The sequence below is a fragment of the Manacus candei genome, unplaced genomic scaffold, assembly GCF_025592945.1.
Source record: "Manacus candei isolate 608988 ecotype Guabito, Panama unplaced genomic scaffold, ASM2559294v1 h1tg000094l, whole genome shotgun sequence".
In the NCBI taxonomy this organism is placed as follows: domain Eukaryota; kingdom Metazoa; phylum Chordata; class Aves; order Passeriformes; family Pipridae; genus Manacus; species Manacus candei.
Genome location: NW_026138142.1, coordinates 4,667,715 through 4,811,893, shown reverse-complemented (window position 1 = coordinate 4,811,893; position 144,179 = coordinate 4,667,715). Strand labels below are relative to the sequence as shown.

Here is a 144,179-nt window from a genome sequence, read left to right as displayed (position 1 = left end):
TCGCTCTGACTTTGATCAGCAAAGAGGAGCCATCTCAGGAGGGTGTTTATTTTTTTGTATTTTGGGTCAGGGTTCCTTTGTCTATGTTGGGCATCTTCAAAAGCTGCCCTGGCCCCAAGTGCAGTGCAGATAGTGATGAGTTGCTCTTTGAAGCTGGGATCTGTGTGCCTGGTGTGTCAAGCCTTTGCAGCACTGAGGATCCTGGCTTTGGGATCAAGGGCTCCTCTGTCTCCCTTAAATATTATGCCAGGCACGAAGCTGTATCCCTCAGACAGTAAAGACTGCACCAGCCTTGCTGAACAGCTTGGCCAAGGAAAGTCCACAAAATGAAGAGGAAATTTGGGTTGATTACTATGTGTCCTGGTTTAGTCTGGGATTGAGTTAATTTTCATCCCAGTAGCTGGTACAGTGCTGTGGTTTGCATTTAGTGTGAGGCTAATGCTGATTCCACACTGATTTTGGTTGTTGCTGAGCTGTGTTCAGCCTAAACAAGGACTCTTCAGTGTCTCCTGCTCTACCAGTGAGGAGGAGCAAAAGGAGCTGGGAGGGAGCATAACTGGGACAGCTGAACCTACCAAAGGGATATTCCATATCCCAGAACATCTTATTTGTTATATAAACTGGGGGGACTTCGCAAGGAGGGGCTGGTCACAGCTCAGGGATGGGCTGGGCATTGGTCCAGAATCTCTTGTCTTTCTTGGGCTTTATTTGTCTCTCTATTTTTGTTGTCTCTATTTCCATTACAGTTGTTATCATGATGATGATGGTCATCACTATTATTAATTTTTCCTTCCCTTCCCTCCCCTTCCCTCCCCTTCCCAAACTTTCCTTTCCCTTTCCCTTTCCCTTTCCCTTTCCCTTTCCCTTTCCCTTTCCCTTTCCCTTTCCCTTTCCCTTTCCCTTTCCCTTTCCCTTTCCCTTTCCCTTTCCCTTTCCCTTTCCCTTTCCCTTTCCCTTTCCCTTCTCTATTGGAAATTATTAATAGTTACACCTTCTACCCTTTCAGAGAATCACTCCCTGGGGAAAACACCTCCCTTTGTCATTCCCTTCTCCTCCAGGCTAATTACAAGATCTCAGGAGAATTTTGAATATCCCTGGGATGTTCAAACCAGCACATTCCCATTGCTACAACTTCTTAATATGATCCAGGCCTTCAGGTGAAACAGCTGTCTAAGAATTCCACCCAGAGACCTGCTGGGTAGTTGTGAGTGGCAGGGTGGGTGAGTGCCTGGGACAGTGGGCAGCTCCAGTGTTTTGGAATTCCACCTCTGAACAAGAGAAGAACGTGGCCAAAACTGTTATCTTGGAAAAGTAAAAGGGGGAACCCCGTTAATGGCTTTTTGCAGGAAGTGCCTTGATGTCTCCCTGGGATGGAATAAATGGAATAAATTCAGTCAGGCTTCCTGACTGAATGATTTTAAGGTCCTGCAGAGCTGCTGGCAGGAACAGACGCCTTTTGCTTCTCCACATCTCCTTTCAAAAGATATCTGGTCCTCTGAGGGCCTTTCTACACTTGTTTTATCTCCACAGATGGATCTGGCTTAAGGAAAAGCATCTCATGGATACTCTCCATTTGTGGTGGTGCAGACCATCTCCTTCTCCTTGCAAAATCAATCCAACTCATCCTGTCACAGGACTGGGGTACAAATGTAGTCACCTGTAGTCAGTGGCACCATGTAGGATTTTTATCTGAGTTCTCATGGACCCTTTGTGTCTGGAAAGAAGGAAAAGTGTGAGCATTATGTGACTTGCCACGTTTTCAAGTGTGGCCAACAGAAATGCTCCTTGTCCCAGCCTGAAAATGCTGAAATTCTGAAAATCCAGGCCCAAACCCCTGCAGGCATAAACCAACACAACCCTACAGCCTTTGCCAGGGCAGTGCCAGCAGCAGGCACTGATTTCACTGATAAATGTATTTTTGCAGAGAAAATAAATCCATTTTTAGCAGTGAAGACCCAAGGTGACTTCCCTGTAGCTGCTGTGACACACAGCACTGTGACACTGGTGTGTGCAGAGCTGGTTTATCTCAGGATCTGGCCTTTCATTTTCGTGCTGCTGTTCCTTTCCCAGCTTTCCACAGTGTAATTAAGCAGTTGCAGGGCTCAACCACAGCTCCTGGCAGGTGAGGATTCACATCCCTCACACCCCTTAGTGCTCACACTGCAGCTCAGAACAGGGTCAACATGAACTGCTGACGCTTTTTAAGGTTTATTTTGGTTATTTTGGGGGCCTCTGTGTGAAGAAGAGGCAATACTGCAAATATCTTACCACAGAAATGTGAAGGTTTTAATGATGCACCATATTTTCAGCAAAGAAGAGGCTCCAATTTCAGTTCTGGAGAAGAGGAAGGGTTTGAAGAGTAGGTGCATGTGGCAGAGGAGAGAATCGTGGAATCATAGAATGGTTGTGTTGGAAGGGACCTTAAAGACCATCCACTTCCAATCCCCTGCAGGAACACCTTCCACTAGACCAGGTTGCTCCAAGCCCCATCCAACATGGTCTTCAACACTTCCAGGATGGGAAGCCCACAGCCCCTCTGGAAAAACCTGTTCCTGTGCCTCACCACCCTCAGAGTAAAGAATTTTTTCCTAATATCCAATCTAACCCTTCCCTCCTTCAGCTGGAGGCCATTCCCCCTTGTCCTATCCCTCTCCATGAAGTCCCTCTCCAGCACTGTTACCTGTAGAGATTAATAACATATTTGTGATCCTCCAGCCTTCAAAAAAAGGGCAAAATTAGTTTTCTACCAGGCAGATGTTGGAAGCTTTTGTAAAAATCCTCATAAATCTTTCACGCCAGCAAAGAGCTCTAGTCAGGCATCCTTAAAAGCAGCTGAGGAGCTGTGTTGGGTCCTCCTTTACTGGGAATTTCTCCATGCCTTCTCCAGGAGAGCTGCAGGCAAAGCACAGTGCATTGGATATTCTGAGCATCTGTGTGTGTGTGACCCAGTTACTGCACAGGATCTGCGGGATGGAGCAGCACAGACGTGCCCGATGCTGGGAGCTAATTAGTATTTCCTTTGTAACTTCCTAAGGAGGTGGGGAGAGGGGGATGTATTGAAGGCACTATTTCAGGAGCTTGCAGTAGGTTTAATTTCAAGTCTGGCTGGGGTCATTTCTGCCTCCAGTTTGATGCTGAACTTGAAAAAACTAAAACATATTTGTCTCTCTCCCTCCCCCTCTCTCTCTGTCTCTCAATCAATCAATCAATCCATCTATCAATCTATCTATCTATCTACACACATGTATATAAATATACACATAAATGTGCATGTAAAAAGACAGAAATACATCTGGAAAATCTGTGAAGCCTGGAGAATATAATTAACAAGCCAATCAATTTGTGGCATAATGGACTAAGCTGCTCTTCTGTCAGTGAATAGAGTTATTTAACCTTTTCTAGACCAGAAAAGGAACAGTGGTGGAAATACTCACTGTCAAGATGATTTGTATACCAGGGAGGAAATGACTTTTAACCCCAGGCTTGAGAAACTAGTTCTGGGAAGAGCCAATATCTGTGAATTCCCATAATTTCAGTGTCAGTGCCACACACAGTTGGTTTGGCAGCCTGGAGGATACTGAGAATCCTTCCCACCACGCTCCTGCTGACCAAATGAGTCTTAACTTTGATGAATCCCTCGGGCCAGGGGTGCACCATGGGGTGGAATTTGTAGATCTGCTGCGTGGGCAGCTCTGAAAAGAGAAGGGGTAGTAGATGATGTATAAACTTGGATCTGTCCTACAGGAGTGAATTGCATGTGATGTGTGGTGGAAAAGGACCTCGAGGTGCTGGCTGAGAGTGTGCCCAGGTGGCCAAAAAGGGCAGTGGCACCTGGCCTGGATCACCCATAGTTTGGCAGCAGGAGCAGGGCAGTGATTGTGCCCCTGTACTTGACATTGGCTTGGAGCAACCTGGGGCAGTGGAAGGTGTCCCTGCCCACGGCAGGGGATTGGAATGAGATGAGCTTTAAGACCCCTTCCAACCCAAACCATTCCACAATTCTATGGTTTATCCAGGATTTCTGTCCAGTTTGGGTGACCCACAATGGAGGAGCTGATGGTTCTGCACTTGCAGGGGTCATGTTAATCAATAAGTAGCCTCCTTGGAGAAGGGATCAAAAATAGACACAACACAGCTCAAGGAGCCCAGACCAGAAGTGTTGCCTCTCCCACCAGGCACTCGTCCAGAGCTTGATATCTAACAGTCATTAAATGGAAAAGCCCCTTCTCAGAAGGATAATTTGGCTGAGTTCTCACTCAAATAATTACACTAAGGCCCATTAGAGTCTTGCCATGGACTCCTGGCTGCTGCAACATTTGCTGCAGTTTTGAAACTCTCCCTGCTAACTAGAGACAATCTTGAGAGCACCTTATTGTTGTCAAGATTTTAGTGATAGCACCGTATTTTTCTCTGAAGTGTATTTGTGTTCCATCTCTGGTTTCTGATTCATCCTGTTTGTCCAGAAAAGCTGTTCCCCTGTAGCTCTGGGTGGAGGATGCTTAGCAAAAAGTGTCTTCTCTGACAATATTCCTATGCAGAAGCAATGTAATGGAAAACTGGGCAATGTTTTATAGCTAAAACTTCTTTTTTTTTTCCAGGGTAGATGCTCAGATTTGGAGGCACCAGAAGGTTTATTACTGGTATTGTCAGTTTATTTGTGTAGAAATGAGACAAACAGCAATCCTTAAAATCGTTTCTATTGCCCCTTTTTCTTGCTTTACAGAATTAAATCCTTCACCTTTTGGATTTGAATGGAATTTTGAATTTTAATGGTGCCATTTGAGCAAAAAGCCCTTTATTAAAGAATCCCTTAAGGAAAACATTTGAAGCTGGCACTGAAGGTATTATTTACCTCCCAACAATGCTTTTGCACCATTTATTACTTCTATTTTTTTTTTTGTAAGAATAAGATTTGTTTTATCCTGAAATTATTTCTTCTGTCTGAATTATGCACAAGCTCAGAAACAAATTCTCTGGGAGCTCTATTAATAAATGTTGTGAGAGGCCGTGGGCTGTAGCTGATGAAAAGCTACTTTATAAGCAGAATTTCATATTATTCTATATATTTATTAAATAAAGGGGACCTCCCCCCCTTCTTTGACTTGTGCTGCTGCATCTATGTGGGAAAGTGCCATATTTTTCTTTAGGTGCTGGAAACTTCTATTTGAAGGTGCAACTATAAACTTGCTTTTTCCTGCTGTTGAAATTAGGAGGGAAAATAACTCTGGGGGATTTTTGCCTGTCCAGGAAGGTCTGCCTGGTTCTCCAGAGATACAGGAAACCCTTTCTGAGGTTTTAAAATCCCTGCAGGCTCCAGGCTGGAGGGATTTTAGACCTTCAAATGCAATTTTGCTGATGTCAAAGGGCTGTATTTGTAATTGGTTCTGGAATGGGGTTTTAGCCATGATGCCAGCAGGGATATAACCCTAATTCAGGCAGCTGGGGGTGTTGATTTTCCAGATGGACACAAGGGATGTTCCTCAGTGAAACAGCAAATGGTCCCTGACCTGTGGTGACTCCTAAGGGTGCCTGGACAGTGACTGGGAAGGTGCTGGTGACAGGTTGTCCTGGGCCAAAACTGTGACAAGAGCCTTTCTAAGAGTTTAGCAGGTTGTGGGTGAGCCTGGGGTAGTGTTTGGTCGCTGGTAAAGGTGTTGTTGGAGAGTTTCTCCTGTTTTTCCTCAGGTCAGAATTCTCCAGTGCACCAACCTGCTCTGCAGGGTTTGTCTTTGCAGCTTGGAGGGAAGAAAGGAAAGAAGGATTTGCTTCCAGTGACAGCACAGAACAGGATCTGGAGAGATCTGGAGTTGATACCTACCTCTGGCAGGGTCAACAGTTAATGTAGTTGCCAAATTAAATCACTAATGATTTCTTCTGTAAATTAGATATAATAAAATGACAGTTGTGTTTTCTCACCTTCCTCGGGACCTTCAGAGCACGTATCTGGAGGCATCCAAAAAACATCCATGAGAGGATGGAAGTTATGATGAAGATTCAGTGAGAGACCTGTGTCCTTCTGGAGTGGTATTTGGAGCCTGGTGAGATACCCTGAAGCATCTCCAGTGGCAACAGACACTTCTGTGAGGTCACCTGAGCTGAATCTGTTCCTCAGAAGTCTCTTCCCCCAGCTAACTAGTGGCAGGACGAGAGGAAACGGCCTCAAGTTGCACCAGGGGAGGTTTGGATTGGATATTGGGGAATGTTTCTTCCCTGAAAGGGTTGTCAAGCATTGGAACAGGTTGCCCAGGGAAGTGGTGGAGTCACTGATCCCTAAAGGGATTTAAAAGATGTGTAGATGTGGAACTTGAGGACGTGGTGGTGCTGCTGGATTGATGGTTGGACTTGACAACCTTAGAGGTCTTTTCCAACCTTAAGGATTCCATGATTCAACAGTGGTGATCATTCCCATGATGCTGCTTCCTGCAGGTGAGATTCAGGTGTGAATGAAGACACCTCGAAGCTTTCCAAAGCTTGGAAAAAATGCTGGGCTGTCAAACCATCAGCAAATTAACTCAGAGAGTTATTTTTGATGTGGCTGATTCCCTGAATAGCAGGAGCAAGACATTGCTCCACACCTTTTTTTCCCCTGACAAACAGTCACTTGCAAAATTCAGCTTAATTCCACAGCAGCTGGATTGATTATTTCATCACAAAACAGTCATGACAATGCATAATCATGGACTCTGAAAAGACACAAAAGATGAGACCTCTGCCAGTGAATAATGGAGGGCAGAGATCCATACAAAATTATTCTGCCTTTCTTTAGATATGCACCTAAAAGAATCATCTTCATCCCAGCTCCTTTAGCATTCAGCTTTCAGGGGAGAATCAGGGTTTTGCTCAGGTTGCTTGAATGCAGAACTGCTTCTAACACTTGCATATTGATGCCTACAGCATCAAAAATGTAATGTATGCACCTCATTTACATGAATCATTTAAGAGCAGAGCTCCATGGGGAAACATGGAAAGATTAGCCTCTGTATTTGATCCAAATCCTAATGAGGCCAATGGAGAGACTCATCAGGCTCTCTCCCAGACCATTCCTGCCTTCAAACTGGGAATCCCAGTGGCTGCTCTGCTAGGACTGGGGTGCCAAAGGTGCACTTTTTATTCCTACTTTGACCTCTGGTAACATTTAAGTAGTTGTGCTGTTTATTTATGACTCCGATTTCTCTATCTGACAAAGGAGAGAACTGCGACTGAGTTCCTTGGAAAGTGATTTCCCAACAGATCAGATGGGTTAAATTATCCTTAAACTGGGGTCTGCAAAATTAATGCTCAGCTGCTGCTTAACCCCTGATGAATATAGAGAGGTGCTAAAAAACCCCAAAGCCATTCCAGGCAGAGGTGTTTTAGCTGCTCATTTCAAATCAACTTTGTTACCTGCAGGACACAGTGTTTTGGGGTAGAAACCTGCTCCAAATTTCATGAAGAAGGTCTTTGTAAAGGCATTTGTTCTTGTGTTGATGGCAACATGTTCAACCCCACAAGCCAACACAGTCCTCCTGGACTTGATCTTGGAGACGTTTTCCAGCATTAACAATTCTGTGATTCCAGGAAGGCTTTCAGCTCCCATTCTTTTCAATCTCCCGTTCTTGCACAGCCTGGTAAATTTGGAATTCTGGAGAATTGTCTGCTGGCCTGGGGTCCATGTGAAAATACACCCAGGGAGGAGGCTGGGCGGTGTCCCTGTGGGTAAAGCCCTCACGAGGTTAAAAGCTTGATCCCAGCCTAAAACCTGCAGGCAGCAATCTGAATGCCCTGGTGTGGCTGAGCTGTCAGGCTCACAGCTGGATGCTTGGCAGCTGGATGGAAGCTGATTAATTATTATAAATACTGGAGCAAAAAAATATCAAGGGAGGTTTTAGACTTTTTTTTTTTTTTTGAGTGAGTGAGCACTTTTCTAAGGTATTTCTTGCTCACTAATCACCCAAGGATAAAGTAATACCATTAATTCAATGAATGAAACCATAAATAGAGCAAGAAATGCCAGTGCTAAGTTTGATATCTGTATTATCTTCCAAAGCATGACTTGTGCTCATAGGTGAGAGTTCTCACTATCTGAGGGCAGCAGCAGAGATAAATATTTTGTTACCCAGTCAAGAGGTCAAGAAAGATTCGGATACAACACTACAGGGTTCAGGAAGAGAATTTGGAATTAGGGGTTGCATCCAAGCCAAGATGCCCCTGGAGGACATTGCAGCACGTGTAGGTTGACCAAAATAAGATGAATTACAATTTTGACCATACAGACCAGTTCACAGAATTACATCAAACTCTCTCTGTCTAAACTTTTCTTGACCTGTCCACAGCTTTGTTTTACTTGGTGTAGCTATGGCAGCAATTCCTCAAACTGACCAGGGGTCTATGGCTCATTTATTTTACTTTTGTAACCACATTTTTATACAGGCAGAAGGAGCAGCAGAAAAACAAACCCAAGGAACATTTTAAATAACACTCAATTAAAGCTCCTTCTCAGCAAACTGGTGCTTCCCTTCCCCAAACCTTGCTGCACAGATCTGATCCAGGTGCCTGGGAAACTGCTTATAAAAGCAATTTTGCTTTTCTGAACCATCTCCCACAGGGTTAAATCCTCAATCTGGGATGCAAATCAAGGAGTGCATTCCAGGACTGGATGGAGAAAGGAGAACAAGATGATGATTTGTGGGGAAATTCATCTATATCTGGTAAATGACCCTGTTGTTTAGCCCAATCTCATTTTCCAGCTCTTGCTGGAGTCAATTGAGGGAGACAGATGGCTCTGGAAAACTGTTCAGCCACCCCAGCTGAGACCTGGTGGGTTTATTATGAGTTTGCAGCTCTCTCCTCAGGTGCAGAGGTGATCTATGAAGTTGTTATTAGACCATGTCTTTTAGAGCTGTGCATTTACATGGAATGAATCCCAGGAGTCAGGAACTCAAGCTCTTGAGCTGTCTCACCTCCTCTCTTGCCCCTGGGTTTTCATGGCTTGGGAATTAACCACCTGAATGCAAGAGCAGGGAGGTCATTCCAGCAGCAAAGTGGGTTTGCTTTGCACTGGATCTGCTGGAAGAGGTTTGGGATGTGGCTGCTCCACTTGGAGGATGGATCCCAGCAGTGAATAGTCTACACTGGGGACCAGGTAGATTAGGATGAAGGTCTAGGCAGGCTGTCACCACACTCAGTACTTTTAGATATTGGTTCATTGCATAAATTTGCTAGCACAGCAAATGAAAAGAGAGCTTTAACTTGGTTATTGATGTCAAAGGGTTTTACTGAACAACTGAAGCACTTGGAAAGGTCTCAGCTCCACACAGAATCAGAGCAGGGCCTAAAAACTCACCTGCTCTCCTTTGGGGAAGAGCACATTTCATTTCCCATTGTCTGTAAAGGCCCTGTGGACAATCTCCCTCTCATCCCTGCCCTCAAAGGATGCAAGTGAACCTGGATTTCCAAACTCAGAGGATTTCCAAACTCAGCAAGAAAAGCACAATCACCTCAGCTTCAGGTCTGCTGCCAGTGAGTGCTGAAGCTGCAGCTGCTTCAAAATTGTATCACAGAAAAAAGGTCAGTGATGGGCTTTTTAATGTGCTCAGAGACAGTGGGGAAGAAATGAATGAACAAATCTATGTCTGTGGTGTTCTCTTCCCAAAGCAAGGCAGGCTGGTCAAAGCTGGGAGATCTCCTTCAGGAGAGGCTCTTTGTTACAAGGGAAAGCAGTGACAGGACAAGGGGGGATGGCTTTAAGCTGAAGGAGGGTAGATTTAGACCAGATATTGGGAAGAAATTCTTCCTGGTGAGACTGGGGCAAATTGCCAAGAGAAGCTGTGGCTGCCCCATCCCTGGAAGTGTCCAAGGCCAGGTTGGATGGGGCTTGGAGCAACCTGGGCTAGTGGAAGGTGTCCCTGCCCATGGCAGGGGGTTGGAACTAGATGATATTTAAGGTCCCTTCCAACCCAAACCACTCCATGATTCTATGATTCAGGTGGGATTTTGGGAAGCTGGAGTTACTGAACAATCCTTCCATGTGTGCCTTGGGACTGAAGAATGCTGTTCTGTCCTAAAATGAAATTATCTGGCACAGAAGATTGAGCTTGAACTCAGCTTAATCTCATTTAGCTGAGGACAGGCAGCACAGCCAAATTGCCTGTGGCTTTTCCCAAGAAGAGACTCCCCAGTCAGAATCAGACAAGGAGCTAAATCCCACATGGTGGAAACAAGCCAGGAGCCCCTAGATCTCCCACAGATTTAGTGTATCACCTCAGACAATTTTTACCCTTTAGTAAAAGTGCTTCTTTACCCAATACAATGACCCAAAATCTTTCAGAGGCAGCTCAGATGTGATGCCTCCGTGGCAGCAAGACAGAGGTAAGTGCTGGGTGGCAGTTATGGGCCATTTCTCAACTGCAAAAGTGGCATCTGGAGAATTTTCTTGCCAAGAAGAAGCAGCAAATACCTCCTCTGGCATGTGCTGCAGCTTTTCTCTGCACTTTTCTGCAGTGCCAAGGCTGTGTTTGAGCCCTTTGTGCTCAGGGGACCCACTGAGGTGATGTCCTGGTGGGTCACACAGCAGGACACGTGGCCCCTTTTGCACCCTAGAAATTAAAAGCACATCATGAGAGGTGTTTCCTCACCTCAGCCTGGCTCTGTCTAGGAGCTGTAAAGCATTAATATGCAGAAGAAGCTGCTCTCTCCTTGCTGAAGAGGTGCAGTGTATTGGCTGGGAGCCCAAAACGCGAGGCACTTGAAAAAGAGATCAAAGCACATCAACTCATTGTCCTTCTCTCATTCCCCATTTCCACAGCACCCCAGAATGAAGAAAACGCTTCCTTTTTTTCTTCCCAATGAACTGAACAGCAAGCAGCTGTTCCTAACTGCAGGAATGGTCTGCAAGGTCCCTTCCAACCCAAACCAATCTGTGATCCTATGAGTTGCTCTTTCACTCTGTGCTTGGCCACGATGGAGGCTCAGCAGGATGAGCAGCTTTGGACGTGGCTCAGGTGACCTGAGGGGACTCATCTTTTGCTCTTTCACTCATTTGTCAGATGGCCTTTTTCCATGTCTCAGGCACAGGCCTGTTTCCCTCTGTGTAAAAGAAAGGGCTGCAGCCCTGATGTCCCTCAAAGAGCTTGGAAGCATCCCCTCTGGCTTGGAAGCTCTGAGCTGCATCTCTGTGTGAAACCTGAGGAGCATCTGAGTGTTGGCAGAGCAGCAGCAAAGAGTGAATTGAGGACTTTCACTGAAGCCCTGCAGCTCCTCCAAAGCATCTTCTGCTATTCTGGAAAAGAGTCTCTTCTTGTTAAAGGACATTTTTTTTTGACTTTTGGCACTTTTACAACGGGGAAATGTCTTTAAACTGGAAGGGGTCAGGTTTAGGTGAGATATTAGGAAGAAATTTTTCCCTGTGAGGGGACAAGTTGCCCAGAGAAGCTGTGGCTGCCCCATCCCTGGAAGTGTCCAAGGCCACGTTGGATGGGGCTTGGAGCAACCTGGGCTAGTGGAAGGTGTCCCTGCCCATGGCAGGGGGTTGGAATGGGATGATCCTTAAGGTCCCTTCCAACCCAAACCATTCTGTGAGTCTATGAAAGACCACAGTGACATTGGTGCATTGACCTGTGACTCTGCTACTGTAAAGCCACGTTTCCAGAATGGATTTAACGACCTCCACAGTCCTGCTAACAACTGGAATTATGTCTACAAAGTACCAGGGAGCATTTCCAGACACTGGAATCGATCACCTATGTAGTGAAATTGTTATGATACCCCTCAGTGTGCCTTGTGCCTGGGCTAAAAAGCACTTTCCCAAAGAATTTTTGGGGATATCTCTGGGGGGAGGTCGTGTGGCTCATTCCTGAAGAACAGTTTTTGATGGAACCTCATATTTTGGAAACTAAGAGTCGAATAAAATAGCAATGGGTCATTCCAGTGGGAAAGGATCCCAAACTCATTTCACTTACTGCAATAGCTGCAGCCTTAGTGTTTATTCCAAGTGCTTTCTGGGTCCCTTTGCATTGTCAGACCACACTGGGCATAAGGGTTTGCAGGATATTTCTTGACAGTTGGATGGCAAGAACAGCATATCTGAGGAAGTCTAACCTCACATGGAATACTGCAATCCCTGCTCTCCATGGATTCTGATTTTTAAAATTTTTTTACCCAAACATTTCAGAAATGGGTAGTGAAATTCATGTAGCATTGATAAGGTGACTCGTGGATCTCCTTCTGGTACAGCTTTGAATTTATAGGACATATATTTATATTTTTATTTATACGAAATACATCTATATTGATGCATATTCTGTATTTATATTTAAATTGATGCTTCTTATTTATATTTAAATTTTTACTCTCTACTTTAAGCAAATAGTTCACAGACCCAGGGATCCCAGCTGTTTTCAGCCTTGCAGGCAGTGCAGTGACTCATCCCAGTCTCCTGTAATTCCTCCTTTCTTTTGGGCTCCCTTGGAGGCAGACAAAGCATGTAAATGAATTGGTCTGGTTTGTAGCTTGTTTACTCGGATTTCCCCTCAGAGGCAGCATGTGCAGTCAGATGTGAGTGTATTTTTTCCCCTTATCCTTCTTCTCACGTTGTCCAAGTCCCACTGGTGTTGCCTGACTTTTGCAGGTTGGGCTTTGTCGTTTTAAAAGTGCTTTTGAAACATAAGTCTCACCCTGGGAAAAAGAGATGGAAAAAGCAGAAATGCCATCCTGTGGCATCAATCACCCTCCAGGCTCTAATCCCTCTCCTGCAGCAGGGCTGGGATCCCTCAAAGAAACAGATTGCAAGATTGGGAAAGAAGAAGCTGCCCTTGTTATTGGCACTTGCTCAACCATTCCAGAAGCACGTTCCCTGTAAAAGCAGTCTCAGGGGGAAAAACAGGATTGAAAAGAATGTCTGGCCTAAATTGTTCAATATATGGGAAAAAAGAGGAAAAGAAGGTGAGCACAGTGTAAGTAGTGATACCTGGTTTAGATTTATTAAAACATCTGGGGCATATTTGTAGGCTTAAATTGAGGCAGATTTGTTTCTTAGCTCCACTCAGAGGAGAGAAAGGAACCCATGCCCAGCTAGTGGTTGGGAACAGGAATAATTTAGGATCTCTGCAGTGCTTCTGGGTACTGTCCCTTTCCTGCTCTCACCTTTTATGGCCAAAATAATTTTTGGCAAAAATGGGATAACACACCATGACAGTGATTGTAGCATCCTGGGTGCTCAGGGAAAGGGACTGGGAAGGTTTATTTTCCCCTGAGCTTTAAAAACCAGTCAGGCTTGAGTGTCTCCACTCCTGATAAAATACTGTGCTCTGTGAATGGATCTGCTGATGAGATTTTCAGGTGGATTAGGTGCTAATCAATAATGAAGCAGCATTAAACTGGCACCATTAACCCCAGCAATTTTATTTTTTTTTTATGAAACTACTCTTCTACTTGTGTATACCTTAAAGCTTGTGTTAGCACAACAAGAGCTTAATCCAGCAGTCAGGGAAATAAATGGAAAAACTTGTTTTGACTTCAGGGGGTGGTGAAGAAATAGAGACAACACTCAAACCAGTGTCACACAGAATGAGAAAGACCTTAATGAAGACTCTGTGTGTTCCTTCAGCGCTGGAAAATCCTTTCTTACTTCAACAGAGTACCTCAGAAATCCATGGATTTAACAAAAAAAGCACTAAATTAGTGTTAATCACAGCTGTAGACTCCTCTGTAGCAGTGACCTTCAGCCTGTCACGAGGAGATGATTTTTGAGACAAAACAAGCCTTTCCTCCTGGGGTGGTTGAGGATCCAGTCCAAAGCTATTGGAGAAATTTTTCTCCTTTTGGCTGTCACCAAAATGTTTGGTTTGCCCAGTAGCTGACCTTGGAGGGTTGGTTTGATTTGTGTTGGGGTTGGGATTGACATTTCACTGAGATTCACTTCACTTGATTTCAGGAGTGATTTCACAGATTTCATCAGTATTGCTGATGACATGAGAGACAATTACCTCATAAATACTGCATCCCAAAGTTACAGAAGCAGCAAAATTACAGAGGTGAGAGTGAGAATGACTCCTTCCCCGAGAAAGAACAGGTAAATTTGAATAATGAAGGTTTTAGAGCCCAGAAGGTGCTCAGAGAAGTGCAACACCTATTCTGAGGTGTTGAAGAACAGAGTGACTTGTTTCTAATCTGGTTTTCTGGAACCTGTAAGAAATTAGTGTGTCTGTTTGCTTTCTCTGAGAAAGTAAATCTGGAGGGCACATCTTTGGGAAAATCAGGAATCAGCATTTTGGTCCCTTCCAAGCCAAACTATTCCTTAATTCCATGATTCTCTGATTCTCTGTCAGAACTTATTTCAACAGAGATCCTCCTCTGCTTGTCAAGATCTTCTTTCTCCACCTTAATTCACCTTCCAGTCAGGGGAAAAAAATCACTATTGAATGCTTTTATTTCAACAAAACTCACTCATTTAGCCCATTTCAGTGAACTGGAAGAGGAGGGCTTTGCCTGTCCCTGTGTGCCCAGATCATCCCAGTGCCTGTGGATCAGAAGGCTTCATTATTAATGAATGTAAAATGAATTAATAAAGGAGCCTTCAAATGCAGCTTTGCAACTGTTCCAGGAGTAAGAGTGCTCTGTTTCTCAGTGTAAACCAGGTATTGCACAGAGTTCAGGGAAATTAAAAAAAAATACATGTCCAAAACCTACCCTAGAAAAATCTAGCTGACATAAAATCTACCTGATATGTTTGCCCTTGAGGTCATATTTAAGCAAATTGCCATGACTGAGGCAAATGGTCTCATTTATTCAGATTTTTGCACAAAAAACAACACTGGTCTGGCCACCAGCAGAAATGTTGTTTATATTTTTGTCTGAAACAAGACAAATAAAAATGGCTTTTTTTTGCTGCAAACATGAACCCACTCCTGGTTATTTGAGAGGTGAATGGAGATCTGTGAATGGCTTTTCTTCCTCTGTGTTTTTTTTACATGGTAAATAAATATCTAACATTCCCCAAAGATGCTGTGAGAAGGTGCCCTGGGGTAGAGGAGAGATAATTGCAGCAAGAGCCCAGGGCAAGGTCAGGGAAAACAGGGACAAAAAAAAAATGGTGGAATATGTTTGGCCTTTTATAACTTTGATTGTGGATTTGCTTTGCACTTGCAGTGTCTTGTAATTCTTTTTTTTTTTCTGTTAGATTTCAACCTCAGCACTTCCTGCAGCCATGAATCAGCCACTGCTTCCCACCACTGGGGCAAGACTTTAACAGCAACCCTCTGAATTTCTGCACCATCCAGAAGTTGCTCTAAATTCCACCAGTCACTGGGAAACTAAATCTCAGTTGTGTGACTTTCAGTTGGTTTTTTTTTTTTTGGGGGGGGGAGTGGGTGTTTGTGGAAATGCTTTTGGAAGGCAATATGGAAAATTTAATTTTTTTCCTGCAGAATCAGAAAGTTTATCTCTAAGGACACAAACTGTTCTAAGTCACTTCTCTCAGGGGCAGGGAATGAGTCCTTCACCCCTCCAGAGGTTCTTCCTCAGCAGAAGCACCTTTCCCCATCTTCCTTCCCTCTTTGACATCCCATAGCTTTGTGGACAGCGTGAATTACACCCTCTGATGTACTTTTGGAGCCCAGAGCTGGTTTGGAGAAGCATCATCTGCTGTGAGGAGAAGGAGCAGCAGGGAAAGGCAAAGCAGGATTATGGCCATTTTTGTTATCCAAAGGCATCTGTTCCTCGAGTGCTCCTTTTGCTGCCTCCCTCCCCCTTGCACCACCTCTTGCAGTCATGGGCAGTGACATGATGTGTTTACATCCCCCTTAAGAGAAAGAGTCCCATGAAAATAAAACATGGGAAAAATGCAATTCTAGCCCTGTCACTTAAGTGCCTGGATAAAAACAAGCAAAGAAATAAAATAAATATGTTCTTAAGTTACTTACCAGCTGCAGTTCAACTTGAAGTGGAGGGATGAGATGCTCTGCAAACCATGTTGAAAATGCAAAGTGGTAGTGGATAACCATTCCCTGCCCCATCAGGAGCAGGCAGCACTTGTTATTTAGTTGTCTTTTCCAGGTAGTCATTCAGAAGGTGCAGCAAAAATGGGTTTGAACCTTCGTGAAGAAGGTGAAGGCAGTGCCTTCATGTCCAGGAAGATGGGAACAGCAGAGTGGGTGGAGGAAAGAAGTGTGTCAACATCCTAAACCCCATGGATCTCGGCTGGATCTTCAGCTATGGAACCATTTCTCCCACAGAGGCAGCTTTATCCAGAGTTTTGATGTAAGATTTTTTTTTCTGGTTGGGAGCTTGGAAAGCACAGTGATGCCCTTGGACTGCAGTGACTTGTCCCTTGTCACTGCCAGTGAATTACAGTTCAGATCGATGTATTTTGTACCCAGTGAAAAAAAGACTCCTTGTTGTGCAGTGTTTACAGTCCCAATAAATCAACAGCAGGTGATTTGTCCTGGCCAAGCAGCAAACAAACTGCTACTGTCCTGACACCTCCAGCCCAGACATTCCCAGGAAATCCTTTGGGTTCAAACAATTTGGGATGAGGTTTTCATCTGCTTAAACGCAGGCTTGAAGAGTTACAGTAGATGCTGTGGGTTTTGAAAGAGAGTAGGTTCAGATTAGATATTAGGAAGGAATTCTCCCCTGTGAGGGTTTTGAGGCCCTGGCACAGGTTGCCCAGAGAAGCTGTGGTTGCCCCTGGATCCCCTGGAAGTGTCCAAGGCCAGGTTGGAGCAACCTGGGCTAGTGGAAGGTGTCCCTGCCCATGGCAGGGGGTTGGAATGAGATGATCTTTAAGGTCCCTTCCAAGCAAACCATTCTATGACTCTGTGATTTTATAATTCTACCACTCTGTGACTCCGACCGAGCCCCCACTGATTATAAACAGATTCACCACAAAAGCGCGATCCAGGAAATAAAAATAACATTATTTCAGCTCCAGTAGCTCAACAGTAAAGCTGAAATTTGGCCCTGAGGAGTTTGTCTTTGCCAGCTTCATGGACCCTGCGCTGTGCTGCCTCAGTTTTTGGTGGCCATAAAGTTAATAGGTGAAAAAATGCCCCACTGTAACTCCACATTTCAGAGCAGAGGGAAACACCCGTCTCTTGTCACACGTGCAGCAGGAAAAAATGGAACAAGCAGAGGTCTGATTTGTTATTGTTCCCATCTGGAGGGTAAACCTGACATTTCTATCTGCCAATAGCAATTTATTGTGAAGCAGAGCCACAGGGAAGGTTTCCTCCTGCTAAATCAACCAGCAAAAGAAATGACCCTTGTGTTACAACCAAATAAGAAGCTTAATCACAGCCTACACGTCTGGGTGCATAAATAATTCAAATATATGCAGCTGCAGTTTCAATATATTAAAGCCAAAGCTCCCAAACAGCCCCGTGAAACGCAAAAAATTAATATTCTATTAATAAAGAAACTGAATATATTTAAGTTCAGGTTTGTTCTCATTTTGTCTTAGGGGAAGAAAGAACTTTTTATGACCCATAAGGAAAATAACTGTATTAGTGATCATCTGGTGGTTGTTCTATCCCAACTAATATTTCCTTTACAGGGCCAAATTCACTCTCTGAAGCCACATTGCCTAAAATTTAAAAGATTACTGTCATTGAGCCAAGGTCATGACTTTTATGTGTCTTACTGGAGGTAGCAAATGTTTTCTCCATTTTTTGAAAAGCTCTGGATTTATATTTTGCTTACACATGGTACCCTTCACTAATTTCTGAGTAGTAAGGATAACTATGTTCTTAGCAACAGCAATGTCCTTTCTGGTCATAAGTGGGGTTTTATATTATGATACTCAAAGTTTCCATGCTCACTGGTCACCAAAGATTCTTATTACAAAGATTTGTGTTCAATACTAATGTAGAACAGATAAAAATGTTCTAAAGTTACTTACCAGCCCAGACAATTATATTTATAATATAAAATATTATACTATAATATATAATACTATATTATATATAATAATATATAATATTATATATATAATGTTATGTATATAATATATATATAATATATCACTTTTGTATATACTGTGAGTTTTGCAGGTGTGGATTTCAAGCAAAACTGTATTTTTTAACAGTTTCTTCCTCCAGCTTTGAACTGAAATGGCTTTTTGAGCATCTCCATCATTGCCCCCCATGACACACATTTTTCTTCCCAAGAACTTGTTACCAATTTTTTTATTCACTAATTTGACAGGAACTACAGTAGCTCTGCCTCAGAGGGTCAAGGACAGCTGTGGATGCTGGTGATCCATCCATTCACTGAAAATCCAAGTTCTCCTTGGCACCACCTCTGTAGTCAGCACCTTAAACCTTTGCAGAGGAGTTCACATCCATCAGGAATCTCTAAATCCCTTCTTCACAGTTTGGATTCAGTGCATTCTGGGAAACGAGGCCTTTGTGTGGTGTGGAAGGATCTTTGTCCCTTCCAAAGAGAAAAACTGGGAATTTCAATATCTCCTGTGTCTTTAGGTTTCCTAAACCAGACAGCTTGGAGTTATTTGAGTAGGTTTGAACTGAGCCCCAATTAATCTGCTGCACCAGGACAGATGAATTCCCCTTAAACTGAATTAACTGCATTGACAGGAACTCTCTAGAAAGGAGTTCAGATGAGTGGCTCTGACATTAACAGCTGCTTAATAGATACTTTAAACCAGGTGAGAGGAATTTCACCCAGAAAGTCAATACTACCATAGCAGTTGCTCTTTGCTTCGTGTTTACAGAGCTGACAATAATTTTTCACTCTCTGTCCCACTCAGTAGAGACAAAGCAGAGTCGGCCTCTGTGCAATGAAATGCAGTTTTCCAAGTTCTCTCCACAGAGATGCAGTGGCTTTATGGAGAGAGACATTGGGTGGAAGGTTTTTCCCCGTTCTGTGGTTAAATTCAACCTGTGGTGGAATGGGATTTATCTCCTGGGATGGGAGGAATTTGCACTGCCCTGTGAAGATTATATGAAGAAAGGAAACCTACTTAACTGCTCACACCTGAGGAGGTCAGAACAGCTTTAAATGGAGGGGTCAGAATTAACAGAAGGATGGGGACCTGCATTTTCCACCTCACCAAGTTGCACTGTGTTAGTTTTAATTTGTTTTCCTTTCGGTTCATGAAAAGTAGGAACCTGGGTAATGAGCTTCTGCAGCCAGACCACAATGGTGAGGACTCTCATTTATCTTTCTCACTGAAGTGCTTCGTCCCTGTGTGCCACACTGCACCTCCCCAGCACTTTGCTGTTCCAAGTCCTCCTTGTTTACCTTCTGACAAGAGATATGTTCTAGCTGAGCGTGTGTGACCCACTTGGAATCCAGCTCCAACGCTCCCTGGAAATTCCTCCCTTTGCTGCAGCAATTACTACTTTGCCTTAATAACACCTAAAATGCTTTCCCCCTGTGAACACACCACAGCACTTCAGATAATATTGAGTCTGAAGAATTTCACTCTTGTTCAAGGCTTGGGCAACTTCCAGAACTGGGATATTGCTATGGATGTGAGCAGCTCTCTAAAGAATGTTCCATTAATTTACATTCTGCAGTGCAATTAGGCTGGCATTTGAATAATGAGAGTTGCTGAATTTTGTATCTCTTTTGTTGATTTTAGGAAAGGTTCCCATTGACTCTCACCACTCCTTGGCTCCACAGATGCAACCTTTGTGCTTTAACCTGCCACAAGAATTATGTGTATTATAAACTATATACAAATTAAGCATTGTACATAGAAGAGGTGAGCTGATGTAGTAGGATATTAAATCTTAGAATCACTGAATGGTTTGGGTTGGAAAGGACCTTAAACACCACCCAGTTCCAACCCTCCTACCATGGGCATGGACACCTTCCAGTAGACCAGGTTGCTCAAAGCCAGGACTGTCTTGAAGATCTGAATTGTTGCTCTCAGTTTATCCAGTTCCTCTGACTTTAAGGTGAGTCAGTGGAAGGGAGGCAGTGCTGTCTTCTTTTTTTTTGCATATCCATTTGAGTTTGACTTTTTCTCTTTTCTTTTCCTTTTTTTCTTTTCTTTTTTTTTTAATAAATCAAGATGGCTGAAGTGAAATGTTCCACTTCACATCCCAGTTAAATTTCTTTTTGGGTGGTATTTTTATAATTCACTTTTCAGGGAAAAAAAAAATCCCCTCCAAAAAACATAGCATGCCTGTTTTAGCATAATTAATTTTATTTGGTTCTCCCTTTCCCTTCCCTTCCCTTCCCTTCCCTTCCCTTCCCTTCCCTTCCCTTCCCTTCCCTTCCCTTCCCTTCCCTTCCCTTCCCTTCCCTTCCCTTCCCTTCCCTTCCCTTCCCTTCCCTTCCCTTCCCTTCCCTTCCCTTCATCCAAACAAACACAATCAGCTGTTCACACAAGCCCTAATCACCAGTCCAGCTGGAGAATTCCAAAGCTTTCCTCTGAGATGGGGGAGCTGGTGAGAGCCCAGGATTGAGACACACTCTGTAATTTTGATTCCAAGCTTTATCCTTGCCCAGTTCTGGCCACAGTTACAGTAATTCTCTCCAAAACTGCTGGTTCCTGGTCAGTAACGAAAGCAGGGAAGGATAAAACCCTCCAGCTTTCTTCTCCAGGTCAGATAAATGTGATTACAAACAACCTTTTAATTTACAAACAGATCCTCGGCAATGTGACCATCACAAACTGAGGAAGGGCTGAGTTCAGACTCAGCCAGGAGGGACCTTCTCCCATCGTGGACAAACATGTTTGGCACCTTCTCAAAAGGCAGGGCCTTCCTGGAATAGCTCCCATGGAACCTTCTGTTTAGCCTCCTGTGACCTCAGCAGGACACAAGGAGAGAGGGCTGGAATTCAGTGCAGAATTAGACGACACAGGCACTGACTTGGTGGGAAATGAGAGACAGGATGGACTGAAACCCCACACCCAGTCCAAACCAAAAATCACATTGCACACATAAATTTATTACACGTGATAAATCCCCTCATCACTGCCAGCCCAAGTCATGTTTCTACCATACCCCCATAATTTTTAGCCGGGAGCAGATGGGACATAATGAAATATTATGGATTCTGACTGCTTTATGCCAAAGAGCTCGGAGTTCAGTGGCTGATAAGAAGCAGCCATTGATTAGGGATCCCAGGGTAGTAAATCTGCTGGGGGAGGCAGACTCTGGGCAGCAGTGGCCAAGTCAGTGTTGGGGTCCTGCTGCTGGTGTTTTCCTTCTTCCTTTGTAAAATAAGAATCACAAGTGGATTCAGGTAAAAAGTGACCATGGGGCGTAGCCACTTTTCAGGACCTGCAAGGGAAAGATTCACAGATATGTGGGTGTTTTGTGATGTGGTTCAACCCCAGTTTGATCCACATCAAATACTGGCATCACTGGGCTCAAAAAGTCACTTCCCAGCTCCCACCCACACCTTGATTTGGAGCTGATATTAACTGACAGGACCCCTTCTTGTCGACCAGGACATCTAATTATTAAGGCATTGAATTTTGGAGTTGAATTAATTGTCCCATCCTTGGAAGTGTTCAAGGCCAGGTTGGATGGAACCCTGAGCAACCTGGTCTAGTGGGAGGTGTCCCTGCCAGGGCAGGGGGGGTTGGAACAAGATGATATTTTAGGTTTCCTCCAACCCAAACCATTCTGTGATTTTATGTTTCCTCCTAATGTTTGGCCAACAAAGTGTGCTTTAGAGTGTCTTGGTCTTGATTCCCCAAACACACCAGCCCTCAGGTTTACAAGCCAGATGTTCTCCTTTCTTTCTTCTCTGTCCCAGTCAATGCACAACAATCATGTAGATTTGCTCTGAAAACCAAGAGGTGGAGTGATGTTGGCTGGTTTCAGTGTGCCAAGTTGCTTCCTGTACTCTCAAGGTGTGTGTGGTGAGGGTTCAAGGCTTTGATCTGAACTGGGAGGAGTGGAAATATTTCCAAGGAGAGAGGTTCAGTCAGTAGTGGGATGGGGCAGGGATGGACTCCAGGAGAGGGTTCATCACTGACCACCATAAACAGGGATCCAATGCCATGTACAAAAAACTCTTGCCTCTCTGGTCTTTGGCTGCAAGGACAGTTTAGTTCTGAGCATAAAACAGACATAAAACTGCCTGAAAGGAAGTTGTAGCAAGAGGAGGATCAGCCTCTTCTTCCAGGCAACTGGTGACAGGATGGGAGGGCACGGCCTCAAGCTGTGCCAGGGGAGGGTCAGGTTGGACATCAGGAAGAATTTCTTCACTGAAAGGGTGGTTCAACATTGGCAGAGGCTGCCCAGGGAGGTGGCATCCCTGGAGGTGTCCAAGGAAGGACTGGACGTGGCACTCAGTGCTTTAGGCTGGGGGACAAGGTGGGGATGGGGCACAGGTTGGACTCTGTGGTCTCAGAGGCCTTTTCCAACCTCAGTGACCCCTGGATCCTGTGATTCTGTGTTATACCAGTAGGAATGATTTCTCTGTGAACATGTGTCAGCACCAGAAGAGGTTTTAAGGCTTTCAAAGACTGTGGTATTACAGCAGTGACACAGCGTCAAGGCTCTTTGTGCCACCATCCCTTGGGATCCTTGGACAATCCACAGTCTTCCTGAACCTGTCTGGGGGCAGCCAGACTCCTTCTGAGTCACAGTTCAAACCTTATAACTCCAGTGGGAGGGACTTGAGTGCAACTGGTTGCATGTGGAGTGAAGATAATTTAACCACTAATATTGATTCACTCCGTGGGAAATTGCTTTAATGTCATGGAGACCACAGAAGTCCTTGCTCTGGCATTTTGCCATGGAAACCTTGGAGGATCAAAGGAAAAGGATGACATTGGCCATCCTTAAACATGGCTCTTTCTTGCAGGGAATGATATTTTTGCGGCCATGAAACTGAATTTACACAGAGGAGCCCCAAAGTCTAAGCTCAGAAATGTCCAGATGTACGTGATCACACGTTCTATCAAATCCAGAGTGATGGTGTGTGTCTAAGGAAAGCATCAAATCCAGAGTGATGGCATGTGTCTAAGGAAAGCATCAAATGCAGAGGAATGGTGTGTGTCTAAGGAAAGCATCAAATCCAGAGTGATGGCATGTGTCTAAGGAAAGCATCAAATCCAGAGGAATGGTGTGTGTCTAAGAAAAGCATCAAATGCAGAGGAATGGTGTGTGTCTAAGGAAAGCAGTGCTCTGCTCACTGTCAGCCAGGAGGGATGGCTCTTGCACAGAGGACACACAGCTGGGACCGAAGGTGGTTGGGTTGATTTTGACCTCAGGCTTCTCAGGTGACCTTCATCAAGCCGTGGAAAAGGCATCTTTTGGCAGAATGGGATTATCCTCACCTCCACAGGCACAGGATAAGTGGAATTGGCTGGTTTTCCCTTGCCCCAGCCCTTGTAACCTGTTTTTTCTGATTTCTGGTTTAACCCACAAGAGGGATCCAGTGGAAGTCAGTATGGAACAGCTTTGCTTCTCAGAATGGCCCAGAGCATTAGACCCTCTGCTTTTAAATGAAAATGTTTAATCCACATGGAAAGGAGGGACATTTATAGCCAAGACTTGTCATTTCAAGTTGTAGATTTGGCCTTTTATCAGTAGTGTGAGCACTGGGTGTAAATCAGCTTTAAAAAGGGGGAGAGCTGTGGAAGTGGCCCTATGGACATGGGAAAGCTCACTGACCTCTCACTGTGATCCTATTTTCACTGCCTGATATTCATGTGCATTAAATAATGTGACTTTTATATGAACAATTACTGTTCAATTGTAGTTGCCTGCTGGGCTTTTCTCCAAGACAGAGGAAGGCTCATGCTTTGTTCAGAGCAATAAGACCTCAAAAGACAGGGTCACTGTCCTGGGAACACAGCAAGGATGGAAGGGACACAGACAGGATCCAGGGAAGACGCAGCACCCTTGGGAAGGCTGGTGGAAGCTGCAAAGCTGAGGTCCCCATACAAGGCTCAGAAGGTCTCTGGTGGCCTGGCAGGGTGGGAAAGGTGCTGGGGATGAGCACAGTCTCCACAGGAAGCAGTGGACAAGCCACCAGAGCTTGGCATGCACCCTGTGTGGAGGAGGCAGAGACAGAGCCCAGCTTTGCAGAACTACCACCATGCAGGGACACTGGAAATGGAAAGGAAGGGTGTGAAAAATCATCAGCCCTACTGGGCAGTTCCAAGCCTGAAAGAAGCGTTACTTTAAATGGCTTGATAATGATTTGGAATCAACTAGCAGAGGTTTGGAGGCTTTGCAAAGTCCATGTTCAGAGAGCAGTCCATTTCTTTCCAAGGAGCAGGATGATTAACCCCCAGACCCAACTGCTGTGCTTCCCTTTGCACCTGCAAAAGAGCTGGAGAGGGACTTCTTGTAGGGGCATGGAGTGACAGGAAAAGGGGTTATGGCTTTAAACTGACAGAGGGCAGGTTTAGATCAAATATTTGGAAGGAATTCTTCTCTGTGAGGATGAGGAGGCGCTGGCACAGGTTGCCCAGAGAAGCTGTGGCTGCCCCATCCCTGGAAGTGTCCAAGGCCAGGTTGGAGCAACCTGGGCTAGTGGAAGATGTCCCTGCCCATGGCAGGGGGGTTGGAACAAGGTGACCTGGAAGGACCCCTCCAACCCTTCTGTGATTCCATGATTCTCTGAAGTCATCAATTCCTTGTATAATTAATTCTGCAGTCAGACATCCCCTGTTTGTAAATGCATGTACGGTGACAATATGCATGTCCAGTGCTGGGGTGGATGGGTTGAGTGTCTCTCGATGCTCTCACGATGCCCAGGTTATGAATTTATGCCACCAGCGCTGTGGAATCACATCTGGTTGTGACAAACCCAACTCAAACCATCACCTTGAGCTGGAAGTTGCATCATCAGATGCCCTTAGTCATTGTTTATGCCAAGTGTTGCAGAGAGCACTGGATGGCAGCTCTGTTTTCCACCTCTTGGGTTGAGCATTTTGGTCTCTCACAGTGGGGTGGGAATTCTGCAGGAGAAATGCACCCATCGTGTCTGCTCTTGAAAAGCTGCTCAGAAGTGGTCTGGATGACTGGGTGTGACAGGATCCCAGGGAATGGCCTGGAGCTGTGTCAGGGCAGGGTCAGGTTGGATCTCAGGAAAAGGTTCTTCCCCCAGAGGGTGGTTTGGCACTGCCCAGGCTCCCCAGGGCAGTGGGCACAGCCCCAAGGCTGCCAGAGCTCCAGGAGGGTTTGGATGATCTTCTGGGGCACAGGGTGTGACTCTTGGGGATGGGCCTGTGCAGGGCTGAGGCTTGGACTGGATGATCCTTCTGGGTCCCTTCCAGCTCAGCATAGTCTGTGATTCTGGGACTCTGTGTTCAGTTCTGAAGGGAATGAGAATAAGTTTGTTGTTTTTTTTTTTTTTTTTTAATATATTTTTGGGGTTTCCTCCTCTTGAGGGCTGGTTATGAACTGTTACAGTCTGTGACGTAAAACACAGACCGTGGCTTTGGTCTGTCCCTCCAGGATACTGGGGGAAATCTTGTGGGGATGAATTTGGGTGGCCCAGGGACCAGAGACAGTTGCAGGATATTCCAACACCCAACCCAACAATCAATACAGGTTATATTTTTGTGGGTGGGTCCAGGTACCTACAAATACAGGAATCATTTCGGACCTCTTGACCATGGCAAAAGAATGATGGTGTGTTTGTAACTGAAGGACCATCACCCTCCATGCACGAGTCTCACCTCCAGCAGACCATCCACCCACCCAGCTCATGCAGGGGTGTTGCCTTCAGTGTGGAGGTTTTGGGAATCACTCATGCTGGGGCTGGGATTGATTCTTCTGTTCCCAAAGGTCTCCTCAGCACCCTGATCTACTCGAAGATGTCCCTGCTCATTCCGTTAAAGTTCCTTTCCAACCCAAACATTTTTATGATTTTAAGAGGGATTTGGTCTGGTTAAACATACAAAGTATGAGGTCACTCTGCCTAACTCTGGGCAAACACCTCACCAGCTCACTATATCCTTTTCAGCCTTTCCTCCTCTGTCCTTATCTTCCTCAGGACTCAGAGAAATAAATTAAAATATCAGGTGGAACATCTTAGACACGATGCCTTCACGATGGTTTTATTGCTTGTTGTCAGCAGTGTCAACCACAGAGAAGAACCTCCTCTGAAGCAAGGAGACGAACCAAATACAAAGGAAAAAAAAAATATATAGCTAATTCATTGCATATTTACAGAGTCAGAACAAAATAAATAACGTCAGGCAGAAGGCCATGAAACAAGGCAGAGATGTCACCTGTGCTGAGCAAGCAGGCCAGGAGGAAACATCACAAGCACCAAGGTACAGGAAAGCCCACAGAGAGGGTGAGTCTCTGCTCACAGCCAGTTCCCATCACTCTCTGCTGTCAAAGCCTATTTACAGGAGGGCAGAGCAGAGGTGCCGACAGCTTGAGTGAGAAGAGTCAGTTGGCACCAACCAACAGCTTGAGGTGTTCGGGGCAGAGCCCGAAAAATGCGCTTTTGAACTCAAAAGTGCCTTTTTGAACTTAATTTATCGTCGCCATCTGAGTATCAAAAACGTGTTTCGTTTATTTATTTTTTTTTAAATGTGCTGTTCAGGTTCCCCCTATGTACAAATGCACAATGTCCACAAAACTGGGGTACAAAACACTAGTGCTCCGCCGATGCCAAATGTGCGTGTCCTGAAGGTCTGGGCCCTCAGACCCCAAAGGGGCATCATTTTCCCTACAGACCTGTTGCCTGGTCTCCAGTCCTAATGTTTGTCTTCTTCCCTGTGACTTCACAAGTACCCTGGAAATAACCAGGGCTTCAAACCCAGGGCTCTTCAGTAAAACAGAACAACACCACGCGAGCAAGCAAGGAGTCGGGACATTCAGCAGGAGGTGGAAGAGGTGGTCCATGGTCCCAGGAGACTCCTAATTCCTAAAAGCCATAGTTTACAGCTGTACAGCTCTCCAGGGGAAAGAACAAGGTCAGTCACTGTAATTACATCTCATCAGACTGGCGTGTAAATACTGGGTGTGGAGAAGGGATGAGAAGTTGACGGACCGAAATATAACGGTGGATTTTGGCACATCTGACCCCAAGTACCATCCTGGGAATTAATTATTTTCCTTACTACTTTTCACTTTAGTTCCTGGGTGATGCCAGCAGAGTCACTCTTGGTTGATGTGGGTACATGTGAGGCCAAGAGCTTGACCTCCTACTCTTTTGAGGGTCATCTACTATCAAGCACCTTCATGGCCCTGCCCACCAGTAGCTCTGTCTGGGAAAAGTGCAAAGCTGCACTGGGAGCCAGGGAGCTCGAGTGCACCCCTTGTCTCCAAGGGTCTGGAACATTCATCCCTGCAGAGATTCTGTGGGGGGAAGCACAAGGCTGGGAAGGAAGCTGGGCTGTGGCAGCACCCCAACCACGGCCCTTCTTTCAGCTGAACACCCCATCTGAGAGCAGAAGGTGGGGCTTGATGAGAAGTGTTTTACATGGGCTTTGATGTTACACCTTCCAGAGAAGGGGCATTGCTCCTGATCCACCTGTTTTCCCAGAGAAGGACCATTCCTCCTGATCCACCTGTGTTTCCACAGGCCCTTTATCCAACCAAGCTGCACTTGTGCAGGCAGAATGAAATGAGCTCCAGGAAGACACTTATTGGCATTTCCCAGTTGTTGAGATTCCCTTTTAGTCTGAAAATATTTCATATTTCCCGCAGAAACCCACTGGGTTTTCCCTTGTTTGAACACTGGGGTGAAGGTGGAAGGACTGGAGACAAAATAATCCCACCAAGCCCCTTTAATCCCTGCCATGGAACCAAATGATGTTCACTCCCTCCTGAGCTTTCTTTGGAACTTCATTTTGCTTTTTAAAAAACACTAGAAAACTTCCATTAATCAGCAGGTGTATCTCTCTCTGGAAATATTTCCATCAGACTGGGACAGAGATTTGGGGTTAATCCCTCTGCTCATGTAGTGCTGTGGCACAGATGTGACCCTGTCTCATTCCTTGTGAATGGGAAACAAGTGGGATATTGAGAAAGATGTAAAGCTGATGATTAGTTAATGTACAAAACATCTTTTCTCCAGCAACACCTTCCTTGAGAAAAATATAACTGCTTCCTAGGCAAAAAAAACCCAACTCAAACTAAACTAAACTAAAATATTCAAGTGTTTCATCTCCTGGCCTTTTTGATTTTAAAAAGTTTCAAGTTAATGCCCTGAAATTCTGCAGCAGCCTAGAATTTCTTTACTCCTCTTTTTTTTTTAATCCCAAACACAGTCATATTCTCATTTCTTGCTGCTTATGAGGTCACAGAGCAACATAGGTCCCAGCTGAATAGAAATATCTTTAGGTCCCAGTTGAACAGAAATATCTACAGTCTAATCTTGGTATTGAAGCTTGTACCTACCTCTACTCCTTGAGATCATAATTTAATGTTTGTATTGTAATTATTCCACACTAATTTTTAATCATTTAATCACTGAAATGCAGAGTGACTAATTAACAGGAGGGGCATGCTCTCTCACTGGTGTAAGAAGAGAGTAAAAAGTTCCAGACTGAAGATTAAGGAATTATTTTAAAGGCAAAACCAAGTGTAATTCAGGAGTTGCTGCAGTGAACTGATTGGTGAGTGGGATCAGAATTTGGCTAAATTTCTGTAAAGAGTTTTGGAGTCCAAATTCATGATCCTCAAACATCTCTGTCCCATATCCAGATGTGACTATTAATATTATTTTGCAGCAAATTAATGCAGCTGCTTTACTGGAGTCCCTCCTGTGTTACACTGGAGTTGGGGGGGTCAGACTGGGGCTTGCTTGTGTGCTCTGTGTGGGACCAGGACATGACACCTCAGGCTGTCATTTGTAGTGAAGTCCTTGAGCTCCCATTTTGTTGATGAGTTGGATGAAAAACAGAGTAAGGGAGGCCAAGGTATGGAGCCAAATTCCTGCACCAAGCCAGTTAAAAGAGGGCCTAATCCCAATGTCATCATTCACTGGATTGCTCACGTCCCCAGAGTGAAAAGCTGTGATTTCAGCACTGACTCCTGTGTTTGTCTGAAATCCAAGGCCCAGGCAGCTGTGCTGGCAGCTCTGCCCTGCCTGTGTCACTAATATTGCCATGCCTGTCACAGCAGGTATATTCAGCACGTTCATTTAATCTCTCAAACCCCCTTGACAGCACAATGGCAATGTGGCTGGATGTTCAGCGCTGAAATAATTGCCAGTAGGATGCCTGGGGCACTGTTCTGATGTTCTCCACATGTTTTGAAGGAGCCCCTCAGTTTAGGAAACAGCCTCTCTTCAGGCTCCTGTGCAGAATAGCCTGGTGATGAATCTCCCACATTCCCTATGGAATGGGTAAATAACCAGCTGGATTTTTGCCTGTCGTGTCTCCAAAAGGCAAACGTGTTCCCACTGCCTTTGGCACAGGGTTGATGCTGGCACAGGTCAGCACAGGTCTGGAACAGAAACAAAGCTGAAAACACAAAGCAGAAAGTCCTCCTGCAAGTGCAGTGCCAGGCACAGGGAGAGAAAAAAGGAAGGTGAACAGAGGGAAAATGCACAATGTGTCTCACTGCTGATGGCTCACAGACCTGCCATCCCAGCAAGGCTGCCTAGAACAGATGGGCAGGGATTCCCTCACATCCTACAAAGGAGCCTGCTGGCAATGGTGCATCACTTCTGCTTGACAGCTCTGTGCTCAGGCTCCTCTCTTGCTTGTCTGGGACCTGGGATTCCAGTTCACACCTCAGGCACCTCAGTGGATGCATTCACAAGATCAGGCAGTGCTCCTCTGCAGCCCATGGAATTTTCTGGGCATCTACAGTTCCCCTGACAGATTAAGAGGGTGAATGACTCTGCAGCCCAATGAATCAAATGTTTCCCTGGCTGACACTGCTTCAAAACTCTGAACCACTGAGACAAAGCATTTTATACCAAGTGGAACGACTTGGAAGCTGAGAGAGAGTTTTCCCTTGCTTCTTCTGGGCTTCCTTGCAGCTGGACATTCACTTGGCAAAATGCAGAGCTGGGTCAAATCCTTGCTTCGAAGCAGGCACAGGATAAGAACTGGTGGTGCTGGTGGGATTTCTCCAGTATTTCCTTTGTGAGTCTTACTCCAGGTCTGAAAGTGCTCACCAGACAAGCACCAAACACATGGAGAATCACAGAATATCCTGAGTTGGAAGGCACCCACAAGGATCATTGAGTCCAACTCCTGGCCCTGCACAGGACAACCCCAAAAATCACACCAAGAGCCTGAGAGCATTGTCCAAACACTCCTCGAGCTCTGGCAGCCTTGGTGCTGTGACCACTAAAATAAAAGAGTCCTGGCCTCTGAGAACATCATGAGGATTTAAATGGGATATTGTTTCCAAGGTGTCAGGGCACGAGGGCTTCAGTGCAAGAAATGTGGGGAAATTTTAAGCATCCTCTTGCTTTCTCTGCATTTTGGGAATCAGAGAGCTACTCAGAGAGCATCCTGATGACCTTATGGCACGTCAGTGCTGGATTCTCACTGCTGGCATGGCCTCAGAGTAACGTGGCTCCTCACACCTGGCTGGCCTGGGGTCACCAGCACTTGAACTCCAGGGATCTTCACAACATCTACTTATCCTCCCAGGTTTTGCAGGCTGGGTAGCCATGGCTACACTATGCTGAGGTCTGAGTTAGCTCACTGGAAACTCAGGACTTGCACATCTGCCCTTCACAGGGTTCTTTATTCCCCTCACTGTCTTCAGCTCTCCACGCTGTTCACAGGGCTACATATGGAGAGACACTTATGGAGCATGGTAAAAGGTATAGCTCTGGGAATGGTTTTGGCATGGAACACTGCCCTCTCAGAACTGAGGGAGGAACTGGATGTCCTTGGTCTGTGAGTCTTCCCCTGGGCTCAGCGTGGGTGGTTGGCAGTGAATCACAGAGGCTTCAGGCAGGCAAAGAAACCAGCAAAGCAACCCCAAACCCAGCAAGTTAAAGATGCTTCCCTCCAATGAACTACATTAAATCATGGAGCAGTAAAAGTCCAGGTGCTGTTAGTTAGCACCTGGTAGGCAAGTTGAGATCTCTGAACTCTGAAGGAGGTGCCCACCTTCCTTTCCAGGTTTGTGTGTTGGTGGCCCAGACTCTCCTTCTCGAGGATGTGTCAGAGTAGGATGAGAGCAGCCCAGTTACTCAGTGTACACATGAGCTGAGCAGGAATTTCCCACCCTTGGTGTAAAACTGGTGCAACCCCGTTTGTGTGGGACACAAACATCTGTATCCTTTTATTTTCTGTCTTCTGACTGAGTTTGGGAGTGTGGGGATTGTCTCAAATGCAGTGCTTGAGCAGGACTGGGTTTCACACCTCTCCTTTGCCCCTCCACCAAGAAAAGAAGAAAAAGAAAACATGACTATTCCCTTGGTTTTAATGGGATCCATGTGCATTCCTCAAATAGGGATTGCCCCTAGATGAAAACTAATAGGCCTTCAAAAAAGAGGCAAAATGCACACACACATCTCAAAGATCTAACAATGCCTTCATCAGAGGATGAAAGCTTCCCACAAAAGCTGAAGAAGAAATCAATTTAATGGCCCCTTCAGTCCTTCCTCACTCCTGCAGTGCCAGTTCTGTGCTGAGAGTACCTTGTCCTGATGAAAGCAATTTTCCTCACTGCTGTGACACTAATTTTTTTTCATCTGGAGAGTGGCTCCTCACTGCAGGTCTGCTTCAATTAGTGATTACAGGGTTCTACATCTCCCTTTCCTGGCAGTGTGTGCTAAGCAAGTGCAAATGAATTACACCCCAATTATTTTCCCCTGATCCCTCATGATCCCTGGTGCATTAAGGCACCAAGATCTACGGGAGAACTTGAAGGAAAAACACAGCCATGCTCTGCTTTTGGCCTCTGTACCTGGTTTTTATGCATGCAAACCGAGTTTCCTGGTCATTGAACACAACCAAAACAAACACCACGTCCTGAACACGGTGCAGAGAAGGGAATTCTCATGCTGTTCCTTCTCAGCCACCTGCTTTTCCAGAGAGCACCAGGATGCCTGGAAAGCTTTTGTTAATGAGGATAGTGGGTTATTAGCAGCACACACTGCAGCCCTGGGGCATCCTCTGAGGGGCTTTCCTGGTGCTGCAGCTTCATCTTCACCTGTGTAAAACACAGGGGTCATGCACTGGCCTCTCCCTTCTTGCTCATGTTCCTCCTGTCCCTTCTCCCCGTGTCCCCGACTCCGTCTTCGATGCCTTATCATCACCTTTTATCCACAGGAATTTTGGCACATTCATACGTTTGGCATTTTTTTTTCCTGCTTCTTGCATCCCTCTCTCCTTTACTGGCTCATTTCTTTTTTTAAAAAAGTGCAATTTATCTGTTTCAGAGACGCCGGTTCCGGTAAAGCCCCCAAGGACTCGGGCTCTCCCCTCCCTTCCTCCCCTGTACTTCATCATTTATGACACAGCATCCCCCAGGCTTTCCTCAAGCGACTGGGACCTTTACTCATAGTTATCAACCCCCGAGGGCTCAAAACTGAGGAGTGAAAGGTCTGAAAAGAGGGAGAGGAAAAGCATTTCTCTGCCTCTCGGCTTGTCCGGTCCTGTCCTGGATGCCGGTGGCTTTTCCAGTTGTGTGTCCTCTGTTGGCTCACGTGGAGCACGTCATTTCACAGGGATTTGGCAGCGCTGGTTCCTGGGGATCCCTCAGTCTCTCAGTGTCTCTTTTGGATGCTCCCTGCTGGGAGAGCCCCTCCCCATCACACCAGGGAGAATTCGGCCTGGAAGCCGGAGCACCGGCGAGTCTTTGGCGAGCACTTGGTCAACATGGAGATCTGGGTGCTGAAGTTGGTGCCGTTGCTGCCCAAGGAAGGGTGGTGGTACTTCATGTCCGAGCCCAGGAACCTCTCCAGGTGCCACCTCCGCCACTTCCTTTTGAGCTCAGCTTGGACCTGGGCGTTGGAGAGACAAGAAAATCACTTGCTGTCGCTCTGATTTCGTTGTGTGAGCAGCCGTGGGCGACCCACCCACCAAGGGGCCAAGAATTATTTTATAAAGGTCACTAAACTCAGCTTGGCCTGGACTTTTAGCCACATAGAAGAGAGGGGACACCCCAGACAGCAGAAATCCCTGAGCTCCAGCAGAAAGGTGAGCACAGGGAATTTCTTATTCATACAGTGAAGGTGCCAGAGTAGTTAACTTCAGCTTCAACATACTCTACATTTTGTGAGTAATTAATTAATCTTAATAATTAAGATTTTTTTTTTCACTGCCCTGTTTTTGGTCCAAATAGAAATGATTTAACTACAGCTTGTTTGTAAAGCTGTGCATTTTTTTGACAGAAGCTACTGGTTCCTGTTTGGGGAGTTCACTGAAATGATCTGGTTTACACTGTCCAGATTAAAATTCTGAACAAGTCTGGCCACTGTCCCTGTCCCCTCCTGCAGCCTTCCAGCCCAAATTTTTAGATAACAGTATGAATTAGATAAAACAACTGTGTCTGAGGGGCTCTGGGATGAGCAAGCACAGCAACAGCACAATACCAGGATGAGAATCCCAGGAGTCGAAATATGGGAAAGGCAAGATCAGTGCCTGCAAGGTAAAAACATGTTTACCTGGCACTGCTGTGCCCAACAAGTCATGTCAGTGCCTGTATTGGTTTTGGATCATCAGCAAGCTCGTGTGGTACTGCCCTGTTCCAGGCAGGATTACTGGGAAAGGTCTCTGCTGGAGCTGGGCTCTCTGCCTGATGTACACATGGCATCAGTGTGGCTGATGCAGCTTTGGAGCTGTGAGAGAGAAAATTGGGATTCTGGACACTCTTCCTCTCCCCTAGGAAGCTGGAGCACAAATCCAGCTCACAGCTGCTTCTTTCTTGTCCGTGCTCTGTTTATTGGGCTGGAAGTGCTCCAGATGACAGCAGCTCCCAGTCTGTAGCTGCTCACACCTACTTGGGAGCCTTTGCAACATGGGCTTAATCAGCTGAACTTCTAATGGGCAGGTGGGGGATGATACAAAAATATCACTGCACTAATGAGCCTCCATCCCAGCAGCGGGCCTGGTCCTGCAGAGGATTCACTAAGGCACTTGGCAGGGCTTAAGATGGGATTTATCCTTCCCTGTTGAAGGTGGGCCTTTGGGATCAGGGTTTGTGCAAGGTTCTGCTGGTGCTGTCTCGTGAGTAAAGGGTGGACTCAGCAGCAGTGATGCACACAGTGCACACAAAAGCCCTGACATGTTTATTAATTGTGCTGAAAACTGTCAGGAAAGTGGCTGAACTATTTTTCTGGAGTGAGAGATTTGACCTGGATGCTTCCCACCGGTATGGTAACATCAGGAATGGGACACTCAACCCACTTAGCTGGCAAACATGAACCAAACAACACTGCTGATCTTACCTCTCCGTTGAGAAAACAGTACAGAACAGCCACCACAAATCCCTGGGGAAAGGAGAGAACAGGCTTTCAGCACTAAACACAATGATCTCAAAGGAGGGATCATGGAATCAGGATGGAAAAGACCTCTAAGATCATCAAGTCCAACAGTGCCATCTTCACCACTAACCCATGTTCCCAAGTGCCACATCTGGATGTTTTTTGAGCACTTCCAGATGCCAGATGTGAAGTGATGATGTTGTAGACAGGGATGTTAACTCAGCCACCACTGAATAAAACTTGCCACTGAAATGTGCATGGGACATGGGGACAGCCAGAGCCTGCTCCCAGGCTGTGAGAATGTGGCTGGGACTGACAATGGTCAGAAGCAATGGGATGAAACACTTGAATAAGGGCTTCTTTTCATGCAGCCTCAGGGGCAAGTTTAACAGCCCAACAGTGACTGAAGTGGGAGGGTCTAAGAACCAAACTCCATCAGGACTAACGTTGAGGGCAGCCCCATCATCCATCCTCGTGGGGAAGCTGCCTCCTGCACCAATGAGCTGGAATCCTGCTTGAGCAGGAGCTACAGGCAGCACTTGACTTGTGAAGAGAGGAGAAAGTTCATTCAAGTCAAGTGGCTGAAGACAGACCAGGCTACTGGTCTGTCTGACCAGACACTCCCAACCAAAGGTCATTTGTCTCATCTTGCACTATGGAATCATGGAATGGTTTGGGTTGGAAGGGATCTTGAAAGTCATCTAGTTCCACACCCCATGAGATGGACAAGGACAACCTTCCACTAGATTCAGGTGCTCCAAGTCCCCTCCAACCTGGAACATGTCAATAATCTATAAACTGACCTGTGATGCTCACTTTTTTTTCCCTTGAGCACATAAACCCCCAGGGTGACTAATGTACAGATGTACATTTTCTTTCCAGGTGCCTAAACCGAGGAGGAAGAATCTCCTTCTGGAGATAAATTTGTCTCCCATGCTGGCCGTGCTGGAGTGAGGAGCTTTTTCCCCAAAGGTCATTACACTTCTCCCTCCTGACAGACCTGGTGGCTGAGTGGTGGCCCAAAGGGTGGCTTACCTGGAACGACCCAACCACGAGCTCAAAGACCAGCTTAACTTCTGCCTTGAAATTGTCAGGGAAGAAAGCAAACATGATGTAGTGAATGCCAAAGAGAGGGATCAGCAGCAAGGTGGACTTGGCCAGCCTCCTGTTGGAAAGACAAACACGAGTCAGAAGGGGAGAGGGAAGAGGAGCTGAAGGGTAAGAGGATGAGAAATCCCACAGCCCTGAGCCTTGTGCAACCCTGAACATTGAATTTGCTGCACTGAATTTGTTTGCTGTGTGATATTGGACACTCATCCTGGGGTCCTGGGAACATCCAGCCTTGAGCAAGGGAGCATCAGGAGGTTGCCCTCAGCCAGGGGGATGGAGTGTCTGGGGTACAGCAAAGCAGGGGGTGTGGAGATGCCACTCCTGGCTCAACCTCCCCAGGATCCCTCTGCCCACCCGGGCTGGGATGCAGTGACACAGGGGGTGGACCCTCAGCTGGGCACAGGCACTGTGTGACACCTCAGACTAACCCTCAGGATCATGCTGGGAGCACTTCCTGCTCGTTAACAGCTCCCATGTAATTATATCCATGTCTCCAGCCAAGGCAGAGCAATCAGCCCTACATTATTTCTCCTTGTTCCTCAGACTGCAGACGGCTGCTGATTTCAGACGTGGTGACACCATAAAATGAGACATCTTTATTCCTAGTGGCTCCACTGGAGGTATTTCTTTCTCCCTTCTCTCTTCTTCCCCTCCCACCAGAGAGCTTTTTTTCATCTCTACCAGCTAAATCATCATCTAGCACTGTCTTTGTTTGCTTGGGAGATTGCTGAAAATTACAGCTTCTGGGGGAGAAATGGTATGTTTAGCTGGGAATAATGACAGGATATTGCACAAAGAATGTCTCCAAAGGAGGGGGATGAAAAGTATTAGTGCTTAATGGCATCAGGCTGGGTAATCAGAGGCCTAATTAGGAAGAAATGATAATTTATTAAATATAATTGTTATTAAAAAATAGTTGACAGAAATGAAATGAAATCAAGAGTCTAAGGATGTTTGTGGGGGTTTTGGCTCCCCTGGTCAACCACATCCTGTGGCAACTCCATCTCTCAGAGGCTTCTGGAGGAAATGAAGCTGAGGAGAGGATGTTGGAAATACTTGTTCTTCCACCTGCAAATCCTTCACCTCCAAAGCCTCATCAGGCTCAGTCCTCTTCAGACCATCTTCATTTATTTGCCATCTGCACCAGCCCACTGGGAGGGCTGATGTGCCAGCTTTGTGCAGGTGATGCTCATCCCTGTATCACCCAGCAGACCTTTTCAGCTTTCCCTGGGCCTGGCCCAAAGGCAGCTCAACATTAGGGCTGGTTTTGGAGGCCATGGCTCCCCAGGGAATACCTGATGGCTGAAAGACACCTGGGTGCAACTCATTCCAGGCAAAATCAGTGCCTGTAGGAAGCTGAGGGACTCCTCAGGAATTTGCCTTTCCCACATCCCTCACCAGCAGGCACATCCCTGCTCATGGGGAGTAGATCCAAAATCTGAGTTCTCTTGGATGTCTTGCTCTGCCAGAGCACTGTCACTGTCTTTGGTGACCATCAGTGTTCCATGTTCCTCACTCTCAGAAGCAGGTCTGGCCAGTATGACCCACACCAGTATGACCAAACCCTAATGCTCCCAGCTCCAGATATATGAGAAAGCAACTCATTTTCTTAGCAGATCACAGTTCAGTGAATATTTCTTTTGGATTTGCAGAGATCTCTCCTCCCTCCCCAACCTCTGAGGAACAGTAAGCCTGGAGGAGATGATGAGACCCTACCTTTGTGTACCATATTCACAGAAATGCTGTTTTCAACCTCCAGGGGATTAGAAAAATTGATCTTATCTTTGCAGACAACACTGGGGCCTCAGTTACAATATTTTCCCTCCTGGATACACTGTGGCAATGAAAAGGACATAAATGCCAAAAGCTGAGCCTCCTCCTCTGATTTGCACAACCCCCTAAACCAGCCACTTCCTTCCCCAGACACTGAGTGATGTTTTAGATCTCAGTGTGGCATCAGGGCAAGGGCTCTGTGGTCCAGCACTGTGATATTTAAAAGATTCCCCCCACTAAACACTGTAAAGAGGAAAATCATCTTCCCCAGTCAGGGTGTAACTTCTCCCAGGAAGAAAAAGCCTGGATGTGCAGGAGGCAGAACTTCTTGGGAGGCTGTGTAAAGCTGGTTAAATCTTCCTGCTGGAAGCCATGGCTTCTCAAAAAACTTGTAACTCTCATTCCCAGAACATCTTAGACCCAGCCTCTCTGACAGATGTACATGGTGACAGGTAATTTAGGGAAAACACGTGTCCATCAACCTATTCCTCTCCTTGGGAGTGGGAATTGGGACATTTTAGTAATGCTCCTTGAAATTATCGTGGAAAACTTTGATGACAATATTGATCTATGAGCACGTAAAGAATAGAAAGAGATGACTTTTACTCAAGTTTCCTGTTGTAGAAAACAAAATCTCTTTGCCTGAAATTCTGCTGTCCCACTATTGCACACGTCCCTGTCATTTCCAGAAAACTGTTTTGGGAGCTTTGCTTTCACAGTTCCCAATACATGAAAGCCCAGCTCCCTGTCTGGAGCATTAATGAGTGAGTCAGCAGTGCACCTGAACTTCCAGCCTGCAGCTACACTGAAACCGCTCGGAGTTTGAACAGTGCTTGTCAACATGTCAGCGTGTTTTTAGAAAATAAACAGTATAAAATAAACAGGAGAAGGAGGGAGAATGCAAATGAGACATCCAGGATGCTGTTAGTCTAGAACAGACTTATATCAGACTTGGCAGGAGGAACCCAAACAGAATCACAGAATCACTGAGGTTGGAAAAGCCCTCCAAGGTCATCAAGTCCCCCCTGTGCCCAATGCCCACCTTGTCCCCCAGCCCAGAGCACTGAGTGCCATGTCCAATCCTTCCCTGGACACCTCCAGAGGTGGGGACTCCACCACCTCCCTGGACAGCCCCTGCCAATGCCTGACCACCCTTTCAGTGAAGAAATTCCTCCTGATGTCCAACCTGACCCTTCCCTGGCACAGCCTGAGGCCATTCCCTCTCCTCCTGTCCCATGTTCTTTGGGAACAGAGCCCGACACCCCCCGGCTCCCCCCTCCTGTCAGGGAGTTGCAGAGCCAGAAGGTCCCCCCTGAACCTCCTTTTCTCCAGGCTGAGCCCCCCCAGCTCCCTCAGTGTTTCATTAGCAGCAGTTTTTGCTAAGATCTCTTGAGTCCTGCAGGTAGAACCCCAGAAGTGTCTACAGGTTGCTGTCTAAACATTGAAAACTTAGGACCACACTGAGAACTCTCCTTGCCGGGTTCCAGCCTTCAAGATGAGACACTTAACACTTCCTTCCATAGGAAAGTGTGGTGCCTCATGTCCTACAGCTCTCAGTACAGTCGACAGAGACTTCCAGATGTCCCAGAGGACGTGGCTGGTGGCCAGATGCCTCTGTGTAAGGGCAAAATTTTCCCACAGGTCCTGGGTTCTACGTCCAAGAAAGTATCTGAAGTGTCTTAAAGCACCTCATATGTCTTGGATGCATAAAAGTTTAAGGTCAGGTTGGATGGAGCTCTGACCAACCTGGTCTAGTGGAAGGTGTCCCTGCCCATGGCAGGGGTTGGAAATGGATGATTTTACGGTCCCTTCCAACCCAAAACCATTCTGTGGTTCTGTGATCCTATGAAGTGAGCAACTGATTCGTTCCCTGATGGCACTGAGATGTCTTTCCAGGTGGAGAAGGAAGGTGAGGAGCTGCAGATGTGGAGCTCAGTTGTACTTCAGCAGCACCTCCCGCTGGGCAGGTCAGCGAGGGGAAGTCTGTGCTCTACTGCTGTGCCACGTTTGTTTACAAGGCAAAAAGAGCTTTCCTGGCAGCTCCCAGGAAAATTTCATTTCCCACTTCACTGGAAAACGTGCCCTGAACCCAAAGCTCAGCATGACCTCTGAGGTAATCTGGGCATAACCCTTTCAGTGCGTGTTGGCAACACTTCTGCTGAGGGGGAACAGGAGCCAACAGCTCCAGGATGCTGCTCAGAACATATTTCAATATGCTGATTTAATCTCCACACCTGGCCAGAGCTGTTGCAATCCTGGGGTACAAAGGTACAACACCCAGTTGGAAATACAGAAAAATAGGGGATAAAAAGCACAGGGTTGGTAACATTGGTGTGCTGAGATGACAAAAACAGAGGTAATTGGCTTTGGCTGCTGCAGGCAGAAGTTAAGGTCAAACTCTGGCCTTTTCTTTCATAAATCTGAGAATCTCTCGAGGCAGATGAAATGAATAATTTACCATCACTAGAGACAGGCTCAGTGTCATGGCTGAGCAATGTTTAAGGAACAGACTGTTATTGTTTTCCATCTTGCAGAAAGTTGAACTGAGCTCAGATTCTTCAGGTACCCAAAGTGCAGCTCCAGATGAAGACAAAGGTTTATGAGCAGTGACCATGTAGATACAGGACCTTTTTCATTTTAGTTCTCTTCGAGGAATCATTTAATAAATATCCAGGATAGTTGAAAAGCTGAACCAGGACAGTGGCAAGAGTCAAAAATAAGCTGGTCTGAACTTTTATTTTATTTGCATTGAGGCCAGAACAAATCCATATAAATGGACATTTTTTTCACTCTTATAATTCTACAGCTAAGACCAGTCTTGGCCACTGAGACAGATGTTGATCTCACTGGCGTGTTGTTCATGATAAAAATCCCCATTAAGGTCAACTTTATATCCCTGGAATAAAAGCATTAAGTCAAGCAAATCTGAGGCAGTGATCCTTCTAAACACTGAAGAGAAATGCATTGAAATAATCCAATTTAGGTTAGAGGTCTGCTTTGGGATAAGGAAAATCTGCCACAGATTCTACTGAATGGATTAATTTTCTAGATCTCTCCTTCTTTGAAAAAGGGACCTGAGAGTCAGGAAAAAAAAAGCCCATACACTGTGTACAGCAACTCTTGGTTGTCCCTCGGGGTTCCTCTGCCTTCAGAATCCACTAAATATTAAAGATGCAAAGAAAGAACTTTTTTTGCCTCATGATCATTATTCTTGCTCTCACTTCTTCATCACTAATCCCAGGAGAAGGTCTTTTCACCTGCCTCAAACTGACATCAAACCTGTCTGGCTGTTTTAGGAAACGCTCCATTTCTTGATTTCTGATCAGCTTTGATCAAGTAACAATTCTGATCAGTGCAGACAGAGACAACAGTGAACACAGTGAATAGTGATGCAGTAATGAACTAAAGGCCAAACAGGTTTCCCAAAAAGCAAAGAATATGGCAGAAGAAGTCCAGGACTTACGAATATTGGCTGGTTTCATTGTGTCCAACGTCCGGGGAATGCAACTTCTGGACCAAGATGCGGATGATGCAGATGAAGAGGATGAAGTTCACCTGCCAGGATGGGAAGAAAGGGAACACAGAAGAGAGAGAGAGGCAAAACATTAGTTATTTTTCCCTGGTGAACAGAGCCCATCATTAGAGGGGAATTCCTTCCACTGCCATGTTTTTGCCATGGAACAAGCTGTGGTTAAGCAGCCATGAGCAGAGAGCCCAAAGTAAACAGACACAGGATGGCATCTTGGGCCTGACATCAGCCTGCTTGGGACTTCGTGTCATACATCCCAAGTATGATGATGTCAAGCCCATAGAGCACAGCTATGCACGACGTCCTGCCGGCGCCGGGGTGGGAAAAGAGCCTTGGGAATGAGCCGAGCGACGGATGAGCCCTCGGGAGACGCTGACATGGGACCGGCTGCTGAGCACGTCAGAGACTGAGCCAAGGAGACCAAAACAAAACACAGAGCAGTACCCATCCCACTCTACTCAGTGCTACTGGCCATGGCCTCCCTGGGAGAGGCTGGAGAACTTGCATGGCAAGGGATAGACCTCGTGGACACAACGGGAAACGTTCCCTCCTAGGACGTTAGACGGGGAGCTGCCCCCTGGATTTCAGATGGTTCTTTTCACTCAAAAGATCTCAAAGTGCTCCACCAACACACTCAAGCAATGTTAACCTCCCTTATTATCAAAGGTGTAGAGCTAGGAATGGCATTTTCCCAATGGAATGCTGTAGATGGCATGGACTGAATGCAACTCTATTTGCTTGTAAGGTCTTATCCATCGAATCATCCTGTTATTCATGCAACACAGAAAATAGAAAAGCAGTGACAGATTTCTGGGGACTTAGTTTTAGTTTGGCCACAACCTCTCTCTTTATCCTTTCATGGTTACTGAATGCACAAATGGCTCTGATTTTCAGAGGCTCAGCAGCTGGAAGGGATTGTGTTAACCAGCCAATCGGACTTCCTGCGAAAACAGATTGTAACATTTCCTCCAGCAATTCCTACATTTATCTCAGCAATAAGGTGAATAAAATAGACTGAAGCACATCTCTCAATTAGACACTCACTCTTCTTTCAAAGGCTATGAGTAATTGGAAATTAATGGTATTTCTTGGATGCATTGCTTAATCACTTTTTATCTATCCTGAGCCATTTATCTTGGTTTCTGCTTGTATTTATTTGCTCGTGGAAATGGTTTGTGTCTGACTTGGTGGCAAGTAAAATTTATTAGTTCAAAACATTGTTATCTAGATCAATTACGCTAATGAGCATTGATAGCACTCAAGATGCAGAACTGAAGGTAGGAATGGAGCATTAAATACTGGCAGTGCTGGCTTGGAGTGGACTGGGAAACATAACCTTAGCATTCCATCGTAGAACATGTGGATATCAGGATACTGGAGAAGTTGTTTAATTTATTTTTTCAACCTAATCAGAGGCACTTGATGTGTTCCCAGTGCTTAATACCTTGTATATATCTTATGTATCTTAAAGATCTTGTATATCTTGTATATGCATTTCTTCCTTACATTGAGATATACACTTTTTTTCCCATGGATATGGATCAAATGTTGCATTACTCCCTGAAGAAACCTGCTGTTCATCAGCTGGTGGTTATCATGCCCTTCCCCTGGGACAGATTCAGGGGATATCTGCCAAAGCAAAATCAGGAACTGCTGGGTAAACTTTGTTTGGCAACGAGGAAATGATTTACTGGCCAAAAGCAAATACAGACTCATTGATCTGAAGAGAATAATAGGGTGTATTTTTTGACTGAAAGCTTATCTCAGGAAAGGGAAAGTACTATCTACAGCTTTCTATGATGACATAAATATTTTGAGATGTGTCATCTAAGTACTGTATTTCTTTTCAGTGAGGTAAACAGAGTAAAATGTCATTATTCAAATTGTTGTGGTTTTGAATCCCTGCATGACAAATGCTACAGAAAAAAAACCTTCTTGTAAAGGTCATGACGTACGTGGAATAAGAATGTATGTTCTAAGGAAAGATTTCTGTCTAAAAGAAATATATTTGGTCTGATTTCTGTTGCATTTTTTTTTTGTATTCCCTTCACACGTCCTTGCCTTCATTTAAGAAAACTCAGAGCCAAGTTTAACTCAAGTTCATTTGATTTTAAGGCTTGGCTTGAAACACATAATGTTCAACAGGGATGTGAGGACTGAGTTCCTCAGAAGTGTCCTGGTTTCTGTGGTCAGAACTGATCATATCAGGAGAATTAAAATCAGACACTTCTGTTGATTTTTCTGGAAATCACACAAGCTGGAGGGTTTTTCCTCATCCTAAGACAGATGTTCAACATACAGTGGGATTTTTCCTGCCAGTGCATCTTCCATGGACACTTACAGAACACTTCTCAACACCCCTTCACCCCCCCCCACCACCACTTAGGACTAAAGATGGCTTTGCAGCCAGCAGAATGTGCTGATACTTTACCAAGATAGACACCAAAATAGGGGTTTTAATGATCCACCAGAATGGGGATTCCACTATTTCCTCCCAGCACCTAAAAAGAAACAAAACAAGACTTAAAACTTCAAGCACAGAAAGCAAGATGTGGAATCTCTTAGGTTTTCCTAAAAGCAAAGGATATCTAGGCTGGATTATTAGGACTAAACCTTGTGTGCATGAACTGGGAATGGCCAAAGACTTGCTTTGCAGAGGCTCTGAGCACTGGCAGGCACCAGTTGCCCCAGACACAATCCTGAGAGCTCTTTTCCCCTTGGAAATGGAATAGGCTGGAAGATGTTCTGCAGGGTGAATGTGGGAGAGGATCGTGATCTCCTGAATTTCTCCTATGCTGAGCTCTGCTCCAAGGAAATGCTGCCAAACCCACAGATCCATCAGGTCTCCAGTGCTCTCCACCCTCCTGGATGATGGTGGAGCATCTTCAGAGAGCAACTGGCACCATCAGAAACAAAACCAACCACGTCCTTCCGAAAAAGATAACAGCCAGTGGTGGGCTTAGTCCCACTAAATCCATCTGCACCTGAGCTATGGATCTACTTGGAAAAGTCCATTGGGTCCAGGATGGGATTTATTTCATCCCGAAGTCAGAACTGTCTGCACACAACTCCACTCACTTGGAACTGTATTTTAAAGCCAACAAAGAAAGGACAGGAGAGGAATGATGTGGAAATGACTAATATTGCTTGGGACACATTTATCTGCAGACCTCGGTCAGGTGATGGAAGGTGCATTTTTAGGAAAGCATTCATGAAAACTGGGCTGCATTCATGTTAGAAACAGATCAGTGGAGCCTGCTGGAGACAATTCCACCCGGATTCAGCTCATCTAATTCAGGATGTTGACAGTGCAGGCAATAGCAGATAAGCAGAGGCATTTTTAGGGCACAGTTCTGAGTCCTATTTTGGGCAGCAACTTTAGAATGAAAAAAACTGCACTCCATGCACTACACTGACTAAATCTCCACTAATTCCAAAAGGAGATGGAGCAAATTGCTCACACACAGATGCTGCCAGTCAGGTGCCTTCTGCCCTCTCATTTAGAATTAAAGTGGCCCTAATTATGTCTAGTGCACTTCATTTTTAAAACAAATTCAGACAGTCTGAATGAAGGTCATTTTAATTTGGAGTTAGAATGTTTAAATAGAGGCTTAAGGTTGTTTAACTGATCTTACATAATTAGTTTATTTCATCTGGATTAATTTCCTGTAATTTTTCTCTGTAGGTAACTTTAGTATGGAAAGAATAATCTATGTTAGGTATTAGCATATCCTGTAAATTCACATTGTTTTACTTGGCACAAAAACTTAGAGCTTTAAAGCCTCCAGAAAATGCAAAGAAGTCTGTATTTTTATTAAGAATTGCTGGAGCTGAGTGGGAACATATAGTAGGAAGAATTGGTACCCAGAATGGTTAAATCCTCCTGTCTCTATCTCATTGTAGAGGCTATTTATTAACAGAGGAAATAAGGTCAGTTTTATGCAGAGAGAGTGAAAGCACAAAGGAAGTGAGTGGCCCTCAGGAAATGTGTGAGCATGACTATAAATCAAAAAAGCAATGAGAAATCCTTCTCCAACCGAAATGAGGGCGAATCAGGACACACTTGGAGAGGGAGAAAATGGAATTAACTATAGGATGAAAATGCAAGAAGTGAGGGCATGCACAGTGAGGGCAGAATAAGCACCCGATTCCGTAACTCTCTGGAGTGTTTTCCCCTAAAAACCTTTCCAATTACTGTAGCTCTTGACTGCTTGAATAAAAGCAAGAAGGAAGATTGCAGAATCAAATGCATTTTACTTTCATATATCCTTGGATAACTCTGCTATCTGCCTCATTTTCTTAGCTGTGTTCTATCTGCTTCTTATATAAAATATCAAAGGCTGCTGCAAGGTTAAAGAGAATGAAGAGCAGCTCCTAAAATCTGCTTGGGAAAAGAAAAAAAAAAGAAGTTTTAGACTTTTCTGTGTGAGAGGTAAAAGGTGTATTTGCTGAGCACCTGCTTCATGAGCAGATATAGGATCAGTTTTGCAGGATGCAGAGCTCCGCTCTGAGCAATGAAAATTTCTGGTAGGACTCATTTTACTTTATCATGTTGACATCTGCAGCTGGGCCAAATGAAAACATCAGGGTCTGCTCACAGATTCCCTGCAAATATCCTGACCAGGGGACTGGGAAGCAAAGAGGCTGAGGGACTGGCCTAAGCTGACATAAAACATGTGTCTTCAGGGAGATCTTGGAGCATTTCTTGGCTCGTGGTGGCAGGGGAGACCCTCTGCTCTGCTCTGGCTGCTGGGATTGTGGGTTACTAAAGCTGCAGGGCTTTCCTGGGAGATGAAGGGAGGAAGAATAATAAAGGAAAGACAGTTGAGTCCACAGGCTTACCCAACATCGAAAAAGTAAATCCTGACAATGGTCCAAGCGGTGATGAACACGGAGGGGGCACCTGGCAAGAGAAAAGAGATGGTGTCACTGTCAGAAATCATCATCAGGGTCCTCAGGGCTGTTCTCCCTCACTCTCCATCTCTCCTGAGGTGATGCCTTCCCTCAGGACTGGGCAAATGCTCCACCTTTTTAATGCTCACAGGCCAAACAGGCCGACGTGTTGCCTTCCTCTCCCACTGGCCACGTGAGACGAGTTTCCTGGAACTGCTCCCCAGCAGTTAAATTCCTGTTGCAATGCCTAAAAAAGGACTTCAGATTGTGAAAGGCAAGGAATAGGGATCACTCCAGGCATTTACAGTGTGGACACTTGCAGCCAAGGCAGTCACCACAAGCTCTCTGCAGCATCAACGGGGAGAAATACGTGCTTCTAACACACAGGTCACTGAGCTTTAGGACAAGAAATATGGATTATCCCTAGACTGTTTTGCTTGGACTTCCACTGACCATAAAGGGAGCCTGGAGTGACGAGTTCACATGTAGGTGTCTGTAGCTGGCCAGATGAACCTGTCTCTGCTCCTCACTCCATGATCTTCTGCAGGACTAAGGTGGTCTTGCTCCATCACTGTGGTCCCTCTTTACCCTGTCTCTTGTCTTGGACTAGATTTAGGTTGGAAATACTTTGGGAAGGACATGTCACTTTGCTCTGTGTCACTCACAGTTTGTGTATAGTTTATCACCAGTGATTTCTGAGTGCAATGGTAATAAACCCACTGAGAACTGTAATTAGTGCATCCAAATTATTAATTCATGCATAGTCCACTTCAGATCCATCACTGATGCTCTTGCAAGTGATGGATGACTAAAAGACCAAAAGATCCCTCAAGCCATTTCCTGGAATTGCCCTTCTTCACTCAAGCAACCTCAGAATACATTACAAGTCAAAGAAATTATCTTTGATTTAAAATCATTACTTTAATTCATTTTTCTTTAAGATCTGCAGCTCCAAGGTGTCGAAACAAAGGATATCTATGCACAAGGCAGGTTTAAAGAAGGTCTGACCTGATTAACTGCATCTAAATCAAGACCTGCCAACGTCATCCCTTCCTGTGCTTCCAGCACAGAGAACTGTCCCTCTTTTGTGGTGTGAACCCAAGCATAACTCCTGTCACTTCCAATGGAAGTTACTCCATGGCTGATTGATCAAATCCTGAGTCCAGATGTATCCCTGGACATGGCACAATTTTATTTTATCTTTTCAAGCTTCTTCCATGCTCTCATTATTTCGCAGTTTTAGCTGTTGAGAGCATTCAGTAGAAAGCTATTTGCTTACTTAAACATAAATCTTCAACCAAATGGCATTAAGGGGAAAATAAGATCTCTGATTTCTTTCTGGAGAAAGAAAAGAAGTTGATCTGGTAGGATTAATTTGCACAGGTTAACAATTCAGTTGTGAGTTGCTTTGTGAAGAGCTTAATTCTGTCTTCCTTGGCATTTTCTCATTGTATTTTATTCTATTCTATTTCACAGAATCCTTTTATTTCTTTATTTTATTTCACTTTTTTATTTTATTTTATTTTATTTTATTTTATTTTATTTTATTTTATTTTATTTCATTTTATTTTATCTTTTAATAATTTTAATTTTGTTTTTAGACCAGATTTTTTCATTAATGCTGGAGAAATGCATTTAATGCATTACATTTGCATTAAAGCTGGAGAAATCCCAAATGCAGGAAGCAGAAGGTTATCAGCATTGGCACTCAGGTGATGGGAATCCCAGGATAGCTGTCTGGCCTGAATTCAGCAAAACACAGAGGGAGTGATGGGCTGCAGTGTCTGGTTCAGTCCAGGAGTTCTGCTTTGCTGGGATCCATCCTTACAATTTAAGCTCACTGCATGATATCAACTTTGGAATTCCAGTCAGGATCAAAACACTGAATGATTATAAAGGTGATGAGGAGTTTCAAGCCCACAGTCCTTAAGGAGACTGAAGAGCTCAACTACCAGTTTACCCAGAACAAACTGAGTCCTTAAATACCTTTGAAGTTTTAGGTTAATGAAATTGGGGCAAACCCTCTGGACATCCCTTGATCTCGCTGCTGGCTGCACGAAATCCTTGGCAGCAAAGTAACACATCCAGGATCCTGGAATGGTTTGGGTTGGAAGGGACCTTAAAGATCCAGTTCCAACCCCCTGCCACGGGCAGGGACACCTCCCACTAGCCCAGGTTGCTCCAAGCCCTGTCCAACCTGGCCTTGGACACTTCCAGGGATGGGGCAGCCACAGCTTCTCTGGGAAACCTGCTCCAGGGCCTCACCACCCTGGCAGGGAAGAATTCCTTCCCAATATCTCATCTAAGTATACTCTTTTTCAGTTTGAAGCCATCACCCCTTGTCCTGTCCCTCCATCCCTTGTCCCCAGTCCCTCTCCAGCTCTCCTGGAGCCCCTTTAGGCCCTGGAAGGGGCTCTCAGGTCTCCCTGGAACCTTCTCTTCTCCAGGGGAACCCCCCCAGCTCTCCCAGCCTGGCTCCAGAGCAGAGGGGCTCCAGCCCTCACAGCATCTCCTTGGCATCCTCTGGACCTGCTCCAGTAGATCCATGTCCTCCTTATGTTGTGGGTCTCAGAGCTGGACACAGCTGGACACTGCAGTTGGGGTCTCAGCACAGCAGGACAGAGGGGCAGAACCCCCTCCCTCAACCTGCTGGTCACGATCCCTTTGATGCATCCCAGCACACGGTTGGTTTCTGGGCTGTCAGGGCCCATCCCCAGCTCGTGTCCAGCCTCTCATCCACCAGTACCCCCAAGCCCTTCTCAGGACTAATACACCTCTGCCCCATCTGAGTCCCCAGGTTTCTGGACTAAAAATGCCAGGCAGGATGTCCTGCTGGCCCTCAGTCTGGAGAGGATGCGTACCCCAGCCGATCAGGATGTACCACCAGAAGTACTTCCTCTCTGAAAAGAAGGAGATGACCAGCAGGGTGTGAAGGTACAGCCCCTCCACCAGCAGCCAGAAGAAGTTGGCCATGACACAGTACTGGAAGAAAACCATCATGGCTTTGCAGCCTACCTGGAAGAGAAGAAAGGAACAGTGGTGAACTGCAGCAGGGACACCAAACTACCAGGGAAACCTTGCTCTGTGTGTATCCTTGGGATTGCTTTGTGCAGAACCTGAAGTCCTTCTGGAATGAGTTATATGGTGAAAAGCCAAAAGCCCTACCAAGCTTTTTTGGGGTGGACATAGTTCACAGATGTTAATTTCTAAATGGACAGAGCAGAGTCCTTGAGAGCCAGCTCAGGTTTGGGTGCTGTTTGATTGAGCCTGGGAATGCACTCAGGCTTGGCAACCCTGCTGACAAACTGCTGGGCCATGATCCCAACCAGCACGGGGTTGTTCTCTGGAAGTTCTGGATGCACATCTGTGGGAAGCTGGTTTGGCATGGACTGGATGCCAGAACAACCCTCCAGAAAGGCACTGCCTTGAGCTGGGATCAACTCAGTCAACTTGCTCATGGCCCCAAACCTCTCAAGAGTTCCAGAAGTGGTTTTACAACAGTCTCAGGCACATGGTGTGATTTTTGGGGTGTCCTGTGCAGGACCAGGAGTTGGAGTCCATGATTCTTGTGAGTCCCTTCCAAGTCAGGATATTCTATTATTTTGTGATCATGAGGAATGACACTGTGGACTTGGTCATCATCCTCAGTGGGGCTGCCTGCTACTGTTACCTGGCTCCTTAAACCCAAACAAATGATTCTCAGGATTAAAAAAAAAGAACAAACAAAACCCCAACAAAACTCAAAAAAACCACCAACAAAAGAAACCCCAAAAAGACAAAGCAAAAAATAAGTCCAATTCTAATCACCCCATGGGCTGGTATGAGATAGGAGTGTGAAGAAAGCCAAGTCTACAACAAAATGCTCCTCAGTTAGGAAAAGAAGGACAGGGATATATATTTATATATATATTTAAAGTAGAGGATAAGAAGGAGAAGCAAGGTAAACACACACAAGCACGAACATATTTGATTACACTGGAAATGGAGAGATTGGAAGAGGGAAGGTGCATTGATTTTTTTCAGGAAATGAATAATTAAACACAGCAACTCGCTGTAGGAAGGTTTCACTGCAGCCCAGGGAATGGGAACCGTTCCCTCACAAAATAAAATAAAATAAATAAAAAGGGAAATTTCTGACACTTAGGGGCCAAACCCACTGCAAAACACCCGAAGGTAGGAATCAGCTGCCCTAAGGAATATTCCAGAGCTGGTTATTGCCCCAGCACGTGAAGAATGCAGGTTCAGCTGCAGGTTTACAGGAGGTCACCAGTTGCATCACTGAGATGCTGACTCAGCAAAAGCCCCATTGCCTTCAGTGAGTCTGCTGGAATAACACCATGCAAGAGAACCTGAGTCTGCTGGAATAACACCCTGCAAGAGAACCTGAGTCTGCTGGAATAATGCCCTGCAACAGAACCTGACAGCCAGAATTTGCTGATTAGTGGCTCTTCCCTGGTGTTCTGCACGTGCAAGGTGTGGAATTCAGAGCAATAACTGACTTGCCCCAGTGACAAGGTCCCACTTTGCCCCCATGTTCCCCTCTCCTGCTGAAAACAGTTGCTGTGAAACCACACTGGTTAAAAAGGCGAGTGTGGAAAGTCTTGGTGCCACATGTTTTGGAAAGGGACTTGTTGCCACTGATCACTCCAGATTAGTTCAGTGTGTGACACTGGGGACCCTCCTGGGCTCCTGCTGAACAATTTCTGTGCCCATCAGCTCCCTGGTGAGGCAGAAGGCAGGGGCAGGGACTTGCTGCATGGTGGGGATGGGGGAAGGTGGAGGCAGAGCAGGCAGGTAACTCCCTTCCAACTCAGAATATTCCACGTGTGACTTCAGGGACTCCCAGGGAGGGAAGGTGACACAGAGCTGAGCTGACAAGGGCTGGGGATGCAGCAGCTTCATCCCCGTGGCATCACCACATTCTTTTTTTTTTCCTTCCTGCTCTTGTGTGCAGGTGGCTGTGTGACATTCCCACACCTCATTCCTCTCACCCAAATACTGAATGCCTGCTGAGTGTGTGTCTGTGCAGCCAGCACAGGGATTTGAGGGTGTGAGTGGACTCAGCCCCACTGGGGCCACTGAATCCTTTCAGGGTTTCACTTTATCAATATTTGGCCCTGACTCAGCAGCTGACAGGTGAGACACGAGGTTTAAGGGGGCAGTTTCGAGGCATCTCAGCCACACACTCATAAAATATGGATTCCCTTGGGGGGTTGTACATTAGGGAATCCTTTCTGGATGGCTGCACTGCACTAATGGCACAGGCATGAGGCTGGAGCACATCACAGGGAACTGCAAGACTTTACAGGACAGGGAAAAGCTGCTCACAGAAAGTGCACATCATATCTGACCATCAGAGACTCTCAGGAAGGGATTTCCAGCCTGACTTTGCTGTACAGAGCAGGAGCTGTGCTGAACTCAGGCTGTGACAGCAGAAACCCCAGATCTGGGAGCCTAAATCCATCACCTCTTCTCCCTTATTGGCAACCTTTGCTTTTGTGGTGTTCTCTGGCCCTACTTTCTCCCCTAAAATGGTGGTGGCTTGTTACAGACCTGAGGTGGATCACAACCAGCAGTTGGACTTGCTGATATCAGAGGTCTTTTCAGTATTCATTATTCCATGGTTTTATTCTTCTATTCCCATGGGCAGCAGCTGGGTTTTGGTATCTTCTTCCCTGAGAGACCTGCAGCAGACCAATTCTTTGCACCTTGCTGAGGGGTATTTGCCTGTTTGAGCAGTTGCTACCACCCCTGGAATTTTGGGGTTTACCTGGAGAAAAGCTACTTTTGTGGACCATTTTGAGCACCTCTTGCAGCCAGGGATCCCCTGCAGCACGGGGATGTTCTGCAGAGTTGGAACTGGAACAGAGCTGGATGCACTGTCCTGTCTTTAAAATGAAATAATGATATTTTTTGCTGCCTGGGTTTGCCACTATTGCTTAAAGTGGGCAAATTTATACCAGACCAGATATTTCTATGAGAGGTGCACTTGCCCTGTTGAATGCTCTTTGACATCTGACTCAGAGACACATTTGGAAAACAGCCCTTCCTGGCTTTTGAGAGACTTTATTACATACAGCCCTTGATAATGGGTCTCTACCTTTCTGATTGATTAGATTCAGCCTCAGAGAGGCTGTTATAGTGCTGGGAAATAAAATCCATGTTTATGTAAGACGTTTTACCCTTTAGATGACAGACACTGGGCAGAGATGAGCCATTACACCTCACTAAAGGTTTTTTTTTCATGAAGAGCAGAACTCATGATGTGTCAGCACTGAAAGACTAGCACAGACTATTTTTAGAACAGACATTTTCAGCAGGAAAAGCTGCATTACTTTGCTGCTTTTTCTACTCTCTCCCCTTCTACTATCCCATTTACAACAGCTTATTTCCCTGTTTTTCTTCAGAGACTTTGCCCTGCTCATGTCCACATGGGACGTGGCAGTGAGATGGTTTTCCTTGGCTTTGTGGATGGCACATCCACCCAAGTGGCTCCTCTCTTCTTCCCCTCTTTGGAATTGTAAAAAGAAATTGAAAAAAGAAAAAAGAGAAAAAGCAGAGAAAAAAGAAAAAGAAAAAGAAAAAGAAAAAGAAAAAGAAAAAGAAAAAGAAAAAGAAAAAGAAAAAGAAAAAGAAAAAGAAAAAGAAAAAGAAAAAGAAAAAGAAAAAGAAAAAGAAAAAGAAAAAAGAGAAAGGAAAAGAAAATGAAAAATAAAGGGAAAAAGAAATGGAAAAAGGGCTAATTTAGGCTTAGCACACTTAACCTTTTGGGTAACAGCAGAAAAAAGGCAAATTAAAAACAAACAAACCAGAGTGCTTGGCAAAAAGCCATCACTTTCATTTCTTCCCTCAGTTTAATTGCAGCTCTAGTCTAGAGTCAAACAGATTAGCAATAAAAAAAGCCCCACAAAGTTTATGTTCTATCATGAAAGGGAATTGAGGTCTATTCAAACAAGAAAACTCCTAAATCAGTTGAGTGCCTTTGTCTCCTTCCTTCACTCCCAATCATGGAGCTTGACAAGCAAATAACTTCAAATAATAAATTGCTGCACTTGAGGGTGACTCTTCAAATTTTCCTGGAGGATGCACAGAAATTTTGGGTGTTAAGGACTTAACAATGTAAATGAATGAGATGAATGAATAAATGAATAAAGAAATGTGATTAAAGAAATTCTTAAAATGCCACTTGACAGAAACAAAGTGGTTTATGATTGAGGCCCATAGACCTCAGTTTGTGAGGGCCTGAATTGTCAAGTCAAAATTCTCAGCTAAAGCAATTTCTCATCTCTCAGGTCAAATAAAAGACCTTCATGGGAATCATCATCTTATGGCTTGATGATGGAGCTTGAGCCCTTTGTGACTTCAAGTCTAAGTATTAAAAATATATTATTAAAAATGGAGATAGATCAACTTAAGTGGATTCACAGTGACCCTCTATGTCAGGCACAGGGATAAGAGGCCCCAAACACATGTTTTTCCCTGTTAACATCTTGCTCTGCACCAGTGGTGCCCCAGAAACATTATGAAGGAAAGCTCTCAAGCCTTGGCAGAGGCAAAATATTACATTTATCTTAACCTGCTTCCCTCCAGGTCACAATCCATTACATTTCCATGCACCCATCGTTGTCTGAGAGCACACACTGGAATACTTTCTCCCTGTCAGCTGTCACTGGGCAATTCATGAAGCCATTATAACCTGGATTTGTGTCTGAGCTCGGTGATTTGTCACCACTTTCATGAAGCAGAAATGCCACTCCTGTGCAGACACACACAGGCACACTCACACTGCTTCAACAAGGTGAGTCTTCCCTGCTCCCATCAAGACTGTGGAAGAATGGAGACATTTGGAAGAAGCCATTGGGATCAATCTCTATCTCTTTCCTGGGCCTTCACTTCCACTTGGAACAAGGCTGGGCTAGTTGAGGAATTCCCAACTAGTGCACCTGGATAAGATTATTATTCCTCTGGTTAGAGCATCATTTCTCCAGCAATAGCTCAACCCATATGGAACCCGAAGTCCCAATAGACAAACCTGTTTTTTCCCTGTGCTTTCACCTCCTCAGTGCCAGCTGAAAATGGCAAGGCATTTAGAGAATCCTGGAATGGTTTGGGTTGGAAGGGACCTTAAAGCTCACCCAGTTCCAATCCCCTGCCACGGGCAGGGACACCTTCTGCTATCCCAGGTTGCTCCAAGCCCTGTCCAATCTGGCCTTGGACACTTCCAGGGTTAAGGTGAGGATTTACAAGAGCCAGATCCTGCACTGCAGAAACCTTGAGAACTGCATTAAAATAGATGAAGCTGTACCAGTTCACACCAACAAAAAATGTGATCCACATGACTGCCCTTTATGCCTTTCCCACTTCCAACACAGGCTTCCTTAAATATAGTGCTATCCTGTTAGATTCAGTAGGAAGCTCTTCTGTCTGCTTTTCCTCACATTAGAAGCAAGTTTAAGCCCCCTGACTGTGACCCTCAAAGCTATTTAAGCATTTCTCTTCACCCATTTTAACAACTCTCAGCCTCTGAGGGACTCAGCCTTTCGAGTTCGTCTCTCAGGAACACTCATTTGATTTTTGGGGGCAGTCTTGGGAGTATTTCCGAGATGGTGATTAGCTCTGGCTGGTCTAGCCTGTGCTCCAGGTGACTCAGAGTGGAGTTGAGATGTAAAAATAGAATTATCTTGGTGAAGGGGTGAACTGTGCCTGTTCTGTGCTCCTCAGTCACAGAATAATGGCGCTTCAGAACACATCTTCAGTGATAAGGCAAATCAAACACAAGGCAGCAAGTAAAGAGAGAGGATGAGCAGAGTTTTAACTATGCCCTTCCTCACACTTTGCACATTTTCTCTCATTTTTATCACTACTGCTTTGCTTTAAGGTGCCAGCCCATGACTGGGGCACTGCTGTGACAGAGTCACTCGAGCAAAGAAAGTTCCTCCTCCAGAGCTCTTCCATAGTCTCACTTCCTGCCTTCCCTCCTGGGTCACTTTCAGGATGTCTCCATTGCTTCCCCAAGCTTTCTTTCTCTTGTTTTTTACTTGTTTGTATTATTTACAGGAGCATTCTCTAAGGCTTTTTTCTTTTATTTCCTTTTTATTCCTTCCCCCCCCTTGTTTTTTGGTGAACCTTGAGATTGCAGCAGTGATCAGGAGATAGGGAGAGATCAGTAGATTTGGAGTGACCAGCAGACATGAAGAGATCACCAGATATGTGGATAACAGTCCACAGAAGTTACCTGGAAGATGCAAATCTCTTTAATCTGATGGTCAGAATAAAGACTGAGGAGATGGGTGTGTCAGGTCTGTGTTGTGACAGCAAGTCCATTGGAACTCATATTTCCTGAAGCCAACAGGCACTATTTGGTTGGATTTCACAGGTATTTGTGGACAGGGTGAGGGGCTTCAGGTCATACACGAGTAGAAAAGCACAGTGGGAAACTTACACTTTCCATAAGTAGTGATTTTTCATTTTCTCCTTGTGCTGCTCCTTGAGATGAAAACCAAATGTTTCCCTCCCAAAACAAGGTGGACCTCATGTCACACTGGGCATCAGTTCCAAGGTAGGACAGACTGTAAGGCATCTCCTGATCTCAGCAGCACCTTTGGGCCTGGCTGGACCCACTGAGCTCAGTGGAAGGGGTACAGTTCTGCAGGAATGGGCTGAGCTACTGAAAAAAGGGTCAGCTGATGTATTTACACATTCTGGGGACTGACCCAACTTTAATTAAAGTAAAGGGAAGAATCACACTGTCTTCAGAGCTCTGCTCTTCCCCCCAAGCCACCCAAAGTTGAGCAGATGCTGTTAAAGAGCTCATCCCTCCTCTGTGTAGGTGGGAACAGCCTTTCCTGAAGGATATAACCCAATAAAATGGCTGAGTCTCTAGTATTTGCTTCACTTTTACACAACTGCATAAAAAAGGTTTCTACTCTTCCATCTGTCCATGAGCCTGAATATCATGGTCCTCCCAGATGGATCTGATGAGCCTCAGATGGGAGTGCATTGGAAAAGAAAATGTCTCTGTCTTCAACTTCCATAAATAAAGTTCATTTTGGGGCTTGGAGCTCTTATGAGTTTGGTCTGAGGAATTTAGTGTGGAAACTCCCAATTTTTCACTCTGAAAATATGAGATATATGTGTAAGTTCACAGTTGCTGAAGACCCAACCTCCTTTGCAAAGAATATTTTTTTTTTGTTGGAAGTTTTTGTCTTACTGGAATACAACACCAAAAAGATAAATGATGTGGCTGAATCTTCAGCAGAAGTAAATTTTCAGAGTTTAAAACTCGAGCCTGAGTTTAATCTGTAGAATGGGATCTTTGTTTATGGTAAACTGTTGGCTTTTTTTTTTTGTTCAGCAAGACTGGAAATGTAAGAAGTTCATCATTATTATGGTATCCAGATATGAGAGTAATGAAACCATATAAAACCCGATCCATAAACCCACAAAAAATCAAATGAAACAACAAGTGAAGTGTTCAGTTCAATCCTTCCACCAGGTTTGCTGTTTTGACTGCTGTGTTTCACAGGGTGTTCCCCAGGGAGACAAGGAAAGGGGAAGATAAAGTGTGGGAATGCCAAGACACAAAGTCACTAGACCTAAGAAAACAAGTGTGAAAAACTAAACCTTCTGAGGAGGCATCCTGAGCCTGGCGGTGAAAAAAAAACCCACAAAAGGAAAAGGCAAATCCAGGTGGGAAAATGCAATTTTTCCCACAGTATGAGCAATTGTTGGATGCAACAAAGCCACAGGGGGCAAGTTTTCCATCAGGAATGGCCAGATACTGAGACAGAACATAACCTGAATCAAAATGAATGAAAATGGACAGTTATTGAAGAAGTCCAAGAGGGTAGTTCCACAGAGCCCTCTGAGCCTGATCATCTCTGCACCCAAGTGCTCAAAGCCCAGACTAACACAGCTGAGCACAGGCATGTTTTTAAGCCTTTGAAGAAAACAGGATGATTCAGTTACACATAATTACAGATGTACTTTGTCACTGAAGGCTTGACAGAGAGGGAAAAAGTGTTTTTGGTCTACTCAGGGCTGTTGGCACCTTGGGCAACGTGCTGTGTGTGGCCACCAGACCCCTCTGCTGGTTCCACCCCTCGACAAAAATTCAAGGTCCCTGCAGTGCTTTGTTTCCCACTGGAAAATCCCGCAGTGGACTTTTGGCCTAAATACTTCTACCTGAGCCAGGTGATCCACACTGTGCCTAGAAACAAGTCTGTTAGAGTTGGACACTTGGGAAGAGGAGAAAGTGTGAGGGGTGTTTGTAAAGCCACCGATGCTGAGTTTCCTTGAGGTGGGACGAAGACCTCGAGCAGGTCCTGGGCTCAGTGACCATTTAAACCTGTCACATTTGGGCATGAAAACAAGCCCTGATTACCAACTTGGGGTTTCTGCCCAATGAAAACAGGCTGATTTTTTTCAACCAGCCAGCAGGAATTTTCTCTCCCCCAGGAGAGGATTTATCAAGAAAGTAGGATCAAGGAATTCGTGGAGGCTCCGGGTGCCACACATCACTCTGAAAACATCACCCAGTGCATGTGCTGGCTCACATGAGGACTCAGTGATGCTCATCACACATATTTTGGCTACATTGAGCCCGAAATGCTTACAGCCACATTCCCAGGCTCCATAGGAATGCCCAACAAACTTAATTTTTCAGGGTGTTCACGTTGAACTCAATGGTAATCCAAAACTATTTGAGTTTAAAATGAGTTAATGCTGTAACTGAGGTTTCCCACACGAGGTAAAATGAAGTAAAAAAGCAGTAAAACCTATGGAAAAGTTGTTTGTTTTCTTTTTTTCAATTGCATATACACCTTCATGTATTGCAGTTCCCAGCTGATTTAAACATGGACATATCTGTTGGAGAGCTTAACATATTTTTGTATGGCTGGTGCATAAAACATAATTTTAAATCTTCTTACTGCTACAGGTAATACCAAGTTCAGGAATTCAGTCCCTTCATCAGAAATGCTGGGAGAGGCCTCTATTTATTTGGATTTTGCATCCCTAAATCTGTTCTGGGAGGGGGGTGTCTTTATCTTTTATTCCTCGGAGGAACTAAGAGTGGTACTTTCTCTTCTAATAGAACACTTTTATTGCTTTGGGTTTGCCCTGTTTTAAATCAGCACAGTGGTGATAGCACTCACAAAACTGTTAAAATCTCTCCTCAGACTGAATGAGCTTAAGGCCACATCCAGCCATTACACACAAAACCTTCAGGAAACTGTGTATAAAGTCCTGGGTTCATGAATTAGTCCCCAGGTCTCCCAAGCCAAACTTTATCCTGCAATTTCAAAGCACAAACAACTCAAGCCAAGCCAACCCAACCAAACCCACGGGAACACAATGGATTTTGTAACTATTTCTCCAAACAGATGAATGTTAGGAAAGGCATTTTGACTGTGTTTTATGTAGGTATTTTTTTCACTATAACTTGAAGGTTTGTCCATAAGGTTGGTTCGAGACAGGTTGTGCAGATTTTGCAAGGGGTTGTGCAGCAGAGACAGATTTGTTCCACACAATTTCATAACCCTTGTGTATCATCCAACCATTCACCCTGAGCTGGTGTTTAACTTAAAAGTTCTCTGATGGGGATAAACACACCCCATGGGTCTACCTGAAAGCACAGTGGCTTCCAGGAGCTGTGGATCCTTCAGGAAAATTCCTGTATTTCTGTTTCTGGATGGAAACACTTCTCACACAGCTCTCTGTGGTCATGTCCCAGTGCAAATACCCCCAGGGGTGAGGGGTTAGTTCAAGCTCCATGGTTTGTTGGGTTCTTGGCTCCTCTGCCAACTGGCATCAGTGGAATTTTTTTATTCCAGTTTCCATGTCATCCTAACCATTCATGGACTCTCCCAGGAAAAACCAGTTGCAAGAATACAGATCCCAGTGAACCACTGGGAGGGAAAAGCACGGAGGGACATTCCAAAGGGAACACTTCCTGCTGCAGACAGTTCTTGGGAAAAGCTGAAAGGAGGCTGCAACTGAGAGATGCTGGAGCAGAAAGTTCATTTTAACAGCAGGGACAGGACTCAGGGTTAGGATACAGAAAAGCCAGAAGGTAAGGAATAAGCTGGAAGGATGGAAGAGAAAGAGAAGCTTTTTCTGGTGCTGTGTGACACAAAAAAACAGGTCCAGAAGGGATTTGCTGGATTGCTGTTCCCAGTCTCCTGCTATTGCCAGCAAGCATAATGTTATGTTATAAGCATAATGTAATGTTATGAATTTGCTATGGAGGGTTCTTTTTTTTCTTTTTTTTGAATGATTTGTGATCACACCTCTTCGTTTTGGTGATTTCAATTTCCTGCTTAAATTTATCCATGGCTGGTGTCCCCTTACATCAATATGGCCTTTAGATAAACAGCCCTTCTCCCTCCTCAATGTTTGCTCCAGCTGATAACACTGAAAGTGAAAAAAAAAAAATAAAAAATCCCAACTCCTTTATTCCCCTCTTTTATTGTCCCAGTAGGGAAATCTCACAGCTGCAGACAGAGAGCGTGGGAGACAGGTCCAGGTGAAAAATAGATGATGATGTCTACACATGGATTTCCTGCCCAAACTCCTGCAGAGGTGGGGTCACTGGAGCCCAGGGAGCCCATCCAAATCCAGGTGCCTTATTCCAAATGAGGTGAACAGCTCTCCAGGCTCCAGTGAACATATTAATCAGAGCTTGACTGACTATGGCTGCACTTTACACACTCATGTACAGGCACTTACCCCAAGGATACCTGGAGTTAGTTACATGAATCTGGGTCTGACTCTGGAGGGAAAGGTGTTATTTGAATCCCTAAACACAGCACTGCAAGTGTCCTTGGACCAGGATATCCAAATATTAGCATGTGGCTGGGAAATGGACACCAGGCTGACAGGAACCCCAAAATCTTGTAGAGCCTCGGTTGTGGGTTTGACCTCACAGAATTGTTGAGGTTGGAAAACACCTCTAAGATCAGCGTGTCCAACCTCACAAGGGGACAAGATGCCTATAAATTTTTGACTCTGACAATAAATATATTCCCTTTCCATATAATTTGACCTGCAGCAATCATATTTTTTCTTTCAAACATGAAAAATCACCCCGAAACCTTCACGAAGTCCTGTCTCTCGTGCACTTGTAAGGTAATTTTTGGTGCATTGTTTAAGAGGGGCAACAGAATAAGGTGGAAACTTCAAAGTGCAAGGCTACTTACTGAACTCACAAAGCAGTGCTCGGATTCTCCACTTTCAAACAGGATGACATCTTTGATGAAGACTGCAATGGCTCTCATGATGAAGGACATGAAGAGATGCATGTGAATATAATTTCGAGTGCAGTGTAGTTTTCTGTCGGGAAGAGATGAAACATTTCTGAATAGCCAGACTTCTCAAAAGGGGTTATTTACCTATTTGCATGTGTCTTCTGCCAAGATATGGAGTTACAATTAAACATTAGAAACCCCAAGACAGGCTCTGTTCTGATGTACATCACCACAAATCCACTTAAGCCTTTTTAAATCCACAAAACGTGGTGATCCACAGATCTGCAGCAGTGCTGCTGCTTTTTCATTATTCAGAAAAGCAGGACAAAATACAGAATGACAGAAAACAGGTCCATCCCACTGCTCTCTGCTGGAAAAGAAATGTTTTCCACTGAGCAGCCTGGGCCCACAATAAAGGGCTGTTTTCTACAGAATGTTTGTACTGCAATCATTATTTCCAAAGTGAAATGTTTGTTCAAGAAGGGAAATAAATTCTTAGCCTCTGTTGCCAAAATTAACACATATTACAGGCTTTCTGGAGCAACATGAACTATATTATTACTTAAAAAATACTGCTTGTTAATGATACTGAGAACACCACCAGAATTCATCTAGTTTAAAGCATAGATTGGGTGAAAATTCTGGTAGTCAATTTGATAAATCAGGAGAAAATATTTAAAATCATATTAAAATAATAATCTGTGTCTGAGAATTGTATTTCTTCTGTTAAGCTCACAGTATCTCAAGAATGTGAAGAAAAAGTTATTCATCAAAGGCATATCAGAAAAAAAGCGCAAAGCAGTTAAAAAAGAAATTATATATAATATTATTTTAAAATACAAATGATGAAATTGGCAATAAATGTACATTTATATCCTGCACAATAATTACATTCCTTTTACTTTATTGTATATATTAATCTTATTAGCATGAGAGGGGGGAATATTCTCCAGAGAAAAATCAGCATTTGGTTAAACACACATTTTGAAGATGAATTTTGATCAAGTAGGTTTGTTTTTCTTTTTTTTTCAAGGGGGACTTTACACCAGCTATGTGAAGAGCCCAATACTCTGCAGATGGGTACTTTGTACAGACACCAGAGCCACAACAGACCTCGCTCAGCAACACAATCAAATTAGCAGCTCCTAATGAGTCCCTGTGCCGTGGCAGAGGTTGTGCTCCTGATCTGGGGTGATGGCAGGATAATGTAGCTGAGCTGAGCTCTCTCTACTTACAGGTGAAGGGAAGTCAAATGACTCTGTTTCCCACAAAGGAACAGCATGAACCTCCACAGTTTCATCAGCCTGGCACCTTGTACCTTGTTGAGATAATCTGCATATGGGTCTGATTCACTCCTCCCTTGTGAGAGGAGAGAACACATGGGTGAAGAGCAAAGTTCTTGAAAGGTGAGGCCAGTCTTGGTCTAAGTGTGAGAGTTATATCCTAGAATATAAGCTCTTTCCTACAGGAGGAGGGAGAACCACATCTTTGCTGAACAGATCTTTGCTGTTCTCCCTTTACAAAAACAACTTTATAATAGGAGATAACTTATATGCAGACCTCTTCATTTGAGGCACCCAAATTTAGATGCCTGATTTATTTATAAACAAGAGACTGAGGATTAATTGATTTGCTGCAGTCTGGGCTTCTAATGCCACTTGATAAGCTGCAGACTATCTGCCCAGCAGTCCATAAGGGCCTGGGTCTCCTGAAAGTCCTGCTACCCTTGTGCACATCTCAGAGCCACCAGCATGACTAAAATGGCTCTGGGTGTTTCTGTCTTGCCATAAAACTACAGCAGGAAGTGTTTCTTAAATAGGCTTTGGGAGGGAACAGGCTGCCCAGAGAAGCTGTGGCTGCCCCATCCCTGGAAGTGTCCAAGGTTGGACGGGGCTTGGAGCAACCTGGGCTAGTGGAAGGTGTCCCTGCCCATGGCAGAGAGGCTGAGAATAGATGATCTTTAAGGTCCTTTCCAACCCAAACCATTCTAGGATTTGGTGATTCTAGGTAGTTTTGGAGTGTGATTAATCTGTACCATTTTGAATATCTACTTTGAGTAGAAATTCCATAGTATCCATATATCTGACTAGGACTCTGTGGACTATAACAGGTTTATGGAATAATGACCTCTAATACAGGAATCCATCATGTAACAATCTGCCTTTAGTGAGACGAATCCACCTAAATAAATTGGATTTGGGTTATAAATGTCACACAAAGGCCACAAATCACATTCTAAAAAACAGAGGTATCAAAAGACGGGAGAACTTTCCTCCGCTATCCAACTCAGACGTGACAGAAGTTTTTGGCATTTATCTGTAACACTCACAGCCTATAAAGTCTGTAACTTTAACAGCTTCCATGTCCTTTTGAGTGCCTTGTTTGCTCATGGTCTTACCTGAAGAGACACAGGATGATCATAGCAGCTGTGAGGGCAATGAGGGACAAGGTGTGTCCGATGGTGTAGCCGGTCTTGACCGTGCCATAGAACGCCGTTTGCTGGGGGGAGAGGAAAGAGGCAAAACAGGTCTTTCAACGAGCTGCCAAAATGCATTCCTAAATACAGCACCACTGACTGGTGAGGCAAGGGAATCATCCTTCTCCATCCTCTTAAAACAACTCCAACTCCTTCACATCCAGCAGAGCACACGACTCAAACACCACCCGGGTGAATAAGAACACGTCCGGTTGCAGCACAGCTTGGATCACTCCAAAACCAGGCTGGAGTGACACCAGGGAAATGTTCCTGCTGGAAGGAGCCTGGTTTGACACTTGCAGAGACAGCTACATGGTTAGAACCTCGTGGAACAAGAATGACTAATGTTCAGCTAAAGAGCACACTGACACATCACCGCTGTCGTGGGGAGGATGAGGAGCTTCAGGCTTATTAAGGAAGTTTGAGGGCAGAACTGCTTGGGAAATTGGTTTGTTTTTGTGGAAGTTGCACGCTGTGTTTAGGCAAGTAACTTAAAACATTCTCACTGAAATCATACATATATGTTAATTCAGAAATATACGTTCAGTTGGAAATTGGTTCGTGGCTTTTCTCTTCGACAGGACACAGAGGGAATCCCTGAGCATGGGACATGATTCCAACAGGGAATCCTGTTCTAAACAAAAAAGGGAAGTAAGGCAGTAAAACTCCAGCTCTCCAAGGCTTTCTAGCAACACTCTAAATCAATACGTTCTGATTTTCAGCTTAAATAAAGGACAAAAGATAAAAGTATTCAGACATTTATTTTATCAATGAAAAATCTAAGTTTTTATGAGAAGCTAACTCAGTTTGTGGAAAATGTCATTTTTTTTCCAGCCCTTGACTGACCCTTCTCTGCCTTCCTTGTCCTCCTTTTCAATAAAAAACCCGAAAAACCAAAACCACAAAGAGCAGTTTGGACAGAAAATCTAAACCTAACCTTGTTTGGAAAAATGCTCTTCAATAACACTGAGAGCTGACACTTTTATATGTTATTTTCACAGGCCTTGACAAGGACTTGGTGCTTTAGAGAACCAGTGGGGCTGAGATGAGCAGCAATCCTTTAGCATTTGCACAAGCCAGCTTGGAGGGGGGTTAAAACAAGACACTCAAAGCTACCTAAATTAAGTCTTCTTTCCAACCTTGGGATCTCAAAGGCAGCCAAGACTTTTCCAGTAAAAGCAGTCAACCTCTTTCCTCTTGGTTTCATCTTTCTCTCATTATTTAGTTTCCTTCCTGGTGGCACCAGAGCAGAAATGTTCCAGGAAAGACCTGGCCAGCAGAAGGAGGGAGCTTGTGGTAGGGGACTGTGTTTGAGGAAGAGGTTGTCCCACACTGTATTTAGGAGAGCAGAGAAATGGGGGAAAGGAAGTTAAGGGATATCACAGGAGATGGCAGCAGTGGGGTAGTGGATGGAAACTCTCCAGTGTGAATACAGATATAGGTCTTTTGCTTCTTAGAGTTATTCCCAGGAGCAGGAAAATTCTTGGTGTTATTCAATAAGCAAGTCCCTGCCTTTATATTTCATGATGACCAATCCTTCTTGTGTAGAGAGGGATGGTTCTGAATTCAGCTTTAATGTAGCACGTGGGGTCATCTCTGTTCTGGAAACAGCACATAATGACTTCTCACTCTTCATTTGCACTTGCTAATGACAATCAGTTCCTACTTTACAGATATCAAACCAGAGGATTTGACCAAAGATCATCTATGGAATTGGAGTTTCACTCAGGGTTCAGATGACTAAAATATTCTTAGTAGAAAAAAGAGGGATTTAGGTAAGTGAAGGTAATGCATGGCAGGATGCCTGGATTTAGATGAAGACCTAGACCAATTTACAGAATGAAATTGGGCAATTTCCTCATTGTCTCTTTAACTTCTGAAAGCTTCTGCTTAATTTCCCAGGAATGTGATAATAACAATTATTTCAGGTAGATGTTAAATTGAGATTAATTAAGAATCATCTTCCTTGGTTTCTCTTCAGTAACCTCAACGTTTGTCCCTTGGTATCTTGGTCTACAAGGGGAAACATTTCCATTTGCACGAGAAAAAGAAGAGAAACACTGATGTAAAGTCTTTCAGTTGCCAAACATGTTGGCCCAAACTTGAGCCCAAGAGTTCATGAAGTGTTCTACACATGGAAGGTTATCAGTCTGTCCTGGACCTCGAGTCCCACACAACCTGCTGTTCTTTTTTCCTATTCCCTTTACTTCTTCCTCCCCAAACTGACAGCCAATATACCACCAACAAAAAACTATTCTTCCTCCCAGGCTAGTACTGCATGTTCACCCCCCTCAGTCACCTTTCACAAGAGAAAATAATTAAGAAAGAATTAAAAGAACACAATCCGGGTTCTCCTGGTAACGCGACACTCTGGCAATGCCGCAATGCGTCGGGTCACCAAAGCACGTCCCAGGAATTCCCAAATCCCCTCTGCAGCTGCAACACAAACCAGGGCTCTGGATGGAAGTCCTTCCCAGAGCAGACCTGTGACAATGGCTTTTGCAGTGCTGAGCTGGTGCCACACAGCTGGATCTGAGGGACGGGACACTTGAGGATGTGAAGTGGTGGCTGACCTTGAAGGCAGACAGACTTTCTTCAGAAGAGCCCTGGAATTCTTTGTGCAACTTTCCCTTGGCTGTTTTCTATGTTCTTCCACTCGTAAAGCTGCCTCAGTTCTGTTCAGATCCTCTCCTGAGTGCCTTGGGAATGTGTGACCACACGCAGAGACCTCTCACCACATATGGAATTACAGAATGTGTTGGGTTGGAAGGGACTTTAAAGATCATCTTGTTCCAACCCTCTTCCGTGGGCAGGGACACCTTCCACTATCCCAGGTTGCTCAGAGCCCCTTCCAACCTGGTCTTGAACATTTCCGGGGGTAGGCAGTTCACAATCTCTCTGGGCAACCTGTTCCAGTGCTGCACCACCTCCACAGGGAAGAATTTCTTCCTAATATGTAATCTAAACCTGTCTTTTTTCATCTTAAGGCCATTCCCCCTTGTCCTATCACTCCATGCCCTTGTGAAAAGCCCCTCTCTAGTCTTCTTGTAAGCCCCCTTTAGGTACTGGAAACATATATTCATTCATTATTGAGATTCCTATGTCCAACATTCACAAACACTGACATGTCATAAAACAGAAAAAAACCCCCCACAAACATGGGAGGAGGTTTAATATAAACATATTATATAAAGATATAAACATATTATATAAAAATATAAACATATTATATAAAAATATAAACACTACAATATCTGATTGCTGTGAAATGTGATTCTTTTCCAGCATAAGCTTTCTCTTGTTGACTATGTGACAGTTATAGGGGACTAGTTTAGTTTAGATTAGATGCTGAACTTTGAGTTAGGTGAGGTGAATTTTGCTTCTGACACTTGTCACCCTATTTGGACTTTACCCTTCTTGTCTCAGGCGGCAGCAAACCAATAACAAACTCCTCCCTGTGTAATGACATTACCCCATAAAGCTGTTTATACCTCAGTCAGCAATTGCTAATTTATATACAGACAATATTCCAGAGAGCTTGAGGATTTCCTTACAAAATTCAGGAATATTGCATGGAAATGTGTGTTCCTTACAGTGCTCTGGATATTCAGCTGGTTGAGTTCAGCAGGGCAGCACTGATGGCATGTTACATCCTTTTTATCCCTTTTGATCCTAATGTTGCCCTAGAAAGGCTGGAATCACCGTATCGACTTAAGGACAAATATGAATGTGGAGGGCTCGTTTCAAAGTTCACCATGGAAAATGAAGCACCTGAAGTTATGTGTGGGCATCACATAGACATTGGCCTGATCTGCACAGGTGCTGATTTCCTGTCACTGCCCTGGAAATTGTGGATGTCCCATCCCTAGAAGTGTCCTAGGCCAGGCTGGACAGGGCTTGGAGCAACCTGGTCTAGTGGAAGGTCTCCCTGCCCAAGGCAGGAGGGTTGGAATGAGATGGTCTTTAAGGTCCCCTCCAACTCAAACCATTCCATGATCCTATAAAATCAAAGGGAAGATCATTTCTTTGCCCAAGCATTTGAACTCTGCTTCCAGGGATCCTCCAAAGGGCTCTCCTCTCTTGGGGAATCAGAGTGGAAATGGAAAAATCTGGGCATGGGAAGACTATCTGATATGGATCCCTGTTAAATGTTGATGTCTACCCATCCAGGTTTACAAACCTCTTCCCCTGGAGTGCTGTTGGAATCATATCCACACGCTACGGTGTAGGGAGCAGGGTACACATCCGACCAGCCCTGGCTTGTACAATTCCTGGTCACGTTCCCTGTTGGGAAAGAGAAAACCACAATTTAAAAACAAACTTTCACCCTTCCACCAAACAAATGTCTGCCTGTCATGATACAAATGCCAGAGCACAGTTCTTGTAACACTTAGAGTAAAATTCTCATGTTAATTCTCTGTTATTAAGTTTTCCTATTACACAGAACATATAAACTGGAGGGACCCACTGGGCAGTAAAGTGCAGACCTGAAAAACAAAGTACATTTTAATACTGAATTGCCCACAAAATTTCTCTTCTAATGGTACATAATGCCAGTTGTACCCAGACCTTTGGTTGTTGGCACTGTACCAGTATTGTTTGAGAGGGTTGTTGTTACATTGCCTTGTTCCTTCTTGTTCCTTCCTTCTTTTGTGGAAAAATTTTATCCAAACAGATCAGTGAGTTATTTGTGCTTGTGAGAAGCTGAGACAGGGACAGATGAAATGCTCACTTCACATGGTGCAGGTAAGGTTGGGGGCCTGGGAACTAAATGTGGTCCTTCAAACCCAAACCTTGCCTGGTCAAATGTGATTCCTGGGAATTCTACTGCACTCTTTGTCTGAGGACCAAACACTTCAAAATTTGGCTGTGAAGGGAGAGAAAACACATCCTGACAACCTGTATTGCCTGTTTTAACGTGTGTACTCAAGGACAGGAAGATTTCCTGACTGCCTGGGGCCTCCAACCAGCTAAAAAGAGCCTTAATTAACACAAGGACATCTCACTCTTTCAGCCCAAACTGGCAAAACTGAAGTTCACGTGGCTCTTTGGTACTCTGGGCTTCCTGATCCACCAAGGATTGTAAGAACAAAGCACTTCTCACTTTGGAAAACACCTCTGCTCCCTGTCCCAGCTGCACCTTAAACCCAAATTGGCTTAATCCAGCAAAAGGAGGAGGGAGCAGCAATCAGGATAAGCTTTACCCTGAGAGGTTTGTACCCTAAAAGGCCAGGATACATGCTGGCCATACAGAAATAAGAAAGCAGAAACACATTCAACAATACACTGCAAATTCCCCAGCACCTTCTCTGACCACCCATCCCTACCCTGCCCACCTCACAGGAATCCTGTAATTGTGGCATTCCTTTGGTGCCATTCATCACACAAAACTGTCACTCCTGACTGGAAAGCTGGTACAATAAACCAGGATGAACAAACAGCAGTCAAAACTCGCTTCTTAGCTGAAAAATGGCAGCAGTGAAACTCAAGAGCTTCGCAAACGTTTCCAACAATGGGGTTCTTTGCACACAAGAGTGAGAAAACCTCTGCAAACAGGAGCAAATCAATGCTGCAGCTGTGAGTCATGAAAATATTCGAGTTTCACCTGCAGAAATTTCTGACAATTGAGTCATCTGAACATCTTCCCAGCCAGGGACTCGTTTTGCTCTGAAATCAGCAGCAGCCTGACCCCTGGCTTCGGTCACTTGTTGAACCCTCCTGACAGGTGGATTTTGACACTAAACTCATCCCTGTAATTTGCCTTTACAGCAGATCTGAACTCCATGAAAGCTCTTGAAGGTTCATTTTCACAGCTGTCCCAGAAGAAGCAACTCCAGCACACCTTGGTGCTGCTCCTCAGGCTTTTCCTGCAGTCACTGTTTGCAGTTCCTTTGACCAGGCTTCACACTGGGATAGTAAGAGATCTTGGGCAAACAAAATCAAGAACATGACTGTTCAGTACCATTTTTTTTTGAGGTGTTATGTAATTCCTGTTATTTCTTCTTCATTACAATGGATCCCATTATCTGAACTTCGTTGCTTCCTGTTTCCTGCTCAAAACTCCTCCTTTCTGTTTGGGCATGATTTTAGATTTCACTGTGGTTTTGTGATTCCTTGTTTCTTATCCTCAGTGAACTAAGGGGTGCTTCTTTCAGCTTAATTTTCTCATGTTTCTTCTTTTTGATTGCACTTCCTCACAATTGTTTGATTATTTTAGAATTCTTGCTGCTCTCAAGTTGTCTTAATACTTTAGCAGATGTGGGAAACTCAGGTAGAGGGAAGCACAATGACACAGCATCACTGGGATTAAAAAGAATAATAATAATTACTTTGATTTCAGAGAAACTCACTTCCCACAGAAGTTTTTCTACCACCCTTTGCTGTTCATGTCACTTTTAGATGTGCAACTTCACCCACATGGCGGGATACAAGAAATCTTTGTTCACTGATGTCTGAGAGGTGTAAAAAGTACAAGGTTAAAAAACTAAAGATTTTACCTCACAGCAGTTTTGGCTCAAGCGATGGCTGATGTCTCCCCTCAGACCAAACAACATATCTAATTACTACTGTTTACCAGATTAATTTCTATATTGAAAAAAACCCATAAAATTTGGAAGAGTGTCTCAGAAGATTAGTTCTTGCTCTGAGGTTTGCAGACAGTGAACTTCAGACAAGTATTAAACTGAGATTTTTATGTTTCACAGATCCCCAGTGAAAATCCAGCCAGTTCTTGTGGTCTCTGTTGCTCTCAGTTTATCCACTAGACTTTGATAACAAAGTCTGATCATCTGTCAATGGAAAGGCAAATTTTTCAAAGCACCAGAAGCTGTATGTACCATTTTACAGAACTGTTTCTCACTATTTTTGTAGCACAGGTTTTCCCTAGAATGATGCACCAACGAAGTACACTGAAAACCCAAGTGGCAGCATCAGAACAGACAGTGCTTCCAGGCTTGAAAAGAGCATCTCCAGCCTTTGGAAGTTCACCAGATTTCCCAAAAATTCTCATTTCCTCTCAGAGTGGAGCTAAAACTTTTTAAACTGTATTCCTGAAGAATTAATGAGAAAGGAGACTGGGGTTTATAACTCAATTATATGTAATTAGCAATGCAGAGTGGAGAAGACTCACTGAGGATGGAAAGCATCCCACTGCCAGTAGGTTTGTGCTCCAGACTCTTCTCTAGGTTGTGGAAAAAGAAGGTTCAAATCCCTGGGGTGAGCAGAGTCCCCTCACTCTGGTGGTATTAGTTAACAGCCATGAAACAATCTGCTTTTTGTGGGGTTTGCATTTCATTTTGATCAGAAATGTTACCAACTGTCAGACCGGTGCATCTGCTCCTAAAAGCAACAAGATGAGGTTTTCCATTTAAAAAATAAATAACAAAAAGTTTCACTTGAAGAAGCCACAACTGAGTCTCATTTATCGTAACAATAACCTTGTACTGTCTTACAAGAACTCAGTTTCCTGCTTTCCCACAATCACAGTTTGGAAGAGTCCTTCAGAGGTCACCTGGTCCAAACCCCCTGCTCAAGCAGGGTCACCTAAAACTGGTTGAATGGAAGCATGACCAGATGCCTTTTGGATATTCTTGGAGTCTTTCAAGGATGGAGACTGCACCACATCTCTGGGTAACTTGTTCCTGTGCTTGGTCACCCTCACAGTAAAAAAGTGTTTCATTATGGAAATGGAGATGTGTTTTAGTTTAGGCCATGGCTGGAAAATGCAAAGAGGAGGGAAGGCAACTGGCCTAAATTGGTTTAATTGCAGTGTAAATGAAGTGAAATCACTTCTTTATGGAAGGTGGGAGATATCCAGGCTCAGCAGAGGCACAGTGATTGCTAAAGTGCAATAAGGGGATTTGTGTGAGTCCTGAGCACCACTGGAGGGACCTCAGCACCTCAGCTCTTTCACTGCTGTCATTTCTCTTTGCAGGTACGAGGACAAAGGAGTTTAAAGATGAGTTTGGAAAGGGAAGAAGGTGATGACCTTTCCATAAGGCTCCCTGCCAGGTGGGAGGGGATGGATGAACAAAGGGAGCAAAGTAACCGTGCAGAAAGGAAAGGGGAAAAAAAGTCAGTAATCCTTATACAAGCTGAAGAGACTATAGAGAGGAGAACCAGGATGGGAAACTAAGCAGATTCCAAAAAATACGCTGTGGCATAAAAGCCACTGAAGGGAATTAAAGTGTAAATAAGAAACAAGATGACCTTTGGCTCATTTATATGGGTGTTAATGACAGTTAATACATAAAACACTATTGAAAGGCAAGGGGTGAAGCCACAGGCCTGAATAACCAGTTTTCAGGAGGTTTTACTGCAACAGGGCCTTAAAGGCTCATGAGAAGCATCACAGGCCACAACTGTTTAATTAACTCCCCACATTTCTTGGTCCATTCCAAGCCATGAGCTCTGCTCTTTGCACATGTACTGACCACAGCAGTGCAAACATTTGAGTGGCTTCAGGCTGAGCCCCAGAGAGAAGGGCAAGATGTCTCTCAAGTTCAACACCAGCCACTCTGCAGCACCCTAAACACTACCCAGGGAGGATGGACCACCTAAGTCAGTGTAAACTGCTGTATGGTTTAGTTTTTGTCACAGTGAGCACAGTAAAACACTGGCACAGGCTGCCCAGAGAAGCTGTGGATGCCCAATCCCTGAAAACATTCAAGGTCATCAGGTTGGATGTGACTCTGAACAACCTGATCTAGTTGAAGATGTCCCTGCTCGTTGTGAGGATGTTGGATTAGATGACATTTAAAGGTCCCTCCCAACTCAAACCATTCCATGATTCTATGATATTAAACAAACAACCATAAAATGGGTTGGGTTGGAAGGGATTGTAAGATCATCCAGTGCCAACCCCCTGCCCTATATGTGTGTATAATAAAACACAGTTCTTCCTCAGGCACTACATCAGAGTCACAGAATACCCTGAGTTGGAAGGGGCCCACAGGAATCATCAAAGTCCAACTCCTGGCCCTGCACAGCACATCCCAACAATCCCACCATGTGTCTGAGAGCCTTGTCCAAACACTCCTTGAGCTCTGGTAGCCTTGGTGCTGTGCCCACTGCCCTGGGGAGCCTATTCAGTGCCCAACCAACCACCTTCTGGGTGGAGAAACATTTCCTAATATCCAACCTAAACCTCCCCCGACACAACTTCAGGCCATTCCCTCGAGTCCTGTCCCTGGTCCCCGCAGAGCAGAGCTCAGGGCCTGTCCCCCTTCCCCTCATGAGGAAGTTGTGACTGCCATGAGGTTTGGGATGAGCTCTTGGCCTGTATTTCTGGAAAACCTGCTTGCAGTGTGCCCTGGAGGTGAATGACCTTGGACACGAAGCAGGAGCAGAGATTGCACTTCCTGCACACACTTCTGCACCTTTCTAGTACCACGTCTGCTGTAGGGCAGGACTTTGCCATCTGGCCCAGCAGCTGCTCCAGGTTTAAGCAAACACTTCTCAGGAGTTCACAAAGCCCTTTCTAATTTCCTAATCTGCGTGGTTTGCTGGCATGCCTGTTCCAGGAAGGGAACTGATGGTTGGAAGCAATTATCTGAATGCTTCCATGTGAGTGATCAGCTTGTGTGGTTGTACCAAACCTGGAACGTGGTTCAAACCCATCCTAAGCAGCTTTTTATCCGTTGTAGGGGGGTTCAGGAACTCTCTGCCCTGGGCAGTAAAGACAGATGGAAGGAAATTCCCTACCTACTTTCTCCACAACATCCACGACTGTATTTATCTCAGACTCAGACCCTTTCAATCCACATTTTTACAGATGGATAAGCATTAATCTAGTTTTGTTTAGTGTCTGTCCCTACACTTTTTTATGCATTATTCCAATGACAGTGGCCCTGTTCTCCTTTGGACATGAATCTCCCACCTGATGGACATGCTCAGCTGCACCTTCCATGGGGTCTCCTGGCCTTGACCTTCTCCCCTCCACTGCCCACTCAAACAACCCAGAGGATCCTTCCTCTGCCTCCAGGATCCTCATATCCCTTTCCAAAGGATCTAACTTTGTTCCACAGTGAATATTTCTTCCAATCACTGTTCCTTGGGGAAAATGGAGAGATGCTGTTCTACACCAAAACACTGCACACACCAGTTACTAACTGGGATAGAATTTCTGGAACAGGAACAAACACATGCAAAACTTCTTATTCAATTCCCTGGTTTATAAATACCTTTGGGAATGATGTGGAAGGGGCACGAATCAAAATGACTTTGCAGACTGGGTTATACCAACCAGTAAAGGGCCTGGTGGAAGAATGACGTGGTTTATTCATGACATAGAAGGAGAGAAGGGAGGAGTTAGTGGAACAAAGATAAAACCAGAACATTTTTTCTTTATCAAAGGTGTTTGATCCGGGTAGGAGTTAAACACTGGACTGAATAAATGCAGAGGGCTGTTGTCTATGTCTGGCTCTTAAGGTTTTTCTCTTAATTTCTTTTTTGCCTCTCATCTGTTTCAAACACACACTTCAGACTCAGAGACACGTCTGAAAGTTTGTGTTAGAGGTGCTGTTTTAGCTCTTTCATCTTTGTGGAAGAAAACCTCTTACTGGCTTTTAATGGGAGCCTGAATTCATACAAAGAGATATAAGGTCAATCATTGCTCAGGAGTGTTTGCTTTTACCCCCTCCTGCTCCCCTTGCCCTTTTCTGTAACAGCCTCTAAAGCAGAGGGGAAGGTCTGCTCTGATTAGCAACGTCCTGCTTCTCCCTCATCATATTCCATGGTCACAAACTGATTTTTTCAAGCAGAAGCTATTAAAGCAACAGCACTTCTTATCATTTACTCTCCTGGAGGTGCTGCTGAGCCCACTGGCACATCAATAGTTCCATTTTTGTTATTGATCCGTCCCACTGTTCTTGGGAAGCACTTGAGACTTGCAGACAGCTACAGCTTGCATTAAACTAGATGCTGAAGTGGTTAGATCTGGGAAAAACTTGTGGGGTAATCATGACAAGATATTGTCCACACCTGCTTTCTCTGCCTCAGCCACGATCTCACAAGGTCATTCTTTCAATAAAATTTCTGCTTAGTGTTTTACGTTATTTCATATTTTTGTATTTCATGATTTAATAGCATAGCAGGACCCATGGCATGGTGTGAGCACATCAAACAACAGGCACAGCCTTCATTTTCTTCATTTGCTGTTTTTCAGATCACTTGGCCTGCAGTTATTGAGGCCACACTTCCAGTGCCCTGAAATATCCTGCACCCCGTTTTTGGGGCAATACTCCCTTTTTTCCTTATCTCCCTTTCCCCTTCCTGCACTTTCTAATTGTGAAAGCCTTGATCCTTAATTAATACAGGTAATTCCTCCCTTTCTAACATCACATGTTCCCCTTAATTAGGCACCTTTCGTAAACTGTTTGTTTTCTCATCCTAAAAGCAGAGCTGTCAAACATTAGGACAAATTTCCCATTAGATCTTTTGACACTGCAATCACAGTAATCCAGGAAACATTCACAAGAAAAAAAGATGCACATTTATGGGTAGGGGGAGGTACAACAACTCCACAAGCCCTGGGTAACAGTGGGCTTTGAGCTTTAGGGCTCTCCGTGGTGTGCAGGGGTATCCTTGGGGTGCTCTGGAGGGTGGTGGAGAGGTTCAGCTGCTGACCAAAAAGCCTTCTCAACACCAGCCCTTCAGAGGAGTGGGGCACAAGCACTGGGACACCTCAATTGCAAATACATCATGGAATAAAAGAATCACAGAATTCTTTAGGTTGGAAAAAGATCTTTAAGGCCATCGAGTCCAACCATTAACCCAGTGCTGCCAACCCCACCAGCAAACCATGTCCCCAAGCACCACATCTACACGGTTTTTGAACACTTCCAGGGATGGTGAGGCCACCACTTCCCTGGGAGGTCTGGTCCAACGTCTGACCACCCTTTCAGTGAAGAAATTTTCCCCAGCATCCAATCTAAACCTCCCCTGGTGCAACTTGAGGCCGTTTCCTCTTGTCCTGTCACCTGTTACTCGTGAGAAGAGACCGACCCCCACCTGGCTACAGCCTCCTCTGAGGGAGCTGCAGAGACTCATTAGGCCTCCCCTGAGCCTCCTTTTCTCCAGGTAATTCTGCTTTTTTATATGAAGGTACATTTGGACAGCAGAGCACCTGAGCAGGTCGAGGGCTCTCAGTGAGCAAACCTCCACATCAAATGCCCTCAACTGCTTGTTTCCTTTTAAATGAGCATTGCAGCAAATAAACAGTGGGTCTGGCTCATTTTTGAGTTTTTTTACAGTAGTGGTGATGTCTTCTAATTATCTGTTGCTATCTGCTCATCCCTCCCCTCATTTTATTCAATTTTTGTTCCAGTTTCAAAAGCAATATAAAAAAAAAAGTGTCCATGAGGGACGGAAAAGGAGAGTGGAAATAAATTTAGAGGAAAAAAAGGAGTTTGGCAAACCCCAAAACTCAGAAGGATCTCACCTCAGTGAGTGGGATTCCAGAGATTGGTTATGCCCACCCCCACCTCTTTAAGTCAATTAATCTTACAATTGAAGCTTAAAGACTGTCAGTTCTAATTTATGCTGTTCCACGTGTGCATGATGGACAATCTGCTTCTGGAGAAACTGTGAGAAATAAATCCCTATTACAAATGTCATCTTCCATGTGTTAAAAGAAAGCTGGAATGCTCTGGTCAAGCGACAGCAAGTAATGCACTTCATTAACAGAAGGTGCCCAAAATATTCTCATCCGTCTCCTTCACATGGTAGTGACGAATGTCATGAAATAATGAGAATTTTCTGAAGCCGTGAATGCCATAAAAATTCAATGTCAAATGACATCAGGACTACGGCAGGCATTTTAAGGTTCCTAAATGCCACGAGATATTTTATCCTTTATTTTCCATGAGATGGGATATTAGTCATTTGGAGAGCATATTTTCTGCTAGGCAGGAAAATGACATTAACTCTTTGCTTCCCAGTATTTCACCCTTTTCCTGCTATAAATACACAAAAAGGTTTTCTCTGGCTCACAGCTTGATAGAAGCTTTCATGTTCCTGCGAAGGGATCAAAGAGGACGACACAAACATTAACCAGATGATTGAGTTCCTTGAAAGCTACTCAGTGGTACTGACTGCTACAAAGGAAGAACTGCTCCACAAGCTTTGATGGCATTAATTTTGCAACAAATCCCATAAAACGAGAGGCAATCTTCCCCTGCCTTTATGTCAGACCATCCCTGCTTCCCACTGTTGTGTGTGGCTGTGCAAAGTGGATGGCTCAGAGAAAATCAAAGCTGCTCTTTCTGCTTTGGGAAGGGCATCAGTTGCTGTGTTTACAGGAGGAGATGGAGCACTTTTGCTCTGCAGAGCTGGGATTCACCAGGATTGGAAGATGTTCCCATCTGCCAGAGCCACTCCACAATTGTTCCGTTGTAAATGGAGAGAAATATGTGGTTTATTGATGTTATCCAACTCATCCTGAACTCAAAGTCTAAAAACCATCTGAACTGCACCTCTCAGAAGTCCTCTTCTCACCTCTGACTGTAAAACCAGCTCAGAGATAGGTTTACTTATGGAAAACTCCAAAACCAGTCGATACAAATGCCATTCCAGGTTGGAAACTGGTTTCCTAAATACAGGTAATCTTAGCACCAGCTGAGAAATCTTTCTGGATCCTCCAGTGCATCTCAAATAGCACCAGATGCTCATGGTTAGGACCCTGAATGGAGCCCCTAGTGTTTCTAGTGGAGGTACCCATCTGTGAGCTCAGTACCTGCATTTCTACTACACTCAACACAGAATTCATCAGCACAGCACATGATACCTAAAGAGCTGTTCAGGTACCTACACACATCCTCCCACAGAATTAAAGGCATCCCACTTTCCTTAGCTTAAGTTCAACACAGCCACAATGATTTATGTATATATATATATATATATATATATAGGTATGTATATAAAATAGAATCATAGGATCATTAAGGTTAGAAAAGACCTCTAAGATCATCAAGTCCAACCACTAATGCAACACTGTCAGGTCCACCACTAAACCATGTCCCTAAATGCCACCTCTATATTTTTGAACACTTCCATGGACAGTGAATCCACCACTTCCCTGGGCAGCCCATTCCAATGCTTGCCCTATATATATATGACCAAATATATACAATATTTTCCTCATTGCTATGCCCTGGTGGGATGATGCATTAGGAAAACTTCTTGGAGAGATCTTTTTTTCCCTGATTAAGTAACTCTGCTGGGCCTCTAAAACCCAGGGAGTGAGTGCTGTGCTTGGGAGAGGGCACAAAGCAGGAACAGCAGGCAATTATTCCACATGGCTGAACCAATGCACAGGGGTCTTGTCCTGCAAGATGTGATATTACAGCAGCTTCTGCCTGTTTTCCCTGGGTGTTGACACAGGAGTGATGAACTAGGAGGGAATTTTGGAAACAGGGAGGTCAGCACTAGGATAGGACTCTGGGGATTCTGAATTTCCCTTCTGAGTCTACAAAGAATTTTGGTGTGGCCTTGGGCAAGGCATGTAATCAGTTGGTTAATGAGAGCAATGCTCTAGCCTGTTAAACAGGGATGATATTGTATCCTTGCTGCCATCCATGTCCTTCATATATGTTCAGACTGCAAGGCTCTGAAAGTGGAGACTTATCAGCTCCATCCATAATCTCCAGTGCAAAAGAGCTCAATTTTCTGTGGAGGCCTGCAGGGATTCCATAACAAAAAGAGTAAAAAGTGACCATAAACTACCAGGAGACAATCAATCCTGTTGCTGCACAGCCCCCTGAGACCTGAATTTTAAACCAAACCTTCCCAAACACCCCAGTGAGTTAAGAGATTTTCTCCATTAACCTTCTCTGCCCGTTATTTGTCAGGCTAAATTTCTTGGCCTGTGGCCAAATTTGTCATTTCAGCAGGAAAAAAAAATAATCCTTTATTCTGTGCAGTTTCAGCTTGTTTGTTTTCTGTCAGAGACTTAATTAATGATGGTGCTAAAGTGCTCATTTGGTACAACAAACATACTGTCACACAGGTTTATTCAGTTCTCACTGCACAACATCCATATTATTGGATTTCACCAGGAGCTGTTTTTGCATCCCTGTGATCCAGAGGAGGTGGTGCTGCAAGGACAGGGAGGATGCTCGGATGGTTTGGGCATCATGTAGGGCTTGGAAACCTCCTTCACCCTGTGGAAAGAGCTTGTTTCTCCCTCTGATTATACCATGGAGCTTCCCCCTGTGATGTGCTGTGAAACCCCACTGGCAGTGAAGCCATAAACAGGTTTGGGGGATTTGCTTACCAAGAAAAGAGGTGAGGAATCTGAAGTACTTCGGGCACGGCCGTACCACGACTTCCCCCACCTCTGCCTCAGGCCAGCACGTGATGTTGTCCCACTGCCTCCTGCAACCTGGGGAGAAGAGAAAAGCAGGTGGTAGGACACATGTGAGTTGTGTCTGCTGGATGGAGCAGAGGGACTGGAGCAGGTGTGTGGAGCCCATCACCTCAGTGCAGGCACCTTTTGGAATGAAAGGCACTGAAACATTTCATTTAAAACATGCAGCTTTCAGCTACCCCAGTCCCTGAAATTCAGAACTGGTGGTGTCTGTAATTTTCCAGAAATCAGCATAGAAAGAACAGCAATTTGGTGTAAGAAGCAGGCAAATCAGAGTTGGTAGAGAACAGATTAAAAAGGCAGAAATGCCTAATCAAGTCTCTCTCTTCCTCACCCTTATCTCTCCTTGTTGCATTAAAACACCTGATCTGAAATGTGAGACACGATCCCCCTTCCTTCTCTGCTTCCCACAAACTTCTGTCATCAGTTTTTTCTTCCCCTTGCAATGGGATGACTGGGCAGGGGCTGGGAACAGCAGGAAGGGGACAGGGATGATAATCAAGGGATCAGGAGCCAAATCCCTTCCCCAGAAGGAGTTTTTCTCCTCAGAAGGGGGGAAGGCACAAAACACAGCTGTAGGTTGAGGAGGGACAGTGCTGTGGCCAGGAGATGCTCTCTGTGGAAGGGTGGTGAGAGGTGGGAGACATCCTGACCTATCCAAGCTTGGAATGAAGGGAGAAAACACGGGGGTTTGTAAAAATGAGGCATTTCTGAAGATTTTTCTGGATAGAATAAAAAACTTCCTGGGAGAAAAACATGGCATGTCCTTTCTACAGAGTTATAATGTTGTTCTGATTTCACTCTTTTATTTCTCAAAAGGCATTAGTAATACCCCACACAGGCTGCACTGTTGAATAATGTATCAGTAACACTGAAGCCAAAAGGAGTTGGAAGACTTGAATTAAATAACAAAAAAAATAAAAAGAAATCAGATACACTTTTGCCTTAATATGTTACCTATTTTAGAGTTCCTAGTAGAATTTTGAAAACATCTCTTTTCCCTCCTTTAAGTTTCCAACAGGGAGGTGTTTGGGTTGTTTCCAACAGATTGCTGCCTGGGTTACACAGGTGGGTTGTCAACAGAACTCCTTTTTTTTCCCCAGCATCTCTGCTCTCAGTTATTTGTGATGCCCCATTAGATTGCAACACTTCCCCAAATGTGATTAAAATGCTGCTGTTCAGGTCAACAGCCCAACAGGAGAACCAGGGAGGCGAGAAGGAAGCGCTGAGAAAACGCCTTTCACGTGCAAGCAAAGGGAGCTGTGAGAACCACTGTCAAACTGCACTTCTGGGTAATTACACCCTGCTCTGAAATTCCTCCTTTAAAACATCTTTTACTACTTGAGCTATAAAAAAAGGGCTGGTGTCATCGTCAGCCTGTGCACACCGAGGCAATGTGCTGTCTCAGATCAATAAAGAGAGCACACAAGAAATGCTTTGAAGCTGAAAAAGAACCCTCAGATTATTTCAAAGTGGTTTTTTTTGCAGGTTTTTTCCTCCCTTCTTTCACGAACAAACGGAACTTTTTAAATGAAGTCCTGAGGTGAGTTTATCAGAGCCTGAAAAATGGAATAAGTGATGGTATCTTTCTCATCCTGTAAGAGTTCATTAGGATTCAGTTTTCAGGTTCCTAATATCAGGTGCAAAGCTCAGTTTTAACAGCCTCATAGTTATCTGCCACCAAACAGCCAGCAGCTCCACAAGTATTAAGATATTAAAGATTCTTCCCATGGAAAACAGATGATTTCAGGATGGGATATTTCATGCTCTACAATCTTTTCCTCCCTGAACATCAATAAATTATAGTGAGCCCATAACCTCAGGACAGGTTATAATGTAAAATAAAGTACAAGGTGATAGTATCAGATGGCTTTTTAAATATCCTGAATTATAGAGTTGGAGCAATTTTGTGATCTGTATCTCTTTTCTCTGTTGACATTTTTCACCACCACCTGTGATGGATGAAGAAAGCTTTTAGGTGTTCAGTTTTGTAACAAAAGCTTTCTTTGATTAAAAGAAAGTGAAGATATGCAAGACTGGCCTTGCAGGACAAATAAAGTGTATCTTTAAAAATTATTTCCTCTGTAAATAGATCTTTACAGAGCCTGTTAGATCTTACACCACCATTCTTCCTTACTGCTGCCCCAGACGTGCTGAAAGTACTTGTGCAGCTCCCTGGAATGCTCCAGGTTTTAAAGGTGGGATTCATATTCTTAAATTTACGCATCTAAAATCAGGAGTGTAAACCTAAAGAAGCCAATGGAAACCAGAGCTCTGGTTGGACCATAGGATCACAGAATCCTGGACTGGTTTGGGTTGGAAGGGACCTTAAAAATCATCCCATTCCAATCCCCTGCCATAGGCAGGGACATCTTCCACTAGCCCAGGTTGCTCCAAGCCCCGTCCAACCTGGCCTTGGACACTTCCAGGGATGGGGCAGCCCCAGCTTCTCTGGGTAACCTGTGCCAGGGCCTCATCACCCTCACAGGGAAGAATTTCCTTCTAATATCTAATCCAAATCTCTCCTCTATTAATTTAAAACCATTTACCATTGTCCTATCACTATTTGTCCATGTAAAACTCATTTTTAACCTTTTTTATAAAGTCCCTTTAAGATCTCCCTATCTTTTAAAAGGTCTTTTTTATAAGGACCATTTATAAGGTCCCAGAAGGCCACAGTGAGGTGCCTTCTTTTCTCCAGGTGAACCCCCCCAGCTCTCCCAGCCTGGCTCCAGAGCAGAGGGGCTCCAGAGCCCTTGGAGCATCTTTGTGGTTTCCTCTGGACTTGTTCTAACAGTTCTATGTCTTTCTTGTGTTGGTTATCTAAAGTTCAGTAATTTTTCAGAGATGTCCTCTTCTCTCCAATGAGTAGAAGAGGGCCTGCATGAATAACTCATGTTTAAAGAATTGGAACAATCAAAGACTGATACCTGCAAGATGTTTGGATCTGCAGTCCAATGCTTGCTGCTCACACTGTAACCATCCCAGCACAACATCAGGTTAAACTTTGTGCCCCTCCATCCAACCCAGGACACAGACAACCTTTATCAAAGACCCTTCCAGAAAATACCTTTCATTCTCCCAAACTGACAGACTGGCAAACTGCTGGGATCTGGGGGTTGGCAGGCAACATTCAGCCATGTCAGGATGAGAGATGAATACCCAAGAAAATTATTTGAGGACAGAAACTGCTGCAATATGCCTTGGAAAAGGGAAATCCCTCTCTTCCTGGTGGTACCATTTGGTCTTCACAGATGTAACAAAGATGACAAGTTGTTTGGCCTAATTAAATCATGTTTGGTGATTGGTAAGTGCTTCTCCATTAATTAATTATAAATGTTGTCTTTTCCCTTGCACTTGGTATCTGTAGGAAGGATGCAGAGGTGTTTATCATTCCTTACCTGATGCAGTAGGTGCAAATGAGCCATGAATTAACCTACCCTTCAACTTCATTTCCATCAAAAGAACTGCTCTGCTCACTTGTTTCTTACCAAAAGCCAAGGAATACCCACTGCCAAGGGCTGTGTTTTGCTTTGGAAAGGATCACAGGTGAGGCTGGAGAAGCAGCATAAAAATAAGTGTGTGACTTTTCCAAGCACTTACCACATCCCTGGGTATTGGGGTACACTCTTTAAACCCTTGTAATTTTATATATATGTATATAAAGAGTCTTTTCCTTTTCAATTATTTTAACTGTGACTTCCAGACCCTCAGCTCTGCCCTGCTCTTCCCTGGTGGATGGTGAAGTGCTCTCTGGAGCCAAATATCTTCTTCTGGAAGGCTGCAGGAAAGAATCCTTCACAACTCTGATGAAGCTGCCTTTTAACCTTCCTTCAGATAAGCAGATCAAACTGGTCCTCCCTGCTCTGTAAGCCTTGCAATTAGTGTAATCACCAGTGGGCACCTCTCTCAAAGTGGACTTCTGAAGCCTTGCTCAAGGACTGGGCTGGAGGCTACACACAGGAGCTCAGATCTTTATATCCAGCAGTTCAGCCTTCTCTTTGCAAGCCAAATGCCCCACATGCAAGGCAAAGGCTGCACCAGCCTCAGTGGGCTTTGCAGAGCCCTCCTCTAAGAGGTTCTGACCCAGAAGATGTAAGTTGAAGACCACTGACCCAGTCCTGGCTTCAGTGGATTAGGAAACCTCACCACAGCTGCACACAGTGGTCACCTTTTCCACTGTCTCTGCTAAAAGTGAGTCAGAGCTCAGGCCCTCATCTCCTCTCCCTTTTTAAGGTTAATAAACAAAAATGAGGTCAATCCTCGTGAGCACAGGCACGCAGTGGTTTGCAGAACTGGCAGACTAGAGCATAAAACCCATTTATTTGAGCCCTATCTCCACTTACAGCAAATACACAGTCAGAGCTTATCTAGGAAGCAGCAGAGAATAACTTTCCTCCATGAATAAACATGACTTCCAGAGCTTTGGCAGGGCTCTGGGATGGGACTGGGTTTGGCTGAGGGAAGAAATGAATGGCAGCAGGCTGGTGCCAGGCACTCTCTGAACCCAGGTGAACTCCCAATGCAGAAAAAAAACCCTTCCAGCACATGTCTCTTTCTTAGAATCTCAGGATCATTAAGGTTGGAAAAGACCTCCAAGAACATCAACCTTTGAGCCAATACCACCGTGCCCACTAAAAACTCACACCAAGTCCTCCCTAATGAATAGGGTCACTCCTGGTCTCTTCTGAATGACATTCCCACACATTTTGCTCTTTGAAGCCGTGCTCAGATGCAAAGATACCCTGGGGTATCTCTGCATGGCTCTCACTCCCCATGGGAGACACCAGCAAGGCAAAGGCACAGCTTGGTTAAGCCAAGGCAAGATATCAGTGGGTGCCATCACAGACTGGTGTGTTGCACTGGAAACTCATTTTCACTCCAACTTGATATCAGCAGGCACTTTCCAAGCTCTCAGGAGGAGTTAGGGCTGTAAACAGCTCTGGGGTGACATTTATTCTCCCGCTGACAAGCCCAGGCAGAAGAGCAGCCTGGGGGTTCACCCCGGGTTTGCCCAGTTTGGTCCCATCACAACCATCTCATTACAGCCAATTATCATGGCATCAATCTTCCTGAGCACTAAGCTTTTGCCTGGCTGAAGAAAATAGACCCCAAAAAGATGTTTCCTGCAACAATCTACTCACTCAGATCCAGACAGGCAGCTTGAATTTAATCAGAGTGGAGGTGAGGAAAACCCATCATCAGCCTTGGGTTACCACAACTGCCCCAAGCTCCAATAAGCAGAGACCTCCCAAATCAGGGATAATCTTCCATTTAAGAGTTATGTGTAATAATAATAATAATAATAATAAAAAGCTTTAGTTACATTCTTTTTCTTCCACAAATCTTTTAAATTAAAAGCAACTCGATTTTGCTTCTGAACCCGTGGAAAATTTTAAAACTCACAACCTCCTGGGCCAAGGAGTTGCACAGTTTTAAGTGTCCACTGACAGAAAAAATATATCCTTTTCTGAATTCACTTTGAACCTGCTCATTGATGGTTTCACTAGGAATTGCCTAGTTCTTCTACAGAGACAGAAATACTCACAGCTGAACAACAAAATCCCTTTCCCTGGGGAGAAAAACCATAAAATCCTCTTTAATATCCCTCCTCGGGCATCTCTTTTTCAAGCTGAAGTGTCCCTGCCTTTTTAGTAGCTTCTAGCATGGAAACAGCTCCCTATCTTTACTCCTTTGTATCTTTTGTGGTTTTAATTCTTCCCCATCCTGCCCTGGACTTGCAGAATAGAGTTTTACTTTATTTTTCCGTGACAGATTGGGTTTGACCTGGGTTAGCTTGACTCCAAGGCTTACTAAATGTATCTTCCCACCCTTCCCTGCAAAATTCACTGTATTCCCTGCTGCCCCCTGCTCCCCTCAGCCCCACTCACACTCAAACACCCCGTGGGCATCTCTCCTCCCCCAGCTCCACCTCATTGCCTGTTTGTTTTTATCCCCACTGCTCCAAAGCAAACCCATCCCCTCAGAGCTCCCCTTTCAGCCTTCCACAGCTTTGCATTTCATAGAATCACAGAATCAGCTGGGTTGGAAGGGACCTCCGAGATCATCAAGTCCAACCCTTGATCCAACCCCGCCGTGGTTCCCAGCCCATGGCACTGATGCCACATCCAGTCTCACCTCCAGGGACAAAGAATCTATCACCTCCCTGGGCAGCCCATTCCAATGGCTGAGCACCCTCTCTGGAAAGAATTTCTTCCTAATGTCCAACCTAAACCTCCCCTGGCTTGAGACCCTCTTGTCCTACTGCTGGTTCCTGGGAGCAGAGCCCGACCCCCCCTGGCTCCCCCCTCCTGTCAGGGAGTTGCAGAGAGTGAGGAGGTCTCCCCTGAGCCTCCTCTTCTCCAGGCTGAGCCCCCCCAGCTCCCTCAGCCTCTCCTCACAGCACTTGTGCTCCAGTCCCTTCCCCAGCCTTGTTGCTCTTCCCTGGCCCTGCTCCAGCCCCTCCATGTCCTTCCTGAGCTGAGGGCCCAGAACTGGACACAGCACTCCAGGGGTGGCCTCCCCAGCGCTGAGTCCAGGGGCAGAATCACTTCCCTGGCCCTGTTGGCCACCCTGTTCCTGAGCCAGGCCAGGATCCATTGGCCCTCTTGTCCCCCTGGGCACACTCTGGCTCCTGTTCAGCTCCCTGTCCATCCCCACTCCCAGCTCCCTTCCTGCCTGGCTGCTCTCCAGCCCCTCTGGCCCAGCCTGGAGCTGCCGGGGGTTGTTGTGGCCAAAGTGGCCACATTGGATATTTTTTGTTGTATTTTGATGACAGTGCCTGCCCTCCCTCCAGCACGGTGGGCAGGATGTGATGGAGGAACCACTCAGCTAAAGGCAAACCACAGCCCTGCCAGGGCAAACCCTGGCACGAGGGCATTTCCTCCCCACCACTGACGTGCTCTTTGAGGCTCCTTCAGTCACCCTCAGTGAGGGATTTGCAGCTCCACTTCAGCAGGACTTGGGCAACCACAGAGAGCAAAAAGGATCCCCAAACTGAGGGTGAAAAGAGTTTGCCTTGGGCTTTGCCTCAGTATCTCAAGGCAGAGAGACACTGATTTCATTTTTCCCATTCTGGACTTGATGATATTAAAGGTCCTTTCCAACCTTCATGATTTTATACCAAGAACACCATTACTTGCTATAAAAACTGGTTGGCACTTCTGCACTGGCTTCCAGTAGAAGCTGTCCAAGCACTCAACAGGAAATATTAAAAGATGACTTTATTCCTAAATGTTTGCAGAAATTTCACTCAAAGGCATATGAAGGAAACCTCACCTTAAGCCCCCCAGACTGAGTCATTCCACTCAGCATGAAAGAAATCACCAGAGACTATTTTTGGAGGATTATTTTTAAGCACGAAAATCCTGTGAGTTTTTCCATCATCAACATCTACTAGTAAACAAGTTAAAAAAAAAAAAAAAAGAGAAGTTTGTAATCCTTCAGACTTTCTTTAACCAACAAACTAAATAAACACTTGGCTTTTTTCATCCCTCCAGATCACCCTTTTTGTAAATCAAATTTGATTTATCTCTCCAAAATCAAATTTATAAATCAAAAGCCCTTCTGCCTAATTCCAACACATGTAAACTGAAACAAAAGATCCAAGATTTAAGATGAAGATTTACAAAGTGGCTTGCCAAAAACATGACTTATCTCCTCACCAGCCTCTAAACAAGAGATATATCTCCAGTGCTCTGACATGGAACATGCTTAAAGGATTATTCCAGGGCTTCCTCACTTCTTGCTGAAATCCCTCTGCTCTTCCAGGAGTTGTGGAAAACTGGATTTATAGAGAACCAGACTGTGAATTTAGGTACCTACCCTTCCTATAAGTTTTTTTTCCCCATATTGGCATTTCCAGACAGAATTTCTAGTGAAGATGGCTTGGCTCAACCTCTGGGAACACCTTTTTCAACATAACTTATGGTGTCTGCAATACTTCCCAGTGCACTTATCCTGGATAAAAAAGGCAGATTCCATCGTGCCAGTGCTCTGACAGAGACAACATTAAAACAAAAACAAAATAAAGATGAAGAAGGAGAGATTTTTTAACCACAGATCTGATGGGATGTGAAGGGGACAAACCCAAGCTGCTGTCAGAAACAAAACCTCTGCACAGATGGATTTAATCCGAGCCATTATCCAGAGCTTTGAAAATGTTTTTAATTTGCTTCTCCAATGGCACAGTCTCCTTATTTTTACAACCTTTGCATAACTGAGGCAGTGTGCATCTGTATATTATCCCAAAGTAACCGAAAAGTCTGCTGGTATTTAAAAATGTGACATATTCTCCAAACTGAAATGCCTTTTCCAACACAAGATTTATGTCTGCTAAGTGGTTGTTAATCCTGACAAGCCACGAGGCAGCTGTTCCCTAATCAAATAAACACTGCTGCTCATTAGGAAGTTTCCAGCCAGGACGAGTCAGCACCAGGCAAAACCAAAGCAAAGCCTCCACCCCTACAGTGTTTTAAGGCAGAAAACAGATATTTTAACGTCTTATCTCCTGATTTTGGCTGTAGAAAGGTGAGTTCAAAGCAAAAATCAGCTGTTGGCTTTACAGAGAAGAATGATGAGGTGCTGTGTGGATCTCTGAGTTGCATCCTGTTGATGTCCAGGTCACAGGATGGGCTCAGACAGCACAAAGCAACCACTATTAGAATCACAGAATCATTAAGGTCTGAAAAGACCTTAAGATCATTGACTCCAACTGTTAATGCAGCACTGCCACCAAAATATCCCTCCAAAACTCATTTGGGAATTAGCAGTCATCACTGGAGACATCCAGCCTCCTTGAGCAGTGGGTCACTGAGCAAGATTGGGCAGCCAAATAACAGCTTTGCAGGGGAAACATCTTTGGGAACTATTTCCTCAGGAAGAGGCTGATGGCCTGCAAGAAGAGCCATCAGCTTTGGGCTGGATGAAAGCAGCCAAGCCCAAAGTCTGGGGGCTGCTGACAGCTGAAGGTTGAAGCTGAGCTTCCCACCATGACAACCTGTGCTTTCTTCTCGTGTTTCAGAGGCCAGATTTCCTGCTGTGGTCAAAGGAAGGTTTATCCTCTCAACATTAAAGGGCAAATTTATTCCTTTCTGATTTCCAGGGAGCACGTGCCCCCTCTGCAGGAGCTGCAGCATGGATTGCTGTTGGCTGGGAAGAGTCCCAGAGCAGATGAGGAAAGGGTTAAAATGAAGCAAGACCATCTGGAGGACCCATGGAATGGCCTGTCCCAACTGAGTGTCGTGGCCACTGCACAATGACTGGAAGAAAATCTTCTGTTAGATAAAATTGGCTTTGGTACCAATCCTAAATGAGAGTCTGAGGTTTAAGGCCTTGATGTCTCATGGCTGAACTTTGTGCTCCTGTAGGAGAGGCCACACTGTGAAGGAAAGGAGAGGACTGAGGATCTGCCCAAATGCTGCTGGTCAGAGCAAGAACGAAACCAAGAGGCCCTTTTGTATCACCCAGACCCTCAGTAATAGGAGAAAAAAAGAAATTAAAAATTAAGAAAAGACAACATGGAAAGAAGTCCAGCAGGTCCTTTGAGAGGTCATCAAGATTTAGATTGTGTTTTAGATTGAGCTAAGCTGTTCTCCAGGCTTCTTTGACTATGTGGGCAAGATGCTCAGGGTTTGATTTAACTGACCACTGGCAATCATTGAATGTCATTCCCAATATTCCAGGGTATGTGAGATTTTTGGAGAGGCTGATGAATGTGGTACAAGACCTATGAGAGCTCTACACAATTCTGAAATGACAGGTGGAATCACAGAATCATTTAGGTTGGAATAGACCTCTGAGATCACCAAGTCCAACCATCAACCAGCACCACCACCATGTTCACCACTAACTCACGTCCCCAAGTGTCACATCCACACGTTTTTTGAACACTTCCAGGGATGGTGACTCCACCACTTCCCTGGGAATCCTGTTTCAGTGCTTGACAACCCTTTCCTTGAAGACATTTTTTCCTAATATCTAATATTTTAGGAATATTTATAAATATTTTACATATTTATATTATACATATAATATTTATCTAATTTTTATCTAATTTAAACCTCCCCTGACACAGAGACAGAGCAGGACTGACACATCACCTATCTCAGGAGGTTCTTATGCAACTGGAAGGTGAGAATTCACTTGAACTTTTGCAGGCAAGGAACTATTAATTATTTCTTATCTTGCTGCACTATAAGCAGATGGTGATGAATAAACAGCCTCCTAATTTAAACTTCATCAACGTTTTTCCAGTTTGATTTTTAATTTCCATATGTTCACTGTTTCTTCTCCCATCAAATATGGTTTGACTTCTTCAAAGGGGACTGACAGAGACCCCCCACCCACCCAAGCTCCAAATTTGGCTTTTCAAGCCAGGTCTGTGGAACAGCAAAAGCAAAATTCACAGTTTAAACAACATGGGTCATTTCCCACCTGGATTTTTTTGCCTGTGACTGTGCCAATGATGAGCTTGCAGGACTCTTTCCATTGCCCACCACAAGTGTGAGGTGTCAGGAAGTTAAGCAGTTGTGAACAGGCATTGGGAGGGGGATTGGAGCTATTTCTTTTTTTTTTCATGTTTTCCACTTTTCACACTTTTTTATTGGGTTTTAATTCCTGCTTCCAAGACACACAGGTCCAGAGTGCAAATATAAAGTGCAGTGATGAGGAGCTTCAGGCCAGGTTGGATGAGGCTCTGGGCAACCTGGGATAGTGGAAGGTGGCCCTGCCCATGGCAGGGGGTTGGAATGAGATGGTCTTTAAGGTCCCTCTTAAATCATTCCATGATTCTGTGATTCCATGAAGGCCATTTATTGTAGGATGTCCTGCTTCCTCCAGCCTGGTCTCCAGAGCTTCTCATCCCACCCAACCACAAGTCACAGCTCCTTATTTAACTGCCATCCCTAAATGACTCCCCTGCTTCTTAAAGAGTATCTGATTGCAGAGCAAACTGATTACCAATAATGGGATAAATAGATAATGAGCTGAGCCTGGACCTGATTGACTTTCTTGGCTTTTTAACAAAAAAAAAGAGAGAGGGTTCCTCTTTTTTTTTTTTTTTTATTATTTTATTTGTGTGCTTCAGTTTCAGCTGAACTGTTTATAAACATTCGTGGAATTTTATCTCATGATCCCAGCCATAAGAACGGCACATTTCTGGCAAGGAAAGCTGGATACTTGACACATAAAACTCCAGATTTTACCAGTCAGCACCCAGGTAAGTCTGTGTGTGACTCAATCCAGCAGCATTTTCTCCTTTAACTGTGTGATGAGGGGAGGAATAACCAAAACTCCCTCTAGAACGTGGAAAAACCCAGCAAAAAAAGTCTTTTATAGCCCTTCATAAAAATGGCACAATGATTTCAGTTGAGTCTGAGGTTCATCAGGAACACAGTCTGCACTGAGATGATGAATTTTGTACATTCTCCCCTGCACTGAGCAGGTGAATCCTGTCACTCACCCAGCAACAAGTTTTTCAAAGGATTTTTTTTAATAATACCTCAAATTGAGCATTTTGGGGGGGGGGGGTGGGTGTAAAGGGCTGGAAAAATCATCTAACACCCAAGTGAAGGTTTAGCCTCCTGAAGTGCAGTTCTGTATGTGAATGGACAGATTCATCCCTTTCTAATCATGGAGCAGGGATTTCACCTCATTTGGCCCCTCCAAGACAGTGAACATCAAAATGGGGATCATCTGATAAATGTGATTATTTCCAACACAGCTGAGCTGCTCACTAAGAATCCCCTCACAGTAAACAAAGATTTTGTCAGCAGGCAAGACAATCTGAACAAAATTCATCACATCCTAAACCAGATGCCAGAACACACCACAGATGCCTAAAACCAAGTGAAAATCCCTCGACAAAAGTCATTCCCATGCCATGTCTAAAATCAGTCTCAGCCTACTTAGTCTTGATTCTATGGTGAAGAATCCTCTCCTGTATTGAATCACACATGTCATTTTATATCTTTGCTGGTTACTTCAGCGTGGAGTTATAAAACACCAAGGCACAGGACTGCAAGGACAGCCCTGCTCATGAAATCCAGCCCTGTGCTGCAACATGAACCGCGTCCTACACACCCTGCCATAAACTGGGCAAGCTCTGCCACCAAGTCAATAAAACAAAACACTCCTTCCTGCAGACCTCCAGAAAGGCTGTTTGGTATCCTCTGATGGTTACAAACTTCCTTTAAAGTCCAGACTTTGATCTCCCAGCCGTTTGATTCTCCCGTGTACACGCCGCCGGCTTCAGTTGCTTTTCCCTGTGGATTTCTCCCGAACTGCATCCTCTGTGGCCTTTCCCCTGGCCTTTCCCCCCCTCTCCTCATCAGAGGTGGGCATGTTTTTGTGACCTCTGGTCATGGAATCATAAAATCATGGAATCATCAAGGTTGGAGGAGACCTTTAAGATCATCAAGCCCAACTGTCAAGTCTCCTCAGATGTGGGAAACTTCACAGACACTGAATCACACTCCTGGCAGGGAATGGAGGGATTCACACAGATCATCCAGTCCCACCCCCTGCCATGGGCAGGGACACCTTCAACTTGCCCTGTTTGCTCCAAGCCCCATCCAACCTGGCCTTGGACACTTCCAGGGATGGGGCAGCCACAGCTTCTCTGGGCAACCTGTGCCAGGGCCCCACCACCCTCACAGGGAAGGATTCCTTCCTAATATCCAATCTAAACCTCCACTCTTTCAGTTTGAAGCCATTCCCCCCCCTGTCCTGTCACTCCAGGCCCTTGTAAATAGTCTCTTTCCATTTTTCCTGTAGGTTTCTTTCAGGTCCTGGAAGGCCACAATTAAGTCACCCCAAAGGTGACTTGGGTGAACAACCCCAACTCTCCCAGCCTTTTCCTTGCAGCAGAGTTGCTCCATCCCCTCTGATCATCTTGGTGACCTCCTCTAGACTTTCTCCAATGGGTCCCTGTCCTTCCTGTGCTGGGAAGCTCAGAGCTGGAGACAGGTGGGGTCTAGGTGAGGTCTCATAAGAGGGGCAGAACAATCAACAGGAGTCCTGTGGTCCAGGACTGGTGGCACCAGGAGCAGCAACTGGCACCTACAACCAGCACTGAGAGCACAGAGGTTTAATTTCATGTTTATACCCTCCCCTCTCCCATCAGGAATGAATACCAGGAATGGGTGTTGGAAGGCAAAACACCTCTAAGACAGATGTTATTGTTTATCAGTGGAAATCCTGCTTATCCAGTGATCACCCTCAGCACCACCATCAAGTGTTCTTAATGAGTGACTAATCTATCTGACACATCAAATTACAGCTGTGATTAAGCCCCTCTCATCAATACAATCAATAATGGCTTCTAAACAAAGCTTTATGTCCACAATGTACCGAAACAGTGTTTGCTTATTTCCACTCATTTAATTAGCGAGGATAACAAATTGGTTGTTAAATTGTTAAACCTCAAGTGATTTTCCTTCTGCTCAAAGGATGTGGAATGTGCAGAAGGCAACAAACCTCCTGGCCATAAATCAAGGTATTACACTGCAGATCACAGGGAATCTCAATTGCTTTCCATCGTCCTGTTCTGGGGGATGGAACCGTGCTAAAATTACATTTTTCCTGCGAGTTTTACTGGGGTTTTTCTTTCCAGCAACACTCAGATGAGACAGTCATCGCCTTCATACGATCTCATATCAGCACCTTCAAGAGATTTCTCCCCAACAAACTTCCCCCTCACCCACAAACGTCCAAGTTTTATTTTGCTCAGCTCCATTTATTGAGTTATGGAGCCCCAATCCAGAAAAACATCCTTTTTTTGACCTACTTGTGCCTTAAACACTCCACAGGGAAAACACACCCCATGTAGGCACTTTGAAATCATCTGTCCACACCACTTTCAAAACAGACTTCTCCATAAACTGATCCACTCAGAGTCACTCATTTTTGGGGCCAACACTTGAGAGATTCTGGTTTCTTTCTGTTCACTCCAGGGCAGCCATGAGTGTCTGGATTAAAGCCAGGTACTGAGCTTTTAAATACCTGCTGATGTTTTGAGGCAAATGGATTCCAACTGCCTTCCACAGAGTTTGCCCTGTAAAATTTGGCTGGGCACCCCCTGTGTCCCTGCACATCCCTGTTCCACACCAGTGTCACCACTGACCATTTCAGGGCATGCTGATGTACACAAGCATCTGACATTAACCCAATCCATGGACAAAAAACTGTTTACAGTGCTCACAACTGCAATTTCTGAATCACTATTTATGAGTAGTGACTGGTGGAAATGTAAACTTCTCCCAGCCCAATATTTCAGTGTTCCACTGTGAACCTCCCCCTCCTTCCAAAGGATTTCCCTATACTTGCTAATGCTTGGGCATTAAGGGCTTTTGCCTGTCTTTACTTCAGAACTGGGAAAAATGTTTTCAGCGGTTTAATTCGGTGGTTAGAGAGAGTGAAAAAAAAAAAAAAGCTGTTTTGGATTAAAGTTTCCAACGAGAAAAATCATTTTGACAAAGTAGAAAAAAATATTATCACTTCAAGTATTTATTTTTCTGCTTTTAACAAACTGTATGTAATCAAATTTCTTTAAATATCCACAAAAATGAAATGAAGAATTTAGTTGGCTTTCAGATGAATGTTTTGAACTACCCTGACTTTTCCCTTTACTGGATTCCAGGAGAACATTTCTTCAAACAGCTCTGCTTAACTGTACAGGGACACTTGAAACAGCTTCCATATCAGAGCAAACCGTCTCTTAGCAGATAAAAGCAGGGGCCAAAAGCCTTCCTTGCATCCAGTAAAGCTCCTCCTGGGATCAGCTGGCCCCAGGATGATATTCCATCATTAAGCAGCATGGAACAGTCCTTCAGTCTGTGTCCTGACTGCACACAATGCCAAGGGAGAGAGGATGAGGACACATCTTCTTCCCCTTTTTCCTCTTTCAGGAAGAGGGATGTAAATATCAAGCAGGATATGCATCTTCCCACCCTTTCCCTTGGCAATGTGATCCCTTCTTTTTGGATCTTGACAGCCCAACCTTGGTCCCTACACCTCTTTTACTTACAGAAACAAGACTGGTGACTTGAGAGAGGCACTTGGAGGGGGAGAGATCCAACTGGATGTCTTAACTTGGGGCTAAGTTCCTTCCTCCTTTCCTGATCACTGAAAGGATTAAGGAGATCAGAGACCCTTCCAGGAGGGCTGCTCGGTGTGGTGTGTGCTCCATGAACAAGGAGAGGACCTCAGCTGCCTGCCCCAACTCCAGAGATACCTTGCAGCCTTGGAAAACCCCCTCCCTTCCTCTGCTTCACCACCAGGACAGCAGCAACCTTGGCATGGGGATGGGAGGGCAGTTTAATGGAAGGAGAAGTTCGCCACAGCTTCCCTTGAAACTAGGAACTTCAGGCTTTCACATCCCAGGGAAAAACTGGGATCTCACTTCAGAGAGATGGATGACTGTGATTAAACACACCTAAGTTAGGCTTACCCAGCTGGAAGGCAGCAAGGGAACCCTGGAGAGCTATTCCAGCTCTTGGTTGATTGAACTGTGCTTTGGAAGGGCCTATTTCTCTCCCTCCTAAAGAGCTCAGGATCACCTGGAGTGACTGCCCTGCTCCAGCAGGGGTGAGAAATGGCCTGGGGAAGGCAGATGTGAGGCTGGGGGATGTTGGCTTGCTGGCCAGGGAGAGAAGAGAGCATTCCCATATTCCCATACCTGCAGTCTGGTTATCCCCAATAAGCTCTGCCAAGCACTGGCTCCGCTCCTCCTCGATCTCCTGCATGATGCTGCACTCTGGCCGTGTGCTGGACGCCTGCAGAGAGGGCAGAGAAGGACAGAGTGAGCAAAACCCACCCTCAGAGATGCATCCCTGGGGATTCATGGCCTCATGGAGTGACCTGGAGCTTTCCAGGGCCACTGTACAGTGGTGACACACAACCAGCCTTGTTCTCTGTCTGCCTGAGAGAAGGGAGTGCACCCCAGAGCCTGCTGAGAAATCTGCATTTCCCTTAGGGAAAAAAAACCCCACAACTTATTTTTTCCTGATGATCAGGAGCAATCCTGCTACTTTGTGCTCCAGGAACCCTGCCTGGATAACCAAAACCACCAGCTATGTAGGGCAGGGAGACAGCAGCTTTAATATTCATGCCAAGGGCAGTGGGATCTGGGCTTCATGGTTTATTCCCTCCATCCTCACAGGGGCTGTCTCCTGGCTCTTGCTAATTCAAAGCAAAACAAAAACCAAATCAAATAAGAACCAAACCTCTGATGCAGATTAGGAGATCAAGGAGCTAAAAAGCAGGAAATTCCCAGTGACAAGACTTTTTTCTCTCAAGTGGTTTCTCCTCAGTCAGACTTAATTATATTGTGTTTGTAATTCAACAGTGGCTGTGAACGTTCAGGTAATTAATCGTGGACTCCTTACATGAACTGCCTCAATCATAAAATGTGAAAATATTGATTTTTAACTCCAAAAAAGGAACCAGGAGCTCACACATATCACCCTGTCCCCTTGTCACCAACATACTCTCAACCTGGGGGGACACCTTGACCGTTGCTATGGTAATTACACACAAAAACTGAGGCTGCACCAAACCCCATCTCTTTTAAAGGGATTGGAAAGGGCATTCAGAAGGAGAAAGGGCATTTAGAGGGAGAAATCTATTCAGAAATCCAGCTGCAAAGAGGTGGAAAGAGGGGAATGATGTGAGGAGAGCACAAGTCTTGGACTGAGTTTATATCCTCACTGTCAAATGTGACATGGGAGAAAGCACGAGTCGTGAGCTTCAGGGACAGATTATGAGGACATGGCATGAACCTGTAAAAAGTCATTGATTCAGTGTTCACTCTTAAGGATTTAGAAAAAAGCATAGATTTTCATCTGAAATAGGTAGAGAAAATAAATTAAATTAAAAAAAACCCCTTTTCCCGTCTCGTTTCAAAACGTGTAATCGTTGCTCTACCCATGTATTTGCCAGACAAGTTTGTAAAGGGGAAGGTCCAGAAATCCTTTGAAGGAACGACTGTTTGTTGTAAATTGCCCTTTGGATTAACATTATAAAATAATTTAGCACATTAACTTTATTCTCACCGCTTCCTATTAGCCTTTTAGCTCTCTTCCCTCTTTCATACCATGCCTAGTTCAGATTGTAATTTCCTTTAGGTTGGGAATGGGCCTTGATTAGCAGTGTATAAACAATTAATTATGTGGTTTTCTAGTCAAATCGAAAATAAATAAAAAAACAAACACGAGAAGAGGGGGAATCATTAGGACTTGTCTTTATTCTCAAACGTTTCTTTTTCCCAAGGGGAAACAGATCTTTGGAAATTTGATCTTGACTTCTCTAAAATACCATAAATTCATTTTGTTTTGATTTACAGTGCTTGTTGCCTTTTTATTTTAACCTCAAAAAAGCACGACGGGAAGCGTGAGAGATTTGCAGAACACTTGCTGCAAAAATAAAGACTGAAATGTTTTCAAAACATCTGCATTTTTCAAAGGACAGTTTTAACTCTCTGGATTTAAACTATTGCCAAATTCATCTCACGTCTATAAATACCTCCAGTTTTCCCTTTAAAATTAATTCATACTGCTCTAACCTTGATCAGGGCTGGCAAAGCACTGTGTGTTTCTACAATATACTTTATTACTATTTTTTTTATGCAGCAATTTTTGCACCAAGCCCATTAGCAAGTACTGCCACTTCTTCCCTTCACTAAAAATTCAGGCCTAAATTACCAGGTTGCATATTTACCTCAGTGGCCCCGTATTTTCTTTTAAGTAACTGGTTTTTATAGCCTTTCAAAACAGAGATAAGGCTGTAGTCTGAAAAGTGAGCTTGTGATAGACTCAGGTAAACTTGATTACAGGTATAATTTTTAAAATCGCATATTTTTTTCGTATAGTCCAAGAGAAAATATATCTGTGTTAGGCAAACTAGTGAAAAAAAGTGTCCAGTAGCTAAACCACCAAAATACAGGTGATCTTGGCTTTTGTAGTGCTGGTGCTGATTTTCTGGGATCTTTTGGGTGAGGTGGGTGGTCACAACAACCCCACAACAGCCACAGGGTTGGGGAGAGGGGCTGGAAAAGGCCCTGGGGGTGCTGGTGAGAGTGGCTGAACATGAGCCAGGTGTGCCCAGGTGGGCAACAAGGCCAAGGGCACCTGGCCTGGACCAAGAATAATGTGGCCACAGGACCAGGGCAGGGATTGTCCCCCCGTGCTGGGCACTGGGGAGGCCACACCTTGAATTCTGTGTCCAGTTTTGGGCCCCTCATGACAAGAAAGACTTTGAGGGGCTGGAGCGTGTCCAGGGAAGGGAACGGAGCAGCAGGAGCAGCTGAGGGAGCTGGGGGGGCTCAGCCTGGAGAAAAGGAGGCTCAGGGGGGACCTTCTGGCTCTGCAACTCCCTGATGGATCCAGGGAAGGGTTGGGCTCTGCTCCCAGGGAACAAGGGACAGGATGAGACGAAACGGCCTCAAGTTGTTCCGGGGGAGGTTTAGGTTGGATATCGGGGAAAACTTCTTCACCAAAGGGGTAAACACTGGAACAGGCTGCTCAGGGCAGTGGTTGAGTCACCGTCCCTGGAGGGATTTAAAAGCTGTGTAAGTGTGGCACTTGGGGACACGGGTTAGTGGGGACTTGGCAGTGCTGGGTTAGTGGCTGGACTTGATGATCTCAGAGCTCTTTTCCAACCTTAATGATCTTACGATTCTATAAGCAAAGGAAGAGTGGGATGTATCTCGACTTCTCTCTCAGTGGGAAACATCACCCTTAATTTTAGCTGAGTCAAAGCTCTTTGTTCAGTCTGAACTGATTTTTTACCATTCCTAGTCCTCAGAGAGCTAGCAAGCATCAGCTCTGAAGGCTTTCATCCCACTTCCCTGACTGCAGTTGGACTAGTTCAAACTGAAACACCTACTACTCAGCTGGAGGAGGTCAGTGATGTGTGAATTTAATGTCTACAGACCTTTAACTGAACCACCAAGGTCAACAAAGATTCACAGTGGAGGACTTCGAGTTTATGGCTCATTTGCCACATTAAGTAAACAAGTAAATAAATAACCCAATCACAGCAACCCTCTTCTCCCTCCTTAGTGATAACAGCAATAACCCTCACATATCACAGCTGTCATTGATACAGGCCAACAAAGGCAAGTGGAATAAAAAATAATGTGAAAATATCACAGTTTTGGGCATCATTAGGAAACAGAAAGTGTGTCTTTTTGTGTTGGTGGGTCGCAAGTACATCTGGCATGATGGTGAGCAAGGCAACAAGTTCAGCTGCCTCAGTTCACCTCCCAGTTGGCAAAACGTTTGTGGCTGAAAAGACCCCTCAAGAGCTGCAACTCTTGCCTGTCAAGGGGGATATTCCCTGGGATAAGGGACTAAATAAGTCTCTTTCCTTGGTGTATTCGTCCTAGAAAAGTTGGAGTAGATTTTATAGACAGCTTGGTACAAACTCACTTTACTGCTTCCCCAGCTCTGGTGGTTTTTTTGTTTGTTTGTTTTTGTTTGTTTTGGGGTTTTTTTTAAGCTATGGAAAAGGGAGAGATTTTGGGCTTCGAAATCTTTCTGTGGGCAACTGGCCACCCAGACAGGGGGGGCTGAGGAGCACATGCATTCCCATTTCCCATCCAAAAAGTAAAAATAAAGGAAAGACATGGCAAGCTCTGGTTAGATCACATCAACATCAGATAGTGAACAATAATCCAGTTTCTTGGGAATATCTCTTATAGTTGAAGCTGAGACTTGATAAACCCCCCCTTTCACTAATCCCTCCTGGCATGGCCAAGACCACACGTAAAAGTTGTGGTGGCTTTGTTGTGGAGGGGCTGCTTCTCCTGCTCACACTCTGAGCAGAAAGATGAAGGGAATGTTTTTCTGGATGTGATCTCCTGCAGCTCTCAATCCTGCAGCAGCTCTCACATGGAGTTACAACCAAAGTCTTTATTAATGAGAGTTTTCCTTCCCGCCGGATCCCAAGAGTTGTTAGAGGATTATCACACAGCCTGCTGCTGCAAACAAAGCCTTTGTGTGCACTCTTTAATTAAATACAACTCAAAGGATTGTCACAGACTGCAGGAGCTGCAGAAATGTTTGGTCTCATCTCTGCTGTCTGCCATCAGCGGGGTCAGAATAATCATGGCCCAGCTCTTTGCTCACACAGCAGCTCCTCAAGGACAGGTGGGATTCCCAGCAGAGCCACAGCTGCAGGTGAGCAGGATATGGACCCAGGAGAGGTGATATGAGCCTCAGGATGGCCCTTTCTCCTGATGCCAGAGTGTTCCTGGGCTCACCTGGAGCTCACTGTGTGGAGAATCCAGCAGAGATGAGGACTGGGGTGAGCATGGCAATAACAGGATTTGGAGTCAAACAAAAAGGAGCAGAATTGAAAAGCCTACAGGGGATGAAATCACATCCTTCACCCATTTCTGTTCAGCTCCCAGAGCCTACATCCTACATACAAAACTAACTTTTAGTTATGAGAGACAATTTCTTAGACCTTGACTACACTCCCATGGCTTCTGGGAAAACAGTAATGGAATAAGACAAGAGCATCAGTTGCCTTCCCAGAATTTCTGTAACTTGACTTCAGTCATTGCTTGAGGTGGAGGTGAAGGTTCTTAACCTTCTCTCATGTGAATCAGAAGGGAAATGAAATATTTTAGCAGCCAGATCTTATTTCAAGCATCAGAAGCATAACCTGAAGGAGCTACTTCTGGCTCCTTGTCAGAAGAGCTCCCCATTTCAGTCCATGGCTTTCATCCATACTCATTATTTTAGAAATACAGGACTGAAGAACATCTTACACAGGAATCTCAGCTTTGATTTCTTCCATAATTTCCTTCAGCTCTGTCTTAAAACTAGATTTTAGATTCTTTTCAGTTTTCTTCCTTTTAAATATCCTCAGTAAAATACAGCTTTATTCGTAAAAAACCCCTGAGTCAAAAAAATACTGTGTAAAAATGCAAGAATGAGCAAAAAGAGTGAACCAAAGAAAAACACCAACTCAGGATTTTTACCTGTGATGATGGGTGACACAATTTCCAACAATAAGACTGTCAAAAGCTACTAAAGCTCTGGTGCTTTTGGGAAAAGGGGAAAAAAAAGGAAGTATTTATGGAGTATTATAATTATTTGCTCTTCTACAGGACCTTGTCTAAGAATCCAAAACCATGTTACCAATATGACAACAGGGGGAAATAAATGTTAGATATCAGTATCAGAGACATAAACTGGATGGGAAGTCCACAATTAAAACACACCAAACATCCTGTGTGGCCTCTGTAGGATCAGTGCAGGAGGACCTGCAAACCCAGTGATTTTTAAAGACTTATATAGTGTTATATTCTCACATATATATTTAAATATTTAAATATATATATATAAATATATATATATATATATATACACATACATATAAAGTTATATTCTCCCATGACTTGGATCACAGGGAGCAGCACATGTCCCTCAGAGACTTTTCCAAATAAAAGAGGTCCAGGCACACACCCAACCATCCTGACTCTCACTTTTCTGTTCAAACCACTCCATTTTATGCTTCTGCCAAACACAATCATGCCCATGACAGATCTGTCACTCGAGGAGGAAAGCAGATGTCTTTTTCCAGCTTATCCAGGCAGGCCCTGTCAAACAAAGGCAACTTGGCCAAACCAATCCAGCAGCTTGGAGGCACCGAGGCTTCATTTACCTGGATTTCCCCATTTTTGTGGGAGGGGTTGGAAGGCCAAGGAAATGGGTGTTTTGCAGAGAGCTTGGAGAACCAGAAGGAAGGGAAGTTGAGCAGCTATTCCTTAATTCCTTAGTGACAAGCTTCTATGAGCCTCTCCTGGAAAAGAGAGCTGAACTAGGGTCTTAAGGAAGAAGTGACAGCCTGGAACTGGAGTGATGACACACAGCAGCTGAAGGAGAGGCAGCACTTGAGTAAATTCTTACAACTGAGTAGGAGACAGCTCTCATGGGTGGGTAAGCACATTTTGCTCCTTTAAATTATCATCTGGAGTAAGCAAGTATGAATTTCCATGCCAGGGTGCTCAGACTACAGGTTTGAATTCAGATTATTGCAGAAATAGAGGGATGCTGCAACACTGAGATCAGCTGTGCTTAGATCTACAATTCAGAGTGAGGGGCAAAGTGCTGTAATATCTCTCCTATGATTGAGAAAAAATAAGAAAGGAACAACTGTGATAATCCCAAGAGCACATGGGGACAGCAAAGTGGACACCACTCCCTGACTTCTCTAGAAATTGGAGGCAGCAAAGTAACTTGCAGTTTTCCCTGAACTACTGGTGATTGACTGCTTTTAATTTCCTTTCACCTCTGGGTGTAAGAAGCCTGCTAGAGGAAAAGTCTGCTCCTTTTCTTAAAGGGTATTCCAAAACTTACCCACTAAACTGATCAAACCTCCTGTGGGAAATTCACCTCCAAAGCATCTGCTCAGTCAGCTACAGGGGCAGCAGAAATACAAAGGAAATGCAGACCCAGAACTGCCTGACAGGACTCAGAAACATGATTTGGGGATCAATGCGCAAAAATTAGGTGTCTGTGTGTAAACATCTACATTTGTCTGCTTCACACTGATTGTCCTTCCTCACCTGAAGAGAGAAGGAAGCACTTTCAGGGCATGAGTCACTCCAAATTAAAGGAAATGTCTAAAATAGGTAAGAGGAAACCCTCTACTGTTTCAGCCATGGAGCCTGAGGCAACTGGCTCAGGGGTGGATGTCTAGACTGCAAATATCTAAAAGTAAATGAGATAAACCCACAAACTTAGGCTCATGTCTGAATTCAACGATTCCCCTCCAGACAGCCCCATCCTTTTCCAGCCTACTCCCAGAGCAGCTGTGAGATGGTAACTGGAATGATCCTTACAGAGAAGTTCAGTGAAAGTCTAGTGAGTGCTCTAATTTGCTCACAGGTTGTGGCTTTTTTCAAGATGTAAATGCTGTTGTTCAGAAAAGGTCCTTGGTTTCAGGAGAATGTGCAGGTGGGTGTTAACACTGCCCTGAATTGCTGCTCATCCAGCCCCGAGTCATCTCTTGAGGAACCACCTCTTTGCTGCTGGGGACAGAAGAAATGGTCCCTAATTCAGTTGCAGGCACAGAAGGGACTATAAAGCCCCAGATCCTAATTCCTGACAATGTCTCCATCCATCCAAGATCTGATTCTTGCCCTGGGCAACCCCAGAGTGCCCCCACCCAGTCCTGCCCTCTCTCCTCTGCACCTCCAGCTCACTCCAGCTGTGGCACCAGAGTCTTCTTTTCCTCCTGAAACCAACCCTGGTGTCCCCATCCAGCAGCTCCTCCTGCCACCACAGTAAGATCTGGACTGAACTCAGCTGGCCACAGAAAGGTGGAAGGCTTTGTATGGCAGGTGGAGCAGAGGGGTTCCCAAATCCAGAGGCAGGGAGTTTGGCAATTTGAGCAATGCCCTGGAGAACCCCTGAGCTGGGAAGTGGGCAGTGCAGTACACAGCCTGGGACAAAATTAGAGCTTGATCCAAATCACAGGGAAGTCCCTGAGGCTTCTCCCCTGCCCTTCTCATTCCCAAGCATTCCCTGGACCTCTCCCACTGCCTGGGAGCTGCATGCACACAAAACCTACACAAAACCTTCAGCACACAGGACCCCCCCAGGCCTCCTGCAAGGCTGGATATTGGGAGTTATTTATAACCAGGGGGCTGGATAAAGTAATCTGAGTGTTCTTTAGTTCTCAGAAATGCCGCAGTGGTCTGGTTGGAGGAACAACAGTCTTGGTTTAACAACATGGGCGGCTCCTTTTAACTTTTAGAGGAAGTGAAAGCTCTGAGAGTGTCTAGAAATCCAGTGTAAATCCAGTGTTCTCACACCATCAGTAAAACAAGGGCTGGAGTGACAGTCCAAACTATCAGCACTCACCCCACACAGGAATAATGAAAAATGTGTTTCCACTATTCCCAGCTGGAAGGGACTCCAAGCTACAGGTTGAACAGGTTGTACCACGAGCCCGAGAGCCCTGGACAAGCAGGAGAATTGAACAAATGTGACATGACACGACTCCCCCACGCTGTCTGAACCAGGCAAGCATGCAGCACTTCCACCTGACGGGAACACTGCTGTCTTCCCAGGAGCCTGAGGGCCACAGCTAAATTTTTCTGACAGCTCCAACCACCCTCCCCATCATGATGCTCAGAGAAGGCTCAGGATCCCAGAACGCCAGGATGCTGTGCCAGGGCTGCAGCCCAAAAATTGACACTTCTGCCGAGCACACAGCTGAGTGGGGAGTGAAGATGGTCCAAGTGAAGTGTCAGACGCTGGAAATAATCTGTGTTACAAACCAGAACAACCCACTAGCAGTTGCCACACTGTGAACACAGAATCCAGAATGGTTGGGGTTGGAAAGGACCTCCCAGAGCATTGATTTCCAGCCCCATCGAGGCAGGGACACCTCCCACTAGACCTGGTTGCTCCAAGCCCCAACCAGCCTGGCCTTGAACACTTCCAAGGATTAGACACGGCGAGGCTTGACCAGGAAAGAGTTTAACAATGGTTTTAAGGAAGCAAGGATATCACCCTCTCACTTCCTGAAGGGACTCACCACACCAGCTCTGCTGCAATCCAAGAGCTTTGCCTCCCATCCATCCCTGAATCAAAGTCAAGGAGTAACCACCTTCCACTGTGTAAACACACTGTGATGAAACAGCTGTTCAGGCAGATAATTAATTCTACTTTATTCCACTGGGCATTTTCTTTTGTCATTCCTTACCTGCCCACAACACAGATGGGGGAAAAGGATTAGAGGGAAGATGTTTCTGCTTTGCCTGTTTGAAAGGGAAAATGTAAATGGGTGCACAGAAACTGAATGCTTAGATGGCAAAATCAAATCTTAGTGGTGCAGTATCACCAGACCTCTCTCAGGTGGTGCCACTGGCTGTAGATCTCAGCATGTTTTATAAAGGTAGTGTCTCTAATGTCTTTTGACAGATGGAGAAACCAAGGCAGAAAGCCTAAGATCAAAAAAAAACCAAAAACCAACAAATAAACAAACAAACCCAAAATCACCAAAAAACAAACAAACAAAAAAAAAATAAAAAAAAACGAAACCAAAACCACCACCAATAAAAACAAAACAAAACAAAAAACACAAAACTCCAAACAAAAAAAAAACAACAAAAGAACCCAAGAAACCCCCAGCTCATGACCCCCCCTCAAAAAAAACAACAGCAAAACAACACATCAAAACTGTCAGGTTGGTCTGTCTGTCTCCAAAAACTCCTTCCTTATAGCAAAGATAGACAAAACCCTAAATGCTTCCCACTCTCTGTTGGCAGCATTTGTATGTCTCTAAAAGACCTTTCCACATGCCAGGGTATCCTGAGGTCCACATCTGGCAGAGATATGAAACATTTAAATGTTCTCCTCAAAATACCCTGGTCTGGCAGCAGAGAGTCAACAGAGAAAAAGAGAATTTGGATGGAAAAAAGAGTAGGGAAGAAAGGAGTTGGGCCCTTTTTCCATGGGAACAAGAGAAAGACTTCAAATCTCACTTTAGGAATATTGACAGTTAGGAAGCAAAACCTGAGATGGGCATTAGGAGGGATCAGGACACCTGGGTAGAGCAGCTGATGAATCAGGAAAGAAAATTATGTTCAGAGCAGCAGAATGAGCAGAAAACCTCTGAGCACTGCTAGAAGTCTCACCCTGGCTGTCAAGAGCAACTCAGCTAAGAAGAAAAAAATCTTTGAGCCACATAAATAAAAAGAGAACAACATCAGGGTTAAAAAAATGAGAAGTCCTGAAATTCAAGTGAAAGCTAATCACAGCCCCCCAAAAAGGAGAAGTAACACTCCCCACTTCTGTTCACTGGCTTCCCCAAAGAATTGGAGGTGAAAATATAGTTTTACTAGTACAAAGTTGAGTAGTTGCACATGGGGGAAATGATTTATCTTGAATTATTGAGAACAACAACAGGGCTGGCTGTGAAGGCAAACAGGAGTGTGGAAACTGTTATATGTGAGGTGAAAGCCACTCAGAAGAGAACAACGTGGTCAGATGGGATGGTGGGAGTGGGACCATCTGGCTGAAAGTCAACAAAAGAAAAGCTTTTTTACATGTAGGAAGGAGGGAGGAAAAAAGATCCAGACAGCTCTCAGCAAGTTAATCTGAGCACAAAAGCACACAAGGCTTTTGAACACCACTCGAAGGAAAATGTAATTGAAAGTGTAATTGAAAGTGTGGCAGCAAGTGGAGATGGGGAGACAATATAAAACGTGGTTTATCAAAAGGAAATCATGGCAATGTAAGCAATAGTTTGGTTGGTTGGTTGGTTTTTAATAAGGCTGCTGTTGTGGGAGGTGAGATGAAAATCAGTGCATCTAAACCTTCCTATCTTCACTAAATACTCTGATTCTATGCTGAAGGAATGACAACCATAACAGTGGATAAAAGGATAATACAACAGCTGGAAGGAAACTAAGGGAGGTTAACAGACAGAAGCTGTGGCTGCCCCATCCCTGGCAGTGTCCAAGGCCAGGCTGGAGTGGACTTGGAGCAACCTGGGCTAGTGGAAGGTGTCCCTGCCCATGGCAAGGGAGTTGGAACTGGATGGTCTTGAAGGTCCCTTCCAACCCAAACCATTCTGGGATTCTATGCAATGGCCAGTGGGAAGGCTGCAGGGGGGGATGAAGGCAGAAATATGGAGCCAGAGGAGGTCTGCAGCCACTTAAAAGAGTCAGTGGCTCTACTAAAGATAGAATGAAATGTACTGATGGAACAAGAATAGGAAACAGGGAGCAATCAACAAAAAGGTCCTTGAGAACAGGAAACTTCTGCTGGAAACAGCAGAGCAGAAGAATCTGTTAATCTGATTGTGCTTGAGGGATGCTGGAACATGTAAACCAAAGCTGCCTGGTTCTATATTATAGGCAACATAATCTTCACAGACTCTCTGTCTCCAGCAAACACCTCTTGGGGCATTTTCTGATCATTTTGATCCAGGGCAAAGCTCTTTGGTGGCTTCAGGGAACAGGGTAGTGCAGAATCCATCACCTGGCTGCAAATGGTCAAACTGCCCACAATTAGAGGTGGGGCAAAGACCCTTAAAAAAGACAGAGAAGGATAATTTAAATCATGATGATGGTGCCTTTAGAGTAATCAGCCCTTTACAGCCATCTCCTCATTGCTTCAGTAGCCCCAACCTGCCTGGTAACTTCTCCTCCAGAGCTTGACTTTTCCTGGCTCCAACCCAGCATCCCTGCATGCTGTGCTTGCTCACATCAAATCAAGATAGCAGTGACACCAGACAGCTACCCAAAAAAACTGCAGTCCTGCAGGTTTAGCTCCAGTTTCCTGACTGGAAAGTCAAGAGAAGGAAAAAAAAAAAGAGAGAAAGAAAAAAGAGAAAGAAAAAAAAGAGAAAGAAAAAAGTCCGATAGCAACTAAATTCAACTTTGGTTCTGGGGAAGAAAGTATGAAACTAAGGCAAAAAACCATTTTGCTGACTCCCCAAAGCTCCTTCAAGTGTATAAAATCAATTAACTGAGACAGGCAGTAGCATGCTGAGCAGCAGGAATATCAGGGAAGAGCACAGGGAACATCTACTCCCACAGATTCACCTCCAGAAGGGTGAGAGAGGGGAGAAAAGGAAAACTGCTGGGAAGAAATCAGCTCAACCTGCTCATTCATCCTTTGTCTCATGTGCCTCTCAAACACTGAGTACAACATGGGATACTGTATATCCCATATAGAAGAGGAGGTTTTTTGTTTTCAGGTGTCCTTGGAGTTCACCAGGATTTCAGCTCTCAAGAGACTTTCTGAAGTGGGATGATTTCAGACTGACACTCAGTGCATAAAAAAACCCACAGCCCTGCACAAAGTCTGTAACAAGAGTGGTCATTTTTGCCAATATAGCCCAGGGAACTGTCTCAGTGGTGCTGAGAAACGATTTCTGGTTATAACAAAAGTATTCTGAGACAGCCAGATGCTCTGGTCAGCTGAATGCAAGGACCTGAGCCCCCAAAAAAGCTCTGGTGACACTGGTGTAGTGCCTCCAGCTGACAGCACAACCATGGCCTGACTAACTTGTGAAGTGGTTCATCCAACATAACACTGAAGTCACACAAGGGTGAGTTATCCCCTTGGTCATTATTGTTTTAACAACCAGTTCATCAGGAAATTTGGCCAAAGGATTACCCCAATATTGCCCAGGGAAAGGATTCAGCAGAGGCATCATGGTGGCCATACAACAAAGAGTACCTAGTGCTGCCTTATCATCAAATGACAGGAATTTTGGGCTGGAAGGGTCTCTGGAGGGCTGAATTTGGTCTCACAACAATGCTACTCTTGCTCAGCCACAGATTTCTCTACCCAAGTCTTAAAACCCTCCAAACATGTTTGTTTGTTTCTGTATGTTTTGAAACTGTATTTTTTGAAACTGTATGTTTCTGGGTGACTGTTTTGTTCCACAACCCTTGTACTGTAGAAATCTTCATTATTTGTAGCTGCTCTTCAAGTACCTTTTGACTACAACATTGTGTACAATAACTTGAGGTTGAAGAGGAGTCATATCACCCCCTCTTACACAACAAATGTTCATCTACAGGGCTCCACTTTTTCAGTTTTAGGAATAATAACCATTAGATTTTCACTGGGAGGTGGTGGTCTGTTTGCAGAGTAAGTTGTGAGACAAACTTCAGCCACAGGGATTTCTACTGGCTTGGAAATAGGGAGTGTTTCACCTGGCACAACATACACCCTGCCTAACCAACCCATAAAACACTGAGAATGGCATTATAGGAATGATTAAAGGTCTGGAAAACCTGCTAGTGCAAATAATAATAATAAGAAAGCAAATAAAAAAGCCCAGCTAAACTTAGAGAGAGAGAAAGAAAATGTGTAATCAATCATACCCAGCAAGTGCCTAAACTAAAGATTTCCTCCCAAGGATATCTATTTAATGTGGGGGAAAAAAAAAGGCTTAACAAATTCCAGTGAGTGAGTTCTCTAATGAGACAAATGAGGATTAGAAGCAAAGCACTGCTTGGGGATGGTTTAACATTGACAGGAAGGAGTTGCCTCTTTCAGGAGTGTCTCTTCCAAATCCTTCGGGTCTGTTGGTACTGCAGGTCAAAAGAAGAAACTAATGGTTGGGGCTATGCAGAGGGTCAAACTAAATTTCACACAGTCACACAGACAAACTTGAGAGGTCCCTTCCAACCTCAGCCAGCCCATGATTCTGCATGAAAATGATTCTCTGAGTTGAGAGTAAAGGGAGAAGGTGCAATTCTTGGGATTCTTTTAACAATCTGTCTAAGGGGTTCACAGCCTGAGGGGAAAGAAAAAACAACTATTACTAGGAGAGTCCATAAGACATGACTATTTAATCCCTATTTGATAAGTAAGAAGTCCCAATAATGGTTTTGTCCCATCCTTTAACTGTCCCCAGTGACAGAGACTCCCCAGTGTCCCTATAAATCCTAATCAATTCCTGGGCTTCTCTCTGCTGACCATCCAAAAGAACTGGCCTACGTTTTGAAACACTAAATTACTGTGGCTGCAATTTGAGCCCCAAATTTCTAGTTCTACCCAGACTGGTCATGGAGATTTTTTTTCTCCCACTTCTTATTTGTAGCAGGGTTTTTTTTTTCACACACTTAAAAGACAACTTGTGACTTCTCCCTTCAGTGTTCCATTTTCTAGAATAAACATCCCCAGTTCTTTCATTGTTTTTTTCCCCTCCACATTTTTCAGACCTCTTATCATTTTTCTTCAAGTGCTTTTACCCCAACACAGAGACATGTACTCCAGTTAAAAGTCCAGCAGGGATCACTTGCCTCTTTTCCTTTGACCAAAACAAAAGTTTGCTTCCAGTTTATTGTTTATCATACTTCCAGCCTAACATAATCAGCAGCCATATGTAAGAGGGTTTGCCTGTGTGTTCAGCCCCTCCTCTGCAGCCTTGATGTGGAAAATAAACTAAAACAGGCAAAAGAAAAACCCTGAGAAATTCCAGTTTTGCAGGTGGAGAACAGAAACACAGAAAGATGAGGAGGACAAAATGTTACACCAGGAGCAGGAACCGAGATTAACCCTTCCAGATCCCTTATCTAAGTCTTAAGTAAAATAATCACCTTTCAGCAAGGTCTGATATCAGTGCACCAGATATTTGTGTTGCAGAGTTACAGCTGAACAGGAAAAATGAATTTCAAGCCATCAAATAATCCCCCAGGAGAAGCAGAAAAGCTGTTAGAAAAGGGCATCCCCCTTCATCCCCTCCAGCTCCCTCAGTGACACAACATATTCCAACAGCTTTTGGATATATATGTTCATGTTGACATAGAAAGAATAAAAAAACCAGGTTTGCCCAAAATCAATGCTGAATGATAAAAAAAAAGACTTCTTAGAAAACCCCCAGTATTTCCTCATTTTAGTTCCTCTTCATTCATGGAGCCCATCAGCTCCACCCCTACCCCCCACGTGAACTTCACTGAGAGCTCCTCAGACAGTTTCACACCACACCTGGGATTTTCCTTATTATACATAAGGACTGCACTGTCCTCAACCATCACTAATCTTGGATATTGAAGGAATAGAGGGAATCAGGAGCCGGTTCTGCACAGGAGGCATCTCCACCTGTCGTGGTTTTGCTTTTTTCCCAGGGTTTGTACAGCTGACCAGGACCAGTCCACAGACCCCGACATCACAGAACCACGGAATCATTTAGGTTGAAAAAAGACCTTTGGGATCGTTGAGTCCAGTCGTTAACCCAGCCCTGCCACACCCACCCATGTCCCCAAGCACCACAGCTACATGGCTTTTAAATCCCTCCAGGGATGGGGACTCCACGGGCAGCCTGTTCCAGTGCAGCCTGTTCCAGTGCCTGACAACTGTTTCCATGAGGAAATCATTCCTAATATCTAACCTAAACCTCCCTGGTGCGAGTTGAGGCTGTTTCCTCTCATCCTATCACTTCTTACTTGTGAGAAGAGACCGACTTCCACCTCACCACAACCTCCTTTCAGCCACCCTTGACATGAGAACCTCTGTGTCCCTGAACGAGCGTCTGTCTGGGGGGGACACTGTGAACACGGGACTTCACTGCTCTTGAAAATGCTGTTTTCCACCCCAGCTGCCCGTGCCCTTTTAGTTCCTTGGTGATCCATGATATTCCTTCACCTTTTGTCTACAACAGCTTCATGTCACTGACGTTTTGCCTGGTGCTTTAACATCAACCAGTGTGAGACCTTTGCCTGCACCACTGTCCTGTCAGGATATCAATTCAGGGTGCAAATAAGATGACATCTTCTAAGTCACACAGTGGATGATTACAATGAGTCCAGCTGAGTTTATCCATCCAAGAAGGATAAACTTTATGGCTTCAAGAAGCTCTGGATTTGGGACATGGTTTAGTGGTGAACACGGCAGCGCTGGGTTAACAGTTGTACTCGATGATCTTCCAGATCTTTTCCAACCTAAATGATTCTGTTTAGGTTGAGATGAAGATTTAAAACTCCTTTAAATGTCCCTCTGCTATAGCTCAAGCTGCCATCAAAGTTTCTAGTCACAGAATGCCTTGGGAGGAAATAACCCCAAAACACCAGCCATCCTAAAGCAACCAGGGGGCATCATTAAAAGAATAAAAATAATAACAATTAAAAAATCCAGTCCTTCTTCCCTTCAGAGTTTTACCTGCAGCAGAGGCTTCTCAGCCACATCATAAACTCCTGGAAGTCCCAGATTTCCTGCAGAAGGCATTCACCACAGTAACACTTCAAGCACGGGCATGTAACATAGTCCAAGAATGTTTTAAAACCATTAATTGACAGAACCCAGCCAAGTTTTTCACTTGCCATCCAAGTCACATGAATAGCGAATATGTTTTATAAACACAGACACATCTCTAGAAACAATGACACCAAACAGGGGATCCCCATTTGCATGTGCTCTACTTGCTGAAAGTTTGAGAGTTTAATATTTAGCATGTTTAGTTTTCTTCTCTGGTGTTACTAATTGTGGTAAACTGTAAAACTGTTAATGAAACAGCACTTAAGTTGTTCATAACAATTCTAAAACCACCCCCCCGCGTGAAATGAATGAAGTTCCCCTCTTAGGTCCTCTCTGTGAACTGTGGGAAATTTCCCTGTGCTGATTATACTGTTTATTAAAGTTGATTTTTGAGTAAACAGTTGTTGTAGGAAGTGGATGGCTGCACGTACGTGCTCTGCTCTGTTGATCCTTCCCAACTTTTCCAGGAGCATCCCTAATGCTTCCAGAATGACGTCATTAAGATTATGTTATCTTTTTCTCAGTGCCAAATTCCCTTCCCTGTCATCCAGAAAGTAACAGCAGCATGTTGGAGTGCCCTATTAAAATATCCCTACGGTTCCCCAAATGATGCCTCTGTAATAAAATCCATCTTCCTCTTGTCTTCTGGGCATCCCACCTGCCACGGAACCTTCTCTTCCTGATGGCCTGGCACCAGCTTGATGATGGGGAACCTCCTTCACCACCCACCCCTGGCTGCCCTATTTATAGGATCATGGAATCACAGGATGGTTTGGGTTGGAAAGGACCTTAAAAAAGATCATCCAGTTCCACCCCCCTGCCATGGGCAGGGACACCTTCCACTAGCCCAGGTTGCTCAGCGCTGTGAGACAGGTCATGGTTCTTCTGGAAGGATGGGCCAGGCAGCCAAAGGGATGATGATCCAAGCCAAGCCTGGTTTCCCAGTGCAAATGATTAACCTGGAGTAAAAACTTAATCTCAGTTCAACTACGGGTTAAAAGGGGGAATTGGAAGTGAAAATAAATAAGTAAACCAACAACCCAATATTTACTGAACTAAGACAAATATAGATGAAGAAATGTAAATGTAGTGCCATGAACTTTAAAAGCATTATATGAGACCCTCAAGACATCAGGAAAAACCCACAGCTGATAAAAATAAGAGATTAATGAGAAATGAATATTTCTAGGGTTTTTTCGTTTTTCTTTAGTTGGTTTTGAGTTTTGTTTCCTTTGAGTTTTTTGGGTTGTTTGGGTTTTTTTTTGGTAACAAAAAACATCACAACCAACAAAATTTTACAGATTGTACACTGCAGTAGAGGAAAGTTCAACGTGTGATTTTGACCTGTATTTGGAAAGCAGCAGTGAAACGTGATTGGCTCTGATGGTGATGAAAAAGCTTTTTCCAATTCATTAATAACAAAGGCAGATGTTAAACAGCTTCTACCAGAGGTAAACATTTAAAATTAGCAGGCCTGGATAACTTGCACCTCAAAGCACTTGTAATTGCTGGCTGAGAAGATCTATTTGAATCCAGCCAAATAAAAAACCTGGACTCAAAAGAGAACAGATTCAGCAAAGCCCTCCAGTATGGCAGCCTGAATTTTGGCAAAGAAGCAGAGAGTTTAGGGACTGAAAGAGGGAAATAATTCAGCATGAACTCCCAGTTATGTGCTGCTGAGAAAAGGCAAACAGAACTGTTTGCTCTATAAACTGAACAGTGGGGAGGAACAAGAAGAAAATCCTCCTTTTCTCCAAGGCATTGGGAAGATCTGCCTTGTGACACCACCCACGTCAACGATTTTAAAAGGGCAATAAAGAACAAAGGAAGGTGTGGAAAGGAAGCACAAAAGGATGTAGAGGAGCTCTGCACCCTCCTGGAGCAAGGCATGGGTGTCCTCACTCCAAGGTTATCTCAGTTACTCTGGGAACCGACATTTAGGCAGCTGAATGAGGTGTTGAATGTCCTCAGAGTTCCTCTACAGTCAGAAAATTACATCTAGTTGTGAAGTGAAAACCTACAGAAATTCATAACCCTCTCCAGATTATCTGGGTTAATAGCAGGGGTGAGGGGAAATATGTTGGGCTGCCCAGCTCAGCTCCTGAAAAGGAAGAGTTCAACAAAGAACAAGTTATACTTTATCAGAAACAGGTTTTTGGACTCGACCTGCTGGTGGTAACTGGTGAAAATTAGCTGCTTTTAGGAATTTGCCAAATAAAATAATCTATCCTTCCCATCAGGGATTACTCTAATCTTAATATAGTTACAACTGCACAGACTTCCTGGGTTTGGATGTCGGATCTTGGCCCAGCCACTGAGATGTTTCATTCCACTTGGATTTTCCCAAATAGCTGCTGGCCTCTAATCATGCTCTTGCTGCTCTATGTTTGGAAAAAACCCACATTCAAATAATGAAGTTTCAATAATGTTCTGGGCTTCAAGAGGGGGAAATGCTGCACAGAAGTCATCACAAATTCCAATTTAGGGGCACTTCTCTTCGATGAAGGTATTTTTGTTAGAAAAGCCTGATCAAGGTCTAAATATCCAAGTCATGAAGCAAGAAGAGGCAAAGCAAAGTCATATTGATACTGTGGGAGCCACTGGGTGCTGCCAATTCCCAAGATTCCATCAGGTATCTTCCTTTTTCCTGGCATGGTTGGTACATCCTGGTCCAGTGGAAGGTGTCCCTGCCCATGGCAGGGGGGTTGGAATGAGATGAACTTTACTGTCCCTTCTCACCGAAGCCATTCCCTGATTCTATCACCCCAGCAGCAGCAGCTTCTCATCATCTTGATGGCACAGAGAAGATACCAAATATCTTGTAATCCACGTGATAAATAAATAAGAAATCGATATTTTCTTTTCCCTTTTTTTTTTTTTTAAATAATTTCATGATTTTCGCCGCCGGTTTTGCTTTGTTGGCTTTTGGGGTTGCCAAAAGTGACCAGCAGCTCTAAACCCAGTTCTTTACTAACAGGTGAAGGAGGCCTGGAGTCTCACTGTCCTTTGCTTAACATCCTCCTCTGTTCCAGAGTATGGGAGAAAGAAATCCATCTTGGATGAAGGGCAGAGACACCATTCTTACTTCTTTTTTTCTTTTGCTGGTCTTCAAAGCAAGAACACCCATGTCCTCAGCTCTGAGTTTCCTGGACCCCACAAGCCCAGCCTTGCTGTACTGAGCTGGGGACACGGTGAACTCTGGCTGCACCTGCCAATTCTGAACTATTTGGATGTACTTAATGAAAACTGATGGATTGTGCAATCCCTGTGCCTGCAGATGAGCTCTGGGATCGCCCTTTAACCCACTTGGCTATTTTAGGTGCCCCATCATGTAAGAGGGTTGCTGCACGTGGCTTATCAGACTCATCTGGGTCTTAATCTGGCAACGTGGACCTAAAACGTGTCTTTAGTGCTGGGATTTCACAACCCAACTGCTTTATTCTTCTGTGAAGAGTTTAATCTTTCCCCTGAGGATTGTCTGTGGTCAGAGCTGAAAATGTATCTCAGTGGCACAGCCTCATACTGCCTTGACAGAGGCTTCTCCAGCCAGGGAAGATCTTCCAGACAAGGTAGTTCAAGTTATTGCCAACAGGAATCACGTTTGAGGTCAAGATTCCTTCAGAAACTCTTCCCAGCTCCACAACCCACCACCCAGACAAGTGAAAAATGAGGATATTCTGCTCAACAGCCTGTGCTTGACCACTGCAGTGGACATTGTGTTCACCATCATCTGGTTCTTGCCATTAACTTCCCTTTGCTGGTTTTCCTGCCTCTAGGGGTTGCTTCCTGCCCAGAACATCCCATTCCCAGCCCTGCACACGTTATTGGGGCCTGTTATTTTTAGGCGAGAATTTATGGCCCTTTTTGACACAGCACAAAGATGAGACACTTCTAAATCACAGCAAAACTGGCACCAGGATAGAGCTGTGCCCTGTGCATCCCTCCCAGGTTTATCAGGCCAAGAGTATTTCTGGGAGAAAGTGGTTTCTCCAAGTGTGGAAATGCAGCTTTGCCTCTTAAATTCATCCCCCAATTCCCAGGCTCAGGCTCAAGGGGATCACACAGAAGACACAGCAGCAGCACAGGGTGAGGAAAGAGCAGCAACAAAGCCTAAAGTCAAAAGCCTAAAATGATTAGTACCTTTTTGTGAGGTGTATGTGCCAATATAAAGCCTGTTACATCAGTAATTATAGCTGTGTTATAACTGATGTGCTTTACATGCTCACAAGACCTCAAGGGAGGAGGGAATGTTCTTCCACAGTTTTCCCAAGCTGGGCAAGGAGCCATATCCTGCTGTACACACCCAGCAGCCTGTCCAGCTACCCATCCAAAAGTGAGCCTTTCAAAGAGCTTTAGGAAAGTGAAACTCAGTGATCCTCCCCCAGTTATTTACAGCAACACTCCAGACCATAACTGTGATTATACAGACTGGAAATATTCTTGGGGGTGAATAAATGAAATCAAAATAAACAAACAAATAAATAAAAATAAATCTGCAAGACCTTTGAGAGCTCTGGGTGGAGTTTGTAACTATCACCTTGCTGCATTTCTGATCCAGCTGCTCTTCTTGTCTATCAGCCTTTGGGGAAGATGTGTCATCCGTGTCCTTGGTGACACAAACTGCTGTCAGACAGTTGTCACCAGAGATATTTGACAGCAGCACCTCATGCCCCAACTAAACACCTTGAGCAGATAAGACTGAACAATGTAAGGGAGCAAAACAACATCTTCATTTTCTCCCAGGTGTACACACCCATTTTCCACCAAACATGGCTAAATAAATATCCCCCAGATTTAGCCCAGCACCAGCTCCAGGCTTTGCTCCACAAAATGAAATGCAGGATAGAAAATAGAGGGAAGTGCTTCCCTCAGCACCAAAACGTTGGACTCTCCTCTTATAAGCCATCATTTAAAAGGAACAAAAGTCAAGGTTGGCTCCTTGGAATGCAGCATCCTCCTGGAATGGCACAATTAACTCCTTAACATGTGGAGTCAAAGCAGGGATATCTTAAAGGAGATGTGAGAGAGCAAAAATCACCACATTTCTTCCCAGAAGTAGGGGAATTATCCCTGACCTGGAATCCAAGCCACTGTGGATTAAAACTCTTTGGAACAAGAAGACAATTATTTTTTTTCCCTCTTTATATACAAAGCAATTTGCCTCTTCAGTGGCACAAAAATTAAATCCAGCTGGAATGGCTTTTTAATTAAAATCATATTTGGCTTATCAGAATGAGAGCACTTAGCTGATTACAAAAGAAACATGGAAACCTCTGTCATCCCAGTCCCCATTTTCCAAGGCTGTGCAGCAAACTCACTCTACTAAACCATGTGTAACCCTTTGGACACTGTCCCACATGAACTCTCCTCACCCCATTTACAGACCAGAAAAAGTCAGAGAGAACATACAAAATCTCTATAAAAAGGCATATGCAAAAGCTCATTCCCTGTGGCTGAACTAGCTGGAGTTCACTCAATGTTTCAATTTGCTGAATCCTGGAAATTTCCTAAGCAAAGGATCTCTATAGGATTTAATCTCTATACATTTAATTCCAAATCCTTGGCTGTGCTGCTATTTATCTTCATAGACAACTGAAAGGTTTTCCACTGTCTTGGAAGTGCCCTCAGGCCAAATGCTGAACCCATTCCCAGCAGATTCACCCCACCATCCCACTCCAATGGTTAAGGACCTCTTTCTTCCCAAGCATCATCACCCAGGCTTGCTGCCAGAGTCCTCTTCCTTTGCCAGGGGCTCTCCATATGGCGACCACAAATTTTATGGGTCGTGATAAGGGCAACAACAAACTGTGCCAACCCCCCTCCTTGAGGAGTTCCCTGAGGAACACCCCATGTGCCACAGCCCCTGGATCACAGGGAGCAACGGTGCTGCCTGTGGGGTTCAGCCTTCCAGGGTAACAATTTCCAGGAGCATTAACCCTCCTGTCAGACCCTCCGAGGGCACAGCAATGGCCACGTCAGCAGGGGCTAAGCTGATTTATTCTGGCTGGGCACGGTGACTGCAGGGGTAGGATTTTCCCAAGCACAGCTTCCAGTGAAATTCCTTGGGCCCAAGGAATGTGTGACCGAGCCCCTGCACGCTTTTATCTCTCTGTTTTCCGCGCCAGCTCCTGCTTGGAAAGAGGGATGCTGAGGCAGATGCTGGAACTGAGGTCTTGAACCCATGATCCTATGGGACTTCCAATCAGGACAGCACTGTCACAGGAACTCAGCAGTATTTTCCTTGCAGATGGAAAGGAGATCAGATGTTACTTCCATCGGGAGAGTTACCCGATTTTTAGCTCCAGTAGGACAAGGAGCTTGATTAGAGGCTGGAATAACATCTCCCAGTCAAACCCAAGAATGGACACATTGATCTCTGTGTCTCCCACAGAATGAAGAAAATGCAGTTTTTCCCCTGCAGTGCCTCCTGCCCTCTCCTGACACCCAGATGTGCTGCTTTCTGTCACACCATTAAACGCCACCATTCTGCAGGTAAACACAACTTGAGGGTAACCCACTGATATTCTCCCCACGAGACACCAAAAACCCCTGATCCCAGTGATCAGGAACTTCTCAGACTCTTAAACAACTTTAGTCCAATATTATATTTCTAAGCCTGAACATTTTCTTCCCCAATTAAATCTGCTGCTGCTGAAGTGAGTTAGAGATCTCCTGACTCTAAGACTGAATATGATTCAAACAAATCGTTGTGATGGAACAACATTCCAAACTGAAAATCTTCCATCACCTGATCTGTGACACAGGTCATTATTCCTTCTCTGAGTGTGTCAGACTGGCAGCTTGGGAATGAGGAAAGTGGTATTTCCCTCCTTCCCAGAAATGGCTCTGCCACAAATTAAAGGCGTGGCATATTTCTGAAAAGAAAGTTTCAAAACAAGGCTTTTCTTTCCTTTATTCACCCTTCTGTTAAGAAAAATAACTCAGGAATAATCATGAGCATTTCCAGTTTCTTGATGAGAAGAAAAAGGGTGAAAAGCAACCCTATTTTTATTTCCCCATCAACCAAGAATTAAAATCCCCAAGGATAAATATCTCCCTCACCCTTTGCAACTTCATAAACAAACAAACAAAAAAAACCTTTCTGAGAATATTTCTCAACTAAAAGGTTTGTGTTTTTTTTTTTTTTTAAGTAAAATACATTTAGAAGGCAAACAGCCAGCAAGGTCTGTGTGAAGAGAGATTGGTCGACAATCTTTATATCTTGGTCTTAAGATCAATTATATCTCATTTGACAGTACCCACACCCCCCACTGTCAGACAGCAGCTCCAGTCTCTAACTGGTGAGCTCTGCAGAAGGTTAATGGTGTCCCCACTGCAGACCTCATGGTACGAATTCAATTTGAAATTTCTCTCCCTCTCATCCCTTCTGAGCAGCTCCTGTCCCTCTGCACGTGGGGTTGGAGATGGTTGGCTGCATCTTTCCGGGGGAGAAGCTCAGTTTTCAATCTTGCTGTTGTTATTTTAGTACAGTGTGAAGAACCTGGGTGAGACTCCTTGTTTCTCACAGGAGAGCAATCCAAAATAATAATCTTCACCTCTCTCTTGTCTGAAACGTTTACGCTCGGACTGATGAAGGACCAGATCTGAGTTTTTTTTTTATTCTTTTCCCCCACAGATCTGTTTCATGGCTGGAGCAGAGTCAAACCCTGAAGAAAAGTACAAATTACACCAGCTGGGCAGATGTGGTGAATTCAAGGAGCTTGTAGTCTGAAGGCACGTGGAATCCACCAACTGCCTCCAGTTATCCACATCTCATTTTCTAGACACACCCTGAAAAAAAAGTGTCTAATTCGTAGCTCTTCAGGCCAAATCACCTTGAATACACCCTTAAAAAGGCAAAATGACCCGAGATTTACAAGAATCAGACCATATGTGCTCTGAGAAGCACCGTGCTGGGGCTGCCAACCCAACCCCTGTCTGAGCACTGCCATCCTGATGAAAACCTTTCCCTGTCTCTGCTCCCTAAGAAAACACTCCTTCCCTTCCTGATCCTCATGACAACCTGGATGATGACGCTGTTGGCTGGCACAGGAAGGCCTGAGTCCACTGTGGATGGATCCCTCGAAACAAGGGGTAATTTGGGACAGGGCAGTGGCCCCTGTCACATGGAGAGCAAAGTCCTCCAGCTGGCTTTGAGCTTCCTGACACACAAACACATCCGGCAGTGAGCCCAGCACACTCACACACACATTCCAAAACAAAGGGGTCAAGGGGATGATTGCCAAAAGAGGGATCATCAGTGGGACCTTTCCAGCAGGGACATGGCAAAACTGCAACACTGGAGGGACCAAACTGGGTAGAAGTCATTGCACTCTTCCAGTACTTAAAGGGGGTTTATAAAAGAGAGGGAAAGTAACTTTTTACATGGGCAGATAGTGATAGGACAGGGGGGGATGGTTCTAAGCTAAGAGGAGAGATTTATTAGATGTTAGGAAGAAGTTCTTCACTGTGAGAGTTGTGAAACACTGGCACAGGTTGCCCAGAGAAGCTGTGGCTGCCCCATCCCTGGAAGTGTCCAAGGCCATGGCTGGATGGGGCTTGGAGTAACCTGGGCTAGTGGAAGGTGTCCCTGCCCATGGCAGGGGGGTTGGAATGAGATGATCCTTAAGGTCCCTTCCAACCCAAACCTTTCCACGATTCTATGATGACCATATGAAACCCTAGAGAGATCCTGCCCATCTCTCAACAAACTACACTGGATTTCTATACTGGACTTTCATTTCTCAACCAGAAGAAATGGTTCTCTTTCCAAGATGACCTGTTTCTGTCTCCTCAAAGTCAAATCATGGATGTGGCTCCAAACACTACCAAGCTTCTGCTCCTGCACTGACAGGGAGATCCCCACTTTGGTAATACTTTGCTCCTGCTAAAGGTGGTTTTGTCTTGGTCAGTTTTAACTTGAGCAGGAGGGAGAGCACTGCCCTGTGAACAGGATCACAGCAACTCCTCTCCCTGCACAGCACCTGAATAACACACACATCACAGGCAGGCTCCTCCTGGGACAGCCCCTGTGACAGACAACCCTTCCCCTTCAGAAATGGGCCAACCTCCAGCACAGAAGGTATTGTTGGTTTTCTGGCTCTCAATGCAGCTCTTGGCAGGTTGTTCTCACACCTCACTCCCTTGCTGCTACAAACCTTCCCACCCCCAGCCAAATTCAACCCTATCGAGCATACAAACACTCCAGCACCAGCCCTTCACTTCAGAATCATGGAATCCTCAAGGTTGGAAAAGATCGTGGAGTCTGAGCACAAATGACCTCTGTGATCATGGAGTCCAACCACTAACCCAGCACTGCCACATCCACCACTGAACCATGTCTTTAAGCACCACATGTACACATTTTTTGAACACTTCCAGGGATGGTGATTCCTCCAATTCCCTGGGCAGCCCTTTCCAATCCTTGGCAGTAATTTCAGTGAAGAAATTTCTCCTAATTCTTCCGTGAAGGAAAAGAAGATGCTTCCATTCCCTGATGGGATCACATGTACAGGGTGACAGCATCATCCTTGTGACATCGATTTGCAAGGCTAATCCAGCCAAACATGAATTCCAACACCTTCAGGACGTAGGCAGGCAAAAGTGAAAAGGAACAAGCAAAAAGCGAGTAGAGGAAGTATATTTTTCTCATTCCCAGGTTGGGTTTTAGTCAATCAGTCACAAGACCACCCCTAGCAGAATGTTCATTTCCAGAGTCTGGAGCTGAACTCAGAGCTGCTCAGCTTTGTCCTGAACTGCTGCCTCTCTCCACTGCAGCTGAATTTAGTGGTTCATCTCCTGCTACTTATGGTTGCCCCAGTGGATGCTGTTCCTTGCCTGTACTTTTCCCCAGGCTGCTCTGCAAGGGAAATCAAGCATTTATTTTTAGGTCCATTGCACTCTGGCTGGTTGGGCTCTCCTCCCAGGGCTGCAATATATATTTAATACTTGTGTTCAGAGCTGACAGCCCAGGAAGCTTGAGTGGTGAACTGGCAGAGAAAAAACAATTGCAAAGGAGAGGGGCACCAAGCTGCTAAGCATTTTTAATACCCCTTCTGGAAAGAGAGACTTGACTTCTCAGCAGTCCCACAGTGGGGAAGAAAGCAAAGACAAAGACAAATCAAAGACAAAGTTGCTGTTTGATGATGATGATGGCTGCAGTTGTGTAATAACAAATCCTGTCAGATCTGCAGCAGAGAGGGACAGGAGGGGAAATACACTATTAGATGAATATGCAGAGAAAAAAAAACAACACAAGAAACCACAAAACTCATGCTGGAATAAAGCAGTTCAGGAGAGAGAGCTGCACCTGGGCTGCTCAGTATTCCCAGCACGGGCCATCCCTGGGAATGCTACAGCTCTGGGATTCTTCTAGACAGCAGGGACCACAGTGGGATCAGCAGACCCAGGGGTCAACCCTCACTAGATTCAGCTCAAATTTGGGGTTATTCCACAATGGATGTACCCAAAGGCTGTGGTTCCTAATCCCTCTGCAGCTGCAGTTCCTGCCCTCAAGTCTCTCTTGCCGGTGGCTCCCAGTTACCACCATCTCCATCCTCTCCCTCATCCCTGTCCTCCCCATATCCCCAGGCAATTCCATGCTGGGATCACAGGTCCTGGCCAGTCCCTGGGGCCTCCATCCCAGCTTGCAACAGCCACATGGACCATTTTCCCTTCCCACCTCTCTTTCCAAAGAGCAGATCCATGTGCTGTCGAGAGCGTGAGGTGCCTTCCCTTCAGAAAACCACAACCTTTACTCAGCTCCTCTTCCACAACATAATGTAATGGTTTTGGAAGATGTCCCCTCAATAAATCCTGGCTTTGTTTTATCTCCCTGTAACAACACCACATGGCAAACCAATCTGAACAGACAACCTCAGCTTTACAGCAAGGTTTAAAAATATTTCCAGATGCTTACTGGTCCCCTAAGACATTTCTGAGGTTCAGGTCAAGTAGGCCCAAGGCAGCAAGCTTAAACTTTTAATTTCCTTTCCATCTACACAACCATCAGGGATTGGCTAACACACTTTAACTACCAGAGCTTTCCAGAGAAAGCAGCACAGCAAAAAAGTGAATTTTAAGAAATGAAAGGTAAATAACTGTATGAATACAATAGGAGCCCTATGTTGGCAGGCACCTCAAGGAGACAGAAAGGTTGTTCTTGCCTTGTCTCCCCATGCTTGCAAGATCCAAATGAAAACAACAGCCAAGGTGGAAGGCAGAAATATACACTTCAACATTACGAGTCTCTTCCTCATGGTGTGTAAATTAAATTATAGTGTAGATCATGCACTCCCAGAGCACCTTCAGCCACTGAAGCGTCTCCAAAAGAATTGAGGATCAAGATGAATGGGTCTCTAAAAGTAACATCTCATACCACAGTTTTATCAAGTGCTGTCACAGCCATGATTGACTACTGATATATGGGACATAATATTTTTTTATTGGACTGACTGGTACACCCAGAGATAGAAAAAAAAGAGCTTTTAAAGCTCTTTCCCTCTGGAACACACCGAGGAAACTTCAGGCTGCACATTGCATAGGTCTGAAATCACTGTTCTAAGTTGAGTAAAGTTTGTTAATTACACACAAAAAAAGGAGCAATTAGCACCTGCAGAGCAAATAAATCACTAAGTCAGGGAGGTGGGAGCCTCAGTCCTTTGGGGGACTGCAGGCACAGGCAAGACTTATCACCTCTGTGGCACCAAGGAATGAGCAGGTGGCCAGACGTGAGGAAAACTGTGGCATGTCATAAAAATCACTGTCTCCACGGAATTTTAAAGGCTCTAATGCCCAGAAGAGCCATGATTGTTGATTTGTGAGCTTGACTTTCAGAGATACGTTGCAGGTCTGTAGCACAGAAGGACGGGAGTGATGGTTTTGCAACAAGACACTCCACAACCAACAGGCTTTTATTCCATGTCCCACTGAGAAACACCTTCGAGCCAAATCCAGAGCAAAGGCTACTCAGCTTTGTTTCTCCTTCAAACATCAAGAAGTACCTCTATGCCTGAAAGTATGTATTTTTCTATGTATAAATATACAGGAAAAGATATATATAATTATATATTTCAGTTGTTCCAATGTAGGCTGTTATTTCTCTTGATAAAACCTTCCCTCATCTGCATTGTACACAAACAGCCTAAAGATGAGCCTTTGATATTCCGTTTGCTGCATGAATTCCCAGGAAAGGGAGGAGAGAGCAGGGCAAGGAGGAACGAAGTTTAATTTTGCCAGAAACGGTGCTGCAAAGGAAACTGTTTGGAGATGATGAAAGAAGAAGAATCCCTGTGCCCCAGCTACAAAGTACCATCTCCAGTAGGTGGAAAAGGAGAAACTGTGCAAGAAATAAACTGTACAAGGAGAGTCGGGGAGTAGAGCAAAGCAGAAAGGGTGGGAAAATCCTTTGAGAGGAATCCCTGGAGCACTGGAATTAAGTGCACAGCAGAGCTGAGACCCACGTGGATCTGCAGCTGAGTTTAATATCATTCCCCCCAAAAATTCACTCAGCTTAGCAGTTGACACTTCAGCATCTCAGTAAGTCTTCACGTTTGGCCTCCTTTTGGTGCCCTGTAAAGCTGGGAACTGTCTCAGCAGCAGCATTTTTCTCTGCCTTTGAGTATGTCAAGCAAAAAGACAAGCTGTTTCTGTTGTTAAAAAAGGCTGGAAAAGCCTAATTATTCTTAAAAGTGAGGATGAAAATGAAAAATAACTAAATAGGTGGATCCAGACTTTGAGGGAAACAAGTGGCTTCTCTCAGGGTTGGCTCTTTTGCACTTGGATCTTGCTTTGAAACGACCCCAGGGCAATAGGAAAAGCCTGTGACCTTCCAGAGAGGGATTCTCAAAGGGGTCCTCAGGTAGGGCAAGGCTGGCAGAGGGGCTCCATCACCCCTCCATGGAGCTCCCAGCTCAACAAGGGGAAGAAAGTACCAACATCCTGGCTGAACTGTCCCAAATTACAGGGAGAAAAGCAGCCAGGAAATACTGGGCAGAGCTGAGGACTGAGCCCTCATGCTGAGGAGGATGAAGTGGCTTTAGCAGCAGGATCCACAAACCACATCAGCTGCTGCAGCCCCGGGGCTGGGAGGTTTTCCTTCCAGCAAGAGCTGAATGGTCCTGGAAAAAATTCCATTCCCTCCCTCCCTCCCTCTGCAAGAAATCACAGTCTGTCAGGGCACTCACTGCCTTTAATCTCTGCTCAGGAAGCTCCTGAGGGCTGTGAAAGGTGACTTAAAAATAATTTAAAAAAGAAAAAAGCAGGTGCATGTATCCCACATACACACAAATGGGATCAACTTCCCAAAGGGGTTCCCCTGCCCCCTGACAAATGGATGGGGGTCTGTAAAGGGAAAGAAGCTACAAAAATAATCACCACATTCACTTAAAGTAAGAGCTGGATGTGGCTATGGCAAAATAAAGGTGGAAGGGGTATAATCTCCAGCAGGATTTGGATTCTGGCCCTTTCCAAGCTGAGCACATAAAAATGCTGATGCCAGCATTGAAGCTGCTTTTTATTTTGGTGCAAATGTGCTGAATTGTTGTGGATTCTTTTTTTTTTTTTTGGGAGGGTGGTCATCACAGTCAGTATATTCCATTTCATTTCCTTCCTGCCTTGCAAGGGGATGTGTTCCTCCAAGTTTGAGCTGCCACTTAGGAGAGATGAAATAAAAGCTGCTTTTGGGTAATGAATAAAGCAGGTTGCAGGGAAAAGCTCAGCATGGAGCAAATTTCCTTCTTTTTTTCCCTTCTTGCACAACATGAGAAACCTGGGGAGGGATTCAGCTTGGAGCTTAAGATCTTAAATCTACCTAAGGGTTGAACTGTAGTCAGTGAGGGTTCAGAAAGGTGCATAACAAGGCACGTGGTGCCATCTGAGATCATTTATTTTCAGTGCTCACAGCATCAGAGTCAGAGAATCCCAGAATGGTCCCAGAAGGAACATTAAAGATCATCTCATTCCAACTCCTCTGCCATGGGCAGGGACTCCAAATAACAGAGCACCTGCAGGGGGCTTCACTCCCTGGAAAGTGATGATGTGGCACAACAGGATATTTTCCCACGTGTCAAATGGCCTGAGGGGCCTGAGGGGGAGCAGCAGCACAGACCTGACAAGGCTGATCACAGAGGGAGCTGCACAGAAATGCCAGAACTTGTCCTGATCTGTCAGGGGAATCCCACCCCAGGGACACCTGCAAGGAATCTCCCAGGCTGGACAGCTGGGACATTTATAAGGGCCCTGGAGACGCTGCTCAGATGTCGGTTGTGATGTTACAAGTCGCCAGGTATTAATTGAAACATCTGTTAAACACAGAATCAAGGTTGGAGCCTCGAAGGAACAGCTTTTTAAAAGACACCCGACAGATTTCAGCTTTGAAAAGGAGACATGAAGTATTGATATTTTCCCCTGCAGGCAAGAATTGTATTTAAATAGATTTTTTTTTCTTTTTCCCCTTCTCTAATGATGAGATGACAGGGATGAGGAGGAAAAAACCTGTGGAGCTCATACTCAGCCTCCCAGCTGTCAGGACCAGCAATATCCCTGCTGAAAGAGGAAGATCATAGGGGTGGTGGCTCAGCAAACAGAGTTGGGGTCTCCATATTCAACTCCTTTGGTCTCCTCCCCACTTTAAATTGATGCAGATCAATGGAGCCAAGCCATGACATCCAGCAGTTTGTCAAGACATCACCAACCCTGCCTGTCCAGCTCACTAGAGAAATGCATCACAAAATAATCCCAATTTGATTCTGAATTAGAAAATAATTCCCATTCAGTTCCAACAGTGTAAATGCCAACGACAGAAGTGTAAATCTCCATCTCCCAGCAATGCAAACAGTGAAATGGATAGTTAGTGACTGCCCTGGGGGGGAGAAATCCACCTAATGTGACTAATGGGGGAGATTAAGGCTGTTAATATCCACTGTTACAGTTGACTGGAAAAGTGACTTTGCTAATGTAAGGTACAGCAGGGTCTCTAAAATTCCTGTACAGGAATAAGTCTTTTAAGTGCCGGAAATACTAAATATATCTAACAGCCAGTGCTGCAGATAAAATCTGGCCCAATAAACTGCCACTAAAGCAGCACTAATGTGGGCTTTCCAGCCCTAAGCAACCCATAGCACACAAAAATGTCCCTAAATTCACTTAACAAACCAACCATCTGAAAACTAATGAACTGAGAGCTGATGCCACCTAAGCCAACCTCCTACCAGGGCACCACATCTGCATTCACAGGAGTGGGGGCAAGAACATCAGAGGCAAGGACTGGAACAGCAGAGAAATATCACATCTGCTTCTGCCTCTTCACCTCACCTGCTTCCTGCCAGCAGGTCAAGCCGTGTTCACACGGGCTATTTATGTTTGTGCAGACTGGCAATTATTAAACATAAGTGCTCTTGCTATTATAGCTCTTCCCTCATTAGGGTTTATGCATGAGGCTGAGCTGTTTAAAAGTGATTTGCAGCAAGGCTGGAGCCAGTAGATGCTCCCAACAAAGCTGAAGTTTCAGGGTAGAAAATGTTGGCATTGTATTAACATCCTTATCAGAAGGAAACTTTGCACTTTTATTTGCATCTCCAGAAGCCTTTAGGTTTTCAGTGTTAAAGAAGTCTTTAACAAATAAAGGGGTGTATAATGATGCAAGGAGCATCCAGCAAACAGTGGCTTTGGGGAGCTCATCTTCCCCTCCAGACCTTCCCCAGGGCACTTTCTGAGCACTAATGAATGAACTCCCCCTGCATCCTGGTCTTGTAATGTGAAAGGTGAAGCCTGTGCCCAGGATGATGAATCATCCCAGAGAAATCCCGGGGGGTCAGGCAGGGAGCCAAGCACACTGTGGGCTACTCCAAGAGTAGCTGGTGAACAGCCTTCTCACCCTGGACAGGACCTCCCTGCCATGGCAGTAGCTGGGAGAGCTCTGGAGGGAGGCCAGTCTGGTGGTTGGAATCACGTCCCTGGCCCTCTCATACCTCAAAACGAAAGGTCTGACTTTTCTTCCACTGCAGTCCTCTGGGAGCTCATTTTCAGAGGCAAAAGCATCTCCCCTCTTGGCTCAGTTTCCACCCAGCTGAAGCTGTGAGAGCTCATGACTTCTGGAAAACATCTGGGAGCGTGGAAGGGAGGGAGCAGTGGGACAGCAAGGACTCAGCACTCACAGAGGGAAACCCTGTCTGGCTGCACAGGGCAGGAGGACAAATCAGTGCCATGGTACAGGCAGGCTTGGCAAGTCTGTCTCTCTGTCCATCCATGCTCTCCGTCCCACCTGATGGGCCAGAACTCCAACCCCTCCTGCTTTGGGGTCTCCAAGCATCTCTAACCCATTCTATTTATGTTTTTGGCCCAGAACTGAGGGTTTTTCTTGGTTGCATTTCCCAGATTTTGGTTCCTGCAAAGGACTTCCTCTTCTTTCCAATGAGGAAGAGAGAGAGTTGATGAGAGCAGACAGTGGGGTTATATTTAATCCCACCATCTTTCCCAGGCATTGGAAAACCACATACCCATTTCCCTGGAGCTGGTGGGATGCAGCAGGGATCCCACTCACAGCAGTGAAGTGACACTGCCACACTGGGCCTGACTTGGTCTGAGGGCAGGATGTGACCCACTGTGTTCACAAAACCAAGCTGAGTCCTGCTCCCCATCAAAACCTGAGGAACAGTTTTTATCCTGCACAGATAATTTGAGCCTTTTCCTGAATTTGAGGCCATGCAGAGTGTGACAAATCCCCTCCAAGTGAGCTCAGATCCGACCTGAAAACAAGATCATCATATCTTGGGTCTCATTGATCTACGCAGTGTCTGGTGCCTTTCCTCAGGCTGCCAATAAACTGGACACTTGATGCTGAACAGTGAGATATTCCTGTCCCTCTTCCCTCTGTTCTCCATCTCCCAAAAGGATTTGTGTCTACAATCCAGCTGGAATACCAGGTAACTTCCCAGTCCTACCAGACTAAGTCAGGACATGAAGTGGAAGATTGGTTCTGACAAGTTACTACTTTTTCCAGTTGTTTGTGCTGAAGACCATCTGGTAAAGGGGAAAAGCTGCTATCCTTTATTATTATTATTATTATTATTATTATTATTATTATTATTATTATTATTATTATTATTCCCACCTGAATATTGATATAAACTCTGTCTTTTTGCCATTCCCAAGGCAGCCTCTGGAGAGCCAAAGCCCCTCTTCACCGACATGGTCCCATCACTTACTCACACCCCACTTGCCAAATGTGCAGAGCATCCCCCTGCTTTGCATCCACCAACTTCCACGACCCCTCCTTGGAAAGCCAAGTGAGAAGAGACAGATGAGAGACTCAGAAAAGTCACACCACTGGGAAACAACGAAACAAGGACAAAATGTCAGGGCAGCCTCACAAGCCACTACCTGACAGACTCAGCACAAAACACAGCACACCCCAATTTGCATTTTTATCTGGTGCAGCCCTGGGGCTCTCACACCACTGATGTTACAAAAGGAAGGAGTCTGAACCAGAATGTTTTTAAAGTGCTGTAAAAAGGGGAAAATCCACCCTCACTCCCAAATTCACCAGCCAGGCAGCTTTCTCTGTCCATGGTCCCATCCTCCTCCTGATGCTGAGTGTTTGGCAAATATCCCTTTTCTTTTTTTTAAAGACTCATCTCCTTTTAAAATACATCACAATTCCCACCCTGCCTGGCTCTCTGGAGTTTTCCTGCTGGAGACAGACCTCTTGGCTGGAGGGAGGATGTGATAATGCTGGTGTGAATCCCTCTGCTGACACACTGGTGGGCTGGAGTAACACACTGCTGGAAATAGCCTTAAATATTCCACAGAGCAGGTTTTTAACTCAGATGCATGGGTGTTTTTTTGCCTATTTTTCAATTTTTCTCTGTTGTGCCCTACATAAGAGTTTCTACAATAAATATATTGCTGATTATAAATGTTTTCTGAAAACTTTCAGCTTTATAAAGAGACGAGACTTTCAGAGCTACCCAGACACAAGGTTGGGCAACTGGTTTTCCTAAATAAAGTCAGTCATGCATTTCTACAAGTATAAATTTAATAAATCACACCCCCAATGGTACACTGAGGTTTTGTGGCAAGGCCTTTGTTAAACACATGTTGTTAAGCTGAAGGATCTTTGTGCTGGGTGCAGGAACTAGACTTGAGGATTCTAGTGAGTATCTTGTATTTTTGGCAAAAACAGTGAGTATTTTGTTTAAAATATATTTATCTCACTTTTTAGGTTCTCAGTCAATGTCAGGAGGAAAGAGAACCAGATGCAGCTGAAGTGGTTGTGCCATGAGCTTAAATTTAACTGATTTTTCACACTGGTCCCATTTCCAGCATTTGCACTCGGACTGATGAAGGATCAGATCTGGGTTTGTTACTCTTTTCCATTCCATTCTTTTTTATTCTATCTTATGGCTGGAGCAGAGTAAAACTCTGAAGAAAAGTACAGATTACACCAGCTGGGCAGATCTGGCTAATTCAAGGATCTCGTAGTCTGAAGGCACGTGGAATCCACCAACTGCCTCCAATTATCCACATCTCATTTTCTAGACACACACTGAAAAAAGAAAAGTGTCTAATTCGTAGCTCTTCAGGCCAAATTAACTTAAATTCATCCTTAAAAAGGCAAAATGACACAAAAGAACCTAAAAGGGATTATTGTGCATTTACACTGTGCCCCCACCACCAACTTTAGCCCTTTTCTTGCCACTGTTCAAAGCTGCCCAGGGCAGGTCTTGGATGAGCGTGGCCTGATGAACTACAGCAAATGAGATTTGCCCAATTCCCTTTTCTCCTTCCACACTTGGGAGACCATGAGAGGCCGAGGTGAAAGGTTATGACAGCAATTAGGAACCACAGGGCTGCAAAGCTTTTATTGCACTGAACCTGTTGATCAGCCGATTGTTCCCCGTTCAGAGTTTTCCCAAGGACGCGCCAATAAAAATTAGCACAATAAATTATATGAGAGAAAAAAAACCAAACAAACCCTCAACCAAACCAGACTCTTCTGAGCCATCACAGGTCCCAGAGCCAGGTTACGATTGCAGAGCTGCTTTTGCTTTAAAAATGAGCACAAAATCCAAGGTTTAAGCTGAGAAACAAAACAAAGAGGGATTTTCTCAAGCATGTCAGTATTGGTCACCTTGCAGATCAGTGCTGATATGGAGCACATGAATCTTTTTAACCCACCAGTATGAACCAGATCCCAGGGACATTAACACAACAGAATAATGAAAGGTTTGAAAAGGAACAAGTCACAGGATTGCACCCACTCTGTGCCTGGTGTTGTCCCAAACCTTTAGGGCTTTGTGCTTTATGACAGCAATGACTACCCCAGAGCATCAGCAAAAGGGCTCAGTCCTGTCACCACTTCCAGGGTGAACTTCAGCAGATGCCTGACTTCCCCCTCTGCAGGATCTGGCCCCAGAGGATTTCTTCATGCCAACAATCCTTAAAGAAATGGGATTTTTGCCAGGGGCTTCAGTGGAATTAAAAGCTGGAGCACCTCCAGCAGCTGATGGGAATGCTGTCCCCTTCTCCTGGTCCCCAGTTCCAGCCCTGGACATCAGCTACTTTGTTTTTTTTCCCTAAAGCAAACTCTGTAGAATTCCAAAAACTAATTTTTTTTAATACTTTAATCCATTTTCACAGCCTGTTCTACCACCAAAAAAGTCTTTGGCTATGCAGATGGCTGGGTGGCATGTGGTGACAGCCAAAAAAAAAGAAATTGAAATAAGTCCACTTGTTTCATTTCTTAAGGGACAAGGGGAGAAGAAAGGGGAGGTGAGTGATGCAGTGAAACATTTGGGTTAACTTCAACTCTCTGAGCTTGGCTTGGTTGGTCTGACTCTGCTTTAAGGTCAGGCTGGATGGAGCTCTGAGCAACCTGATCTACTGAAAGGTGTCCCTGACCATGGCAAGGGCATTGGAATGAGATGATCTTTGAGGTCCCTTCAACCCAAGCCATTCTGAGATGATTCCATGCCCACCAGCCCAGCAGTTCAAACAGAAGTGGTCAGCAACAAAGTACTGACAACATAATCCAGTTCCAGTGGGCAACTTCAGGATGCTGGTGAGGCAACCTCACATTCCAGAGGGAAAACAAGTGTGGGAGAAGGTTAAGAGTGAGAGGGAAACTCAGACACAACCAGCTCCCAACCTCCCTCCTCCCCCAGCCTGCTGAATTAGAAACAGGCTCACTAGAAATCAAACACTGCAAGGAAACAAGGCTGCGAGAACAAAGCCTGAAATCACAGAATCACGGAGCGGTTCGGAAGGGACCTTAAAAATCACCCAGTTCCAGCCCCCTGCCATGGGCAGGGACACCTTCCACAAGACCAGGTAGCTCTGAGAAATGTGCAGGAGTCCCGGTGGCACAGGGAATCAACCCCTGCACACACGTGTGTGTATTTGTGTGTGTGAGCACAGACACATCGCCAGCAGAAACAGCCCCGTTTGCTCATCCTGCGCCGAGCTACGAACCATCTGCGGCCGGGGAGGAAACGGCACTGCCCCGGTAAGGGACCCGCAAGCGTGGAAATCACATCCAGGAGGGACGCGGCAGCCAGAAAACACATCCTTTGCTCCCAGCTCCTGCTCCTCCCTTGCACAGCGCATCCACACGAGGTTGCGCTGTTGGAGAGCAGCACTTCGCGGAACTTGCCGTGGGCAGCTGGAGGAAGGTCCCACTCCCACCCCAGAGCCCCCTGCCCTGCCGCTGAATGGCCTCTGGGAATTCTCATCCCGTTATCCCCCGTTTTGGGGCGGGGGAGAGCTTTGCATGGGACCACCAAGCTCCTGAACAGAAACCAGAGCAAAGCGAAAGCCGGGCTGCAAACCTGAACGGCAGCGAAACCGAGAGCCGGTCGCGAAACAAAACGCTAAAATCCCAAAGGGAATTAATTCCTCCAGCTCAAGGGAGCCTCTCACTGCCGGAGAGGACGCGCACCTGAATACAAAGGGAAACCAAGCGACTGCTGTTTTCCAGATCAGCAAATACCTGGACGGGGGGGGATTAGGGAAGCGAACGGATCCACCTGCCTTCACCCGGCAGCGCTCCCAAAGTTGCCCAAAGTTTGCCGGCGGCACAGCGAGCGCAGGGAGCGGGTCCCGCTGGATGCCGGTGGATCCCGGTGGATCCCGCAGCCCCTCGGTCACTCACCGCGGACAGGAGGCAGCCGAGAAGCAGCACCGCGACGCCCAGCACCGCGTTCTTCCCCATCCTGCCGGCGTTCCCCAGCCTGACAACATTCCCCATCCCGGCCGGAGCCCGGCGGAGCGGCGGCGGGCAGCGCTCGGCTCCCGGCGCCGGGCTGGGCGCATCCAGCGGGGCACGGAGGGAGAGGAGGAGGAGGAGGAGGAGAAGGGAGAGGAGGAGAAGGGAGAGGAGAAGGAGGAGGCAGCCCCGGCCCCGAGCCCGCTCCGCTCCCGCACCGCCCCCCGCACGGGGCGGGCCCGGCACCGCCCCCCGCCCGCCCAGGTACGGCCGGGCCCGGGGGGACAGCGCTGCCCGGGGGGCTCCTTCCCTCCGCTCCTTCCCTCTTCCTACTCCCTCACTGCGCTCGTTTCCTCCCTCCCCCTTCCTTTTTATTCCCCCGGCTTCTTTTACCTTTTATTAATTTTCCCTTCTTTTACCTCCTCCCCCCTTTTTTTCTCTCTTATCTTTTTTCTCCTGATTTCCTTCTTTACCCTTCCTTTCTCCTTTCTTTCCTCTTTCCCTTCTCCCTCTTCTCTTGCCTTTTCATTTTTTCTTTTTCTCTTTTTCCATTTCTCTTTTTTTCCCTTTATTTCCCTTTTTCTTTCCTCCTCTTCCCCTTCTCCTCTCCCTTTCTCTCCTATTTCCCAAGTTTCCTTTTCACTATTTCCCTCTTTACTGCCTTTTTCTTTTCTCTGTTTTTCCCTGTTTCCATCTTTCTCTTCTTTCCTCTTTCCCTTCTCCCTCTCCTCTTCCCTCTTCATTTTTCCCTTTCTCTTTTTCCATTTCTCTTTTTTTCCTTTATTTCCTTTTTCCTTTCCCCCTCTTCCCCCTCTCCTCCCCCTTTCTCTTCTATTTCCCACATTTCCTTTTCACTGTTTCCCCCTTTCCTCCCTGTTTCTTTTCTGTTTTCCTCTGTTTCCGTCTTTCTTTTCTTTCCTCTTTCCCTTCTCCCTCTGCTATTTTCATTTTTCCCTTTCTCTTTTTCCATTTTCCCTTTTTTTCCTTTATTCGCCTTTTACTCTTTCCCCCCTGTTCTCCCTCTCCTTCCCTTCCTCTCCTATTTCCCACATTTCCTTTCTCTATTTCCCCCTTTCCTCCCTCTTCCTTTTCGCCTCGTGTTTCCATTTCCATCTTTCTTTTTCTTTTCCCCCTTCTCTCCTCTTTTTTCTTTTTTTCCCCATTTCCCCCTTTTGCTCCATTTTTCCCTATTTATCCCTTTCCCAGTCTACATCTCTTCATCTTTCCCTTCCCCTCAGCTTTCCCCTTCTCCCTTTCTTTATTTCCTTTTTCCTTCCCTTTTCATTCACTTCCTTTGTTAATTGTTAATTTCTCACTTTTTTATATCTATATTTTTTTAATTTCTTTTAAGCACATCAACGGGCTGGAGAGAAACCAAGGCTGAGGACATCAGCAAAGCTGGATTTTCCATGTTCACTGTGGGATTCCTCCAGTTCCAGAGTGAGAAGGTTGCAGATCCACAGCCTGAAGTCCCTGCTGGGTTCAGCCCTGAGGGACACTGAGGAGGGTGGTGGCACATGGCCTTGATGGCAGGGAAAGGAGATGTCCCAGTATTTCCATGAGCATATTGGCCTGGGAATGTGACCCAGCACTGCTGGTGGCATTTGGCTTCCTCTGAAACATGAGCTTGGTAAGAAGGGGTCAAGTGGCCCAAAGTTTGCAAATCCCAACCCAATTCAGTGATCTGAATGTCCTTTCTTTGCCCTTGTCCCCAGAAAAAAGAGGGAACAGTTCCATGCTGCAGGTCAGTGACATGGTGTTTCTGGATTTTCTCAGCTCAAGACAAGACTGACCTTCATTTTTAATGAAAATGTGGAAATCTTTCCCCTCTCCAGCACATTTAATTCAATATTAAGGGCAATGCTCCTTTCAGCTCAAGACAAACCACAAGGTATAACTTGCTTTAACATGAGGAGCAAAACAAATCCTATAAATAAAGGTAACAGCAAGAAAAATAACATCCTCCTTGCTGTTCCTTTCTCCCCAACCCCGCTGCATTTTCAAGCTCAAACAGATGGACAGATTTGTTGTCTTGCAAACCACCTGCCAAGGAAAGAAAACAAAATCCTTATATTTGGGAGGCCCTGGAGATGGCTCCCTAATTCCAGGCTGTTCAACTTACTGACACAACCAAGAAACCTGCCAATTTTAGAGAAAGGGCTTAATGGTTAAAACCCTAAAGTTATATCCACTCTTTAGCTCTTGTTAGCAAATCACTAAAACATTCACTTTTTAAAGATAACCTGCAAAGGGTGAAAAAAACATCTTTAATATATTTTCCCTCCACTTTTATGGAAAGACCTGTGGTTTTGTTGATATTGGGAAGACTTTTCTCCCTTTTCTTTCACATTTGATATGAGAAATACAAATCCTATCCCTTGTTTCCCATTGTAGGCCTGATCATGGCTCATAATTGCTAGTGTAAAAAGAGGGAGAAGATGTTAATTATATCAATTATTTGTACAAGGATTTGAGCATGCAGCAAAGCTCAGTTTGGATGGTAAAATGACAGGGGCATGTCCAGTTAGCTGGTCACTGTATCTCCCCCCTAATAATAGCCACTTGATGTTTCCTTATTTCATTTATTTATGCAGCCTGAACAGCTTGAAGTAGCTTGATAAGGACAGATTTCAGAGGAGGGAGCAAAGGTATTGGGAGATATTGCTCTTTAGTTTCTCTGCAGACAGGAAATCTGAGGGTTTTTTTGTCTCAGCAAAAGTCTGAACCACTTTCCAATGGTACTTTTTGCCCTGTGGACTGTGCTGGGTGAAGGTCCAGCTTGGCAAACGCCCTGTAGGCTTGTTGTGTTAAGGGTAGAGAAATTTGGCAGGAAATAACCCCCCTTGTGATCCAGCTGGTCCTCAGAGATCAGAGGGGCTGGGTGCAGATGGGCTTAATTCTTGATTTTAACCAATTCAGCACCTTAAGTCTGGTCGTGTTCAATAAGAACTTCCGTGATTAACAGATAGTTTGGTTTCAACATTATAAATCTGGTTCAATAAGAACCTGTGTGATCACAGATTCACAAATAGTGCAATTTATTAATCCCATAATATTGGTCTGACTGAGTTCAATAAGAACTTTCCCAGTCCAAACTCCCCCATAGTCAGGTTTATTAAAGCAATAAGAAAGCAGATTAAGGGTTTTCAGTGATAAATGCAGTAATTACAGAGTGTTAATATGTGGTGTGACAGAAAGTATAGTAACAGAGATCTGTTATATACATATATATATACATACATATATATATATATCTCCCTGAGTTTGCTCCAACACAGTTGGAGACTCAAAGCTCACCTAAAGGTGTCCACTCAAGAGCGGAGGAGAGACATAGTCCACAGACTGATCCCGAGCAAACAGGGTTGTTTTCCCTCTTTTTTTTTTTTCCTTCTTCATCTTCTATTTCCTCAAACCCCTCTTCTTTTATATTATAATTTTTGTCCCTTCCCAAAGGGGTAGAACAATTATAGATGGGATTTGGTGGCTTTGGTCATACATGTAAGGCATATGCTCTCTTCATTTGCATCCTTAGAGGTGTGAAAGTTAATATGCAAATAGGGCTTGATGAGGGTCTTGGCTGCTTTCAGTCAGAATTTATGGTTGATATAATAGGTAAAATAAATGTTTTGATCCTCCTTCACTCACTGAGGGCAGTGAAGGCGGCCTGACCTTCACCAGAGGATCTTTGCAAGCATCCTTATCTCCTGAAAGGCCCAGATTTATGGCAAGGCTTGTTGTGCCCGTGGAGGGGGAGCGAAGCTCACGGCTGGCACAGAGCTGGGGGGGCTTTTCTGGGCCTTAACATCAGGCTGTGAGAGCTCTGCTGCCCCCCCAGACATCACCCCGTGGTTAGTCCTTGCTCCAGCCAGGTGCAAGATAAGAGAGGAGCCCAGCTCATGTTTTTTTTCCACCAGCCTCATCAATTCTTCGCTGACTTCACACAACCCTCTAAAAAATTTGATAATTTCTCACAAGGCAGCAAATTAACTCCATGGTGTTGGGAGGAATCTTCTCGTTTGGTCTGAACCCACCTCCTGCCCCCAAATCTCACACTGCCAGTATCAGTGAGCACACATTCTTTTCTCCATGTGGCTGAAGATTTTGGATCAGTCCCTCTTTTGCAGGCCAAAAACCTCCCACGCTCCCTGGATCCCCACACTTGGAGCCTGTGCTGTACCTTTGGCATCATTTTTACCCTCTTCTGCACCTGTTCTTCTCCCTGTTTATCCTCTTTGGAACAAGAATTGGAGCCAGAAGTACTCAAAACATTGGTGCACTGTGTTTTTTTCAGAGTGGCATAGTGATGGCCATGGTTTAAACCTTCATTTTTTGCCTTGGGTGGGTGGGCACAGGTACATTCCCAAGGATTTAACTGACTTACTCATATATTCTGATACCAAGGCATATTTCCCCCAAAGGATGGTTGTGTTTTGAGCCTATCTCTGTATAAATCACTGAGGGATGTCGTGGGGGATTTTTCTCATTTGCTTCACTTTCCATTAAACTGGGCTGCAGTTCAGCTCCCATTTTGCTGTGCTGGGAGGTTGGGACTCTCCCCACATCATTTCCATCCAACATCTCTCTGCAAAAGTCTTTCCTAAGCTCCAGGACTGTGATGTGGGGTTGGGAGGGTGGCAGCTGCTCGGTGTTGAACAGGCTGTCTGCTCATAAATTGATATTGCAGAGTAGAAGGTGTTTCTTTTCTAATCTCAGTCATGAACAATTCAAGAAAGCCTTGATCTAATTCCTCTTCACATCAGCAGCAGCACAGTTATTTCAGTGATCACTGACTTGGTCTAGTCCATCTTTGTGGCTGCCTTATTACATTACCATTATTTAACCCATTTCCTTAAAGGTAATTAACATTTGTGCTGAGGCATCCACCATAAAATGTTTTATCTCTCTGAGTGTTGCTTGGGAAAATATCACACAAACGTAAGAAATTTTGGTGGAGATAATAATAGAGGTAAATAAAAGCAACTGGGTCGTTTCCTGCCTGTGTTTTTTTCCTCTCTGCCCCTGGCAATCAGAAATAATAAGACTAATAACAGCAGTGTCTAGAAGGACAATATTTGAGAGCTGATTCATGCTGTAGTTTGCTGAGGGCTGGATTTGCTGTTCTGTGCCCTTGGGGTTCTGTTCCCCTTTTAGCTTTCTCTCCAAAGCCGACACGATGCATCTGTTCTGCTTTCCACTTTGTGGCTTTATTTGAATGCAGAGATAGCATGGCTATTCCATAAACAAACCGAGAAATAAACCTCTGTGCATGATTTGCGTTGGGATTAGAGGCAGGAAAACATTGGCTGGGGCATTTTGCAAACAGGACAATTACACCCACCTCCAGGACTTCGTTATTTGCAAAAAGCAGCATAAACAGTTGGTGGTTTCCTGTGGTTTGGGTCTCCCTGTTCAGCGTGGTGTGGCCTTGTGTGCAGATACAAGAGTGGCCCCAAGAGAAACCTGAAGCCAGCTGACCACAATCCAGCAGGGCTGAAAGCTCAGACCTTCTTCCCTTTCCATCCCCAGCAGTCTCCAACAGTTTTCCAGTGAAATTCTCCTAGAAATCTCCACCTGCTCAATGATATGCCCTCATAAAGCCCTGAGGGTAGCAAGGGTGGATAAGTCAGTGCAGAAGATGAAAAATCTGAAGAGCAGAAGTGGAATATTTCAATTAAAAGGATCTACCTGATACAGGCAGGCTACAATCTTGTCCTTAGTCTCTGGGGCAAGGGCAAATTCCTGATGCTCACCTCACTCTGCAAGCTAAAGATAGCAATAATTACCTACCAAACTCCCAGGAGAACTAAGGATTAATTGCTTCATAGTACTCAACATCTATTTTCACACAATCAAAGCCACTGGGAGCAGAAAAAACAAGCTTTGCAATTACTATTACATATCCACAGGGGACCATCCACTCACAAAGTACTTGGATAAAACAGTTTTCTTATAATAATTTTAAAAAAATTAATCTTATTTATATTTGGGCAGAAAAAGAGAAACTCTTTGGGCTCAGGAAGAACAAGCCAAAAAAAACCCAACTTGTGCAAACATCCAAACAAGCCAGAACTTTCCCTGAACTCAAGATGGCAGTCTGCTGGAACTGGAATGAATTCAGGTGAGTAGAAACCCATGCATTATTAAAGCAGCACTATTTACACTGGGAACATTGTAAAACTGCTCCAGGGTACATGACGTGCCAAAGGCACAGAGGAACCGGGTTCCTGCCTCTCCTTTTCTCCTCAGAGCTTTGCAGAGCCAAGGAGGAGAGAAAAGGCACCGAGGGCAGTGCTCCGTGGGCAGAAGGATGATAAGCAGAATTTCAGCATCACTACGACCATAATTCTTGAGATAAAAGGTGCCCAGAGAAGGGGGGGTTCCTACCAGTTGTGGCCATCATGAGAGATGTCATGAAGAGACATTTTACCCTCACTGTTGAGAGATATTTGTCTTCTTTACCGCTCACAAAGAGTCCTTGGCAGCAGAAGGCACATGAAGCAGGGAAACCATCGGTGATTGACGCCAGAGATTACACAAGCTAAAAGCTTGGGCTAAACCACGCTCTAGAGAGGGAGATAAAGCCTCCACCTTATCATCAGAGGATGTGACACAGCATGTGCTTTTGTGGAGGAGGCAAGAAATGGAACGTTTTACACAGCCAGGTCAAATGCATCACAGAGCTGCTGCCTCCAGGGAGTATTTGCCACTGGTGTCCACAGATCAAACCCCAGTTTTTGACTGCATAATGAGAACCTCTGCTTTGAATATAATGAACTGGGTTTAAAAGACGATTTTCTAGACTAAATTTTGTGATAAATGTTGTAAATAATTGTTGTAAGGTATAAACTGAAAAATGCAATACAGAGTGAATAAAAAATTCAGGACTCTTCCCAAATTGTCTGCTTGGGCTTGCTGGTGGCACCTGGGGACATGGCTTAGTGATGGACTTGGCGTGTTTGGACTCGATGATCTTAGAAGTCTTTACCAAACTACACAATTCCAAGATTCTATAATTCCATGGTTCTCCAAGATCCAAGCTTTTATCCACCTTTGGCTTCACAAGCCATGGCCAAAGTTTCCAAAACCCCTGAGACTGGATGTGCCTGAGTTTACTGGGAGCCTGAAAGTAGTTTTGGGAAGCTTGAACTGCCACATTCATCTCATCAAGAATTAAAGTATAAAAAGACAGCATTTCCACATTCAGCATCTTCATTGCCTTCATACTGTGAATGAAGATCTCATGGTCCCTCCAACTGGTTTCCACTCTGTGAGTGCTGGAGCCCTGAGGGGTCTGGCAGAGCCCTGGGGGGCAGTGGCCTGATCTATGGTGGGCCAGACAGTGGGAAGAAGGTGAAGTGCTGGAGTCAGAGCCCAGCAGAGCATTTTTGGCCTCAGTTCAGAGCACTACCCTATTTTTTACACCTGCTGGGCTGAGTTATCACTTTCGCTTTTTTAAGTCCAACTCCAGCATGAGGAAAGGTCCACCTGGCATCCAAAGCACTGGACACACACCAGGACACTCATTGGGTCCAAATGAGGGCAGTGAAGATGGTGAAGGGCCTTGAGGGGCCGTGTGAGGACACTGAGGGCACTTGGTGTGTTCAGATGGAGGAGACTGAGGGGAGAGCTCACTGTAGTTCCAGCTTCCTCAGGAGGGGCAGAGGAGGGGCAGGGACTGAGCTCTGCTCTGGGGGGACCAGGGACAGCACCCAGGGAATGGTTGGAGCTGTGTCAGGGCAGGGTCAGGTTGGATCTCAGGAAAAGGTTCTTCCCCCAGAGGCTGGTTGGGCACTGACCAGGCTCCCCAGGGCAGTGGGCACAGCCCCAAGGCTGCAAGAGCTCAAGGAGTGTTTGGATGACACTCTCAGGCACAGGGTGTGACTCTTGGTGGTGGTCCTGTGCAGGGCTAAGGGTCGAAGTTGATGATCCTTGTAGGTCCCTTCCAACTCAGCATATTCTGGGATTCTGGGACTCTGGGATCAGTCACAAGACCTCATGCAATGGTTTTGGTTTGTTTTTTTTTTTTTTCTTTTTTATTTTCCACTCCTCTTCCCAAACGAGCAGCAAACTCAAGCTGCCTCTTTTGCATGCAGAGAGGGAGCTCTTTCATCTCAGCAGACAACAGCCTTGGTCTGTTCAGCCGTGTCCAAGGCAGTTGCTCACCCAGGAGCAGGACCCTGGGCTGGCTCCTCTCCAGCCCTGCCGCACGCCCGGACCGTGCCGGCGTATCCCGGCGGTGCCAGGCTGCCTGCAGGGAGCAGGCAGGGAAACAGCACAGGAATCACAGGGTTTTGCTGGAGCCTGGGGCTCAGGCATGGTGCTGGAGGATAAGGAGAGGGGAACACAGCCCCCTGTTCCCCCCAGACTGAGGGGTTTTTTAGCAGCTCAATAGGAAACCGCCTGAGCCTGAAACTTGCTGGTTGACTCTCCTGTATCTATGAAATCTGGCTGTTTCCAAAGAAAATAGTAAATCAGAGACTCTCTGAGCGGTTCATGTGATGGTGTCAGCCTGTCTGAGGCTCCCCCACGAGCTCATTCTCTCACCCCCCAAACAAACCAGTGTCACTGCAAGGAATGAATTTCTGCCACTGCCTGATTTTGCTTTCGGCAGTCGGTGAACACCCCTTGTAAGACTATTGACTTTTCTCCTGTTTGTGTAGCTGGGGAATGCCTTGTTTCCAGCTCAAAACCTCCTATTCAAAATCCTCCTTGCAGCAAAGAAATGAGAACAGCCTTGCCTGTCCCTTTTCACTCAGTAACAACCTCTTGGAGAGAAAGAGTCCAACCAGACATGAAGGTTGGGAGTTCTCCCTCCAGCCCTTCTTACTACGAATCAGATTTAAAGAAAGACTCACTGGCTGCTGCAGTTCATTTCTCTTGGTTGAGCTGATGAATATCCCAGGGTTTATGCTGCTCATTTGATTCCCTTTCCTGATGCATTCCTTATATATCTGCTGCCTCCAGGATATATTTGTGCAGGCAAATTAAGCATCCTCACTATATGTCAGCAAAACATTACATCTGCTAATGGAGAGAAGTGTTGTATTCTAAGTCCCTTCAACACACATGAAAAATAAAACCCCATTTCTGGGGGCAATGAGAAATGACAGTACATTCTCTTGAGTTAATGCTATCTGAGAGGAATTTGTCTCACACAAAACAAATTTTCCAGATAGTTCTGGTGTGGGTTTGATTTTTTCTTTTTTTTTTTTTTTTTTCCCCAGACAACTCTTCTTTCTTTGTAAGCAAAAAAATAGTTTGATGCCCACAATCTGCCAGACTGGCTATACAAACCAGGGAAACCCTCTGCTAATCCAGACTAAATCGTGTTAGATTTAACTGGATTGACAACAACTGATTTTCCATGGTTCCTGCCTATTTTTGACAGTGCAAATTCCAATGACATAATGATATCCCAGAAATGTGCCATTCTCATTTTCTGTATCAAGAGGTGGATGATAGTGAAGGATTTCAAGTGTGTGGCATTACTTTGATGTCTGTGAATTGTGACCCTCTTTGGGAGGTTTGGCACTTGCTTTTTCAAGGAAAAGGATTTTTAAGCCGTGGATGCTGCTGTAATAATCTGGAAAATATCAGGCACATAAAGACATGCTTCCCATGTAGAGCTAAACATCACCCAAGAAGATGACATAATATGTGTTGAGAGAAGTGAAGCATCAGGCTCCAGTGCTTTAGAGTTAAGACAATGGCATTGAATTTAAGCTTTCCTGACTTGTGGGCTCTGTGCTGACGTCTCCCGTGTTCCCTGGTGTCTCTAGAAGGAATTTCGGAGAGAGGTGACTGACCTCTGTGAAGGGTACAGGAGTTTGGTACTGGATTTTGCCTCCCAGGTGCTGCCTTGAACTCGCTTCTCGTGTATCAAAGGCTTGGCACGGCCCCAGTGAACTTCACCAGGGTTCAGCGAGGCTTTATTTGCTGTAACAGAAAACATGACCCTTGGCATTTGTAACATCAATCTTCTCCCTGAAAGCTGCCTTATCTCTCTATTTATACTCAGCCCTCCGTGTTTTTAGTGTCTTCTCTTCTGTGTTCACCTCTTGGCTTGTAAACCCTGCAGAGCAGAGCAGCTTTTCCTACTCGTGGTGCACGTTGTGTCACGAGCTTTTTCATCAGCAAATAAGTACTTTGGCAAGGAATAGCAAAGAGCAATCCCTTGTGTTCCATAGCTCCACACAGGGTGGGAGTGGCATCTCTGTGCTGGTTTATCTCTGGCTGGAGATAACCTGAAAACTTGGCTGTACGAGCCTGGCAAAGGGATAAATATCCTAGTACAGGCATGGAGCATCAAGCATTCATGGATATGCTTGTGGGAATTGTTGCTCTCAGGTAGCCAACATTATGGTCACAGGTGAGACAGGGAACTGTCACCTTCAGACCCTCACTGCAACATTTCCCAGGAGAAACTGGAGGTGAAAGATGTGTTTTGCACATGAAACAGCCCACTGCCCAGAGCAGCTGGGCTAGAAAACTTGCAGTATCTTTTCCCTCCTTAATGGCACTCTGAGGGTGAATTTGAAGGCAGCTGTGCCATTTCTCACACAGTTTGGGGAGGTGAGTGGGTTGTGCTCACTCTGCAGTGACTCATCCCCATCTTGTTTAAGTGCAGCTCACCAATTTCCATTTGTTTACGTGTGTGTGTTCCAGGCATAACTGATCCATGATGCACAAGGCTCTGGAAACTTCCTGCATCCAGTCTCCACGCTTCCCACCACAGTTTTCCAGCAGTATGGGTGGAGACCACAGGACACAGCATCAGAGACAGTTTGTAAACCTGAAGATGTCCTGATTTTACCATTTATCCGTGCCCAGTTCAAACCAAAGTTTTCTGTTAATGTGAGGATCAAGGATGATTATAGAATATCAGACTGTAATCAAGTCTGAGATGAATTTCAGTCTCCCAGTTTGCTTAAAAGTAAGAAAAGGTAAAGCTAACAAGGAATCTCTTAAGTGGGAGTTCTAATCAACTAAGGCTTCACTTTGAGAAATTATCCACAATCAGGGGAAAAAACCATAGATTTGATCTAAATTTCAGTTACTCAAATCCTATTGGAGCTGAGGGGTTATAGTTCATGCTTAAAACTAAATTTATATTCAAACTATTTCCTGTCTGGGGACTTACACAGGGCTTTCCTGAGCTGGGTCAAAAGTGTTCCAGAGCAGACAATTAAGATTGTATATCAGAGCAAACAGTTTGGCCCAGACAAGGGTCAAGCATCACATTAAGATCTCAATAGGGACCGTGTCCCATCATCTCTCTGCTGTCAGAACATGCCACATTTACAACCCACAGGCTGTGGAAGACTCTTTTCAAGAGAGATGGCTGGTTTTAACTCTGCAGTGCAAGCAGGATGAAATTGTTTCACCTCAAGAAGGAGTGATGGCATTTATACCTCCTCTGATAACCTCCTTTCCTCCCTACTGGAGTCCTGCTCATGGCCATGGAGCTGAGGCTCATCCCAGCAGGATGAGTTTCACTGCAAGGAAATATCAGTGCCACCCACCACATTAATTTCCAGGGAATGTCTCCACACTGGACATCCTCGATGTTCAGGATGGCAAAGCTCAGCACTGCACATGTTCCACACCTTGCTGTGCAAGGCTTGTTCTATTCCTGGACAGCAAAAGAGCCCTGTAATAAAAGGCAGTATTTACATGTGTCTCCTTAGTTGTGGCCCCAAAAGCAAACACACTCCCTGTGAAGAGCCAGCCTGTAAACACTGAAGTAAAAAGTTATCACAGTGCAGCCCAGTTTGCATCTTTAGATAATCTTCCGACTTTACTGGAGTCATCGCAGCATTTGCATATAAAGAGAGAGCCTTGCTCCCTTATACAGCCTCTTTGTTGGGCTTTCTGGGTGGAATTTGTTTGCTCAAACACAGGCAAAAGACAATGTTGTTTGAGATTCTCCATCATAGGCACGTGGGTGTGGCAAACACTGTGCAGGATCTACAGGATCTGCAACACATCTGTGCTGCTCTGGGTGGGCAAGACGTGGATACCGTGTGAGAGTTGTGGCTTTTTCAAATCGTGGTTGCAGTTCTTGGGCTATGGAGCATCGTGTTACATGGTGCTAACATGTCTCCTCAGGTTTTTGGCAGTCATTGGGAGTTCAATCACTCCCAGCTGTGGAAGGATGTGGATCATCCTGATGTAAAGAGCTGAAACAAGTCAGACAAATCCCCTTCAACAACCCTCTCATTTCTGTCCTTCAACAGTGACAGAGCTCAGGCTTGGCAAGTTCAGGTGTAGAAGCCCAGAGTGTAAAGCCTGGTGACAAATTTCTCTGGGATTCAGGGTTTTGTTGTATCCAGCTGTGATCAGGTCAACAGAAAGCACATGTGGGACCCACTTGTTTCTACCCCTTCAACCTTGGCAATGCTCTCATCTGGGAGTGCTCGGGCCTGGCTGGTGGTGTCTCCTCCAGATGTGCCCCCATGCTCTGGTTTTGGCCACGTTTTTGGTCACCTCAGGCATTAAAATTGTGGACTGAGTGGAAATCTTGATGCTGAACTGCTCCCAGGCACTGTGTCATTGGGGGTTTCACAACTGGTGCAGTTCCTCAGCTGTTCCAGCAAGGTGACACTTCTGACTAAACTGAAGGGACAAAAAGATTTTGGACCTATTTGCTCAATCCATAAAGCTTGTAAATGCAATGGTTGTACAAACAATAACAATCTGAGATGAAATTATTTGCTTGGACTGACTTCTGCTTAGAGTTGGGAAACAGAGGAGCCCTGTGGGCTCCTTCAAAAGATGGTCATCAGTATGAGACTAAATGTTGCTTTGATTTTGGCACACCATTAAAAATGATAAATTATCTTCAAAACTGTAGATGTATTAGTGTAACCCTTTATATTCCAGTAATTTCCAGAGCCTGTCAAGACTTCTCCATTTACCTATTGTTTAAAAAGAGGGAACAAGAGAGCCAGATAGCTAAAAAAATCTGTTATTTTCATTAGAAGAATTCAGAAAATTCCTTCTCTTACCTAGTCAAGGGTGTGTTAATAATAATTGTGAAGGCAATCTGAAGAATATTTATGGAGGCTAAGCCATAAGACCTTGACATACTATGTCCTCTTTCACATATATCTCCTATCAGGGATAATATTTGCATAGATATGCTATGAAGTTTTATTTTCAGACATAGGTGGTTTGCATGCACTGCAGGGAGCTCTGAGCAGCAAAATACTTTGAATATCCCTGAGAGACTTGCAGGTCTGTTCTTCAACAAGAAGAGTCTGCTCAGGGCTTGATATCTGGCTAAAAAATTATTCATGTGGCACATCTGGGTGTGCCCGGACTGTGTTCTCCCACACAATTCCACCAGGATGGGCTCCAGCATTGCAGAAAGTTTCAAGCCCTTTGTATTTGCATGGAAAGTGGTTTAAGGAACTGCCTGGAGTGGAAGGGACAGCTGGGTTGTCCTGAAGACACAGCCAGCATCCAAATACTGGCTCTAATCAGCACCCTATTTATATCCTCAGGCAATTATTCCTGAGTGTGCCACACTGAGAAGCCACACCAGCAGACAAAAAGACTGATTGC

General features: G+C 44.9%; 1 protein-coding gene across 2 annotated transcripts; it reads right to left on the bottom strand.

Moving 5' to 3' along the window:
- Positions 1–25,957: 25,957 nt before the first annotated feature.
- LOC127461086 (vasoactive intestinal polypeptide receptor) lies at positions 25,958–130,811 on the bottom strand. Of its 2 annotated transcripts, none has more exons than XM_051768392.1 (13): positions 130,560–130,811; positions 93,349–93,445; positions 77,580–77,687; positions 66,489–66,592; positions 62,231–62,331; positions 59,785–59,917; positions 48,448–48,601; positions 45,536–45,596; positions 43,125–43,194; positions 40,628–40,719; positions 35,317–35,446; positions 34,246–34,287; positions 25,958–32,799 (listed from the first exon to the last, which is right to left on the bottom strand). In XM_051768392.1, exons 1-13 carry the CDS (start codon positions 130,653–130,655, stop codon positions 32,608–32,610), a joined length of 1,380 nt encoding a protein of 459 aa, XP_051624352.1. In that variant the 5' UTR covers positions 130,656–130,811; the 3' UTR covers positions 25,958–32,607. The 2 variants fall into 2 exon arrangements, with proteins under 2 accessions (XP_051624352.1, XP_051624353.1); XM_051768393.1 differs by lacking the exon at positions 130,560–130,811 and adding an exon at positions 108,146–109,671.
- Positions 130,812–144,179: the final 13,368 nt, after the last annotated feature.

Excerpts from the sequence above, each read along its gene's own strand:
- LOC127461086 (XM_051768392.1), bottom strand. The coding sequence starts at position 130,655 with ATGGGGAATGTTGTCAGGCTGGGGAACGCCGGCAGGATGGGGAAGAAC. Across the intron at positions 59,918-62,230 it reads ATCATCCTGTGTCTCTTCAG|AAAACTACACTGCACTCGAA; the intron begins GTAAGACCATGA and ends TCTTCCCGACAG. Across the intron at positions 35,447-40,627 it reads AATGAAACCAGCCAATATTC|GAGGCTGGCCAAGTCCACCT; the intron begins GTAAGTCCTGGA and ends TCTTTCCAACAG.